This window comes from Wyeomyia smithii, chromosome 1 (assembly GCF_029784165.1).
Source record: "Wyeomyia smithii strain HCP4-BCI-WySm-NY-G18 chromosome 1, ASM2978416v1, whole genome shotgun sequence".
NCBI lineage: Eukaryota > Metazoa > Arthropoda > Insecta > Diptera > Culicidae > Wyeomyia > Wyeomyia smithii.
In genome coordinates, this window is record NC_073694.1 from 9,440,977 (window position 1) to 9,551,499 (window position 110,523).

Consider the following 110,523-nt stretch of genomic DNA (forward strand, 5'->3'; position numbering starts at 1 on the left):
CTTCTCCAGTACTAAGTTGTCGAATTCATCTGTTCTCAGGAAGCTTAAAACTATAAATACCTTTTAGTTTCCATTATTTTTCAGAAACTCAGTGACACCCAGGGCGAACCTTCACACCACCCCCAACAATGCTAAATCTTGTCGAATAGCAGCACCCAACAAATACCTAGCGACAAAGGCAACTCCTGGGGAAGGGTAGGTGAGGTCTCATTCTTTTGGGTCTCCTCCAGTAACCAGCCGCACTGACTTGTGCTCACCCAGAGGGGATTCACTGATGTCAAATTCCACATATGTGTGCGTTATCGCAGATCAACTCGGGTCCATGACGTTTGTTGGTCCATGATGTTTGTAACTATGAACAATAATGGGGAAAAAATCACTACACAACACATTTATGAAAGTTTCTCGCGGTTTTACGAGTTCTGATTTAAGAAGGTTCCGATTCTGTAATATTTCACATCGATCATTTTCATCACCAAAAAGAACACAAACCAAAACAAACGCCATGTTGCCGAATATGTTGGTTACACGATGTTTGACAGATAGATCCCCCCCAATGAGCATAAAAGAGAGGTGAGGAGGAGAGTGCATTTTCCTAGTATTAGTAAATGCTTCAAATGTAAACAACTAGACGAACTCAATGGCAAACTCAAATAGCTACGTCACTATTTGGCATCATCTCTGGGCAGAAGGGGGCAAGCAGAGGGGCGCGTGCAAGTGTTAGTAGGTTTTCTCCTCACCTCTCTTTTATACTCATTGGATCCCCCCTGTGCTCACCCTTAAAATATCGATAATTATCGTTAACGAAATGACCACGTGGTCTTTTTTTCTGACTTATAATTTATTGTTGCCACCAAGTCAAGAGCAAAAGCTTTTGCATTTTAGAAATATAGAATGTACCGAATGTTTGAAAATAAAAATTTAAAAAATTTAAGCGAATTTTTGGCACTAGACAAATGAAAAGACCACGTGGTTAAAGTCGCAAGGGGGAAGGGGGGTTGGCCAAAGGACCACGAAAGAACACGGGGGGGGGGGGTAGGGGGGGTATAAAAAGGGATCAAAATATGACCACGTGGTTTAGGAACGGCCCCTTATTAGATTGAGTAGGCTAAGAACAAGTTAAGAATAAGTTTTTTTATGATTAGTTCATACGCATGATGAAAACGGAGGTAGCAAATTTCTAAATGATGTATAATCTTACGCTACTGGACAATAAACAAACAAACAAACAAACAATATGTAATATTGTATTGACTCTCTGAAGGTATTTTAATTGTTAGCTTTAAGTTACACCATTTGGGCACCTGCCTGCCTGTTGGTGAATATACCAAATAAATAAATAAATTCGCGAAAAGTCTTCTACGCTTTGTTCAGCCAGTTTCCTTTAAATGTTATTGTCACATGCCAAGGCGAGCTATTTTTTTTTCAGAACATTAAACGGGGATATCTTCAACGAACAGGTCGACAGCCAAGCAAACACCGATATCTTTCACCAGCAAGTCTTATTATATTTCGAAAAAGAGAAGCATAATAATTACAATTTCATTATTATATTTATAGTATATTGACGCTCGCTGTGTGATAGGCAAAAAGAGGATTGATGAATTTCAAACGTTTTGTTAAGTTTTCTGCTTTTCGATGCACCGTCGTGGTCGTGATGCTGTTCCGCTGTCTGCTCTAGCAGTAGCACTATTCTACAAAAAAACTCTTCGGAAGATATCTCAGCCTGAATCGGAACGGCTTTCGTAGTACTATGATGAAAGTAGTTTTTTCTATTCCCAGGGTTTGCTATGCAAAAAAAGTAGCTCTAATTTCAATAAATTATTTTGCACGTCTCTGAGAGGAGATTGCCACCTAAGAACCCAGCGTCGCTTGCGCTGTAAATGTACCCAGTTATCAAGTCGAAACGACGCCAAGAACCAAACAAATGAACAAACAAAGGCGTTTAGAAGAAGCGCTCGTAAAACAGTAAATAGGCTTGCGCGTTCAACACGCTATCCTCGCTCGTTTCCCGAACGTGACTGTCGGATACGTAGTACCACTTGCCGGGTGGTGGCTCTACATCAGGCAGCAGCTCCGGCCGAGGAGTATATCCTACCGCACCTTCTTCTTCCCCATCCGAGGTGGCCGTTCCGGTGGATGATCGGCTGGTAGAGCTGCTGGAAGAAGTCAACGCATCGTCACTATCCCGCGCGTTGTTAACATTGCTGATCAGTTGGCGGGCCTGTTCCTTCGCCAGATCTCGCTCTAGCTGGAGGGCTTCCTCATCCTCTTGATCCAGCTCGGCACGCGATCCTTTCGGAAGAAACTCCCACCGTCTGTCGCTTCGCGTTAACTGTGGACGGACCTTAACGTATGCCACATAGTGGCCACCATGCATTGTGCCCGAATGTTCCACGATACCGTACAGTGAGTAAAGCAGTTTTTTCTGACCGGGTTTAACGTTGGGAAGCTTTTTGACGCGAGAACCACAGAACGGTGCAATGTCCAACACAAAGGGGAATGTGACGGATTTTGTCATCTTTCGCAGTGACCCACGTGGTCCCACTTGGAAGCGTTTGAGGTGCAAAATTAGCACCGCAGGAGGTGACGAAATGAGAAACTGCTTCGTTGCGTTCGTGTTAACCGATTTGCCATCCTTGCCGTTGATTCGCTCGGTGCAAGCATCGCAGCAGACCTTGTTGTTACCGGTCATCAGCTCGACAGCAGTGAAACTGTTGAAGCACGACTGGATGGAGCACTCGTTATCTTCGCACTGATAGCGCGGCGCTAGAGTACTGCCCCAGTCCGCATGGCTGTAGGTCCGCTGGCGACGATTCTTTAGCTTTTTGGCATCCTGATCCAGTTTCTGCTTTCCTCCTGCACCGTCAGTACTATTCAAACTCATTTTTTCCATCAAGTTCACCGCGCCCTCGGCACTCAACCCTAACTCACAGACCACGTTACAACCATCACCGATCGAAACCTCCTTATTCGGGTTTTCCGGAGTGTCATCACTCTTTTCCGGATTACCCGGGGTTCCGGCCAGTGCCTGATTGCCATTCTGATCCACTGCTCCAGCTAGTCCCTTCTTAGGTTGTGAATCATCCGTTAGGTTATCTTCGACGTCCGCATCGGACATGCCGTCATCATCCGCTCCGGACTCAGCATCTCCACCTCCTCCGGTAGCTGCCGGAGTAGCTCCAGCTTCGCTGGTTGCCATTGCATCTGCCGCGTTGCCCTCTTCGGTGCCAGTGGTTGTTAAGTTTATCAAGTTCTTGTCTCGCTTGACCCGATTCCCCTTCTTTAACCGTCGCCGGTCGGATTTGTTCAACTGTTTAGTGGTGGCTTGGGCACTGCTACCACTGCTGGCACTGTACCCGTAATCCATCTCCGGACTACCTTTTCGCCGAATCGGTGGCTGAGGTTTCTCCGCACTGACCGGCAACGACAAATCTAGGAAGGATTCGTGTCGCGACGAAATATGCTGACAGTCCTGACAGGTTAGCGTGGAGACAAGGAAGCCCCGGAAAACCGGCTCCGGTCGGATGATCCGATCGAGCGCCTGCGAGCCGTAGAACTTGATCTTCTCCTTCATCGTGTCCTCGACGCTCTGCGGGTCAACGTTCTTGGTGTAGCCAAGCGAGAGTAAAATCACCAGCTGGTATCTGCGAACAGCAAACAGAAAAAAAATCGCGATTGATCGACTTTGTAGCCGTGAAAATTTTTGGAACTCACCTTCTCAAATCCTCACTGCGAACACTCTCCAACAGGTGCCGCAACAATTCGTGGGAATCATGCTGATCCGCACCGGCAAACTGAGGCCATTTGTTGATCAACTGCTTCAGCAGTTTCTCCGGCGAAAAGACTCCACTGGTGCCAGCTTGTAGTTCACCGAGCGTTTCTGCCAGTGCCTGGGTTAGGGAGCCCCACGGATTTAGCTCTCCGACAATCGGTCGCAGCTCCGTTTCCGTGCCATCCTTAAGCTTGAGCAGTCCACCCGGTAGCTGAAACTTTTCGCCCTTTTCGGCGGATTCTTTCAACACATCCAGCAGATAGGGAGTACGAGCGAGACACTGTAGAACAGCATTGAAGAAGCAGGTATTGCCCAGATTAGACAGACCCCGAACGCGTGGCAAACTGTCTACGATAGCCACCGTGGTTGTCTGGGGAGGAGTCTTTCTGGTGCCGCCGATATCCAGTCTAATATCGCGATAGTTGGGAACGGTTACCGGAACGGCGGCGGCACTGTTAGTTTGCCCTGCCATTTGAGTGACGATGGTTGATCCGGAAGGCGCTGGTAAGGGTAAAACATCACCCAAAACAGCTCGAAGCGATTCGGGTGTGGTGTGCAGTTTCGGTTCGATGTTGAAAATCTGTGGCGAGTGGAAGGGATCTTTCGACTTACTCGCTTCGCGAGTCACAAACTCGACGCATTCCTGCAGTCTCGGATTGGACTTTGGGTTAACGTGGATATCGCAAGCGTAGCACCACACTTTCAAGTTGGTCGTATTCAAGGCCAGTGCGTGTTGATCCGAGTGGGGAGTCTGAAAACAAAATTAACAATTACAAAACGACGTAAACGTCGATTAAACCACAGAAAAAAAACCTTAAAATGTTCCAAGGCATGCTTGCTTCGGTAACGGCCGCACAGTTGTGTGCCGCACTTCAAACAAAGCCACAGGCTGGAATCTTCCTCAATTTCGAAACCTTCCTCGTCCTGTCCGACAGCGGGTTCTTCCGCGTTTAATTTAGGCTTCGATTGACCATCACGACACTTGCTGCACTGCCCGAGTAGGCCAGCCGATTTGACTACCTTCCGCACGACGGTCGGAGCTATCGATGGTTTCACGTGCACGCAGCATTCCCGACCTCCGCCCGCGTAATGATGGTTCGAACCAATCAAATCATCATTCGACTCCGTCGAGGAATCGTCATCCCTGACCTCATTGGGCTTCATTTTCACCATTTTAGACTGATGCTCGCTCAGCGAACGATTTACGATATTTACTGCGGACGAAAAAAACAATAAGTCAACCATAACAAAGAAAAATGTCAGTTCTCTCCCACCCAAGCCCCCCACCCAGAGGCATGTAAGGTGACCTAGATAGGATACAATTCAGATACAAACAATAAAATTCTTGAAACAAAACGCCTCCAATTATTGTTCGAGTGTCTAGTACAAGTTTTCATCTTTACAGAATCCCATTAATAGTCGTGGTAAAATTTAAAACCCTCGCACAGGTGCCAAATCCATTCTAGATCTGGTTGAGGTTAATTACATCGCACAATTTGTGTGCGATTTTGGCACTATCGCTACCAATGTGCTGCGTAGTTTCACCCAAAACGTTCAATTCCATACATCACTTACCGATTTTTGCACCGCCCTGGAAAAAATTGGGCAACGGAAAATGGTTTTTACTTTAAACTTGAATCGATTTTAAGTCGCACAAAGTTTTCATTTTCTCGTTTGTGAAAAACGTACGAACGAACGAACGACGAGGACGACGAGGACGATGACAATAATGACAGCATTGCTTGCGCTCGTATGTGTGTGTGTGCGAGACGTCAGCATGTGAAGTCGGGTGATTTCCGACAGGTCGAAAACGGGCCGAAGTAGAATGATACTCATTAAACCGGTTGGCTGATATGATTTACCCATGATGAGTATTGAGGTATTTCCCCAAAATTGCACGCGGCCTATGCCAGAGAAAACGAACGGCTGCGCTTGCCTCGATGCCTAATGAAGCTGTCAAAATATTGTAAGCAAAACAAAGTTTTTTTTTGTTGCATGTTACGACTCACGAGAATTCTTATTTTCAATTGAATCTACTTTTTCTAAATTGTTTTTTTTATTTGTTATGAAAAATGCCCCACGAACACAATCTTTTGCATCGTGTGCAAAAGAATCATGCAAGTGTTAATACAATCTACCACTGTCTCTACGCGTATTATTGTCTCGGGATAAGCCGTGCGTCGTTGGCAAAAACATTCGGCAAATCCAAATCCATTGTTTGCCGATGGATCCGCAAGTATGAGCGTGACGGATACATCTCAAGAAAGACCCGGAAGCAGGTTTATCGACGTTTTGGAACCACACAAAGGCAGTGGCTGTTGGATTTGTACCATAAGGAACCTGTCATCTTTATTGACGAAGCCCGAGAACAATTCCAAAAGCACTTAAACTTGTCGATCAGTGCTGCTTCGGTTACTCGAATTTTAAGAACAGCTGGATTGACCTGGAAAAAGATCGAGAGAAGGGCCATCCAGATAAAGAAGGCAAATATCCACAGGTAAAAAGTTAATAAATATTTGCTAAACTATTTTGTAACAATGATTATTTAATTTTCCCCTGTCAGATTTATTGAAGAGTTGGCTGCCTTTAAATGGGAGCTTCATCAAATTGTTTTCATTGATGAAGTTTCCGTTGACTCGCGGGACATTCTGCTGAACTACGGATATCCCAAGGAACAATTATTGTTGCCTAAACGTTTACTCTATCACTTTTATTAGGCTACAGTTGAACAACAACCTAAATGAAAAATAAAAAACTTCTGTTCAATGGTTGTTCAGTTAAATTTGGAGAAATTATTCGACACACAGTTGTTTAGGAACGGCGAAGAGGGTTTTAAACAACAACAGCAGAATATTCCATTCAACACTTGTTAAACCAGCGTTGAACAGCTGCACCGAAAAACATTTATTAGGCTACTGTTCGCCATGTGTTCGACCTGTCAAACAAAATACTTATTAAACATCAGTTAAACCGTTGCTCGACTTTAGAAAGGCTCTTGTTAAACGCTTGTTTAATTATAATCTTTGCCAACGTTTGTTTCGCGCATTAGAACGTACTTACGCAGCTCACGCTGAATAAGGACGGGGAAAATGTTTAAACGACATTAATTCAGCTCTTTTAGCACAAACAAAATGCAAAATTAAAATTCAATTTTTTTATTATAATTATTATTTGCGTCGTATTAGTTTTTTACTTGTGGATATACCTATGGATAAATTTTTAAGTTATATTAGAAAGCAATACCACCCTTTTTATAAACCATCCTTTTTGTGTTGAGTTCCTGGTGAGATTCGAACTTGCGATCCATTGCTTGGCAGTCATTGAAGAATGCTTCTGGGCTAATCTGTAATATGACGTGTGCTGTGTTTCAAGTGAATATGCTTCTTAACGTTCTGGTCTAACAAACGTTGAACAGGCTTTACATAACTGCGGGAACATAAGCTTCTTGCACGCAGCTTTATTGACGAATTCGTTTTTGCGGTGTAGCTATACGAGGACTACACTTGTGCCCTGTATGTGTTTTTTTCATTTTCCCGGACTACACCCGAAAGCGGCAGGGGATAGTTTGAAAACACCAACAACAAAAATAAATGCTATCAAATGCCGTACGAAAAAAATAACAACTGGGTGTAGTTTCGTTTGAGTTTTCGTTTCAGATTAAGGTTAAAAAGTGTAGTCCGGGACGGTGTAGGGTGTAGTACCGTCGCGAAAACGAACTAGACATAAGCAAACGGTTGATTCGACAAAACCAGGCATGCCAAATCTACAGAATATGCAGCAAATCTTGGTTTTTAGTGCGTATTTAAGCAACGGTCATACCCTAAGGAGAGACAACTGGGTATAGATTTGCATCCACTTTGGGAACCACTCGCTGATTGGTTGAAATTGAAAACCCCGAGTGCGTTGAAATTTATCATCAGGCTTGCTGGCAGTGTTGCTGAACAACATGTTTCTTTGTTTTGATTTATGTTTTTTTATGATGTTACCTGTTATAAACTAGAATATTTTCAAATGAACATTCAAAACAAAGTACAAAGCGTACAAATACGGGTGAAGTAAGAGATCCGACTTGGATAATCACTTATATCAATTACCAAAAGATCTAAAAGTGCGCAAGGTGTTAATACGGTCTGGGTAAAGTTTGGAACATACCTGTTCAGGCATATTGCTTGTGCGGAGAGTACAATTCATATGAGTCAATGAATGAATCATAATTTTTGATGGATGACACGTTTGATTTTAAGGATATTAAATATGCAGATTCTCCGGTAACCCTCAGATGGTAAATCAATCGCCTGCAGGAGGAATTGTGCTTAATGCTGATGAAAGCATTAAAACATTCAAGTATTTTCCGAGTGAATGGCATCACTTACGAAAAATACAACAGAGATCATCGAGGTGGGTGAGGAAGAAGAGTAAGAAGCCAGATGTCTCTCCTTAGGTCATACCGTGCGTCGGCATTGGTATTTTTTTTAAATTTCCAAACAAATGCAGCTCGATAAAAAGCAACACCTAACAGTTACTCAGTAATTGAAAATTAGTGTTGTGTATTATAGCATTTGGGAGCAAATCTGTTGTATTTTACTGAATATATTTATTCTTTTGGAATTAATCGATCCACTGATTCAACCGACTAGCCTGGATCGATCTTTTATGTGTTGTTGAAATCTATCATATTTATATTTTCCATATTTTTACAACAAATATGGATCTTCTTGTATATGTTCTGAAAATTGCGCATAAACTCGTTGCTGCTCTTCAGTTCAAATCTTCTGGCATCCCTGATCATTGTTATGTCGCTGTCATGTCAGCATCCATCATTCAGTCTACAGTTTTATTAGTTTAGTCTGCACTCCAGTGTTATTGTGTTGCTTGTCTCTGTTTATCGGTTTTGATCGTTTCGATTGAGTGTTCACGAGTAAGGTAATTATAGATATGAAGTAAAATCAAGCAATTAACTATGGTTAACATTTTACAATTAAAGGAAATTACTTCTGCGTGGTACAAGCCGCTGAAGCTAGCGGTCACTGTGGTTCCGCAGCAATGAATTGTCAGGAAAGGCAGCTACCTCAATTTACGAATTTGGCTTATATCATTTTCTAGAAAAAACGGTAAGTAGATACTACATTATGTTGTATCCTATTTGAATAATTTTACATTTCCATTTTTAGGAACTTCAATGAAATTCACACCAAAAGAAGATGGTGCATTTGACCGCGATGAGTAGGTGAGAAACTATATGAATGCAATCATTATGTTGTGTTGTATAAATGTACATATATTTTTGTTTTGAACGCTTCGTGTCGTATTTTTGATCGAACGCAATTTGGTCGAATCAGTTGAATATATAATGTTCACTTATACAAGAGTATTGCATCGATTAGTTCGTAAAAGGTATACTTGGTCAGCAATAATAAAAGTGTTAACAATATCTCTTTTTTCAACACTTTTATTATTGCTCACAAAGTTTCATTTGTAACTAAAGTATTTTATAGTAAATTATCAATTATTAATTTTGCGTGGCTAATCAATCAACACTATTTTAATGTGAAATTATAATTGTTAGGATTTATTTGCTTTGGCGATTGTCAAGTAAAGAGAACTAATCTTACAACTAATTTAGTTGTTTACTAATTGACTCTGAAGAAGGCTTATTGTAGCATTTGGGGATTGCAGCGATTTTTATTAAATGTTGGGAATAGTTTTATTTGACATAGCTTCTATCATTTCGATACCAGTAAGTCCGTAATTCGAGTGTACCAAACCAATGATGACGCTTTAAAATCTTTTTCAGAATTTAATTCTGAATCCTTCGAAGCGTTCGAAGCGCAAATTTGTTTGTAAAACAAAAGTTTATTCTTCAAACAAAGTTTAGGGTTTCTAGTAATTAGACGACATAAGAAACTCATATATTTATTGCATTATGCCTGTATACTTTCAATTTACTGTTTGAAAATAAGTTTTATGATTAAACTATCTGTTTTTTTTAGTTGCTGGAGGATTGATTACTGATGATGCGGGAGGAGAGGATGGAACAATGTAGCTACAACAAAACGACAACACCGAAAAAGAAAGGTGTAAGAGATTGTGTATTAAGCTACTTTCTGCATAGCTTTAAGTTATATATATTGTTTATTCAAAAGCAAGCTTAATCTGTAATCGGTTAGTCTGTATTTAGGACATAAGAAAAAGATTCAAGACCATGTATTTCTAGTGAATGTACGAAAATGGAATGTTTTTTTTAAATATAAGACACTTTTTCATCGCACAGCAATATATGTTTAATCAATCTCGTTTTTTTCCAATAGGGCGCTTAGTACTCAGTATTATTGCAAAAGAAAAATTTAATTTCGATATCTTTAGTGTTATAGATTCAAGCTTTATTCAATGCAACGATGCAACCGGTTACGGAACACCGGAACCAAGCTGAACGCGAAAGACGATTCTGATGGAATTTATTAGTGAATATTTAACTGGGTATGGGGCTAACAGCAAAGGCATGAAAACGCTGTTAGATGCACCCAAATTTATGTTTCTTTAATTGGTTTTTACTGATTATGCTTTGATTTGAAATAATATACCTTGTAACCAACCTGATAACCTGATTTTAAAAAACCTAATCGTAACAAACTCGGTTGACTAACCGTTTGCTCAATTTATTTATTTAAGTTGTGTGCTTGACGGAGAATCCGGGTGCCTTTTCAGGTTTCAAAAAACAATATTTCTTTTTCTCACCTCAATCTATAAGGATAGAAATTAGTGACATCTCAGAACTCGTTGAAAGGCAACTCTGGATATTAGTTTTTACACAGCAGCAGGGGGGGGGGGCTAGCATGAGGGACTTTTTTACTCCTAACGTGACCAGTGGGGTAACCGTGTACCCAGAAATTAAAATTCTTGTAACGTTTGCAATTTTTTTCTGATTTAAATAGTTTTAGCACTAAAAGATTCAGCGTCCGGGTTTCCCGTGGGTATATTCCAAAACAAAGGAGTTCTATAAATTTTTGAAAGGAATCTCACACTTATTGGTTCATAGTTCATGAAATTACTTCGACAATCTATTTTCATGGATTCGGGTGTTTTTGGTGATATACCTCCAATATGGTCGGTCCTTGTTTTGTTCACTGAATGATTACTCTAGAAAAGCCCCATGGGAAATTTGTTCCCCAAATGGCTTGCTGGAGTTGGTTCATGAATTGGCTTCCATGATATGGCCATAATATCGTCAATTTTTTTTTAATTTTTTGGAATAAAAAAAACTTTAGGGGGAACACTAACGACTTTGAAAGAAAATAAGTTGCCGAATCTTTTAGTGGTTTGGAAACAACGTTCATGCTGCGTTAAACTAACTATGCGATGCGATTAGAAGGATGTTCCATAAAACCGGTAATCTAACGTTCGCGTCTATAAGAGCTAAAGAATCGTTCCTTGAAAAACTTCAAATGCATATATGCAGCATTTGAACAACACGTGCAGAATAACAGTCGCCAGGTTGCCGTTTGAAATGTTCAAATCGCTTTTATTAGGCGAGAACGCCACTGATGAGCGGAGACCTTTAAAGCGCTTTAGCGCAGCACATATTTATTAGTGTTGCTAATAATCTCTTGCAAACGTTTGAACAAATTCTGTTAAGCTGGAGTTCCACTATTGGATTAATATATGAACAAAGAATGCGGCAACGTTTGTACAACAAATAATTCAACGCGTTGTTTATTCAGCACCGGTTGCATCTACACTGCTCTTATTCCACATTTGCTTTCATAAAGGCTTCCAAATTGTTCCTTGGGATGGCATTAAAGGCAAAAAGGTTATCTATCGCGGTGAATTTAGAAGACGCCCACGAGAATCATATTTATGTTTTCTTGGGCAAACAGGGTTACTTGAGTCTTACAGGACTGAAGGAACTTTACCCGACAGCGGAAAAGTAAATACGTATCCAGGATACAAGATACATTGCGATAAGAACATCATAATATACCTTCGATCGATGGGTATCCTACCTATCTTCTTACCGCCGTATTGTCCAATGTTTATTCCAATAGAGGTGATCTTCGGACTTTGTAAGAAGCATCTGAAGCGAAACTATATCGAGAACAGTAAGAAGTCGCTTTCAATAACGATTACCGAAACATTCATGAATTTTAGAAACTATTCCTGTACCCATCTTTTCCATAAGTGTGGGTATATTTCGGGGAATAATTTTGACCCGAATATTGGCCTTGATCAGCCACTGAACGCTTTCGGATTTAATAATAATCATTAAATAAAATACAGATTTTATAATTAAAACTATGTTCTGTCAAACTTTATCTCGATTAAGCGTGGTCAACATCCATTACGTCACCAACTTCTGCTGCTACCTTTTGACTAACTGATGACTCTCGTGGCGCCATACAGGTCTGCATGCCTTTCAACATGTCTCGACACATGTTCAGTTTTTCGTTTAAGCCTTGTGCAAGCAGTTTTACCTCAAAAGCAAAACTCATCAGTTCTTCCGTTTTATCTCACAATACTTTGATGTTCGGAGCAAGATTGTCCACAATGTTTTGTGCAACTACTAAACCTTCACGTACAGATTCTGATCGGCTTTCTTCAGAGGACGAAAAATATGAAAACATTCCCCTAAGTTCAGCTGGGAGCAACTGTGTCACTAAACCAGCCTGAAGATGAGCTGGGGATGCATGAATCCAGTTGGCCCACTGAATCCAGCCCGAGTCGTGGCTTCTCAAATGGGGATTCTTTTTTTTAATTCCTGAATCAGCTCATCAAGGTTTACGTTGCTGGGTGCTCCAGCCCTGTCCGTTTCACTGGGTTGCAGAAGTCTTTTGTTGACTTCCTCCCAGATAGCAACAGAACTAATGGATTGCGAATAGGCAAAGGCATACACATTCATTACCTTCTCTCGCCAATGTAGCATAATTTTTCCCTCTCCCAACTTGTTCAATCGAATCATGGTTTTTCGTTTTGCATCCCGTAGATGAACGAAATTGTGAATGTCGCGAATATCCGGTTTTTCTTTCGCAGCCCACGAAACCTTAATTCCGTCAACTTCATTCACGTCGATTTCCCGACATAAATGTGGTTCGACAACATTCCATATACATTCGAGCACCTCCGCCAGATACCTCTGGAACTTTTGTTTTCTTGTTTATGCACACGCCGTTCTTCTGCCTGGTGTACTTTTTCATAAAATATTTGGCCTGGAAACAGAACCGGTTCACCTCTGCTTCTTCATCGCTTTCTTCGGGTAAACCGGCTGTATCCCATGTAGAATCATCGGTAATGAATCGCTCAATATATTTGCTCAGATTCGACGCTTTCGGGTAATCTGGAACCTGTTCGGGAATTCCATTTACAGCAAAAGGATCCTCTTCTTGGTCACAATTATACGGTGGGTCTTCTTCGATTAAATATTCTATACATCGATGTGTGCTTCAGGGGTCTCTTCTAGATCTTCTTGCTGCTTACAATTATTATCTTGCAGATTCATTACTACAGCAAACAAACACAACGACAATCTGATAATCTATAAGAAACCATTAATATTAAATATTAAGTATTAAACTCACCTTTACCTGCAGTTTCAGTGAATTTATAAAACGTAAATTCCACTGAGATCGAGATTAAAACAATTTTTTGCTGTCGATGTCGTTGTTGACAAATGTTTGTTTTGGTATCGTCGCTTCAAAGCAAGGGTTGCCAGTACCAAATGAATATATTTCATGTTGCTCTGTAAAATGCAATATCGGTGAAAAAAAAATCTGACAACTCTGATGTACAGTGTCTATTCTCTGATGCGGTGTTTGATTTCAAAGTCGCCTTTTTTGGTGCGGCGAACAAGTCTCAGAGAATGGGACAATAGTATTATTGTAGGGCAATGATTTAGTGCTTACTGGTTACTTGGGTTTAGCTTCTTCGCTTAAAGTTATAATCCAGATTAATTTCTTTCAGGCTTTTGTTTTTGATTTTAGGGATATTTTTCAGCATAATCTTTTTTATGCTCTCTTATTTCCTTAATAAGACTTTTTAATTTTTTTGGGATTTCTGTTTCCCTGGAAAAAGGTTGTTGAAATTAAACTTGAATTAATGTTTACGATCGGTTTGAAATGATTTCAGTCAGTTTGCTTCTCGGAGCGTTTTCATGCATTTCGAGTTCAACCTGGTGTATTTGTTTTTTTTTATTTTTTTTTTATTTCTTTCAACTTGTATAAAAGTTTATCTTTTTAGTTTCTACAGATTACAGATCTCAGTCATATTGAGCTAACTGTTGAATCCTTTTATTTCTGGTCTCTTATTTGATTTCTTCGAGTCGTTTTTGCCATTTTATGCCTTTTGTTTGTCCTCAAATTTTGTCATTTCAAAGCAGATTCTAAAGTTTATTGTGTTGTTGTTCTCACGTTTAGGAGTGTTTTCAATCATTCTAAGCATTATTTGTGGCTTTATTCTTCTGGACTACAATAGCGTTTTTTTACAGGCCTTAGACGCGCCATTACGAACCCATCGTGGTGCCAATATTTTGCTTGTTATTTTTCGGTCATACAAAAATGGCGTCTTTCCTTAAGCCTGTTTTTTTAAATTTATTTCTTTACCGGTTTGAAGCGAAGTTATTTAACTTTTTTGCAACAACCAATATGAGGTCAACATATCGAAGTTTTTTCAGCCTTTCTAATACCAAATAGTTTTGTATCAGCTAGCCTGATGCGTAGTTATTTTATATGAACATTACTAATGTTTTACAACATTATGGTAAACTAGCATTACTGAGAGCAAAATATGCGCCATAGTGCTACCGCGAACGCTAAGTTGAATGCATTTGAAAAAAGTTTTCAAAATTTCCGTGATTCTCAAAATAGGGTATTCTCTGCTCATACACGTACTTCAGCAGCGGCCGAAACAACAACGAGCGAATGCATGAAATAAACCCTATGGATTATGTTTTAAGACCTATATTTACATTCCTTTTGGACATCAAATTAATCAATGTTTTTCTTGCTTTTTTTTCTCAATGCAAAAATCAAAAAAGTGACAGAAAGTGCTCCAAATAAGCAATTATGATACATATGAAGGTTTGCAACCTGCAACACTTTATTGGTTTGCTTTTTCGCCTTTTGAACATTATATCATATATTAGAAGCATTTAGATCAGAATAAGCACTCACCTAGGGGTGAGACAGCTTTTATCTGAGTTACTCTTATGCTTGGGAGTAACTCTAATTTACTCAATATTACTCCGAAATATCCAGATGATTCACATCTCCGGTTACCTCGAGAACAAGAAAAATATATGAGCGGTGAGACCGATTAACATTCATATTTATATTCACGGTGGGAAAAGGGTTTAAAGATGGATTTTCAAAGACACGAGAGTTACTTAGATTTGCTCTTTATTTTTCACGTTTTCCTAAAAAACTCAAATTTACTCTCCTTTACCTTAGTTACTCTTATGCTTGGAAGTTACTCTAATTTACTCAATATTATTCTGAAATGATGATGATGATGATTCACATCTTTAATTGTCTTGAGAGCAAGAAATATATATGAAGCAACATTTATGTGTATATTTGCGGTGGGAAAAAAGTTTAGGGATGGATATTCAGAGACACGAGAGTTTATACTTAGTTTTGCTCTTTATTTTTCAGGTTTTTCTCAGAAAAACTCGGAAAACCTCAAATTTACTCACTGTCTTACCCCTCGGCACTCACTCAGAATTCTATAATAGAAAAAAGGGAAGGGGGGAGGGGTATCTTCGATTATTGTGACATTTTGATACATATGGTGGAGAGGGGGTTAGCTTGAGCATTTTAACTAAAAATAAATAAATAAATGAAAAAGAGATCACAGAGTTCAACTCAAAACTGCATAATTAATTCATAGTTCTACCACAGAGAACAGACATTCATGTTTATATAAAGAAATTTGAAAATTGTGTGTAAAAATTTTAATCAAAATACGTTAACACACTAACGACATCTGTCTTGTGGTGCCCCAGTTGCACTGCATCAATATTGCCGTATAGATATTTTATCGATATCAGTGCTTGGTTTGTTAGTGACGCGAGCGCCACATAGCGGGTACATTACCACTTACTGACGGTTGCAAGTTTTTACACATTTTTTGAAAATAAGATAAAAGTCTAGTTATCTTTAATAACCTATTTTGTACCCTCAGTAAAATCGTTCTAATTTAGAAAAATTCATTTTCTACGAGTTTCTCAATTTTTAATGAATTATAAGCAAAGAAGGGGAGGGAATATAAAAACGTGACGTAATTGAGGGGAGGTGATCAAGGAAGTTGTGACAGTTTGTGACAAAGAGGAGGAGGGAATTATTTTTTCAAATATCGCCCTTTAACGGTACACAGCTAAAAAAAAATCGTAAACCGAAAGTGACAACAGAATGCTTTTGATGTGATTACTGCTGTGAAGCAAAATGTCGTTTGTTCTGGTGCGGAATAATAAGCAGTGGCATTATCCAACAAACAATTTTGATGATTTACAGCTTATTAAGCTATTACTAAACGGATTGCGGCTGAACTATAGCTTAAGAAGCCATCATTTAACAAAATTGTTTGTTGGGTAATTCAGGTGCAGAAAGCATCAGGCAGTTTATTGTTTGCTCATTTGATCGTCGCTCAGTCCCAAGATGTTTTGGCTTGCAAGAAAAACATTGCGTTGGTTCACAGCCCTAAGAGTGTGAACGCTGTGAACTAAACCCATGCAGCACAAAATTACTCTGAAGCATGCCTTTGCGCGCGCACACGCCTGACAGAAGAACCGCGTGCCGTGACAGACAGCTGTCAGTCCAAAGTTCGCTTACGACGACGAGGCATGGAAAATTTTTTATTTGCACACGCGTGAACAGTTTTTTCAGCCCCAAGTGCATTCCGTTGTGTAAGGAAAGTTGCAGAAATCTGTCGCGAAAAGGAAGGGAAAATCGATTTTTCTTCACCAATTCGCAGCAGTACTCAGTGCGATTACTCATCCAGACGCGAGTAGAGTGATTAGTGTGTGACGTAAAGTTCGGGAATTGCTTAATATTACCAGCATTAGCGTTCGGTAGTGAAATCTTAGCTGAAGAGTCATCACTCAGCAGCAGCAGCACACGGGACATCGAAATCGATCGATAAGTGATTTCCCAGCAGTAGCAGCAGGAGTGAGTAAGCAGCGGCAGTAGCAGCAGCAGCTGGACAAGCACATCATGCTCGGTGCTTCATTTCACAACATTGCTAGCGACTTTGATGCCCGAGTGGATAAAAACGAAAATCGTCTGTACAAAACGACTGGCATAGCCAAAGGTACTTTTATTGCGAGTGAAACAATCTGTCCCGTAACAGGTTTGCCTATCGTAGTGCCGCAACCTCAGGGGAGAAGATCCTGATTTCTGTCGACGACGTCGACGTGAGCCGCGAACAGAGTGAAACACAGCGGGCCAGGCACTGATTGCAATTTTTGACTTTGCTACTAAATCATAAAATAAGTGTGGGAGAGAACAATTTCGAAACGGCTTACGGCTCAAAACTTGTTAAGTCAAAATAGACGAAGAAAAAAAAAAAGTAAAACCTACACGCTAGTAGAGAAAGGTGCGCATAGAAGCTGGTTTTAAATTTAGAGAAGCAAATAGGAAAACGGTAGGATTTTCTGTTGAGTTGCAGTTGAACAGTGGAAGCAGGCTGAAGTCGTTTCCGTCGAGTGGCAAAGAAAAGTGCAGCAGCGCCAAGATGCCGCGGAATCGCAAGAAACATCTCGGTAAGTGTTGAACATTACGAGCGCCTGCTGTCTGCTGCGGCAGGCTTAAATGGCTCAAGGTTACACGCTTCATGCTTTGTGGAATTTTTCGTTGCTGCGCTGCTTAGTAGCCGCTGTCGCTGTCACTGTAGCTGTCCTTGACTATAGGAATCGAGAGTGAACCAGTGACAGCGCTGCCAGCAGAGGTGTTATGTAAAATGTGATCAAAATCTTAATCCAGTGGTCAGGTTTTTGTTTAATTGTTCTAACTCTGTAAGATAAAGCGCAAAGATTTTTTGATGATTCATTGCGTCGCGCGTCACTCGCCTCCTCGATGTTCTGTGTTACCGATCGGTGAGAAATCAACACCTGCTGACACGCGAACGCGAGCACGCCGTTACCAGCTGATTCGACTTATCCCTTGCGATTCTAATGTGGAATTGTGAGTTGTAATGGCTACTTTTCGCCCTTTTCGCCCTCACTTTGTCCTGTACACTTAACAGTTAGCTGCGAAGTCTGTGTATAATAAACAAAAAGGTCGAGTTCTGAATCGGAATGTAGCACCAAGGCTTTGCTTCGCTTTTACATTAAAAGTACTTTTGTACTCTGGGAGATTTTAACAAGGTAAATAATCTGTCTTCGCACTAAAATTTGCTCATCTTTCCAGTAAGTTAGTAATTTTTCTGGTGTCCCTCAGTCGGAATGTTAGATTTGAGAGCAAAAAAAAAATGAAATCAAACGCTGTCGGTTTTGATGGAATATTAATAATAGTTCTAAGACTTATATTAGTTTTCGATTACATTTTCTTCCTGTGCAGCAAAGCATTTTCTTCATCGGTCTTTATTCTTTTCGGATTGCTGCCGAAATTATACTAATAGTACCTGTGCATTTTTTCATTGGCCAAAAAGTTAAAATTTTGACCGTTTTAAGGGCTTTTTTTAGAAGACGAAAGATTTGAGCCCTACCGCTATACCAAATTCGAATAAACCATTTTATTTGACACCCTACCCTATATACGTTGCCGTAAAACGTAATTCTACGCCAAAATCATGGAGGGGTTTTTTGTTTTTACAAAAACAAAAAGGCCGGCTGGAGTTGAGAAAAAAATATCTAAGAAAATTTGAAGAAAATGTCGTGTGAAGTCTGATTCTGATATACACTCAAATTGCTTTTTACCCATTTTCTCCACCTGGATTTCAAAATTTTTGCGTTTTAACACGGGTTTCTCACGGAAGTCAGTTTTTATACGGATTGTTATGTGCGCTTAGCAAACCTGTAATCAACTGGGAATTTAAACAGATCGACTTGAACTGTCCTACAGTACGGTCGCATTTTACCAACAGCTCGAGGCTAAGTCCTAGACTACCGAGAGATATTAAAATTTTGTTTTTCGCTTTCAACAGGCAATCTTTCTAAAAGACTCCCTGTTGAAAGGCAAAGTAATAAATTTGTTTTTAAAGTTAAAGAGTGTTTAGTGAATAAATTTGGTTTGAGATATTTCTAATTAAATTCTATAGTGAAGTGAAAGTGTAGTGAAGTTGTCCAGTTATGCCTGGAAAAAATAAAAAAGCTCGCTTTGATGCGGCATCAAGGAAACGTGAGGCATCTTCTCCAAGTGACACTGAAATTTCGACTAACAGGTATGATATTCTTTCTTCTGTTGGGGATCTAGAATTCCAAACTTCTCATACTGAGCATAAAGCCGTTATAAAGAAGGTTAAAGTTCCACCTATTGAGGTATTTGTAGCAAACATTAAAGCATTTCGATCAGAACTTCCATCATTTCTATCGAACGTGAAAGTTAATTTTCAAATTGGTCGCCAAGGCGAAATTCGTATTTTGGCCGAATCTTTTGATGGCCATAAACATCTTTTACAGTATTTGACTGAAAAGATGTATAAATTTTACTCTTTTGATGCCAAAAACGAGAGACCGTTTAAGGCTGTGTTGAAGGGTCTCTCAAATGATCAAAGTATTGATGAAATCAAAGATTGTTTGTCAGAATCACTTGGTTTTGCCCCCAACCAAGTAATTTTGATGAAACGAAAGGCAAATGCCAAAATTTTTCAAACTGGAATACACCAGGAAAATTACTTAGTACATTTTGATCGTACCAAAGTACATAATTTGAAATCTTTAGAAAAAGCACGTGTTTTATTCAACGTGCGAATAAAGTGGGAAAATTTCAAGAGACATGGAGGAATCCATAATCTTACGCAATGTCGGAATTGTCAAGCCTATAGTCATGGAACTCGAAACTGCCATATGGCTGCAAAATGTATGATTTGTGGTGACACTAGTCACACAAAAGATATCTGCCCCGTGAAAGAGATCACTAATAGTTTCAAATGTGTAAATTGTGGGGGAAATCACAAATCTAATTTCTTTAATTGTTCTGTAAAGTAAAAAATTATTGCTTCTAGACAACGTAGGAATTCTAAACAACCTGTTGTCAATGTGGGTAATCAAAAGACTTTCAGTACCGTTCAGGCATCACCAGCACTTTCATTAGCAGGTGTGTCTGTGATAACAAATTTCAGAAAAATAATCCTGTTCAGGCAACACCGGGCTGTTCATATGCCAGTGTCCTTTCGGAAATATTTCAAATTCAAACAGTAACAAATCATTCGTGTTTGGTGCTGAAAAATCAGCCAGTAATGATTTAGGTAATCCAACTCCCGAAAAGATTGAATACCTACAACAATCCATGCTGCAGCTAATGTCCGTTTTGTTGAACTGTAACTCGATGTACGAGGCTGTTCAAGAAGGTATAAAATTTACAACTAATATTGGTATGAAATTAAAATTCAGCAATGATTTTAAATAATGCTGTAAATTTTCTAAATTGGAATGCTCGCTCTTTAAAAGCGAAAGAAGATGAATTTTTCAATTTTTTAACAGTCCACGATGTGCATATTGCAGTTGTGACTGAAACGCTTTTAAAGCCAAATATCAAACTAAAAAAGAACCCAAACTATATAGTTCATAGGTTTGATAGAATTGATGTTGCCGGTGGTGGAGTTGCAATAGTTATCCACCGTCGAATAAAACATCGTGTTTTACCCCATCTTGAAACCAAAGTTATCGAGAGTTTGGGAATTGAAATTGAAACAAGTATTGGCATTTTATTTATAGCCGCAGTGTATTTGCCTTTTCAATGCACTGGTGAGCGAAAAAATTAATTCAAGGGAGATTTGCAAAAACTCACAAGAAATAAATCTAAATTTTTAATCATCGGTAATTTTAATGCGAAACATCGATCTTGGAATAATGCTCAAAGCAATTCCAATGGAAAAATATTGTTTAATGATTGCTCGGCTGGATTTTATTCAGTTTTATTTCCAAATGGTCCTACATTTTATTCTTCTATTAGGAATCCATCTACAATTGATTTGGTACTAACAAATCAAAGTCATTCATGCAGTGATTTATTAACTCATGCTGACTTTGATTCTGATCATCTTCCCATAACATTTTCTATTTCCCATGAAACTATTTTAAATCCCACTAGATCTGTGTTAAATTATCACAAGACTAATTGGGATAGATATCGTTCTACGATCGAAGAAAATTTGAATGATGATATTATTTTACAAAATAGTGCTGACATTGACAGAGCATTAGATAATTTTAGCAGCTTAATACTCAATGCCCGGAATTTATCAGTTCCTAAGGCTCGAGTGAAATTTAATGCACCAATTATTGACAGTGAACTTCAACTTCTTATACGTTTGAAGAACATACGGAGACGTCAATACCAAAGATCTCGTGATCCTGCTTTGAAAATTATTTTTCAAGAATTACAAAAGGAAATTAAACATAGATTCACTCTCTTGCGAAACGAGAATTTCATGAGAGAAGTTAAACAACTAAAACCTTATTCAAAACCTTTCTGGAAGCTTTCGAAGGTTCTTAAGTAACCTTCGAAGCCAATCCCAGTCCTTAAAGATGGCGATTGCATTTTTCTAACGAATGAACAAAAATCTCAAAAACTTGCTCGGCAGTTTGAGAGTGTTCATAACTCCAATTTGAACGTAGTAAGTTCTATTGAAAATGAAGTAAACCAAAAATATGATCAAATCACCACCCAAGAATTTCTTTCTGAAGAGGTATTGGAAACAAACTTGAATGAGGTGCGAACTATTCTCAAAAAATTCAAAAACATGAAAGCACCAGGAGATGATGGGATTTTCTATATCCTCATCAAAAGACTTCCCGAAAACTCTTTAAATTTCTTGGTAAAAACTTTTAACAGATGCTTTGCACTAGCACATTTTCCTACGAAATGGAAAAATGCCAAAGTCACTCCAATTTTAAAACCCGAAAAGAATCCAGCTGAGCCATCAAGTTATCGACCAATCAGTTTACTTTCCTCTATTAGCAAACTTTTTGAAAGAATAATTCTCAATAGAATGATAACACATATTAATGAGAACTCAATTTTTGCAACTGAGCAGTTTGGTTTTCGCCATGGGCATTCCACTACTCATCAGTTACTTAGAGTAACAAATATGATTCGAACTAATAAATCTGAAGGCTATTCGACTGGAGCTGCTCTTCTAGATATAGAAAAGGCATTCGACAGTGTTTGGCATAAAGGTTTAATAGCTAAAATGTCAAATTTCAGTTTTCCGCTTTACCTTACAAAGGGGAGTATCTTGGGCCCAATCTTATATAACATTTTTACTTCTGATCTTCCTGATTTACCACCAGGTTGTGAGAAATCTCTGTTTTGTGACGATACAAGCATTTCCGCAAAAGGAAAAAGCCTTCGTGTTATATGCAGTCGGCTACAAAAAAGTTTAGATATATTTTCTTCATACTTGCAGAAATGGAAGATTTCCCCTAATGCTTCTAAAACACAGTTAATTATTTTTCCTCATAAGCCAAGAGTTTCATTTCTCAAACCCACCCATAACCACGTTATTAAGATGAACGGTGTGGTCTTAAATTGGTCTGATCAAGTTAAATACTTAGGGCTAATTTATGATAAGAATCTTACTTTCAAGGAGCACATTGAAAATATCCAGTCAAAGTGCAATAAGTATATCAAATGTTTATATCCTCTTATCAACAGGAATTCTAGACTTTGTCTCAAGAATAAACTGTTAATTTACAAACAAATTTTTAGGCCAGCAATATTATATGCAGTTCCCATCTGGACAAGTTGTTGTGCAACCAGGAAGAAGACACTTCAAAGGATTCAGAATAAACTTTTGAAAATGATTTTGAAGCGTCCTCCCTGGTTTAGCACGAACGAGCTACATAGGCTCACTGATGTAGAAACATTAGAAAATATGTCAAGCCAAATTATCAACAAATTCCGACAAAAATCGTTGCAATCCTCAATTGCAACGATTAGCTCACTTTATAGTCAGTAAGATAGTTTTAAGTTTATTTTAAGTTTTGTTTTATTCCTTGTTTTTTTTCCTTGACAAGTAGGTTTAATAATTTTCCTACAATTACATTAACTTAACTGCGAAAGCTAATAACATTCAATAATATAAAAAAGCGTACAAATATATATATATATATATATATATATATATATATATATATATATATATATATATATATATATATATATATATATATATATATATATATATATATATATATAATAGTGTTGAAATGTCACCATTGACAGGTTGTTTGAAATGTTACCATTGACAGGTTGTTTCCAACAAATTTTTATAGTAATCAGTTTTGCATTTTCTCTTGGCGTCATCGGTTCGTTTAGATACATGTTTCAACATATTTTTATAATGAGCATTAGTAGGGTCATTTTTCATTTTTTTCAAATATTTATGCTTGAGTGTTATCCATTGCCACACATAGTAATTCATCCAAGGGCAGTGTCTAGATTTAATTTTTACATTTATACGTTTTGTTGTTGTACATTGCGTCAGTATTGTAGTATTGTAGGTGTTTATAATGGTGGTTAATGATTCATTCACATCACTACAACATTCATAGTCATTTAAGAAGTTAGAAAAAAAAATTATTCTATGACGCCTGAACGTGGGAACATAGTTGAATGTGTACAAATTTACTTTCACCTTAACATAGGTGTCAGCAAAAAATATTTTCCTTTTTCTCAGATTAACTCTACTCTCAGACACTTCCTCAAACAGATTAGTCGTTCTAGTTAATACCTCAGCTTCCACTATTCAAGTACTAATTACTCATACACTGTGTTGGCCCCAATACCTCATTACCTGTGGTGTCCGTTTTTGGCCAAAGTGTATGTATATACGTATATACGTGCTGTATAACTATTGTCCCCTTCGTCATCGCTGCTGCTGCTGTCCCCCCGGGTCTGCTCTTTAAAAGCTCTCTTTAAAAGTTCAAGTTTTGATCCAATTTTCGCAACGTGCGGCAATCCACATAAATAACAGACAGATACGAGCACTAGTTGGGATTTAGGTATATTTCTGTTGTTGTTTTCTTCCTTGTTCGCAGCTGCGTGTGTAAATTAGACCTTACCTAAGAGCCGCCACTGCCCCTGTTGCTCGCTAGAATTACATGATGTGGCAGTCGTCAGCCTTTGTGTGACTCTTTCGAAACACGTTGCAACTGATGAATCGTAATTTATTTACTATCTGCACTATATGCGCATTTTGCGCTGGTTGTTGTTAAACAAAGACAATTTGTTGGATCAAGTCCAAAAGCGATTTCAGTTGATAGTTGTTAATTAATTTTTTTCGTTCATCTCCTTTCCAGCCAATGGCTACTCGCACCACAACGTGGAATCCGATGACGAACTGTCCAACGACGCCGGCAGCGTGTACTCTTACCAGTCGGAGAACGCTAACGATGCGTCCAACAACAACAACAACTTCGATGGCGACCAGCCGGATCAAACCGGCGGAGGCGGTTTGGAAAAATACGAGGAGAAACTGCTGCAGGCTATCGAGAACGCCTCGGACAAATCGCTCCAGACGCGCATCAACGCGTTCCAGGTGATCAACGAGGTGCTGGTCCACCACTACATACCGGACTTTATCGACGACCGCAAGATGACCCTGATGGACGCAATCGAAAAGTCAATCAAGAAGGGCAAAGGTTCCGAGCAGTCGTGGGCGGCTCGGATCATTCCACTGTTGGTGATTCAACTGGACGGCGCCGATGATATTAACGAACTGATAAAAGTGCTGAAACCGGTGCTGGTGGCGACCGCGCTGGACACGGCCGCTTCCTATGATGCCCGGGCCAAGTGCTGCATGGCACTGGGATTGATGAACTTTCTCGCTTCGGACGACCCGGGCGATCTACTGCCACTGATGAAAAATTTTGAAACCATCTTCTCCGGAAGCTATCTGAAGGGCGACAGCAGTCCGAGCACGGCCGGTATTGACGCTGCCACACTGCACAGCTCCGCGCTCAGTGCTTGGGCTCTACTGCTAACACAGATCCCCTCCGGTGATCTCGTAACCATGGTCACCAGTGGAAGTGCTCTAATCCCTTCAATCAAAAAACTAACTGGAATGCTTCAAAGCTCCCACCTGGAGGTCCGCATGGCTGCCGGAGAGACACTGGCTCTTATCTTGGAAAGTGGCCGTTCACACGACGAAGAATTCCTGGCCGAAGAGCTAAACGATCTGATCGAAGCCACCCAAAAGTTGGCCACCGATGCTCACAAATATCGCGCCAAGCGTGACCGCAAGGTACAACGGGCCACCTTCCGGGATGTGCACCGCTACCTGGAAGAGGACATCTCACCGGAAATCTCCATCAAGTTTGGCAAGGAAACGCTGCTCCTGGACACCTGGTCACTGCACCATCAATACATCTGCCTGCGTAATGCGCTCGGCTTCGGTATGCACGTTCACCTGTCGGAGAATGGCTTTCTGCGCGATGTTCTCGAGCTCGGTGCCAAGATGGACGAACAGGAACGCAACTCCAAGATAGCTAAAGCGGAGAAAAAGTTTATCAATGCTGCCGCTTTCAAGGCACGATCGATCACGCGTGGCAAAAATCGCGATAAACGGTCCGCTGTTATCAACTGAACCTAACACCTAGTGATGGCTGTAAATAAGTGTGATTAACTATTTTTTTTGTCTCAAGAAAACAAAAACAACCGTTCAATTATTTTCATACTTCGTTTAGTTTAGGTCATTCAAATCTTATTTGTACACTTGGTGCTTGAATGAATTTCCTTAGCGGTGTTTGAAGTGTTTTTAAACAATACGATACAATCCGTAGAATGGTTCAAATTTTTTTGGAGCAGCCCAAATTCCTTGTGGAGCAGCATTACTGAAAAAACGGTTAGTTTTTAGACTCGACACAATAATCCCTAAATAAACAATGACCAGTGGTGCCCATTTTGTCTTCAACCGTAGCAGCTTTTCTCTAGGTAAAACAATAAATTTCGTATAGTAGGAAGCAAAACGAAAGACGTTTTCTGGTGGAAGAAAGTAGATGTCATCCCTCTCCCTACCATGTTTACTAGTGTTGTACTGCAAACAAACCCGTAACCCGTGACCGATATAGTAAACTATCCAATTGCGTGTAGGGAAGGAGTTCCGTGTAATACTATTATTATTATTATTATAGCCCAAAACCAGTTAGTGTGCGTAATAAACGATTAAAATAAAGTAATCCGTGCATCGCAAATCGAGTACAGTCTTTTTTTAGCCATTGATGGAAAAGAAACCCCAAACATGCATCGAAAGCCCAGTCAAAATGGTTCTGGAAAACGACACGAAACGCGATAACGTGGCGCGCAACGGTGAATCGACCAAGAGAAATGAGAGTAGATCGGAGACAGGCACGCAATACGCGGGGTACCTGAATGATGACGACATGTGGTGTATTTTCTAACACTCCTCATCAAATGTCGTCGTAACATTTCGTTGACGATAGTCCTAGAAGTCCAAATAGCTGAGTTGTGTGATTTCAAGTGCCCTAAATAGAAAGTCAGTCGCCATCTGTTCAGTATAGCTTCCTTGTTGACCAACTCTCGAGCATAACTCTTCTTTGTCTTATTGTACTTAAAGAGAGAACTAAATCGATCCGCTTGCACAAACTGGATGCATCCTTGGTTGTTCCTCATGATTCTTAACTATACTCCGATTCCATAGATTTGAGCGTGACACGGCACCTTCTGAATAGAGGAAACGTCCGAGTAGCACTCGCACGCCCATTTTGTATTTTCGGATCCGAAAAATTCTTGGTTGCTCGTGTACTGCAGCTTAGTGTCTTTTGTTGGTACATGATACCGGAGCACTCTTTTTGTAGAGACCCAATTGTTTTCCGATCGACGATGGATGCACTCATGGCGATGTCTAAACGATCACTAACAGCCACATAAAGTTGGCACGCACAAGACCATGGTAGACCGTGTTATCCGGAAATGGTGAGCTAGTATCGATGAAGTGTTTTTTTTTTCAAGGTGATGCAAAATCTGAGAAGATAACTCAGGGACGAGCTCAGGGAGTGGGGTTGAGTTTGCTAGACCTCACTCACTTCAATTCCAGTCTCCAGCCCTGTTGTATGCTTCCTGGAACTAACGTTAGGCATTACTTCAGGAAACCAGATTTTGTGCCTGATGCACCCTCTTTTTAGATTTGACCAACTACCAGGAGACAAGAAGTTAGCACTGCACTTCGATGGTCATTCCGTCGGTTGGACTATCCGGGAAGCAGTCACGCTGATCGCTCTCCTAATGGCCTTGTCCGCGCACATCCTACCAACGAAATTTTCCGGGGTGGAATACGGTCCACACACTGCCACACTTCCACCAGTTTCTGTCGCTATCACTTATACAGGAAGAAGCAATCATTTAAGCATTTTTGCAAGACCACCCTGAACAGCCTGGGAAATACCTTAATGGCCGTTTTTATGGTCAGGTTCGGGATTCCGTCTAGACCGTCTGCTCTCCATCAAAGAGTTTGCAATATCGAAGAGTTCCTCATTCGTAGCTCCTGCCGCCTTCTCAACCTCTGCATGGCTCCCGTCACTCATATTTCGTAGTGGTTCGACAACCGGAGCCCAGGGATTTGGATCATAGCGTAGCGAAATAGTCCCTCAATTGCGCTCTTGAGTGTGGCTTTCGCAGACGCCAATGCGGTACGACGTTCCTCTTTTTGCATATCAGTACGTGCCCGCTGCAATCTCCGTCCCGCACCAAGGCATGTTTTGCGATGGTTTGCTATCGCATCAGTCCACTTCTTCAGGCCGCTTTTCGTTTCTAGGTCGCACTCCCGCGATAGTATAGCAATTAGTTGATTAGCACTCCGGTGGGACTCTCCACGTTATGTTCTCTTCTCATCGCTTCCCCTAATACATCGGTATCAAAGTGCGATGTCTTCCAGCCGTGGATGGTTGGATTATTGGCTCTACCTCTCGCTAGCCGCATCACTTTGTGATTTACATTATTGCGCACCGACTTGTGGTCGCTATTAGTGAGACCGTCGTCTACCCTCCACTTCGTGATCAGTCCCAGGCTGCAGAACGTCACATCAATAATCAACTCCCCACCGTTTCTGCTGTAGGTACTGCTGTAGAAAACACTTGGGAGGCTCCTTGTAACCTCTCCCTACATGGCCTACACCTCCGCATCTTCTGCAAAGCTTAGACCGATCAGGCCCTTAGCATGACCAGGAGTTATGCCCGCTCTCAAAGCACCTCAAGCACCCTTCAGTAATCCTGTCCCTAGAAAGTTACCTCCTGGGTGAGCGTCCGACCTAGCACACCCTCGTCAAGCAGCTTTTGGGCTACCGTTTGATCGGTAGAACCCTTTCCCTTTGCCTTTTTGTGGAGCTCCAGGATCAGTACGAGTTGTGTTTACTACGTTAGTCCATGGACCATTACCCGCAGCTTCACCCTTCTCTTCCGTGGGCCGAGTTGGCCCAATTGACGAGCAAGCCTCTGGGTATAGCTTCATCAATCGTCTCTTGGTGATCACGGAAACCGTGTTATCCGGAGACTGCCTTGTCGTCTTTGCGGAACAAACCTTTGTAAAGGTTAGCACGTCCGTTTGCACGCATTCGGAAGCGGTAGCGCTTTTCCGCTTATAAGCGAGATCGCACAGTATAATCGCTTCCTCTGGTCCTGGACAGGCAGAGTTTCCACGTTCAGGAGCGTAATCATCTGGCTTTCTACCGTTGCTACCAGCAAGGCGCCAGGTGTCGCCCCAGGCGTACTCGTCCTTGCACCAACTTTACCTTCTCCGGTTGGGGTCGCCTTAGGCGTACCAGCCTTTGCACAAACCTTCCCTGCATCTGGTGGTCTCGGTGAAGACCGTGCGATGCCGCCTCTGACGAATGGGTTAATCAATCCATCAACCTCTACCGTCAATTCCTCGTCGACTTCCCTTGTAGGAGCTTATGACCACTGCTACCATAAGTTAGATATATTGTGGTATAAAGTGACTTCTGTAGAATTTCCTCGTCGACTTCTGTAGAATTCATTTTAGTTAAGCGGGTTCCCCTCCCAGCCACTGTTTTTGTCCATAGTCGTCTATGCGGCCCCATGGTGGGTTATCCCGAAGCAGTGAGGTCATGGCTAGGGTAGGCCGCCATAGCGCCTCATGGACAACTATGACTCCCCCGACCGACGTAAGTAAGGAAAGGGCATCTGGTTCTAAGACTAGTCTGACCATCTAATCTATGCCGTCGACATAGACGGATAGATATCTATCAGCACTGACGATCTTGGTTTACAGACACTGGTCCGTTTTGCTTTGCGTAAATCCTAAGTTTTACGCAACGTTATGTAGACGCTGCACAGTGCAACGTCCCATAGACAAAAATAAAAAAAGTGGATTTCATTAATCTCCCAATTGGATTTATTAATCTCCCAAGTTCACTCAGACGATTATGGCATGCAACTACAGCGAAGTGGTTTCAACTGTTCAAGTGACACGTTATTTTTAAAATAATTTCTTAGTTTTCAAATTATTTTTTCAATACATTTTAAATGTTTTCATGTTGAAACCAAAATGGCAACGGTAGAGGCATGTAACTACTACATTTCACGTGTTACTATTGAGACATAACGTAGCGCATTTGGAAGTTAAAGGGTTCTTAGTCATGTTTATTTATGCTTAAAGAAAAAAGACACTTTCGATTTAAAATCGATTGTCAAAAAAAGTACCCCAAAGTACCTCTCTGAATTTCACTTTTTCCTCTTATTTGGAATGTTCTTCAAACTTTGGAAGTGCTTGCCGTTGCTCAAGTTTGCTCTTTCAACCGAAATTCGCGATAGCAAATGATACCTCTGGAGCCAAGAGTGAGAAATTTGTCGTTATTCTGTCCCTCATTTTTATGTATAACACGTAATTTATGGACAAAACACAAAAAAGATTCCTGGATTAACAATGTCTAGATGTTTTGCAACAGTAAACCGTAAATAAACACAATTAAAAGAGAATCAAATAAAAATAATCATAAATACGGATTGTGATGGCGTTTAGGTCACTTTTTCATCACCTAGAAATTATTTTAATATGATTTTCAAGCCTTTCATCTCGAAATGCATAATATTCTAGAAAAATTATCATTCTATGGTTCTGTACAAAAAAAAGGCGTTTGAGACATTTTTGCGATGGCGTATTTGACATTCGTCAATTATGCAAATAGTAGCTCTCATCGGTACTAAACATTTTTCGTGTCACACCAATTGAAAAAAAAAATACTAGAATGGCTGTTTTGATTTTTGTCCCGCGTTCCAATACATTCAACGCACTGTGCGCTGGTTTCAGCACCTATAGCACCAGCTATAGCTGATTATTTAAGGCCGTAGATGCTGTGGTGAAGCCTACGCACTAGCCGTTTCTTACTTCCCTCGATGAAACTAGGCGGTTATTTCAATTTCGGTCTATACGTCTAGCTGTCGTAGAAGCAAACTACATCGATATTCTACCGCTAGCGTACTTCTGCGTGGGGAACTAGACGAGCTTTTCGTCTTATTATTTCTTGCAAAGGTCTGTTGATTTTATAAATCCACCTATAGCAAACCGTCATGTGATCGGATGGAAGTTTGGTGAGCTCCCACGTGCCTATCCGATCATGAGACTTCGGCTAATCGCAGTTTTCCATTCCTCTTCATCCGAACCAGATGATGCTGCCTCCAGTCTTTGGTTCGTTCTCTGGACTGCGGAACGAATTGCTATCAACGGTTTCTTTCTCTGGATCCTTCGGTTTCCGGTTTATACACGTCATTCTCGTCGAAGGCATGCAGCTTCAAAATTGCGTTCCATTTTGCGGCAAGAATCAAGCTCATACCCCCTACTTATAGTGACACGGTTCGCGTTGGATCCAGAAACGACAGAAAATTGACAGATGAAACTTCCGTCCTCTTGTATAGTCATCAACCATCGTCATTAGGTGTTTCATATTTTAATCATAAAATACGTTGTCTTGACAGCCCTTCCCTGTCACGAACGTCATCCCCATACATTTTGCTTGAAGCCGTTTTTCTCTGGCTCTCTGGCTCGATTATCCGTCAAAAGGCTGTCAGCGCTTGCGAAACAGCCGAATAAGCTCCGTCCATGCGAGATCAACTGTTGCTGCAAGTGGTGTGTAGGAATGCAAAAAGCGAAGAACGACTGTTTTGTTTTAAACGTTCTATGGATTTTGTGCAGGACAGAAATGGTCATGTTCAAACATGTTTCAACACGTTCTGGATAGCCCTAAATTCAATCTAGTTAGAAGCACGAAAAAAATCTGTACAGTAACACATGCGGCACAATGAACGGAGCTTATGATCATATTTTCAACACTAGCGTCATCATCATCGGCGGCAGCTTCAGGAAACAGTTGCCATGACATCGGTCTGCTTGACAGAGGCCTGGCTTGCATACACCTTTATGACTGTTCGTGTTCAACCCTGCCTAAAAGTTTGCCTTTTCTCGAACTTCGCTGTTTTTTTGTTCTTCTCCAATCGATAAGACGTTTGCTCAGCTAAAAACTACTCATAACATCGAGGTGTGATATCTAGAAATTATTTGCAGTGTTTGTTACGCGGTTCTCATAAAGTCACCCCATTAATAGTGTGAATGAAATAAAATTTCATTTTCAAGGTTAAACCGAACGCCGTGGCAAATCGAGACGCAATGGGTAATGCTGTAAGTGCAAGTCCGGTGGCAGCTTTACCGGCTTCTACCGCCACCGAGTCGAAGCTGGCGGACGGCAAGACGGAAAAACCAAAATGCAAAGCTTGCTGTGCCTGTCCGGAAACAAAACGAGTGCGTGATTCCTGGTAAGTTCTCGTACGCAAACTTCCTAGGAAATGATTATATAATTAGGCGCTTTGTCGTTTGCAGCATAATGGAGAGGGGCGAGGAAAACTGCGGCGAGTTGATCGAGAAGCATAAACAATGCATGCGGGATATGGGATTTAACGTCTAGAAAGCGAGCCATTACTGATTGGACTTAGATTACTGTTTCAACCCGCCCATGCTTCAGTGTAAATATCTGCTCCCGTTAATTTATCTTAATTATTAGTTTTATTTTGTAAAACAGTATCTGTACTTAAAGCTTGATCATACAAATAAAAATGAGTACAGAGTTCCCAAGTTGGATTTTCTTTTACAGTTCTGAGATTGAGGTTGATTACAATCACGTTACAATAGTCTAATACATTATACAGAAAAATTTAAGATATCGTTACCCTACTTACTTAATGTACTTATCCATAAACTTTTTGTGAAACTCGGATCGCAGCGAATCGTTGATAAACTGGCTGCCTTTCTTCTCCGGTTCGGATCGGGCGCAATTTTTGAACACCACATCGTCGTCCCATCGCCGTTTGACTTTCAGCTCGGCTTTCGCGGTGGAAGCGTAATTCAGTAGCGGATTACCGGACAGAATATTCTCCATTCGAATGCGTTCCTCTTCCTGGCGTTTCTCCAGCTCCTTCTTCGTAGCTTCCTGGGCCCGTTCGCGTTTAATTTTATTGAGCTCAGCCAGCAGAGCGGCCGTGTCATCTTCGTCCGAATCGGAGTCAGAGTTTTCGCTATCAACCGGATCGTCCGCATCCAGATTCTGTGGACCGGCGTCGACTTTTTGGCGCTTGTTGCTGCTGCTAGCGTTGTTGGATTCTATGGCTCTGCGTACTATCGAAGACGGTGGAGCAGAGGGACCGGCCTTGCCACCGGATTTATTGTCCCGTTCGCGTTTCTCTAGCTCGTCGCGGAAGTCACGGCTGCGCAGTTCTTCTGAGGTTCCCTGACCGGGATCTCTGTGGGGAAAGAAGAAGCGTAATTTCTATTCAAGTTGAGAACAAAAAAAATAACAGGGGATAACCATTCTATACCTATACTTCAGCTTGGTATGGGAAGGAAGATCTCTGCTGCTGTACTGCTTGGACAAGGCACTAAGATCCTTTTCGCCACGGCCACTGCCTCCGCGAGCTGGGTCGAAGGTCGGTCGGGCGGCGGTAGTCATTTTTGGTGGCTATCGCTCGCAGCAAATTGAAATTTTAAGTAAAACTTTAGCAACAAGCACTTGTAAAACAATTTCCTGACTGCGTTTTCTTTTGTCTTTTACTTTACTTCAGGGCTGGGCGCTGATACTGTCAATATGACATTATTTCAGGGCGTTGTTCACAAAGGACGTCCGATGTTTCACAGCGGTGTTCTTTTGAAACACTAGAAATATTTAACAATACATGATTAAATAATTATGTATATTCAATTGTTGATCCCGAAAAAAAATATACGATGTATTTTGCGGCGAGAACAGTAAATGGACAATGTGTTTTATTGTAATCATAAAAAACATGGTATTTTTACTGTAAGCTTGCAAACGATTTTTGTCATTACCATATTTCAACATCGTTTTTCGTTGTTTCATCTACCACCGACAATAATTTTACCATGAAAAACATTGTCAGTGACTTCTAAATGTATGGGGAAAATGCCTGAAAAAATGCTGTTAAGATACATAACAACCCCCCTTTTTCATGGTAAAAATGACAAAAACAACGTTTTTTATTGCTCTGGACAATGATATTTAATGTAAAATTGATGTATTTACAATGAAAAACATAATTAAATCATGGTAAAACTGTGTACAATTACAGCAACCTTCAAGGTTTTTTTGATGTTATTTTTTTTCGGGATATTATTATAAATAATTATTACTCATGTTTGCTTTGCGTTAAAAGACTCGAGCCTCGGCCCATCATTCGAACAAACCGTATGCAATCAGAAACGAGAGGAGGAAAGTTATTATGCCTGTATTAGTGACCTTTGCAAGCCTACTGCTCATATCGACTTGCTACAAAGGTGTTGCATATATAGTGTGTGTATCTGTGTATTCGCATGCAATTTCTCTAATTTAAAACTATAGGAATCAACCTTTTGCATTAAAGCACAGAATGAAAAGTTAGATTTTCTAGTGTTACTGTGTATTAGGGGCCGTTCCTAAACCACGTGGTCATAAAGAGGGGGACGGTTGGGTCTTTCAAAACACCACGAAAGACCACGCTCGGGGGTGGGGGAGTTAACGAAATGATCACATAGTCTTTTTTCCTGACTTATAATTTATTGTTGCCACCAAGTCAAGAATGAAGCTTTTGCATTTTAGAAATATAGAATGTACTGCAAGTTTAATAATAAAAATGTAAAAAAATTAAGCGAACTTTTGATACTTGACAAATGAAAAGACCAAATGGTGTAAGTCGCAAGGGGGGTGGGGGGGGGGAGTTGGCCAAAAGACCATGAAAGACCACGGGGGTGAAAGGTATAAAAAGTGATCAAAATTAAAGGCCTAGAGTTACAGTTTAGCCGTCAGTCACTAAAAGCTTGAATCGAACTGTCAAAACTCGTTCCAATCGAACATCAGCAATGTTTGAACTATGATGAAAAAACTGTCGACTGTTCGATTGGAACTTTTCAGTGACAGTCGGCCAAACATTAACTCTAGGGCTTTAATCAAAATATGACCACTTGGTTTAGGAACAGACCCTTAAGATCTTCTCAGATAATTTTTTTTCAGGCCCAAATAAACCAACCCTGCTTTGTGCTTTGCTACTTCTTTCGATGTTTCTGAAGGGCACAAACGCTAAGTGACAGCTCCAGCGAACTCTCGTTTATTAATTTTCAATATAATTTTCTTCGTGAAAAACTCGTGATTCTAGCATATTTTCTTTCGAAAAAACCGTGTCTGGACGATTCTCCTTCTGTTGGTTTTCGGAAAACAATGCTAGACGGTTGGTACTGTCGTTCGATGAACGAACAAGCGCTTCAACAACAGCAGCAGCACCAGAGGCCTCAACCTCAAGCGCACCATTCTCAGGCGCAACAGAACCGGAACAACTCGCTAGACGCGGATGACCTCGGGGCGGAAGACCGCGACGGCGGCGATAGTTCCGGCCCGGATGATGACAGCGACGAGGAAATGCTGCCACGGAGGCATCAAATAAACTACAAAGTGCAGTACAATGAGCTGAAGAAAAAGTTGAAATATTTGCTCTATGTGAGTGGGTTAATTCAAATGTTTTGTCATATTTATGATGAAGTAATATTGGTTTATGTTTTCTTGTAGGAAAACGAATTCTTTCAGGAGAATCTCCGTACCAGTCAGCGTCGATTACTAAAAATCACCCAGGATAGGTCGTTTCTGTTGGACCGTCTGCTGCAGTACGAAAAAACCGATCTCACCACGTCGGAAAGTGAAGAAACGGAATCGTCCGACGATTCGTCTAAGGTGGAACCGGCACCAACAGTTGGTCGTAAGCGAAAGAATGATAACGCCGGAAATTCACAGGCCAAAACAGCGCCGAAACGGAGAAAACCGGGTCCCAAAAAGGGATCTACACAGCAAGCAAGGCAAGCGAACAATAGCGCAATTCCGCCGCCAACCCTGATGCAACCGCAACAGATGATTCCGGCCGCATCGTCGGTACAGTCCATGCTTGTGAACCACCACCAACAGCAGCCGCAACAACTACAAGCACACGAAGGCCACCTGACGACGGAGGAAATCGAACGGCACCTCCAATCAAGAGCGGCTCAATCGATGCTGGAAGTTGTTCCCGAGGGAGAGCTACCGAGCGAAATGTTCAGTCAGGCCCCATCCAGTGAATCGAACGATCACATGGTGGACACCTCTCCGAGCAACATCGGTGAAGAGTGTCTGTCCGGGGATCTGATGCAGCAGGAATAAGGCGAATCGGATAATGAGACGCTTAACTATTGTGTATTAGAAGGGGTTTATCTGGAAAATAAAAATTTTGCTTTTGTGAGCTCGGTTCTACAAACCGCCTAAAGTCTAGGAGCAAACTTTTTTGTTAAGTTATACGTTATGCAATATTACCTCCCACTACGTCGAGCAAAAATTCCGGATAATCCTAGAGGCAGGTTTCCAAACATTTTTGCTTGGACCTCGTGTCAAAAGTGAAATGTTTTGCCTTATAATATTATAATATTTCCCTCCGAACGCAGCGGAAGAGATGAGAAGAAAAAAGTATGCCCAGACCCAGCTGTTGGACCCTAGCCTTGTAGTTCGCTCGGTTCTTCCTGGGTCCCTTCGGGCCGATTCTAGGAATTTCTGATTCCGAGAGCCTGCTCCAGTTCGGCGCGCTTCTGATTGACCTTGGTGAAAAAGTAGCGTGAGACGGCCTCCTGCGTCCACGGTTGGTAGTAAAACTCGGCCCGTCGCTCCTCCTCCGGGTTACCGACGATGTCGGTCATCGTTTTGAGGTCACGCGTCTGCGAGACGATCCACTTGTGGATGAAAGTCTGCGGATCCTTGGCGAAGCTGAGGAAAAATTCCCGATTCGTTTTCAGCTGATTGATGGTTTCGACAGTGTCGTGGATTTTGCTGTCCAGTGTTTGAATCTCCTGCTGCGAAGCCGTGCTCAGCAGGAAGTTGTTCATCTGATTCTTCAGCGTATCGTCCACTTCGACGTCGATATCGTAGCATGCAGTTTGCTTGCTCTCCATGCCACTTTCAACGGTGATTACATGGTTAATCACGATTGGATCTGGTGGGTGCAGAAGGGGATTCAAGCGCTGAGGGATTTCAGCGAATTTCATTCGCTGACAACCGAAAATCTGCTCTAGATACTTATCACAAGTGATGTACTCGCGTTCGTGGGCATCCTGAAGCTTGTGCGTCTTTATATACTGCCAAAGGGCAGAGATTATGACCGGTCTGGTTTGGGTGTGAACACCAAGCAAGCGTGCCAAACGTGGATCCAGCTTGAACTGCAAAGGCTGATAATCCAGCAGCAGTAAAATAGTACAGCGCACGTTACGATCGCCAGGACGTTTTACCTGGAATCCATCCGTTTCTTGCGTGGAATGCGTACGGTGCCATTCAACCAGATGATTATCCGGTCCGTAAAGATCTTTGTCCAGTTCAATAACCAGTGATTTAAAGAAACTGGAGAACTTACGTTTAATTTTATTCGGATCGGATTTGTTGTCCTCCAGTAGGCGACCCTCTACACGCAGCTCCCAGGAAGCTACCGAACTTTCCGAGCCCGGATCACCACCTTCGGTTTCCTTGCTTGGATAAAACGTGTTCGAGATAAAAATACGTAACTTGCGTTTCTGCTTCATTGGACGCTTCAATGCTTCCTGAATGTCTAGACGCTTGCGCATAATGGTCGCATCCAGTTTCCTCTCGAATGCCAACAAATCCATGTAGGCTTGCGATTCCGGTACCAAATCTCGCACCTTCTGTGGCAAAATTTTGTCTGCTAGTTTTTTCTTCTTCTTAGTGGGATATTCACTGAAAAAAAAATTTTTCATAAAATTACAGCTAGTAATCTAAAACAAAAGATAAATTTACTTTTTCGCTGGTGGCTGACTGATGGCGCTACGATTATCGGCTGGACGTTTGCTCCCGCTCGATGATCCACTTGGCATCGGTGAGCCACGCATATTGCTGCTCTGTCCGAATCCAGGCTGCATTGGGCGCTGGTGCATCGGTGGAGGATTTTGCGGCGGCGGTCCGCCTGACATTTGCGGTGGAGGGGTGTATCCGCGAGGCTGAAACCATCACAGATCCTTAACAATCACGATTTTTAAGGAAAGAGAATCAACTTACCGGAAAATTATTGCCAGGACCGTACGGACGCATTCCCGGTGGAGGCTGCGCTGGTTGTCCAGCCGGAGAGGGGGGGTAGCGCTGAGGTCCGGGAGCTCCAGGAGCACCGCCTGGGCCGGCCGGGGGAAAACGCTGCGACATTCTCTCCGGTAGCTGCAAACAACAAAAAGCTACTTACAGATTCTATCTACAATAAGTTTTGTTTAAAATGGCACCTGATTAAGGAGTTTTACACGACTTTTGTCCTGAAATTTTCAACAAGCTGAGTAACACCAAGCCACAACGTCAGGCTATGGAGGAGAAAATTTGACAGCTCTCGGCATTTTGTTTTCCCTCTGACACTGCAAACGAACACAGAGTCAGCTTCAGGTTTGCGGGCGTCACGTTTCGTAACCTATCGTCGGATGGAGCACGCAATTTCCGGACGCTATAAAATTTGATATTATTCCGAGGGGCGAGACAGCTTTTATCTGAGTTACTCACATGCTTGAGAGTAACTCTAGCTTACTATATACTACTCAGAAATATCCATATGATTCACATCTTCGATTACCTTGAGAACAAGAAAAATATATGAGCGATGAGTAACATTCATATTTATATTCGGGGTGGGGAAAAGGTTTAAACACAGACTAACAGACGTAACACTGGAACCCAGCTCCATAGCCACAAAAAACGTTCATTTTAAATTTCCAATCGAATAACAGTCATCGCGCGAAAACGTCGTCTGGGGCGCTGTCATGCAATCTCATACATACTTTGTAGTTCCCCATTTGACACATGCAGTAACGCTGGCGCTGATGTCGAAATACATGACGCAGCGCGAACACGACAGCAGATGGTGCTAGTGTTACTAACGTAAAGTACTGGAATCATCCAAACGATGATTTTATTGAAAGTTTGTTCCGGGTGTTATGTCTGTTAGTCTGTGCGTGAATTTTGGGATTTCCAGCAATTACATCCAGAACCAATGACCATAACAGTTTCATAGCACCACAAGTTTATCGTTGAGAACAAAAAACCATGGATAGAATTGGTTTTACGTTATATAACTTGAAAATGGGACAAAATATGCGGGTACATTTCAAAAGTACTCGCATACTTTGTCCCATCACATATAAATTCAACCAGCAACCGGCAGTATCATTGGCAACGTAGATTGTACTACAAAAAAACAACATTAGTCTAGTTAATTTAATGACATACTTCTATATGCTTAAAATAATCCGATATACACTAATCTAGCGCAAAATTATATGTTTGCAGTTTGTACCACTATGCAGTGGGACTGTACTTTCAATGTGGAACAAACACAACTTGGTATTTTTTCCATGTTTTTCCATACCAAAGTATCAATTTTAATTTTTTCCCAGAAAATATGATAACAATTAAGTCGATTCCCGCTGATAACTCAAAAGTGACCAAAATTAGTATGGGACAGTTTTGCGGGTATCGGCAGCAGAGGGAGGTTTAGGAAAAACCTGAAGTTAGTTTACCGTAAAAATACCGGGAAAACCGGAATAAGTTCGTCCTGCGTGGCAACATAGATCCGCCCTGTGAAGGCCCAAATAAAATGGATACGTTTGCGTTGCGTTGACATTAATTTGACAGAAAATGTATGGGCTAACTGTCAAATTGCCGCAAACGCAGCCGCAACGTATCCATTGTGCTTAAGCCTTGAGGGATAGAATATAAACAGATTCGTCATGCGAGGCGGTACAATACAATCAAATTCGTTCTGCGTGGCGCACAAATTCGTCTTGCGAGACGAGGTAGGTAAGCGAACCTGTCCTGAGCGCAGGGATCGGGTGCTACTCATTTTTTTGCGTGCAAAGCACACGCCGTTGGGAGACTGCACATAAATTTCTAAAGAGACGAGTAAGAGCAGTTCGGATTGCACTGTACATTCGTCTCCAAAGAGACAAGTAAGTGCAGGTAGCATGTCACAACACACTTTATCCGTCTCTTTCCGGAGATGTCTCTTACTCAGGGATCGGGTGCTACTCATTTTTTTTTACGAGTGAATGCACGATGTTGGGAGACTGCACATCAATTTCCAAAGAGACGAGTAAAAGCAGTTCGGATCCCTTTCGTGTCGTTCAGGAGACCTCACAGAATTTATCCCAGTATAGTGCAGAAAGACGTACCGTGACTGCGGGTAATTCTGCGCAGCACATTTTCCCGCGTACTCAGCTTATAAAACTGCTTGCTACAGTAAATTTTACTAAAACATACATAATCTCTGTACTATTATAGCAGACTATGCTATGCACATGGTAAAGCACACAACCCAACTGTGTTTTAGTAAAATTTACTGTTGAAAAATAGTTTTTTAAGATGAGTGTGCGGAAAACGTGCTGCGCAGAATTACCCGCAGTCACGGTAGTTTCTACCTCAGAAAATTTCTTGGGCTGTGTGTGCCTCTTTGTTGAGAGAGTTTTTGATCACAGCCAGTGATGCCACAAATTCAGATTAATCTGTAGTTATACAGATTTTATTTTTCGACATTTTCACGCTTAACAATTAACTGTGTTGTATGAGGATGCGGATCACACCTTTTCAATAAGTGAAAAATGAACCGTACTATGCATATTATTGTTTTGAAAGGTATGCTTCTATGTTGAACAACAGATTGAAGAAAATTGATCTTACAGCACTAAATGAAGGCACAGCTTAATGCTTTTAAAGTTAACTAGCACCTAAACATAAAGAGGCGTCAAAGAACATCTTGTACAGTGGACTTTAAAATTTAATTTAGTTAACAACAAAACCCATGTTTATCACATATTTAAGAGAGGAAATTGTTTCTTTTCTAGGTGCTTCTTATTCTCTTTAATTCGACGTTTTAAAGATATCATTGATTACGGACTTTCTCGACTTTCCAACGAAACCAACAAAATTAAGCTAGCTTCACAATTCTTGTGCAGTAGTTAAATGTATTTAAAAATGTGAGTGGCAACCCTGATTATGCCTGTGCTATGTGAAAATTTTGCCCGTTTGCGGCTTCCTGCTGACTCGTAGGGGGAATAGGGGCATAATGGGCTCCTAATTCGGTTGCTGATTTAAGCATGGAAAACGACAAAAATTTAAGGGCTGTCTTCAGTGCAAAACTTGAATCAACTATTTATAATTAAAGGTACACTATTCACAAATTGAAAAGTTTATCGTATAATGGTGAAAAACACAAATTAGATTCATGCTTATAAAACTAGCAATCAGTCGGTGTGTGGGGCACAATGAGCTTCCCACTGGGGCATAATGAGCACTCTTATAGAACATATATGTGTAGAAGTACAACTAATGGGCCAACGTTTGTCGCGAGATGCCATGAAACTTGGCGGCTTGTTACGTAAATGTCCCGTCACGCCTTATGGTGGCCGATTCTGCCTGCAGTCCCTTTTTCTGACCGATTCGGCTTCAAAGATTTTCTAGTATATGTTCGCACCATCACTGTAAACAAACACTGACTATGGAAACAGAACAAGTCTCACAAGTCTACTGAGATGAATTTCAGGTAAATTTATGTGACAACACACCTTGTCTTATTTCACCCCAACTATAGGTGACCATTTCGCTCCTATCGAATTAGTTAAAGTTAATATGAGTTTTTAACACTAATTATAGCTTAAAATCAAAACGTCAATGATGGTGAAATTTGGGGTACGGCCCATACGTCATATTGATGTGTCTACATACTTGATTGAGCCACGACCGTATAAGCTTATTTTGTAATGCGCAATAATAATAATTTTTCCAACATCCGGGAACCAAGTTGATGTTTTCAGTATATTTCCATGTTTTAAACAGACAAATCACTTTTGTTCTACATCAAGATATACTGTAGTTCCACATACCATGTTGTATTAAAAAATGCGTAGTTTCGCATATAAGAGGGGTGCCCATTTCACCTCGTGTGCTTATTATGCCCCTTATCCCCCTACACAGATTTTAATGCAACATTCGTAGCAAGTTTCGAACGCTTTGATTGCACATAATTGCACAGAGACATCTCCAGAAAGAGACGGATAAAGAGTGCTGTGACATGCGAACTGCACTTACTTGTCTCTTTGGAAACGAAATGTACAGTGCAATCCGAACTGCTCTTACTCGTCTCTTTAGAAATTATTGTGCAGTCTCCCAACGGCGTGTGCTTTGCACGCAAAAAAATGAGTAGCACCCGATCTCTGGCTCTCAAGTATAAAATCTCTCTCTCCTTCGTCTCTTACTCCTTCCAAATATTGGAGACGTGCACAAAAATCTGCGAGACGCACGAAGATTTTTTGCACAGCTCTGAGTAGTTATACGATCCCTGCCTGAGCGACAGAGAAAAATTTATGCTTAGACCATTGTTCACGCCCGTTAGCAGGCAAAAATACCTGGTTTCACTTTGAGGCAAAGTGAATTTGACACCAAATTTTCATTGCTGGAAACCAGCAAAATTTTGCTGATTTTTGGTGTGCTGTGTTTCCAGCAATCTGTTCAGCAAAATGAAATTTGCTGATTATTCAGTAATGCTCAATTGCATAAAAATGACAGATCGTTTGCTGCATGTTCAGTAAAACAAAATACAAATTGCTGATTGTCAGCTTCGACAGTTTGCTGTACATTCAGCAAAGCATAAATCAATTTACTGGTTAACCAGTTAGTTCAAGGGAACCATGTTTCCTTCAGGCACCAGCTTCCATCCGCCCATCGGATCATAGCCAAATTACTGTTGAACTAAAGATGTATGATTATCATTTCAACCTTTGAGTTCATCTAGCCCAACAGTGACTTAGCTTTGGTCCCATATCCGCTATCAGGAGCTTAGAGATGATCCCGTACCAGCTGCACAGCGATTTGGTGCGTTTTACTAATGTCAGCTTGACGTAAAATATTTTCGCTGGATTCCCGCATACATTCATTTACTGTTTTCTGTTCAGCAAATAGATTTGTTGTATTTTTGCGAATCACTGAATCGTTTACTGGTTTTCAGTAAATTTATCAATGAAATACTGGTTTACAGCAAAAATAAAATTACTGAACGAAATTCAGTAAACTGTAGAACTGAATTACAGTAAACTTTTGAAAAAAATGCTGTGATTCAGTAAACAAGTGATTTGCTGATACACTTTCAGCAATGTACTTTGCTCAACCATAAAGAGAATTTTTGGTGTGTAGGAATGCTTTACAGTAACATTATCTATCGTCAGTGAGCGCAGTTCCACTTGGTTTCCGTTTTTTTCCCTTGCATGCTAAAATATCTTCGAGGGACGATCAAATGAGCAAACAATCTACTGCCTGACTCTTTTTGCACCTGAATAATGCCACTGCTTGTTATTCCGCGCCAAAACAAGCTCCACAGCAGTATTCGCTCCAAGAGAACTTTGCTGTCACTTTCGGCTTATAATATCTGTACCGTTTACTATAAGAAATCTTATTGCCTGACTCAGTACCGGAATTTGACCTGGGATTGAGATAGACAAAAAAATCTTTTCAACTGCATACCGCGCTTAAAAAAGGTTCAGAAAATAATTTTAATTTTAACCATAATGAATAATGATTTTATAGCGACCTAAGTGGCAACACTGTCACCCGCTTCGTTTGAAATGAATCACATTCCGATGATGTAAACAAACGCGGCTTGGTGTAAAAGTGTCGGGATTAGTGCAATAGGTTTTTCGATTTATCAGCAAAATTGGCAGAAGAAACAACGTGCTATTTGACGCTGTACAGTTTTAAAAGCATTTCAAGTGATGGGTGAAGCGATGGGAGACGGTAAACGCTTCCTGGAGGGTTTAATCTTGCGGGCGGAGGACGTGCTGGGCAAAATGATTTTCAAGGTACATACTACACGTTTGTGTGCAGAAGAGTAGAAAATAAAATCGTTACTAAATTCTAGATGCACCACACAGAAGTTCCGTTGGAGGAAATGGTTCCTTGGATCAATTCGGTGTATGCGTTCGTGAACGCGTGGGAAGCACCCTTGCAGGATATAAAAATTGATCAGCTGAAGCGGGACGCGGCCGCTTCTAGTCGCCGCCATGCTGAGGATGCACTAATCGAAGAAATGAACCAACAGTTGGACTGCGGTCGATCGAAAACGATCTTTGAGGAGGAGGAGGAAGATAACAATAAACCACAACCGCGGGGCGCGGTTGTACGACTCGAGGAAGCTGAACCGGTGTTCGATTTTCTCGAACGGTCGCTGAAGGATTGTGAGTACCTTAGGTTTTTCATTCTTTTTTTTACTCAAAACTGTGGATTTAGAAACTACGTTCTGTCATTCATCCATTCGTTGTCAATTCTACTAAATTCGTTGGGAGGGACTTCATAAAAACACGCGACCAGTCCAGAAATATTTTCGGTTTCTGACTTAAATATGTGCTTAACGCATTTTATATTATTGGCCTCAGCGTACAATTAGATTTTTTGAGTTTAAAATTGTAAGCGTTCACAGTATTTAGTAGTGCTGCAATTAACACCCGCTTGGCAAGTCTGTGCATGTGCATGAGCTGATCCTACGCTTTCCCAGGTACATCCTAGATTAAGGTAGCAATAGGAAAAAAAAAAGTAACCACAATCGATCAACGCAATGCCTAATCCTCAGATTCACCAGGCAAAACAGGAGTTTGCTTCATCACGAATGTACTACCAAGCGACAATCTATTCGACATGTTGGATCGCAGCGCCGCGGATGGCCAGAGAGCAGATCACATGCTGAAAACGCTGCAGAACGTGACCGTTCGCCTTTCGGAGCTTCCAACCAAGACAGGAGTTGTCTTCGGCGTAGAACTGGAGGGGGAGTTGTTTCGGGCGGTTCACAACCGCCTTCCAGCCTTGGGGATGGTAACTCTTAAGTTGCTAGATACCGGTGAGGTCCTTCCCTACGCCGATTCCATGACGCTATACGAGCTGTCAGAGTACTATCAAAGTTTTCGGTCGTTGGCCGTTCGATGCCGTTTTGTCGGTAGAAACGGTAAAAAGGCAGCCAAAAACATTCCTCAATATCTAAGAGATAATATGTACGTTAACATGAAGTACGAGGTTCACAAGGTTGATGGTTCGGTTTTGCATGTAAGCTTGGAAGCTGCAGAACACCGGGGGATAATGAAGCGAATGAAGCGTGCCGAAGAAACGGCACAAGCCGTGCCTGAGTACAAGATATCGGAGAAAACACTAACCGCGGAGGAGCGTGCGATTCTGTACGAAGACACCGAATGTACGACCAACGCGATGAAGGCGACAATGGGCTTCGTTCCGAAGGACGACAGCCGCATCTGTCCGCACTATGATCCCAAGATTGAGGGATGTTTCAAGGGCTCACGCTGCCAGTTGCAGCACGTAGCTAAAGACCCGGATGGGTGGACGCGCGATCGTGAGCTTCACAAGGGAAAAATTCGCGCGATGCTGCTCGAACCGGCGATCGGATCGGAACATCCGATGATTCCAACGGCGATCGTCAGCGTGCAGGAATTCTACGGTCAGTTGCTCCGACCGGAAACGGTGGTTGCGCTGTCCAAACTGCAAGCCCAGCTGAACGATGAGAAAATGGCCCGCAGCTACCGGAAGATGGATCACAAGCCTTGTAAGGCGTTTGCTTTCGGTTCGTTTGTGGAGTGGGGGAAAATTGAGCTGGAGTTTTGTTTTATATTTTAGATACTAGAGAGTACGTTCTAGCGCTTTATCAGCGGGAATGGTATCGGGCGGAAGTGATCGAGTATTACGACGATCAGTCGATCGAGGTGTTCTACGTGGACTACGGAAACTATGAGCGGGTGTCGATCGACGATTTGCGACTGTGGGACGATCGGTTCGATTATTTGCCCCTGCAGGCAATACACTGCCGTTTGGCTAATATCAGCCCGAAAGAAAACGCCGATGCTGCGAAGCAGGCACTGGAGCAGGCGATTTGTGATAAACGGGTTGTGGTGAGAGTGCTGTAAGAGAATAATTTAGCCTTTTTGGTGAAAGTGTGATGGCCGATTTTGTAAAATTTTACTCTCTGTTTTTAGCGATATTAGAGCCTATTGGGAGGTGCTTGTTTTTGATGAGCAAGGAGCGGATGTCGGTGCGATGTTGGTAGACAGAAACGTAGGACTGCCGCGGCAGCCGCTTGTGTTTAGTGATAGGAACGGATTTGTTCCGGCGTAAAGAAATTTTCGCCTATTATACTCATTTGAGACTGAGTTGATCAAATCAAATTTTACGAGCAACCATGGCGTAGCGTTATCATTGTTTGTGTCTCTCGAGAATCGTCTCAAACTGGAATTTAAATTATATGTTTACGTTCTCAGCTCTGTGTTCATGTGAGAAAGTGAAGAGATTTTACTCGATCTTAAATTGTATAAAAATTCAAATAAATCGCGATTATATTTTAAAACTGGTGTTTCATTTTTTCGGTTAATTTTTTTGATATTCTCGATTTTAATAAAGAAGTTTTTCTAAAATTGGTCTAGGTATCTTATATGGCTTTATTTATTGCGTCCGTGGTAATCGCATTTTATAGTGGTATATAGCACAATGAATTGTGAATTTCGTGTGGTAATTGTAGGTGAAAGTGTTTCGAGTGTTATAACATTGTATTGAAAGTGATTTGGAAGTAAAACGATCTGGAAATTCAAAGTTTTATTGCCGTTTTTTTACAATTTGTCGCCTAGCAAATGGCTGCTTTCAAAGCGCAGTGTTGTGTTGGTGACTTTCCTTTGATACGGTAATGTGCAAGCATATTCTTTGCCGACGGCACGATCTGCTGAGAGGCAGAAACTGAGAGAGCGGCAGTTGTGACCATAGAAACAAGTTGGCTATACTTGTTTGTGTGCGAGCGGAGGCATGTTTGGTTTGCTGAAAGCTGATTCAATGACAAAGATAAGTGCATACATTTACAGACATGTTTGTTTATTTATTTATAAATGACTCGAAGGTAGTAGTTTTCACCGATAAGAATCAAATTGTTTTTTTTTTCTATATTTCGTGTTGTAGACTGTAGACTTGTAGTGTGTGCAGTATAGTATGAATTTTTTAGCGATGAATTTGTGCGTCATTTAATGGCGAATTCATCTTCCATGTGTGCTACCACAGCGTAGCATTTTCGTACTGTTCTGTCATTCATACATGCACCGCTTGAAAAGGTGTACCACACGATTGCGGTTTATATATTCTGCGATATTTCCCAATGTTAAAAATGTCATGAATTTCCTAACTGAAATATATCTGATGACCATGTTTTAATATCCATTGTCATTCCTTTTCTATTTATGACTTCACTAGCTTTTGAATAATTATTTTTACGCCATAGCAAAGTTTTGTTAAACATGCTAAATTTTTATAGACGCAGATCCGAAACGGTAAAATGAATAATAATTGTTCTGGCATTTTGTAAAGGGTTTAGAAATACTGTAATGTTGTGTCAAGCTCGTTTCTGCGGCTGTGCTACACCGTCCTGGACTACACTTTACAGCTCGAAAACAAACACGCAAGCGACGCTACACTCAGCTGTCATATTTTAAGTACGCTATTTGAGAGCATTTGTTTTTGTTATTAGTGTTTTTAGACTGCACCCTGTCTCTTTCGGGTGTAGTCCAGGATAAAGTGTGTAGTCGGATACAGAAAAAGTATAGTCCGGAAAGTGAAAAAAAGTACAGTACAAAACTGTAGTCCGGGTGTGAATGCGCCGCGGAGACGAGTTCGACATTACTTATGCTTTTACGCAAGTCGTTTGACAGAAAGGTCCCCATCGCTCAGCTTAACAATGAGTCAACATAACGCGTAACATTACTCGAACTCGTCACCCAGAGAGTACTGGTGTGGTTTGTGGAATTCGGAATATGGTGCATTGTTGCTAGTCGAAGTCGAAATCTGATGATTAAATTTTTTCGATTTGTCTAGTTTTTGATTCAATTTTATCGATTTGTCTAGTTTTTGAGCAGAGGTTTTTGTATACTATGTCCCAATAATGACTAGTTCGGCATTTTGTCAACAAACTTAAGATATATATTTTGGTCAATCTGCGTATCTGCATTTTTCAAATTATTGGGGCTTTGGATGCATGAAACTTTGCCAATTTTTCTATTTGATAGGCAACACTCGCATCGACAGTTAATAGAGAATCGGCGTGAAATATCGTGCTCCCGAGCGTCTCCGTCGGTAGTCGTGGATTGAGCGGTCGTGCACAATGCTTTGGTAAAACGCGTCTCCGGTCCGGGAGAGTTTTGCTCATATAAATGTTTTCGAAATGTAGTGACCCAACTTTATGATATGTTAGTTCGAATCGTCCACTTAGTGTGGTATACCATTTTGCGTTTCACTAGGATGTACCACACTTACCTGTGCGTGACGGTAACAACACTCTTTAGTTTATTACTGCTTTAAATCGGTCTCAAATAAAAAAATCGCTTTTTAAGAACAGACGAACAGTATACAAGAAACGCCGTTAGTCGACCTGTTAAGCTCAAAGACAGATGTCCGGGTGACCGAATATCTAGAGACTTCGCGTCGATAGCATTCATGAGGTCGTATTTTCTACAGATTGGTTATAAACGTGTTATAATTTTTGATATAAATAGGGTCACTTCACGAAGAAGTGATAGAAGTCGCGAGGCGTTAACGTGGACTCAAGTCTCGTAGCTTTCGTAACATTGTGTAGTCAGCTGAGATCAATCAATGGGAGACACGTTACGGTAGTTGCATAATGACTACATAAACAGATGTTCAAATGCTTGAGTCGGTCTTGATTGAGTCATAGGTCCGGTATTCTCGCGTGCGCTTTATTTTTGCAGTGTTACTTCATCTAACATATTGATCGCGTTATGATTTCCGTAGAAGGTATAATGAACTCGTACGCGCGATATTTGTTATTATGAACCCGGTACTCGAACTCAGCGCATCGTTTACCAAAACGAACCTGCTGCAAACCTTACCCTTTTCTCCAACATTCCAGTGATTTCTCGTGGAAGTGCAGAGGTGTTCTCGGCTTCCAATAAAGCGAGTATTACGTCAACATATTCCTATACACACTCCTTCTTTGACCTGCATTCGGATGCGGCCGGCGCTGGTATTGCCTAATATAAAGATTAAGGTCACCAGTTTTTACACATTGAGGATGAATATTAGTCCCAAGCATCATCTGTTGGTTCTCTGTGTAATTACAGCTGATCTGGCAATAACGGAGTAGCAACCGCGGGCGGTCAATCATGCTCATGCTCATGCTCAATTGGTCTAGGTATCTTATATTTCAAAGAGTGTTATCGGTTTCATCCGCGAGTAGGATTTCGACTGCTCCCGGGAAAACGCTCCATTAGACAGTTTATCATGCCTCTTGACGGTTTTGCCACGTTTTGGGATTGTATAACAATTCCTCGAAAACCATTCCCCAGAAAATAAAACGCCGAAGCTTTTTCCCCAGAAACCAAAATCCCAGAATGTACCAATCACCAGAAAACTGCTACCCAGGAAGTACTAATCCGCAGAAAGTTGTTATCCGGAATGAACCAATGCCCAGAAAACTATTTCCCAGAAAATACCGTTTTCCAGAAAACTGTTATCCAAAAACGAAGAAATATGCATTTTTATTTTTTAACATGAAAAATCTGTTAAAACTGAGTTGTTGTATATCTGAAATGTATAACGATTCTATCATTTGAATCAACTTATTGTCAACTAATACATTTGTTCTTTCATGGAGTAAATAAGTCAGCGCTTGACACCAGGCCGTAGTCATAAAATAAGAAAACTTTCAGTAATCGTTTTTGGCTGAATGAACATCACAAGTCGACCACAAAAACACAGTAGCGAATTGATTTCTGAGGCTCCTTGACCAAAAATCTAAAATACCCCTTCTTATTTTAATTCGGTTAATCTATTTCACATGGGGGGCAGCCCCCTGCAGAAATTACCTCTGTTGATGCAACATCCACAAGTATATATTAAACGAGCGAAAGGGAACCCGGTTACAATTCCGAAGCCTGTTGAGTGTACGTTTGCATTGGCGTGCTCACCGGAAACGGTAGCGCCTTTGAAATCATGGCAACATGAATCCTCTCCTTCGAGAAGCCAACAAGAGTTATCGGAAGAGTTTTCTTTTCTGTTTAACAGTCATACTAGCCATGGAAGTGTTTCATAGAGAGATATGGTTGGACAGGCTGGTAGAGCATGGTATTAAATTGCTGTGTCGATATTATCTTCTTAAACCTTGAAAATCGAAGACTGGGGCACGCAAACTCTCAACAGCTTGTACCGAATCCGCAGCAGGTCTCCAAGGTTTAGAGTCTCTAGTCGATAGATCAATGTAGGTAAGGGAAGTCGGCAAATTAGATCCGTAACTTCGGGATAAGGATTGGCTCTGGAGACTGGGATGACTCGGGCTACGGGGCTGCCGGGTCACGGGTCTGCGGTCGTTCTCCCGCTTCGCGCGGGTGTCGCGTCGTGGGCCTGCCAGCGCTTTTGCCTCAACGCACTCCGGGGCGTCCGGCCGTGTGGTGGTGTGGGCCACCCGTTCGTCCGCCCCGCGTGGGTGTGCGGTGCGCTCGCTCGCCCGCCGCGCCCGGGTTCATACGCTTCCCGGCTTGGGCTGCAGTCATCGATAAACAGTCAACTCAGAACTGGCACGGCTGAGGGAATCCGACTATCGAAATGAAACAAAGTGGCGAAATACCGATCGTTAATAGTGTTGTTTTGTAAAAACCCAAAGCTTGATACGTTGAAGCAAGGTTTCGCTACCATTTTTAATTTAGCCTGTGTCTCTGGAAGGGTACTTACCCCACCGTTCCCCTCGATAAATCCGGAACAAATATCCCCTACCGTCCCAAAAACTATGATAAATTTGTGATCCTTTGAAAAAGGTTCGATCAAATTCGGTTCGGCAGGTAAAAGAATTTCATATTTTCGGCTCTGGAGGGGTCAGGTACGCAAGTGTTAATGAAAAATGTCAAATAATTTAGAATGTTAACAATATAATAACTGAATACTAATGTTTTTATCTGGTTACGGTGATGCTGGAGAATAGTTTTCTGGGCATTAGTGCATTCTGGGAAACGGTTTTCTGGTAACTAGTGCTTTCAGGGGTTTAGAATTCTGGTAACTAGTATATTCTGGGATGTGGTATTCTGGAGACTGGTTCATTCTGGGGAAAATCCTTCGACACTTTATTTTCTGGGGAATGGTTTTCTAGGAAAAGTCGGACAACCACGTTTTGGTCCATATTTTTTATCTCTGCCTAACCAGTCTTTTGTCAGCTCAGCAGCCATGTCGACCGCGGAGGCCCCGCAGGCCGTTATCGAGAACCATTTTCACCGGTTTATTTTCCGACATCCTTACGACATGCCCAACCCACCGTAGACTCCAGATTTTTACCGCTTGATTAAAGTATATATGAACATAACCTTAAAAACAGTAGAACAAAACACAATGCAAAGTAGTTGTTTCAATCTACGGGAAACTAATGTCACAAAACATTGTTTGTGAAAATCAACAAGTTTACAGAACACCTGCAATTTTTTTTAGTAAAATTTTAGTATGTAACAGCCAAATCAAGCTTACTTGCTGCCTTCCATAATCTCAATGTGTTTGCCTTTTGGATGAACGCAAACAAAACAAAAAGAAACGTCAAAAAGGTTTTGTTTGGGGCTGTATTTAAATCATTTAAAATTCTCATCTGTTTACAAAATTTCCGAATAAAAAAATGGGACAAAAAATAGATTTCTTCGAAAACCTGTTGATATATGTTTACTTTACTTTCAGATAAAGTCAACCAAACCGGTCGGTGCGTTATTTCCTGCCAGGGCACCGCTTCGCGATCATTCTGCATGGTGGATCGGGACGATCCCGACTGTACCAAACTGATTGCTGCGTTGCAGAATTGCCATGGTGTGAAACTGGCGCAACTTCCTCGAGCCGATCAGGTGTTTGGCGTCTACCTGGACGGTTCACTGTTCCGAGCAGTTCGCAACAAACTCGTAGAGGATTCCACGCTAAAGTTTGCCTACGTCCGGCTGCTGGACACCGGAGAAATTATCCAATACAAGGAGGACATGATACTCTGCAGCCTCTCTGAGTACTATCAAAAGCTGCCAGCATTTGCCATTCGTTGCATCCTAGTTAACATCCTGGACGATCCGTTCTGTGACGATTTGGATCAGTATCTCAAAAACGCTCTACACACCGACCAGCACTACAAGGTAGTCTCGGTCGAGGGTCCCATTCTGTTTCTCAAACTCAGCCAACAACCGATTTTACTGGCCAACAAATCACTGCGCGCATCGCGCACCGATTCTTCAACGGACACAACACCCACTAAACCGGTACGAGTTAAGCCAAAAAAGAATAAACCACTTCACTCGCGTATGGCTTTCTTCAAACCGGACCAGTTGGAACTATCTAACAACTCACACAGTATTCGGATGCCAACGGCATCCGTCACTAAGGAAGCCGAAAGTGCCTGCCCTTTCTCAAACTCTGCCACATCCAACTGTGCCAAAGGAGCCCACAGTAAACACGAAGCAGTTCCGGTGACTCCACCTTCCAGCTCACCCGAAACGCCAACCGAAGAACCATATCGCTTTTTCCAGAATGATACGTCTGATGTTACAGCTTCTTCTGCTGCTGGTGCTGGTGGTGGAGACAAACAGCAAGACCAGTTGATCGTGCCACCAATTGGTTCTATGGTTTATTTGGTTGTTAAGTTTATCAAGGATGTCGAACATTTCTGGTGCCACGTGGTGTCGGCTGATTCCTCTGATACTGATCTGATGGAATTGGAGCTCAAGCTAAACTCGCCGGAGTATACGATGCATTACCGCAAGCTGAAGCAGCCACCAGGTAAGTGTTTTTTACGCTCTATTAGGAACTTCACATAGAGGGAAGAATTCATTAATATTCAAAGTATTTTTTTTTAATCGAATACCGCCAGCCGGGGTGAGATTGTACCAGTGGGTTCCGGTTCAGATGATTGGTCTTTCTTAGTTAAGTATTCGAGGAAACTTATTGTACAAAGTTTGGTCTTGTGATTGCCATGAGATGGCTGACAAACAATGGGTTTGTGTTGTACAATCTCACCCCTACTGGCACAATCTCACCTCGGCTTACTGATTTTTTTTTGGTTTCCTCTCGAGTTGCGTAAAAACGGGGGAATTCTGAAACCTGTGCTCAAAAATTCGTGTTCCCATATTCAAGAATTCAAAGATTCTAAATTTAACCCTCTAGTGCCGCCTTTAGACGGTCTTTAGTTAAACCTCTAAAAAGCTTAAAAGATCAATAAGAACTTAAAAAATGTTTATAAAGCTTCATAGTGATCGAAGTCCGTCTAAAAACTAATTTGGGCACTAGAGGGTTAAGAATTGAAGTATTCTTAGTATTCAGATACTATACCTAATTCAAGAATTCAAGGCTTGAAAACTTCAAGAGTTCAAGAACTCAATTAGCACAAGAGTTCAAGAATTCACAAATCTGGAATTCGGGAATTCTTGAATGCAAAAAATCAATAATTTGAGAAACTTAGAAACGGAAAATCTAAGAATCACTGAATCTAAGAAACCAGGAATCAAAAATTTTAAGAGTTAAAGAATATAAGAATTCAAAATTCCAATAATCCAGAAAAAATTCAAGGATTGAAGAATATCAAATTTGAAATCCATGGAGCCAAAAATCCAAGAGTTAAGACTAGAGGAGATGGTCACAGTCGTTCGCTTCTTACTTGATCACGAGACTGCGTTACCGTAAACCTGGAACAAGAAGCCACTTAAGGCCCAAGTCAAATATCTTAAATACCAATATAGTTCACTTACGTGAAATTATGAAGGCAAATTGAAAATGACAGAAGCGTTAGTCACCTTTTCGACCGCTAGGTGCGCCACTTCTGATTTTGTTCTACACGACATGCGAAAAAGAGTAACTTTTAACAATAATATTACCCTAATGGGTACACTGAAAAAAATGTACTTTTTATTGTGAAGTGGACTCGGCCGAATATTTTATAATAATTCGCCTATGTATGAGGCAATCCATGGGTGGTGTTCCACGGTTTGTACGTTTTTCGACCTCCGACAATATTTTGAGTTGTAAAATGGCGACTTCCGGTGACTGGAAAACCGCCGAAAATGACCAAATACCACCAAATATGGGTGTTTTTTTAACCAGAATGACGCTTAGAAACCAGAAATCGTCTCCAAATGCCAGTTTGAAATCCAAGATGGCGACTTCCGGTTTCTGAAAAACAGCGGCAAATGACCAAATATGGGTATTTCCGCGATTGTTATGATGCACTGAAGCCACAAATCGACCTCAGACAACATTTCAATTGTAAGATGGCGACTTCCAGTGATTGGAAAAGAGACGAAAATGACCAAATACCACCTAATATGGATGTTTCTTTAACTAGAATGACGCTCAGAGGCCAGAAATTGTCTCTGAATACCATTTTGAAATCCAAGATGGCTACTACCGGTTTCTGAGAAACAGCGAGATATGACCAAATACCACCCAATATGGGTACTTTTGGTGACTGGAAAACTGCCGAAAATGACCCAAAAACAACCAAATATGGGTTTTTCCTTAACCAGAATGATGCATGGAGCTAAAAATTGACCTCAGACACCATTTTGAATTGTAAGATGGCAACTTCTGGGAAACAGCCGAATACTACTGCATATGAATATTTCCGTAATCGAAATAATGTATAGAAGCCAAGCATTGACCCTGGACACCATCTTGAATTCGAAGATGATCACTTTCAGTTTCTGGAAAATCACGAAAATAACTGAATATGAGTGTTTTTGGAATAGAGGTGATGTACTAAAGGCAAAAGTCGAGGATGTTGTCATTCCGAAAAACCAATAATTTCAAACGATATAAACAAATCGCAAAAAATCAATGAATTTGGAATGTTGAAAATTATTGAATTAAACATAAAAATAGGCGGGACGAAGTTTGCCGGGTCAGATAGTAAATACATAAATATGCTGGTTAAAGCAAAGCTGCAAGTGATGAATACGAAGATTAGAACTCGAGAGCAAAAAATTCGGAGGGATAACAAAAACAAAAAAATACTTTCTAAACGAAGAAAACTAAACATTAAATAATAGTTTTTTCATAACAGTTGTTATCACTAATTCTGTTTGTTTTTTTGAATATCTTTTATATATAATATAATAAAGCTTTTAAACCAATTGCAACATTATTTGCATCCATACTGTTAAATTAATAGAACATTCAAGTGTTATCTAAGCTAAAAGTTGCACAACAACCATATACGACTATTGACAACCATTGTGCGGTTTCTCCTTCTATCTTTTCCGCGAGGCAATTGAAATATTCATTTAATTGTACACTTCGTGGCCTGATTATTGAGCTTGAGCTTGACGGCCGCACATTTCGTAGTTGCTTCCCGTGATGGATCTGAGCTAGTGAAGTTACACAGGGAACCACGTATATATCAACTTGGGATTAGTTTACCATTTACACGTCGTGGCCTGATTATTTCAATATTTCTTCTTCGTGCCTCGATAAGCTACATCTATTATATTATACAATATACGCACGAAATCTGCAACATATTTTTTCTGTGAAATTATGAAATTGAGTCAACTAAATCTAAAATTGAGTAAATTCAGTTTCGTGTGTGAGAATGTCACACGCTCACAGAAATTCAACAACTATGCACAGTGGTACAGTAAGGCAATGTAGGCGGACATGAGTTTTTCGATGCGATTTTGTGGTTTTAGAGTAAAATGTTTTTCTGAGCACTTGTTTCTTATATTTAGTCTATTTTTTATGTGCAAAATAAAATTAGGGTGGTCCTGAAATCGACTAAATAAAAAAACTAACTATTTTATTTGCAGAAATAAATGTATACATTCATCGGCACATTTGTAGATCAACTAATTTTAAGCAAATTTTGGTATTTCTTCACAATAATTATACAATATTTGTTTTTTCAAATGATTCCAAAAAATATTATTTATGTTTGCCCTAAACGGAGACATCAATATATCAAAAGGGCCTACTTTTTAAAATAGAAATAGTGAAAACTCTTCATCTGTACAATATATCGACAATGTTTTTTCGTCAAAATTGGCGTATTTTTGATTAAAGTTACCGAAGAAAACTTTGTTTTTAAATTTGAATTGAAAAAATAGAGCGAAAAGACTGTTTTTGGAAACCAAATTTAATGTCTCCAAAAAAGCTTTTTTACAAAGTTACTTTGAATTAGTTGGTCTACAAGTTTGCCAAAGAATGTTTACAATTATTTATGCGAAAAAAAACAAGTGAGTTTTTATTTCGTTGATTTTAGGCCCACCCTAAAAAGAGGACTATCTATAAGAAACAACTTTTTACAAAAACTATGAATTTAAGCCGCAAACCAAAATCGCAACGAAAAGCTTATGTCCGCTAAATTGCCTTACTGTACCACTGTGCAATGAGTTTAGTTACCTTTTCCACCACAAGAGGGGGTGTTCCCTGTCTGTCTTCACGGAAATATATGGGAAATTCCAGAGTGAACTATATTGTTATTTTAAGATATTTGCCCAAGTACAATTTATACAGGTGGAGATTTGTTGCTATTTTAGCTTTTGGCTTGTTATGAACATCAAGAAGGTTCTTTCTGCACTTTCGACCATGCGGAAGTGGTCAATTTGATTTTCTGTTCGGCCATTTTGAGAGACCCAAGTGATCTTATGTGCCCATCAATAACCTACAAAGAGATCTCCGTTTGACAGACAGATGAGCGTCACGACGTGCTCAAGGTCCACGTTTATAATAATCGATGGTGGGAAGCGGCAAGAGACAAATTGTTGCCTCAAGTTCCAGCAAGATGGTGCTCCAGTGCATACTACGAACTTGGTACGAGGTTGGTATAGAGACAGTTTGACAGCTTTTTTGGATAACAATGAATGTCCTTAGCGGCATCCAGGTCTGAACCAATTGAACTTTTTTGTTAAGTTCTACATGATGTCGAAGCTTGCTGATTACAAGATCTCCAATTTGGAATAGTTTAAAGTGGTAAAACCGAATGATTTCCCATTTTCAACATTTTACCACTGGCAAATTCTGCGGTACAGCAGGCCCCATCGGATAGCTACCGGGTAATTAAGGTCATCGCGTTACCAATCATCGCTCTACTGAACAGCACACGGACACCTGGTGTATATAAAAAATCTCTCGAGTCTGCAAGTCTGCTCTTTTTCACAGCTTCATTTTTGAAGCACTTTGCGCCGTGTTTAATCCAGTCTGATCGACCAAACAACAATTCGTTTCGTTGCAACGGTATTTGCCCCTAAGTAGTGTGAAAATGTTCTTTATTAGGCACGGGGCTTCCACAGACCGTTATTATCAAACAAAAAATATCATCAAAACGGTGAACGCCAGTTTGTTCGTTATGATGTTCTCCATCTCTGGGTAAATCTTTGGAAAAATCGTTGGTAGCATTTTTGAGTTATGTCCATTTTATGTTAAAATGGCCGATATTCTTGGGAAATTCATACTATTTGGACCAGTAATTGGTCTTAAGCAGGTATTAGACGAAGCAAATATTTGCTATTTTTGGTACGGATTTTATTTTGTGCAAATAAAAATCGTACCAAAAATAGCAAATGTTTGCTTCGTCTAATACCTGTTTTAGTCTCTCAGATTTCATTGATGGTTTGCATAACAAAAAAACGAGCCTAAACTTCGAAAAGGGCGAAACTTCTTCATCTCAATAATAGCGAATTATTTTATTCCACTGTGTGCGGGCAAAACTGCCGAGGAATAATAAAACGTCATCGCCATTTAAGACGCAAGTAAGAAAGAGATGCCAGATAATTGTTTACGAACTTAGCACGTGCGGTGGTGGGTTGAAGCTGACAAATTTTACAGTGCGCTTCGGGCAGCACGGCAGGTCAAAACTGGGTCAAAATCGAGTGAATAAAGAAGGGTTTTGACAGCAGTTAGTGCGCTTCCAGGTCAAAACGAGGTGAGCTGGAGGAATAAAGAAATTCGCTATAAAACTTATATAATCCAGCAGTCAAAAGCTTATTACAAGGTATGTTGTGACTACTGAAGAAAACCTTTAAATTGTAATCAGGAATCAGGAATGTCAAAAGTTTGCGCTAGAAAATTTGAGTTATAGTAAGCATCGTTGTTTGTTTGTATATCTGTCTACCTGTTTCCTATTGACTCAGAAACTACTGAACCATTTACCGTGAAATTTTGCTCTTAGGAGTTTTCGAGTATTTAAAGTGTAACAAATAAGTTGGCTTTGCTCTGTCTCATTGGCGTGGACAATGGGGCGGCCTCGTATTTTGTTAGCTTGGAAACGTCCACCACGATAGCTGTTCAAATTTCATATACAAAGGTTTTAGGGTATAAGGCTGGGTTTTGCGACATTATGACATTATGTCAGTGTTATGTCATCATGTATTAATTGATAATTTAATTATTTTTTTCGCTACATAAAGATCCTATAGCAACAGATTTTATCTATTTTATGAGCGTTGGCAGGAAGGGGATACAGCAACGGCGAATTTGTTCTTTGTAAACTCCACAACCCCAAACTTGATCACCATGCCAATTTGTATACGTTGGTTCTCAAATACAAGATATTTTCCCGTGCAATTAATTTGTTTGTATCACAGTGGCGTAGTGAATTTTTTTTGGGTGCTGACTTTATATCAACTTTATCTTCGGTACAAGTAGTCGCGCCCTGCGACCGGAAACTAAGTTGAAAAAAAAAAAATTATCTATCTATTGTTTATTGTTTATGCGTTTATTGAGTGCAATTCGGTTGTGCAACCACTCACTAACATAATTTGTTCTAAACTGTTCGCACCTACGTGAACACTCATATGTTACTGTCAAAATGTGCGTGATGACAAAAGCAAAAATATTTCCTTCCTTTTTTTCGCATGCAAAAACCAAACAAATATCAGCAACACCGTCAACGCGAATGAAAGTTGCTTATAGGTAGGCAAGATATCTATACTTACAAAGTACCATTGGAATCTGAGAGACTAAAAGCAATTGCTGGTCGAATTTGTATGAATTTCCTAAGAATATCGGTAATTTTACCACGGAACGAACATAACTCAAAAATCTTACCAACGATTTTTTTAATTTACCAAGAGATGAAGAACATCATAACGAACAAACGCCACCGTTTTGATGGTATTTTTTGTTTGATAACGGTCTGTGTGAGCACCGTGTTACCGTGAAAACCGTGAAGGCTCGGAACATACAAACCAATAACAATGTTATAAGTTTAAAAACTAAGGATTGAAGCCAACGGTTACAGTGGTTATCCATTATATTCGGGATAGAAAACCCATGGAATCTGAACATGTCGCCTGCGATAGCTTTGAAAAGTGTTTGAAATTGAATGTGTGCTATTTAGGTACACATGTGTGATTTTTAGGTTTCCCCTGCCGTCGATCCGAGTTAAAAGACAATAGTCCAGTTGCGTTCTTTTGAGTTCAACAGTATGTGGTTCAGCTTTTCATTCCAACATTTGGGAGCCTGTTTGAGACCATACAAGGACTTCCGCAATTGGCAAACTGTATCAGTCATGAAAATTGTCTATTGCGGAGTTCATTAAACTTCTTTGTTGGGAAGAAAGCCCCCAGGGTTTGTTTTATCTTCTGTTTCATCGTAAACATCAACAACGGTTCTTCAATAGGAATTTCAGGTGGTAGAAATCTAGTTCTACGTTGTACCACTTCTTGCCAAGGACGAATTCAGACAAAAGCTTACGAAAAAGAACAGTGATTTAAAGAACGATTTTGTTTGGAAATGACTAAAAATCTTCTCCACGAGCGTTTGTTATTTTTTCGATGCCTGTTGGCAGAGCCTACTGCTTCATCAAGCAATCCTGGAACTCATGAATTCTATCAAAGAAAAAATAACAATATAATTCAGAAACCGGACAAGTAACTTTTAGCTAAATATTTTATAATAAGTTATCATTTAATACATACATTATCGGAGAAAAACGAGACCACGGTGAGTTCGAAATGACATAATGAGAATGCGTGGGCTCGAAATAAACGAAAAAACCCAGTGCAATAGCACAGGTCTTACTTTTAAGTTCTCACTAGGGAGCCTATACAGGTTCACTAGTTCTCACCTATGATTTTTCTATCAATATGACTATAATATGCCCACCTGGTTTAGGACCACCCTCCATATAAAAACCAACTATAGTTTAAAAGAAACGCGAACATGTTCTTTTCCGCAGAGTTTTGCCAGCGCGTTTTCGCCAAATACACGGACCGTCGCTGGTACCGGGCCGAGGTGGCCACGTACTTCGATCCGCAGAATGTGCTCGTTTTCTACGTCGACTACGGCAATGCCGAGCTGGTACGGATGGACCATATCCGCGAGTGGGACGAAAACTTCAGCTACCTGCCGTATCAGGCCGTGTTCTGTCGGTTGGCAAACGTGTGCCGTGTCAGGCCACACCACAAGCAGGCCGTCGTCGAGATGAATCGAACCCTGCTGAATCAGCGTGTGCTGGCGAAGATTGAGTTAGTAGTTTTTTCCTTATTTAAAATTATTAGTGAAACTTTTTTTCTCCCACAGAAACAATCAAACACCGTGGGAAATATCGATTTACGACAAAGATGGATTTGATTTTTCTGTGGCCCTGTTGATGGCAGGTTTGGCAAAGAAGCGTGTTGATAAGGCTCCTAATTCATCGGATTCTAGTCGAGCAGAAAAGTCGGACATCGATGACAACGAGGACGACGTCGACGACGACGACGATGAAATGCGAATTCCAGTTATTGGTCCTGCTTAAACCCCTTAAACCCAACTTTTTTTTTGTTTTGTTTTTATCCTTACCGAACTTCGTTCGGTAAATCGTTGACTTAATATTACATGAGAGAAAGTGAAAATTTAACGACCACAAATTTCTAGCTCTTGTTCTCTGCTCTTCAACGGTGCGTAAGGTGACGAGTGACAACCAGATTGTAATGATTAGGGAAGCCCCTTTCGGGGGCGACATGTGCATTTGATTTGCCGCTGGCATGGCAGTGTTACGACCGCGTGAATTATGGTTCCGTTTCATCTCAATCGTTTCGGTATGCTTGCTTGCTTTGCGTTGCCTTGACGCGTACCTGGTACACTAAAATAAGACTCATCGTGCGATGCTCGGTTGCCTACCGCCGCTCGCGATGAGAGTACGGTTCACTAAACCGGGTTGGCTGTCAGAAGGAATAAATTATAATTGAATTGAAATCGTTAAAATTAGCCCCGGTCGTCGATGCAGCAGCACCAGCCAGCCTGGTGGAGGCACATCGGAAGACAAACGACAATCTCATTTGTGGATTTAATTGGATGTGTCTGTCGTCTCTGGTACGCTAGGCGTGCGTGCATTTATTGCGCTTAATTTGAGCCAACATTTAGCAAAGTAGTTCTGTGTCATTAGTCTTCTGTCATGATGTGCACGCACACACGCACGCTCAGAGGGCTTCACGGGTCCATGGATCCGGATGGGAATCCCCTTGGTTGGTTTCGCTCGAATCAAGTCCTCAACCTGGTTTCCAGCTGATGCTAAAACACAGATAAAGCGCAGAAAAAGTATCAAATTTCGTACCTTTCTCGTTCTTCTTTGTCCAATGTGGAAAGGTTTGGATTTCACCGTTCATAGCTGCCGTGTGTGGGCATGTGGCAACGCGCTTCCAGGCCCTCAACTGCGTTGCGTTGAGTACTGCTGCATGCTCGAACGGTGTGCGAGTGCAATGAAGCGTTTCGGATGGAATTTATAGCAAACGGGCTTATCCGGGGGAAAACGAAGATCGCAAATCGTTTGATACGGTGTGCAATTTCGACATTGAATACTAACAGATTGTTATCTGCTGTTTTTTTATCTTGTACTCTTTTCAGCAGTTTTTGTTTAAGCTACGAGTGGTTGTCATGCAAAATTTTCTGATTCAAATATTCCAAGAAAACCGGAGGATTCGGTTAGAACTGACGTTTTATTTTTGTAAAAATGTAGAAAAAAAAAATCACAAGATGGTTGTATGCAAAGCCACGACCGCAAGGTTGAAGTAGAATACTTTTACAAGAAAGATAACCTGGCTGCTTGCGTGTCAGTCATTTTTTCTAGTAAATAAACGTTGACCGTTCATTGGCAGTATTGTAATTTCTTTTTGTCTGATATTTTGAATGAAGTTCATTGAATATTTTTAAATTTTGTGCAAATGAGAAGTTGAAGTTGTGCCGAATTGTAATATGCACATTTAATACGACATCATTAAACGGGAACGGAACAAGGCTACGGTTATGCAGAACGTGAATGCCGGCGCGATGCGATTCGCCTTACCGTGGTGAAATGTACAGCTCTTTTTAAGGCGAAGTAGAGCTATACATTTCAACAGATTTCATCTTGCCGAATCGCATCGCGCCGTTATTTGCGTTCTGCATGACCGTAGCCAAACACTAAGCGACGCAAACACGTAATAATAGTCAGAGTATGCATGTAGATGAAGATAATTAACTTTGGATTATAGCGCAAAACGAGAAAATAATAACTCTTCAAATAATCATTTGTGTTCTTCAAATTTCAGTTGTTCAATTTAATATCCGATGAAATGTTTGTTTATTATCTGATGAAGCTCTTATATAGGCCAAATGATGCATTCCCAATTTACTAGGTTCATAACTCTGCCGACCGTGCTTGGGAAAGCGCGGTATAACGACTAATCAGAGGTCGAATTTTGTGTTTTGACAAGGCTTAAGAGTTTTCAATAGTACAATAGTTTGAATGATAAAATTGCAATTTCATGCATTTGGTAGGAATCTTAGAAGATTTTCTAATCGATTGCTGCAAAAACGAAGGAAATCCATCGAAAACTAACCGATTTATTACCATTTAAAATTTTTCTCACTTTTTTCAGTTTTAGATTTTCATTTTACATCCCTATGTAGCCGAACTTCCTGAGAGAAATATTCTAATTCAAAATTAAATCTTCATTAATTCATTTGTTGTCCTTATAAGGACAATTGTTCAACTTATCATAGGATGTAGTGTTTATCTTACATCTCTGTGTTACCTTGATAGTGAGGACTAAGGTGCACGGTCAACACAATGAGAAAGGTGTTTTCACATTGAAAACTAGACACGGCTTTACTGGAGGAAGTGTTGGCAAATGCATCTACCGCTAATACCACCGCTATCATACGCAGAGTTGCCAAAAAAATTTTCGATTTAACTGGAAACAGGCTGAGGAAAAAACTGGAAAACAACTGGATTCCAAATAAATTTAAAAAAAGCAAAAAAAAAATTTGAGAGAACTTTTCTGTTATGGGGACTGAATCCAGTGTCAGTTTTGAATACAACAATTAAAGAGCTAGCTCTTCGCAAAAAATACTCATTTCAATCAAAACTGTTATGCTTCGGGCTTACATTTTGTTAAAATTATGGACTGAAAATAATCCTCTAACAGCAGCAAAATTTAAAATTACGCAATCAATCTTTCTCAAAATTTAAAAAAATAGAGCTTTTTCATTTACTTTTATCTTTAACAATAGTATTGACGCAACATTTTCTTCCGTTACATCAGTGAAATTTAAATTTCAATTATCTCTGACTTCGCTATCTTTTGGTATCTAATTCTTCTAACAATTTTTAACTGCTACGCAATAGCAAATGAATAAAAGATTTTTTTTCATGGTCTAGTAAAATCTAAGAAATCAGAAGAAAGTATTATATGTTTCCGTTAGACTCTACTAGACATATAGATAGATTTCTAGTAGAGTCTAACGGAAACTTATAATTCTGTCTTCTGAATTCTTAAATCACTCTACTAAGACGCTCAATATGAATTTTTCAAATTTAGTAAAATCTATTTATTTGTTTTCATCTCAACCATGTCATGCAGTTTTTAATTTGGCCGTGTTTCGTGCGAGAAGATAGAATGCTGAAAATGCTGTTAAAAATTGTCAACATAATTCATCAATCTACAAAATTTTCGTTTTAAAAATATTTCCGAAAACCAATCGGAGCTTGGGTGATTAAAAAACTGGTTGAAACTGGCAAATATCTGGCAAAACTGGAAGATTTTGGGAATAAACTGTTTGACTGGATCACTTGAAAAAAACTGGAGGAATCCAGTTTAAACTGGAACATTGGCAACTCTGATCATACGAAAGCGCGTCGTTTCATGTGGGAATATCAACAACGAAAAATGACGCGCGTCTAAGCATAACCCGAACTGTTTCGCCGTGCTGCTCCCATTTACCTTTACATCGGCCTCAGGGAAGTACCGGCTGCATCTGCATCTACCGCTGAGGCTGTCACTATACTGCTATTGGTACCAAAAGCTATTAACTCTTCAAATAAGTGTGTTATTTGTTCTCAAAAGAACAATTGTTCAATTGCATCTCTGTAATATTACCGACAATAATATTCTTCTGAACAAACTGATACAACTTTCCCATTAGGCCTCTGCCATAATAGACGCGAAAAGCGACGCGAACCGATTCGCTCAGCTGTAGGTTAATGTACAGCCATCAGTAGAGCTGTACATCAACCTACGGCCGAGCGAATCGGTTCGCGCCGCTTTCCGCGTCTACTATGGCAGAGGCCTTAGAGAAAGTTGCTGGCTGATGTATTCACTTCATGCAAGCCTGCTGCTGATGCTTCCCGCTACCACACTGAAACAGCATTTTAGTGAAGGGAGTGTCGTTGCATCAGCTGACCCTGCTACTATCGATGCTGATATACCCGCTGCAACAGCTACGCCATGCATAGCCATGCCACAGTTGTGGCCGCTATACGCTGGCCCAACTGCTGAGCACCTGCAACGCTATCCGTAGCCATGCCACAGTTGTGGCCGCCATTGGTATCCGCTGTACCTGCATCTGCTGGCCCTGCTGCTATCGATGGTGAGATCCGCTGAAACTGCTACGCTTATCCGCAGCCATGCCACAGTTGTGGCCGCTAAGGGAGGACTGCTGTCGTCGCTGTTCAGAACTACTATGTGCGGCTTCGACTAAAACAGGCTCTTATATAGGGATGAAAATAGGAATGAATTATTTTACGTACGTGGTGGAATGATATATCTTGAAAAATATGTGTGACTTCATTCTGGTTCAGAGCGATCATTTGATAAGCTCCACCTCTTTTTTCAGTTTCTAAAGTTTTTCCTCAGTTTCGTAGCTCGGATGCACAAAAATGATTTCTTGTCGAGCCGGACCGATAGCACTCTCATTGAAGCAACAAAATAACATGTTTTGTGTCGTGTAGTGCAGCTTGGTTGAAGAAAATGTTCCCGTCCCCGTGTCGCATGTAAGCAGATTATTGCGTTCAGTAGACAGTAGATAGTGTATCCAGCGAATAAACACCGATGGTGCTCTCACACACGCAATGGTTTTAACCCGTATTTTATTGCGGTTTGTAACATCAAGCGATTTCGTTTGCTCGCTGTTGCGTGTTGCATCATGTGACAACTTGGCAGCTGGGAGACGACGAAATTCTGTTTACGCTGATTGATTGAATCGTCTTCATATTAGCTCTGCATAGTCGAACTAACTGCTTTTGTGAATGCGTTCTAACAGGGCAGTTTACTATTCAATGTCGGTTATGCTGATCGCAGCGTTTGCGCTGCCCCTACAGTGGGGAGTTTACTAAATAAAGTAAAAATTAGACAACTACAACAGAATTCGATTGCATCCCGCACAGAATGTCTGCTTGTGCTGATGCCAGAAAATTATTAACCTTCAATTATTTTTTTATTTGCCTTCTAAAAAGCATTTTGCTGTTCGAAATCGGTTGCTAATTACAACCTTTGAGCTGCCCTAACATTGATACACGGACAACATGCACTGTGGAAGCTATTTCACATTCAGTAAATTAGACGGGTGCGACAAATTTAAATTGCTAGGATGCAACACAGAATACTTGCTTGCGTTGACAAAAATTATTAACTTTCAATGACTTGTTTATTTGCCTTCAAAAAGGCATTTTGAATTCCAAAATTGGATTTCCTGATGGCAATCTTCATGCTGCCCCAACACGGGGGGAATAATGGCTGTCTGGCGACACACGCTGAGAAAAACCGCGCTGCTCCTGAGACGTGGTGACCAACCACAGAGCTAGTGCTGCTGCTAAGGAAGGACGACTGCTGTTGTCGCTGTCTAGAACTATTATGAGCGGCTCCGGCTTAAACAGGCTCTCATATAGGCCAAATAGCATGTTTTCGATTGCAAGGTATATGATTCTGTCGACCGTGCTTGGGAAGCAAGCATATAACGACCAATCAGAGGTCGAATTTCTCGTTTTGACAAGGCTTGACTATTTTCAATAGTACAATAGTGTGAATAATAAAATTACAATTATCTTATTTAGGGAAGAATCTTAGAAGATTTTCCAATCTATTGCTGCAAGAACGAAGGAAATCCATCGAATACTAACCGATTTATTAGCATTTGAAATTGGACATATTTTCACTTTTTTCGGTTTTAGATTTTCATTTCACATCCCTATGTAGCCGAACTTCCTGAGAGAAGTATTCTACTTCAAAAAAACGATTTGTATATAACACACTCGTATTATTATCGCAAGTTTGGCTTATGTTAAGTTTTCATTACTTTTGACTATTTAAACTAAACAAAATCTATAGAATGCTTCTCAAAATGGACAGCGCTAAAAGGGCGAAAGATGCTGAAGCAACGGCGGATCCTCCTCCGTCTTCCTTGGTGGTACTTTGTAGGGCCGCCGTCACGGATGTTTTCTCTTGGGTGGAAGAAATCGTTGCTTCCGGCGTTGTAGTCTCCGAAGGAGCGATCGTTGGCTCATCCTCGTTCGTTGTTAGGCTGCTACTTGTGGTCGTAGATGTCGATCTTGATGACGGTACACTAACCGTCGTTGTTGAAGTAGTAGTTGTCACTGTGCTACTAGTTGTGGTTGTTGTTGTGGTTTGCTCCGTGGTTGTCGTGGCAGGAGCCGGGAAAAAAGCCTCCAGCCAGTCCTCGATTTCCTCACCTTTGGTTTGTATCCATATGAGGTTTTCACTCGTTTGTTCCAGAGCCCTGAGGATGTCGGCATCTCTCAGCAGACCCGCCCGGGAGAGTTGATCGATTAACTCCTGAAATTGGCCGTTCAACTCGAGATCGACGATGGAGTTTGCCAAGTTGGTTACGGCGTTCCCAATAGCACGTTTTCCAAAATTTCCCATATTGTACCTGCGAAAGGAAGAATCGATTGAATACTGACTGAAACCTAACACTTTTCACACCTACAATTCATTGATCTTCATCAGGTTGTTGGCGAAAAATCTAATCGCAATTTCTGTTCCCTTCCGATCTCTACCGGAAACGGCATTGAAGATCGCTCCCCGCTCCTGACCGAAGTAGTTCAATCCATCGACTTCATCGGCGATTGATGTGTTGAGGAACATTTCTTTCAGCAGTTCGCTTTGCGTACACCCAAGCGCGCTGATGAGATCTCCGCGGAACTGTTGATCCTTCGAGGTCTGCATTCTCTGCCACACTGCTAGGAAAATATCCTCGCCGGCTTTCGCCAATCCATGACAATAAATTACCCCTCGTAAATCGGGATCCACCTGGACGTCTGCCGCTATTAACGATTGCCGCAAAGCCTCCGAGGCCTTATTCAGACACTGTTCCGATCCCATCGTGCATGCCCATTGTGCGACCAGTTCTCGTGCTCGACGTGCGAAGAGATCATCCAGGGGTTCCGTTTCCAGTCCCAACTCCGCAAACACCGGACTGATTATGGACAGGAAATATCTCTTCAGCGTTTGGTCCTGTTCCGAGGCCGAGAAAAGACGCATCAATACTTGAAGGTTTCTATTTGCAGCCGCCCACGGTACGTAATCCCTCTCGTGGGTGAGGTATGCGATTAAACGGAGGGCAGTGTCGTAGCCTAACCGACCGGACCGGGCCAAATTGAACGAATCGTCGATCAACTGCGCGCGGTTGATGTTGTTGATGACGGAGTGGTTGCGATGGAGTTGCGTAATCAGCAAGTTCCAGAGACGTTCGTCGTAGTTTACTCGGTAGTATCCGGTTTGCTGTTTGTTGAAAATGATCCAATCGGAAGATGTCCAGCCTTCGGCTGGAAGTGTTGCACTGTTGGACAACAACCAGCGTGTGTCTGAGGTGATGTCGAAATTAGGGTTTTTGGCAGTTGCGAAATTGTACGGTAATATCCAAGAAGAGTTCTTCTCATCCAAGGCTTTGAGCAGATAACGCTCCTGAGTTATGCGAACGTACAAGTTGAGATCTCTAGAGACGTGAAGCACCGGGAAGCCACTCTGTTCCGTCCATGATTGGAGAATGTTCAGAGCCGTGACATCATCCGGCAGAGCAACGTCGGTCGCGTTGTCGATTGCTTGCTGAATTGCTTCGGCAAAATGTTCCGGTGTGGCTGCCTGGAATGCTCTGGCACGCAAATAATTGGTCAGCGCTTGTCGGAAAGTTTCCGGTTCGAAAGCATGCCGGAACATTCGCATCATGGATCCGCCTTATAGGGAATAAAATAGAATCACTAATAAAGAGCAAGAAATTTTACAAAAATACCTTTCGCATAGGAAATTTCGTCAAACACGTTGGCGACCTCCGTCGGAGTGTTAACATAGTAAGTCATAGGTCGCGAAGAACTGAGCGCATCGCGCTCGAAAGCACTGTACATTTGTTCGACCGTATAGGTTTCCCCGATTCGCAGCTCCGGATAGGCCATATCCGATGCCAGATACTCAAAGTACCTAGCGAAACCTTCCTTCATCCAGAGGTAGCTCCACCATGCCGGCGACACCATGTTACCAAAAAATTGGTGACCAAATTCGTGTCCCACTACGGTCGCAATCGAGTGCTTCTGTCTCAGCGGTGAAGTCTGACTGTTGTAGAAGAAACTCTGCTCCTTATAAGTAACCTTCAAAGAAAACATCATCATCATCTGATAAAAACCGTAATTTCAACTCAACTCACCAAACCATAATTTTCCATCGCCCCAGGGGCGAAATCCGGCACCGCCACCTGGTAAATCTTCGGCAACGCATAGTCCGTCTGCAGGTATTCTTCCAGCACCTCCAGTGTTTTGTAGCCAGCTTCCAGAATAAAATCCCCCTCTCCGCTGCGGATGGCATTGTAGCGAGCGAAGACCCGCTGCCGGGGGTACAGCGGGGATTCCACCGAGGCGAAATCACTCACCACGATGCCCAGCAGATAAGGCTGCATGATGGGCGTATCTGCGAACACCGTTTTTACATACCCGTCGTATGGTCTATTTGGAGATAAGAAATTTTATGTTGGTGATGTGATGAAAAGCTGCCATTTGGCAGCTGATGGCGCAATCGAGTCATATCAAATAGTTAACCTATTTACGACGGGAGAGTGTGTTGCTATCGAGTTTGACTAGATAATTATTCAATATTTGTTTTCTAAATTAGGCATGAAGGTAGAACATGGCATGAATCATTTCGACGCTTTTAAAATTATTATTATTATTTTAAAATTATTGTAATCATTACGACCTTTTTCCGACTATTTCATTCCATCGCCTTCGGAACCACGCATCTACTAAAACAGCAAGCCCATCGCTAGGAAAAAGCGATTCCCCCAGTTATTTACCCCGGTGCTTTCGAAGTTATCGTTGGAACCTCCTTACAAAAATGTGGTATCGAAATGCAGTGCAATGCACCAGACGCCCTATTACACATATGACAATCCATCAACTGATCAAGTGGTACTGCGTTAACAGTAGAACCCGAGCACGAGAAGTTTGGTTCCACGCCGGAAGCCGGTTTTTTCTATGAATTGCCAATCCTAACCCATCAAAGACGACCCCTATTGAGACGAGCTGCTCTTGATACATTTCACTCAAAGTAGCATGACTATCGAAGTTTTCTGCGCAGTCCCGCCTCGCCACCGCTGCTGCTGCAAGCAATCCACCCCGACCAGCGGGTTATCTTACGCTGGTGTTATCACTGGGACTTTCACTGGTTCTACTGGAGACGACACTCCAGTACCTACAAAGGAACTAGTCAAAATCAACTCCGCTGCCTTCGAAATTCATAGAAGCCTTTCGTTATTGCAAATTAGAGCGCTTCTCTCAGGAACAAACATGTTGAGCTCCCGATTTCCTCGGCGAGGAGGAGATCATCTGAGAGTGTGCCACATCACGGAAAACGCTGTAGACAATCACCTAGTTGACCGATCCTTTCCAACTTAACTTTCAGCTTAACTCTACCCTCTAGGTTCTGTACAACATCAGGCTGCAACTTCTCCTGTACGGAAACCCTCTTTTTCTTCACGGCTTCCTCAGATTTGACCTTCTTAGGGTGCTTCCGTAGTGCCTGTTTTATTGTAGACCAGTAATTTTTCGATGGGCCTTAGCTCCGGTGCATTGAAGAAGTTTATGTACTGTTCCAGGACATAACTCCGTTAGCCACATGAGCAGATCGCTGCAACTCAGCATAGGGGTGTATAGTATCCATATTTTGCCATGTAGTCCCTCCTGGTTCTTGGCTCTCTTAACGAAAAACTTGGACGGATTCAACTTTTGGCCACATTCCTGACCGACTGACTTGGAATTTCACTTAAACGCTTTGTGATCCTGACCATTAATAGAACACTTATTCCGACCGCATTTGTCATCTTGACAAATCGATTCAGCGTTCACTGCACGCTTTCGAGGAGTTGTTGAGGATATTCCAGGTGCTTGCGCAAATCAATTCCCTACGTAGCTTTTCAGGTAACGTCATTTTTTCCAAATTTCGAAAAACTGATAGCACTTCTAACACTTTTTTGTTGTTGTGCATATTGATGTGGGACACCCTTTGCATCATCGAACCTGAACGCACGACACGAGGTGAGGCAACCGATAACATAACCAGAATGACATCACTCTGGCGGAGGACCCCATAACCGGACACTGCAACTTCTGCAACTTCGCATCTCTCCGCAGGAACAAAGCCATTTTGGAGCTGGTCGGATCTGAGGGAGCCGCCGCCGTCCACAGTTCAAATAGCCTGATTCCGGAGGATGCAAGAGAAAGGTGTCCTCCCTGAGGAACAGTTTAGATTCCGCAAGAGCAGGTTCACCATCCATCGACCCAATTCAGTTAGCACCATCATCCAGCAGAACAAGTCAGTGCGAGGGTCGACAGTAATGGCACTCTTGGACACTGAAAAAGCTTTTGCACTAGTTTTTGGACTAGTCTACAAGCTCCATCAATACAGATTCGAGCAAGCCATGACCGAAATCGGTCGTACAAATTTTCGCTCGCGTGTTATATAGGAAGAAAACTGCTTTAATGTTGTGCGTGTTCGTTATAAATGTTATCGCGAAGTGCGTTTATTTTTTTAAATTTACAAGTGTTTTTTGGAAGAGTTTGCGGCATGTTCGTTGCGAAACATCCACCAATTGAGTGTAGTAATGCCGTAAACATCGATTGACAAAATGGCTGCAATAGCATATAGAGTGGTACTACGCCACCGTCGCTTGCAGCTGGTTTTAGTTTGCTTCTCATCACTGTGTGTTGTGTTTGTAGAAAGAGTTGAACAAGTTGGAAAATTGAACGTCGAGAGATGATGAAAAATTCATATACCTAGTTTTCGGGAGAAAAATTGGACGAAACGGGAATCGAGAGTAGTGAAATCGATTCAGTGCGTTTTATCGGTGAAATTATGATTGTTCTAGCGGAATTGGTTAAATTGTTCAGAAAACTTTAGATTTTGTTATTGTCTCGCGGCTCTTTGTTTCGCAGTTTCGTGGTGGTAGTGTGCCTATCTGGATAGTGTGTATCAAATTACCGGGACTGCTGCTCGCACTGGCCCAACGACTCACAAATGTAAAGGGAATTGGAAGATAAGTATCGGTGTTTGTGTTCTTTTACATGCAATCTGAAGTAGAAGTGGGCAAAACAGTTCTTAACCGAAAGCGGCTCTGAACCGGTCACTCACCGTCTCAATAAACGCCTCATAGTTAACAATTATTCGCGAGATTGATGGATCGTGTTGTTTCGGTAAACTTCGGTCTCGGGCGAACCATCCGTTTTAGCGCGCTAAGAACCGTGGTTCATTTTCTTGAGCCGTTCGATCAATCGCACGAGCTCGGCTTACCAAAATGTACTATTTTCCGTAATGAGCGCGTGCTAAAAATCTTTGAACGCGATAAGCAGAACGTTAGTAAATATGAATGAGCCAGAATCGGTTAGTTAAATATTCCGCTCCACTTATATATCGATTGTCTAACTATATAGTCAAATATTTATTTACCGCGCGCGAGATTAGGAAATATATGATCGTTACCGTTTTGCAATTTATGATTTTTCTAGCTTTTCCGCAAATATTGTTACAAATAAACTTTTCTCTCAGTTCACCATATTGTAATCTTATAGGTGGAAATGAAACTAGCTCATGTATACTCGGATTGTTATTGATTTGGCCCTTTGTAAATAAACACTGTTTGTTTTATGTATGGTTGTATATTTGCATTTTTCAAATTATAAGGCTTTGAATGCATGCAACTCTGCCAGTTTTCATACTAAATAGGTGTCACAGGTTACTCATCGTATCAACGGACTCGTTCAAGCGCTATATAGAAATTGTATATTTTATGATACAAACCACGCACACGTGTACGTGGCCCCAACAACATACTTATTGCTTGTTGGTTTAATTCGATTCCATGAACGAAATTATAAATTTTGTATTTCTTCCAAGTAAACCACACACATTTTTCCATGGTCTTTCGTGTTTTAATCGGTCTCAAATCATGAAATAGTTTTTTTTTAAATAGACGAACAGTATACGAGAAATTTATTAGGCATAAAGCCAGATGTGCTGGTGACCAAATATCTGGATACTCCGCGTCGATACCATCCATGAGATCGTATTTTCTACAGATTGATCATCAACGCGTAGTAGTTGTTGGTAGCCAAAAGGGTCACTTCAACACAACATAGGAGTGGAGGGGCATTAACGTGGATACAACTTTCGTGATTCGTAGTTTTAGTAACATTATATAGTTGACTAATATAAATCAATGAAAGATACGTTGCGGTTTCACGGTTACATACGGTTACAGTTACATTATGACCTCGTAAGGAGATGTCCGAACATTTGAGTTGTCTCAATTAAATTGTAGGTCCGGGATCAACTCAATTATAGGTCCAGTGTGCGTTCAATCATAGGTCACGTGCGTTTCGTTTTTTCAGTGTTACATCATCAAACAGAATGAGTTCGGAACCCGTTTTTATTTTCGCGGTGAATATAATTATTTCATAGGCGCGATATTCGTTGTTATGAACCCGGTGCTCGAAATCAGCGCATCGTTTACCAAAACGAACCCAGCTGCAAACCCTTCCCTCACCTCCAACATCCCAGTGATTTCTCGTGGAAGTGCAGAGGTGTTCTCGGCTTCCAACAAAGCGAGTATCACGTCAACATGTTCCTATACATACTTCTTCTTTGACCTGCATTCGGATGCGGCCGGCGCTGGTATTGCCTAATATAAAGATTAAGGTCACCAGTTTTAACACATTGAGGATGAATGTTAATCCCAAACATCATCCGCTGGTTCTCTGTGTTATAACAGCTGATCTGGCAATAACGGAATAGCAACCGCGGGCGGTCAATCATGCTCATGCTCATGCTACAAGCTCCATCAATACAATTTTCCAACTTATCTGATTGAGAAAAATAAAAAAAAGTCAGGTTTAGCGATTTTGAATACGTGTAAACCAAGCCTAAGTTGCGTTGACATCGTCGTTAGTATGCGACTAAATAAGTATCGGTGATGGTAGGTACAATCTCTCCGCCTTCCTTCTTATGATATAATTCTCGCTAAACATGTGAAAAGGGCCCATGTGCCATATGTAAACAATCCACAATTTCACGTTTTTCAATGAATACAAGCTTAATCTACCCGTACAAATAAGATTGTTTGATTGAGAATAAATTCTTTTATCAATAAATCTTATTGGTAAGGGCAGATTTCGCTTGTATAAATCAAAAAACGAGAAAATTTAGCTTGTTTACATATGGCACATGGGCCCTTTTCACATGTTTGGCGAGATATTTCTTCTTGTGAGCGTACACCACAAAATGTGGTTCTCAATATTAACAGCTTGGTATATGAAGTTATTCGTACAATGTGCACAAAGTGAACAGATCCGATCTATACGTATACCTTTGGATGATGATCGAGATTCTTTTGTCAAAAAAGGAGAGTAAATGACAGTGTATACTAGGGTGGGGAAAAGTGATCGATTTTCCAGAACCAAGTTTTTTTGGTTCCTTTCGGGGCCCCAAACAACCCCAAACTTGCCTGAAGTCGATTGGATTTGTCTCCGCTTGGCGCATTGCATTTCCAATTTGTATGGAAATTTATATGGGAAAACCTACTTTTTTGCATTTACCTTTCTAGAGAGCTCAATAATGCTCTAATAATGCACTACATTATGTTAAAGTATAGTATTTTAGATGCCGAACAACTTTGCAGAAGACACTGAAGAGCTACGATGTCCCTAAGAAGAGCTATAACTGTTCAAAGTTGAGTATATCGATTTAAATGCAGAAAATCTTGTTTCCTGCCAACATTACCAATGTACCGGCGTCAGTAGGATTCCCATCAGAAGGAACCTGTCGTTACGAGTTTGTATACTCAGCTGGATCAAGCAAACAAATTTAGGTCAATATTCAAGGCGTAGAAAGAATTTACAACGTGCTCCAGAGGTTACTCCTGATGGAAATCTGACTGACGCCGGTACACTGGCAGTGTTGGCAGAAAAAATGATTCGCAACGTAAATTTCGACATACCCAACTTTGAATAGCTCTAGTATTTTTTTGAGATGCTCTAGTTCTTCAGTGTCTTCGGCCAAGTTGTTAGGCATCAAAAACCTGTCATTTGAAGTTATGAAACCTATGGTTTGAGTCATTTTGAGCTCTTTAAAATGGAAAATGCATAAAAGTTGGTTTTTCCATAAAAATCACCATATAAATTTGAAATGCAATGCGCCAAGCGGAGACAAAACCAATCGACTTTTACCGTCGAATTTCTACAAATTTTGAAAGTTAATCTATTTGCTTCTCAATTTTGTGAAGTGGTTGAAAGTTTTAGGTTTGAAATATGGTATAATTCACCGAGAAATTGATCAAAAAGGCGTAATGAGATGAATATAGGTACTGAGATGAATATAGGAGCGCTTACCCTACCTAAACAGGGGCTTCCAAGGTTACCTACAGAAGGAAGGCATCCACCACGAGAAGACTAACGATTACACACCCGATCAAAACGGTTTTGCAGAGCGCGCTAATCGAACAATCGTAGAAAAAGCCTACGTGTGGCCTAACCATACAGAGTGGAAGAAAGCCCAATCTTTCAAATGTTCGAGTTCTTGGGACTAAAGCCATGGTCCAGGTCCCAAAGCAAAAACGGCAAAAACTGATGGGATTCGATGAAGAAACCGAAGGCTATCGTCAGTACGATCAAAAAAAAGAAGACTACAATCAAGGGTCGTGAAGTCGTCTCCTGAACGAAGGCGTTCCATCCGAAGCAGCGTGCCCCGAAGCCGGCATGTCAAGCCATCGTACGTTAGACTTGACATCGAAAGTTTGAACCGTGCTTGAGCCGACACTTTCGACTGCAACACTCTGCGAATCGAAATCAGAAGACGAATATGATGAAGATGATTCAAGAGACGATAGCGAAACAAGTACAAGTACCTTGACTGATCTTGTGCTCCCTTCGCGACAATCTACACAACCACCTAGGTCAAAGGTGTCGAAGCGCAGCGAACGGGAGAACGTTCTTGCAGGCAAGTACAATATCATTCATGTTGTTAGCACTGGCCTTCCTGGTATCTCACTTCCATAGCCAACCCCTGATAAAGATTTGAGCGCGGACTCGAGCGACTTCCCTGGTTTTTCCGATGATGAAGGCACCAACGATGGTTTCGTGGCAGTGACATCGGGCATGAATGGCGAATTCGGCAACGATCCCGTCTCACATCAGGAAGCGCCTAAGGCCTGTGACGATAGCGATGCCTGGAAGCGTGCTATGCAGGAAGAATTAGACGCCTTGGTGGACAACAAAACTTGGACTATCATTTCGCTACCATAAGGAAGCAAGGCAATGAAGTGCAAATGGGTCTACAAGACGAAGCGAGACGCTGAAGGTAAGGTACAACGACACAAGGCACGTTTAGTCATCAAAGGTTACTCCCAGCGAAAGGGGGTAGACTACGATGAGACGTACGCTCCCGTCGTTCGGTATAGTTCGCTGCGGTACCTTTTCGCCCTGGCAACCAGACACGACCTTGTGATAGACCAGATGGATGCAGTGACGGCCTTTCTACAAGGCGATCTCGATGAAGAGATTTACATGGAGCAGCATCCATGTTTCACGGACGATAATCAAAAAACGATGGTGTGCAAGCAGAACAAGGCATTGTACGGCTTGAAGCAGTCAAGCCAAGTTCGGAACCACAAACTCGATACGGCTCTTCGACGTTTTGGCCTGAAACCAATACAGTACGATCCATGTGTATATATTGGTAACAAAGGAGGCAAAATGATGGTTGTTGCAATATACGTCGATGATCTAATGATCTTCTGCAACGATCCAGCATGGGAGTACAAACAAAAGCAACATCTCTCCAGCTGCTTCCGGATAAAGGACCTGGGACAAGCGCAACACTGCCTTGGAATCCGAATTAAAAGGACAATGATTCCATCAGCTTGGACCAGGAAGCCTGCACAGAGTCGATTCTGAAGCGGTTCAACATGGAACGATGCAAACCACCCTTACTAACACGCAGAGAATCCATCCCCAGGATACCTATAACTCGGTGACGGAATCGTGAAAGGAATCGCAAACACAATCCGGAGGATTCCCATTCACGATTCTTATTTCAAGAATCCTAGAGCCATATACAGGGCATTCCTGAGGATTCTTTTACAGGAATCCTTTTCAAGGACGCTTAGGAATCCAATGTGAGGAATCCTAGAGAATCTATGCGAATCGTTTGTGTTCGTCCGGGCAGTAAAGGTGCCGATGAACAGCAGTGAGAAGCTTACAAAAGATGCGAGCCCGAAAGATGACAATGAATCCACTGCTATGAAGAACGTTCCGTATCAGTCGGATGTCTCTTGTATTTGGCGCAGAGCACTCGGCCGGATATTCTTTTTGCGGTAAACACTCTTAGCCGGTTCAACGACAATCCCGGGGTCAAACATTGGAACGCAGTGAAGCATGTTCTTTGTTACCTACGTGGAACTTCCGGTATGAAGTTGATCTATAGAAAGGATGCAGATTCCAGCGTAGTCGGTTATTGCGATGCTGACTGGGGATCGGATCCAGATGAAAGGAAGTCCACAAGTGCCAACGTCTTCATAGCACAGGGCGGTGCAATCTCGTGGATGTACAAGAAGCAACTAACAGTGGCACTCTCAACGTGTGAAGCCGAATACATGTCCGTTTCCGCAGCCGTGCAGCTGAAGCATGTTCTTTGTTACCTACGTGGAACTTCCGGTATGAAGTTGATCTATAGAAAGGATGCAGATTCCAGCGTAGTCGGTTATTGCGATGCTGACTGGGGATCGGATCCAGATGAAAGGAAGTCCACAAGTGCCAACGTCTTCATAGCACAGGGCGGTGCAATCTCGTGGATGTACAAGAAGCAACTAACAGTGACACTCTCAACGTGTGAAGCCGAATACATGTCCGTTTCCGCAGCCGTGCAGCTGACATCTTGGTGGCGTGGTTTGTCAGCACTGCTCAATAATAACAACGATGAGCCGATTGAGATCCGATGCGACAATCAAAGCTGCATTGCGATCGCGAAAAATGGTGGTTATAACCCGCGCAAGAAGCACATTGACATACGGCACCATTTCATAAAAGACGCTCTCCGTCGTGGTACGGTAGCACAGAGGAGCAAATTGCGGATGGTCTCACCAAACCACTACAACGAATAAAGTTTGAAGAAAGTTGCAAGCTGATGGGACTCTCTGCGGCTTAAGGAGTAATGTTGAAGCTGAAGCAAGCCTTGAGTTTCATCTATTATTATTACATGTCAGAAATACATTTGTTCATATTCTAACCTCTACCAAAGACAGACGTCTTAACTAATTCCGCAATATTATTTCACGTAACAATAATGTGAAAAATATTTTGAATGTACGTTAATCTTACGGTCGTGTCGCACATAAAACCTCTCCGACTATTTCTGCCATTTTGGACTTTTCACGATGTTATGCACTATTTTTATTATTCAATATTTTTGCATTATTTTAATGTTTTACTATTTAATATATTTTAATATTTTTATTATTCACTATTACACACTATTTTTATTATACGGGCCTTTTCGGTCATTTTGACCTTTACATGCTCATATCAACCATTTTCAGAATGCTAACTTCACTCATTCTGATATAAATTATTTTGCTTAAATTTTATGGATTTTCGAAATTTTTTAGAGCTTGCTTAATATTTTGGATTATTTTGGAACTTTTTCGCCTTGGTTAACATTTTTCAACATCGTTTACCGTGTTACTGCTAATCCGCTAACTGAAAATTACTGTCACTAATTGGCGAATTAGTGAAACAGTATCCACCATTGTTTAATGCAATAAATTCATTACAGATACTAAATTTTTTTTTCACTAGCTGCTTGACCATTTTTAATCGAATTGCTATCTTTTGCACAATAACACAGAAGCAAAAAACCGCCAGCTGTCATAAAATTGTGCATACAATCAGCGCTGTCTACTTCGATCCTGATATCTACACTCAGCAATGATTCCATTTCAGGGTAGTTTCTCTAATTTTATTACTCACCCGGGAGAGCTTTCCTTTGGCAGATTATTCGACAGGACGGAGTAATCCTCTCCGTGAATCACCGTCAGCCCGATTGCGGCCCGTATGCCAGGTTCATCGTAGCAAGGAAAAGCATGGCGGGCGTCCGTCGAGGAAAACTGCGTCGTGGCAAGCCAACGTGTTTTTCCCTCATCATCCACGTACGAGGAACGGTAAAATCCGGCATTATCCTCGCGTAGTTGTCCATTATACTCGAACTCTAAGAAGTAGGTTCCCTTCAAATCGACGCCTGGTGGCATCACGGTAACAAACTCACGTACCGGATCCAGCTGGAAGCTGGAATTATCGTTCAGCAGCACGTTTTCCGTTCCATTCCCGAAAAAGGACCACAACTTCACGTGGGTAATCGTGATCTGACGATAGTGCAGCGTGATGCTGCTGTTCCGCTCATCCTTAACAAACACTTCAATCTTGACGCTTCCATCGAACCGAAACTGTCTGCTGCGGCCGTCCTCGTGGATGTACGTGGTCAGTTCAAGGTCGTACCGCAATGGGTAACTGTTGTTCGGTAGTCGATAATTGTTACCGTCCAGCTGTCCGCGGACGGTCATCGGCCACAGCACTGCCAGCACCGCAAACAACACCCAAATTGGCTTACCCATCCTAACCGTTCAGCGGTCTTTTGAATACTAAACACCGCCTCTGATTGCAGTTGTCAATAATTGTGTCCACATAACTGTTGTTTTTCATCGGTTTTGATGTGTTATCTCGCTGTGTTACTTACCTGTAGCGGTTCGAGTAAAATATGCCGATACCAAGGCTATTTAACCGCCGGTTTTAACGATTTTTTCTCGAACGACCGACAGACAACGTGCTTCTTGCCAGGGTTGAAACTATTTCCGCTCTGGAAGAGCGTGGGGCTGAATTTGAAACAGCGTCAGTAAATAGCAATTGTTTATCGTATTTGTTCGCCTGATAGGGTACATCATAACCCACTTGAATGTATCTTGTGTAGTAATGCTAATCACTAAACAGATGGCTGTAATTATCTGCTCTCGAACTTCTGTGCTACGCTTACGACTAAGAAAGCACTCACTCACCAGTCGTTTACTCTGCTGATATAATTGTTTATATATTGACTACAGTAACAGGTATCAGCAGGTTTCGATTGATGATGGTACATATATTCCAGATCTTATCAAGCATTCCGTGATAGCGCGCGAATTCGACAGTGGTTTGCTGTCAAATTGGAGTGCATCATAGTAACCACGGTTATTAATTGATTGACAGTCAAGTGTGCCTTTCGAGTGTTCTCGTGAAAATTGTTCATCAGTTTGGTCTTTTAATGTTTATCACAAGTGTCGTCATTTGAAGCGTGCAAACTTTGGGCGCCGAAAATCCTCTGCTCTTTTTAATCATCATTTTTGCTCACTATTTATTGCAATGTGATATATGTGGGTTGCAGAACTTCGGGGTAAATTGTTTGAAACAGTGTTGCCGGAGTGATGCCAAGTTTTAGTTTCAAGTGCGTGGATCCAATTTTAGTTAAAGCATGCTTCATTGAAAATCCGGAACAAATGTTTAAACTTTTTTTTTTAATTGGGGGGGGGGGGGGGGAATGTTTGTAATGATTTATTTATGTACTAATATCTATTCAGAATTATTATTGTGTGTTTTGCCACAAATGGTGACATTTCAACACTATTATATATATATATATATATATATATATATATATATATATATATATATATATATATATATATATATATATATATATATATATATATATATATATATATATATATATATATATATATATATGAATATATATATATATATATATATATATATATATATATATATATATATATATATATATATATATATATATATATATATATATATATATATATATATATATATATATATATATATATTTTTTTTTTTTTGTTTCAGGTGGAGGGGAAATTTGCATCCAAACCCCTGAGGTGACCAACCTCAGGGAGTGTGGGGTTGGTTTGAATCAGTGACCGGACCCACTAAAACCCCTCCAGTCTCCAGCCCATAATACTCCCCGGGACCACCGCTAGGTATTGCTTCGGGGAGCGGCTTTTGTGCTCTGTGCACCCTCTTGGTTCTATAGATCTCTTTGCTAACTTAGCTAACTAACCTGGAGACTGGCCGTTAGCTAACACTGGCGTGTCGGTGGTCAACCTGTCGCCTGTTTTGCAATTCTAAAACTATTTGAGAGGCGGCTGTACAAACCGCCCTCCAAATGTTTGGGTCTTTACACATCCTCCGAACTAGGTTGTCCGGAGTGGTGTCTGGCCCGCTCACTACCATCATGTCGCTCCGCGCATGCACAAAACGAGGGCACACGAAGAAGACATGCTCAGCAGTTTCTCCCGCATCCGCGCACTCGGGACACATGGGGGACCCCGCATGCCCGAATCTGTGTAGATACTGCCTGAAGCAACCATGACCTGACAGAATCTGTGTCAAGTGGAAGTTAACTTCTCCATGGCGCCTCCCGACCCATCCGGATACGTCCGGAATAAGTCGATGCGTCCATCTACCCTTTGCGGAATTGGACCATTCCTGCTGCCATCTGATCATCGAGAATGACCTTCTGGTGCCTCGTATACCCCTTGTGTCACGTTGATCGAAGCATTCTACGTCCTCCTTAATGGCTATGCTGATAGGCATCATGCTGGACAGGACGCAGATTGCGTCGTATGACACTGTATGGTACGCGCTTACAACCCTCAGGCACATGAGCCTGTAGGTACTTTCCAGTTTACGACGATGACTGTTGGTACCTAACGCTTTGGACCATGCTGGCCCACCATACCTAAGTATGGACGAAACCACGCTGGCAAGAAGTTTACGCTTGCTGCCATATACCGCTGAGCTATTCGACATCTTTCGAGATAGTCCTGCAGCGGCCGTTGAAGCCCTCTTACAGGCATAGTCGACGTGACTCTTAAATGTGAGCTTATCGTCAACCATAACCCCCAAGAGCTTCAAGGAACGCCTTGAGGTAATGGTGCAGTCACCGACTCTGACCACCGCCTGTTGCTCTAATTTGCGGTTGTTCACAACCGTAACCTCCGTTTTATGGTGCGCTAACTCCAGTTTCCTAGAGTGCATCCAGTCTTCGACCTTGCGTATGCAGTGCGCGGCCGTCAACTCGACCTCTTCGATCGACTCGCCGTAGACCTCTAGCGTGATGTCGTCTGCGAAACCGACGATCACAACCCCTACAGGGAACTTTAGTTTCAACACCCCGTCATACATGACATTCCACAACACCGGGCCCAGGATGGAACCTTGCGGTACCCCTGCGGTGATTGGGACGCACTTCTGACCCTCCTCCGTGTTGTAAACTAGTACCCGATTCTGGAAATAATTTTCCAAAATCTTGTACAACGACACCGGTACGTGGATGCTCCTAAGCGCGAGCGCTATGGAGTCCCAACTGGCGCTATTGAATGCATTCTTCACGTCAAGCGTGACGATTGCGCAATAGCGAATGCCCCAACTCTTACGCTGGAGTGCTACCTCTGCCGTCTTGGTGACAGAGAGAATAGCATCCAGCGTGGATCTACCTTTCCGGAAGCCGAACTGGTTACTTGCCAGACCGTTTACACCCTCTGTGTACTTCACCAGTCTGTTGAGAATAATCCTCTCAAGCACCTTGCCCGTAGTGTCCAGCAGACAGATAGGTCTGTATGCCGATGGGTCCCCTGGCGGTTTCCCAGCCTTCGGCAACAGCACCAATCTCTGTCGCTTCCACCTGTCCGGAAAGAGGCAGTCATCCAGGCACTTCTGCATGACTGCTCGAAATAGATCGGGGGCCACTTTCATGGCCGTCCTGATGGCCAAGTTCGGGATTCCATCCGGTCCCGGTGCCTTGCTCACCTTTAGGGAGTTGGCGATCACGATGAGTTCCTCATTCGTAACCCTTACCTCCTCCACAACCTCTGCACGGCTGCCGTCTCTCACGGATTGGATGCCCGGCAGGTTGGCCGACCATCCCTGGTCTGTGTCTGAGATACTGGAACGTCGGACGTGAGACTCAGCAACCGGAGGCCAAGGATTTGGCTCGTGTCGTGGAAAGAGTCCCTCGATGATGCGCTCCAGCATCGCTGGTGATCGCTCTGCAGGCGCCAACACGCCTTTGGTCTTCGTCATTACGAATCTGTAGGCGTTGCCCCACGGATTCGTATTGGCACTCGCGCATAGCCTATCGAAGCAGGCCCTTTTGCTCGCCTTTATCGCACTTTAAAGCGCCGATCTTGCAGATCCGAATAATACACGGCGCTCTACCCTCTGTGCATCGGTACGTGCACGTTGCAACATCCGTCTTGCACGGAGGCACGCGCTACGGAGGTCCGCTATCGCGTCGGTCCACCAGTATACCGGTGACTTACCATTCCTAGGTTGGCGGGTCCTAGGCATGGTGGCGTCGCACGCCCGCGATAATGTGGCAACTAATTGGTCAGCACTCGGGCGGAGGCAACTGCCCCCCTCGCGCTCTCTTCTCATTGCTTCTGCAAATACCTCGGCATCGAAATGCGATGTCTTCCACCCGCGGACGGTCGGAGTATTGGCTCTATCCGTCGCCTGCCGCCTCACGTTCTGGACTACGCTATAGCAGACCGACTGGTGGTCACTATAGGTGTAGCCATCGTCTACCCTCCAGTTCACGATCAGTCCTGGGCTGGAGAACGTCACGTCGATGATCGACTCCGCACCATTTCTGCTGAATGTACACTTGGTTCCAACGTTGGCCAGATCTAGGTTGAGCTTTGCCAAAGCTTCCAACAAGATCTGACCCCTCCGGTTCGTGCGGCGGCTTCCCCACTCAACACCCCAAGCGTTGAAGTCGCCCGTCAGCTCCATAGATAACAAATCGACCATCTGGGTGAACCTTTCGATAGACCAACGCGGCGGAGCATAACAACTGCAGTAGAACACTCCGTCCACCTTGGCAACCGCGTATCCTTCATTTGAGGTTGACACAACCTCCTGAACCGGGAACTTGCTGGTCGTGCATATGGCCGCCGTACTGGACTTATCTGCAACCCAATTACCGTTTCCGGGAGGAATGCAGTAGGGGTCCGATACGATTGCGATGTCCGACCGCGACTCAGACGCTGCTTGGTATAGCAGCTGCTGTGCCGCATAGCAATGGTTCAGGTTCAATTGTGTCACCCTCACGCCCGTGGTTTCGTGGCCGCCTTACCGGCTGGGCACCGTGGGCCTCCCATAAAGTGCTTGGCGTCCCGTTTTCCAGTACATACCAAGCACTTGGGAGGCTCCCCGCAGTCTTTAGCTTTATGGCCAGCACCACCACAACGCCTACATAACTGGCTCCTATCGGGCCCCTTGCAGGTCCAGGACTTGTGTCCTCCCTCGAAACACCTGAAGCAAACGTCCGGCTGCTGGAGTATGCTCAGGGGACATACTGACCAGCCAACCTTAAGTTTGGCTGTCTTCAGGGCCAGAGTTGCATCGACCGATGCAAGCCGGAAAGTGGCCACCTGGGTCCCCGCTGGACCCTTTCGGAGGCGAATTACCTCAGTGGCTACTTCCACTCCGCACTTCTCCTTGAGGGCCTGTGCAATATCGCACCTCTCGGTGATTTCATCCAGGTTTTTGAGCTGGAGAGTCACCTCTGAGGTGAGTGCCCGAATTTGCACATCTTTCCCGAGGACCTGCTCGGCTACCGTCTTGTAGGCAGCGCCCTTGTTTTTAGCATCCTTACGGAGCTCAAGGATCATCTCGCCGGTGCGAGAACGACGGATGGTCCGCACATCCGCTCCCAGATCCTTGAGCTGGGTTTCGCCTCTCATTTTCTTCAAGACTTCGGAGTACTTGGACCCCTCCGTCTTGAGTATGAGGGCGTCGCCCCTGCTTCGCGCCTTCTTTCCCGTTTTTGGACGATTTGTCGCCTTCTCGTCGTTGCGCTTGCTGTCTTTTTGGCGCTTCCTTCCTCCCACGGTAACCCAAGGGTTTCCCGTAGCTGCCACTTCGGCAGACTTTTCGGCGGACTTGGAGGCCGTTGGTGTGCTATCTCGCGAGCTTAGCATAACCAACCGTTTCTTGCTGTTCTCGGGGGCTTCCCCCGGAGACTGCCTTGCTCTTTTTGCGGCTGACCCGGAGGCGCAAACCGCTGCAAACATGCAGGTGTCCGTTTGGACCGACTTCGTCGCCCTTCCGGTCACCTCTGTTGCATTCTTCTCTGCAGCCACCGCTCTTGCCTTGAGCTCGGCGTGCTCCTTCTTCGCAGCATCGACGGAGGACCGAAGCATGTAGAGAGCCTGCTTCAGGTACTTCGTCGTGTTGGTACGACTTTTCGCAAACTCGATTATGGCATCGAGCTGCTCCGACAGCGCTACTACCTTCGGTAGCGTGTCTCGCTGTCTTCCGACCGCCTTTATCAACAGTGGACCAGCCACTGCGATGTCTTGCGTCGATCCGGTAGGCGTACTGCCTTTGCCGTCTTCGCAGGCGTCCTTTACTGCATCCATCTCCGCCTTTCTCGGCGGAGACCTCTGGATGCCTCCTCGTGCAAACGGGTTTTTCAACCCATCTGCGCCCAATTGTTGATCTTCATTATTACTGTTCATTTTTGTTAAGTGGGTCCCCCTTCCAGCCGCTATCCTTATCCATACTGGAGTGGTCGCCTATCTGGTCCCATGGTAGTCTATGCCGAAGCAGTGAGGCCATGGCTAGGGGCGGCTGCCATAGCGCCTTATGAGCAACTATGACACCCCCGACCGGCGCAAGTCAGGAAAGGACATCTGATCCCACTCCTGCCCGGTTCCCACCGGGCAATGAATTTGGAACGTACTGGAAGGCCTGCCAGGTTTTACGGGACGGAGACCCCTGCACCGGTTGTTGTCTCGCCGTTTCAAGCCGTTGTCACACGACCTTACTAAGGGAGCTCGGCGCAGGTGCCAGCCCAGAATCGTGGTACGAAAACGAAATCCGACTCTTATCATATGGCGTTGCGACCAGTTACCGTAATTGGGAACTTACTGGCATCAATCCCAATGGGCGAATTAGTGCATTTGGGTGGTAGCGGCACTATTCGCTCCGTCAGAGCTGCTTCCGGATAATGTGGCTTTTGTGAGAATTCGGCGGCCCAATGCCTGAGTCTCACCACAACCTAGGCTAGCTCTCGCTGATGGTTCGGGACTGCGTTCTTGCAGTTAGCACTTCCGTGGCCTACGGTAATCGCCAAATACCGACCCGTGGTGGCATACAGCTCTGCCATATATATATATATATATATATATATATATATATATATATATATATATATATATATATATATATATATATATATATATATATATATATATATATATATATATATATATATATATATATATATATATATATATATATATATATATATATATATATATATTTGTACGCTTTTTTATATTATTGGATGTTATTAGCTTTCGCAGTTAAGTTAATGTAATTGTAGGAAAATTATTAAACCTACTTGTCAAGGAAAAAAAAAAGGAATAAAACAAAACTTAAAATAAACTTAAAACTATCTTACTGACTATAAAGTGAGCTAATCGTTGCAATTGAGGATTGCAACGATTTTTGTCGGAATTTGTTGATAATTTGGCTTGACATATTTTCTAATGTTTCTACATTAGTGAGCCTATGTAGCTCGTTCGTGCTAAACCAGGGAGGACGCTTCAAAATCATTATCAAAAGTTTATTCTGAATCCTTTGAAGTGTCTTCTTCCTGGTTGCACAACAACTTGTCCAGATGGGAACTGCATATAACATTGCTGGCCTAAAAATTTGTTTGTAAATTAACAGTTTATTCTTGAGACAAAGTCTAGAATTCCTGTTGATTAGAGGATATAAACATTTGATATACTTATTGCACTTTGACTGGATATTTTCAATGTGCTCCTTGAAAGTAAGATTCTTATCATAAATTAGCCCTAAGTATTTAACTTGATCAGACCAATTTAAGACCACACCGTTCATCTTAATAACGTGGTTATGGGTGGGTTTGAGAAATGAAACTCTTGGCTTATGAGGAAAAATAATTAACTGTGTTTTAGAAGCATGAGGAGAAATCTTCCATTTCTGCAAGTATGAAGAAAATATATCTAAACTTTTTTGTAGCCGACTGCATATAACACGAAGGCTTTTTCCTTTTGCGGAAATGCTTGTATCGTCACAAAACAGAGATTTCTCACAACCTGAAGGTAAATCAGGAAGATCAAAAGTAAAAATGTTATATAAGATTGGGCCCAAGATACTCCCCTGAGGCACACCAGCTCTAACAGGCAATCTATTAGATTTACCATTTAGATAGTTAACCTGAAGAGTGCGGTCAGTTAAAAAACTTTGTATCATTTTTGTAAGGTAAAGCGGAAAACTGAAATTTGACATTTTCGCTATTAAACCTTTATGCCAAACACTGTCGAATGCCTTTTCTATATCTAGTAGAGCTGCTCCAGTCGAATAGCCTTCAGATTTATTAGTTCGAATCATATTTGTTACTCTAAGTAACTGATGAGTAGTGGAATGCCCATGGCAAAAACCAAACTGCTCATTTGCAAAAATTGAGTTCTCATTAATATGTGTTGTCATTCTATTGAGAATTATTCTTTAAAAAAGTTTGCTAATAGAGGAAAGTAAACTAATTGGTCGATAACTTGATGGCTCAGCTGGATTCTTTTCGGGTTTTAAAATTGGAGTGACTTTGGCATTTTTCCATTCCGTAGGAAAATGTGCTAGTGCAAAGCATCTGTTAAAATTTTTTACCAAGAAATTTAAAGAGTTTTCGGGAAGTCTTTTGATGAGGATATAGAAAATCCCATCATCTCCTGGTGCTTTCATGTTTTTGAGTTTTTTGAGAATAGTTCGCATCTCATTCAAGTTTGTTTCCAATACCTCTTCAGAAAGAAATTCTTGGGTGGTGATTTGATCATATTTTTGGTTTACTTCATTTTCAATAGAACTTACTACGTTCAAATTGGAGTTATGAACACTCTCAAACTGCCGAGCAAGTTTTTGAGTTAAAATAGTTTCATGGGAAATAGAAAATGTTATGGGAAGACGATCAGAATCAAAGTCAGCATGAGTTAATAAATCACTGCATGAATGACTTTGATTTGTTAGTACCAAATCAATTGTAGATGGATTCCTAATAGAAGAATAAAATGTAGGACCATTTGGAAATAAAACTGAATAAACTCCAGCCGAGCAATCATTAAACAATATTTTTCCATTATTCCAAAATCGATGTTTCGCATTAAAATCACCGATGATTAAAAATTTAGATTTATTTCTTGTGAGTTTTTGCAAATCTCCCTTGAAATAATTTTTTCGCTCACCAGTGCATTGAAAAGGCAAATACACTGCGGCTATAAATAAAATGCCAATACTTGTTTTAATTTCAATTCACAAACTCTCGATAACTTTGGTTTCAAGATGGGGTAAAACACGATGTTTTATTCGACGGTGGATAACTATTGCAACTCCACCACCGGCAACATCAATTCTATCAAACCTATGAACCATGTAATTTGGGTTCTTTTTTAGTTTAATATTTGGCTTTAAAAGCGTTTCAGTCACAACTGCAATATTCACATCGTGGACTGTTAAAAAATTGAAAAATTCATCTTCTTTCGCTTTTAAAGAGCGAGTATTCCAATTTAGAAAATTTACAGCATTATTTAAAATCATTGCTGAATTTCAATTTAATAACAATATTAGTTGTAAATTTTATACCTTCTTGAACAGCCTCGTACATCGAGTTACAGTTCAACAAAACGGACATTAGCTGCAGCATGGATTGTTGTAGGTATTCAATCTTTTCTGGAGTTGGACTACCTAAATCAATACTGGCTGACTTTTCAGCACCAAACACGAATGGTTTGTTACTGTTTGAATTTGAAATATTACCTGAAAGGACACTGGCATATGAACAGCCTGGTGTTACCTGAACAGGATTATTTTTCTGAAATTTGTTATCTGAATTTAAATTACTACCTACAGACACACCTGCTAATGAAAGTACTGGTGATGCCTGAACAGTACTGAAAATGTTTTGATTACCCACATTGACAACAGGTTGCTTAGAATTCCCACATTGTCTGGAAGCAATAATTTTTGACCTTACAGGACAATTAAAGTAATTAGATTTGTGATTTCCCCCACAATTCACACATTTGAAACTATCAGTGGTCTCTTTCACGGGGCAGATATCATTCGTGTGACCAGTGTCACCACAAATCATACATTTTGCTGCCATATGGCAGTTTCGAGTTCCTTGACCATAGGCTTGACAATTCCGATATTGAGTAAGATTACGGATTTCTCCATGTCTCTTGAAATTTTCCCACTTTATTCGCACGTTAAATAAAACACGTGCTTTTTCCAAACATTTCAAATTATTTACTTTGGTACGATCAAAATGTACTAAGTAATTTTCCTGGTGTATTCCAGTATGATTAATTTTGGCATTTGCCTTTCGTTTCATCAAAATTACTTGTTTGGGGGCAAAACCAAGTGATTCCGACAAACAATCTTTGATTTCCTCAATAGTTTGGTCATTTGGAAGACCTTTCAAAACAGCCTTAAACGGTCTCTCGTTTTTGGCATCAAAAGAATAAAATTTATACATCTTTTCAGTCAAATACTGTAAAAGATGTTTATGGCCATCAAAAGATTCGGCCAAAATACGAATTTCGCCTTGGCGACCAATTTGAAAATTAACTTTCACATTCGATAGAAATGATGGAAGTTCTGATCGAAATGCTTTAATGTTTGCTACAAATACCACAATAGGTGGAACTTTAACCTTCTTCATAACGGTTTTATGCTCAGTATGAGAAGTTTGGAATTCTAGATCCCCAACAGAAGAAAGAATATCATACCTGTTAGTCGAAATTTCAGCGTCACTTGGAGGAGATGCCTCACGTTTCCTTGATGCCGCATCAAAGCGAGCTTTTTTATTTTTTCCAGGCATAACTGGAAAACTTCACTACACTTTCACTTCACTATAGAATTTAAGTAGAAATATCTCAAACCAAATTTACTCACTAAACACTCGTTAACGTTTAAAACAAATTTATTACTTTGCGTTTCAACAGGTAGTCTTTCAAGAAGATTGCCTGTTGAAAGCGAAAAACAAAATTTCAATATCTCTCGGTAGTCTAAGACTTAGCCTCGAGCTGTTGGTAAAATGCGACCGTACTGTAGGACAGTTCAAGTCGATCTCTTGAATGATTAAAACTTGATTTTCCATCCAACGAGTCATGTTCAACCAAAAGATATGGTAGACCTTCGCAAAGCTAATGTTAGTGATTGGTTTTTCCACAGAACGAATGAAAGAAAAATTAAAATTATGAATTTTGTGTCAATCTGAATTGAACGTAAAACTGTAAAATGTCTTCTTGAAAACACAAGTTGCTCGTTCGTGCTGTCTGACCCGATTGACTTCACATCTGTTCGAATCCCGATTAGTCTGATGGCTTCATCCGCCAGCGCAGTTCAATTAGATCAAGTGTACTTCCAGAATGATTTATTGACTTCGCGAGGAATCCGTTGTCAGGGGGACGCTCCGGAAGTGGAAAGCTTGCCCTTCACAGGACACCTAATTCAATTATTTTTTAATTACATTTATCTTCTTCGCAGTCGGCTCGAAATGATGTATGCGTATGTAGGAAGGCAAATTCTATTATTTCGCCCTAATCCGGACACATTAAAGTAACCCCCAGAATCAGTCCTTGTTTTGACTGGTACCAGTGCTGTTGTTGTTTCCTGTTTTCTCGTGGGTGGTGGTGGTTGATGATGAGATAAAACAGCAACATCATCATCGTAAACATTATCTCCCATGTTTCGGTTCGATGCTTCTGTGATAAAGCATCTTTCGAGCCGTAACGAAACGGAACAAGTGTCTTGTTTTTCACGCCAGATGCTGTTGCTGGTATTCTGGACACAATGAAATCAGATAACTTTTATCCGATGCCAATAGAATTCGCACATAGTTTCAGTTTCTGAAAAGACCATCAAATTGTGAACTTTCTTTGATACTTAATCGGTTACCAGCGGGGGGAAAAACCACAATCCGTGCCTTATCAACCACCGAATTTTCCAGTCGCCACTGAATTCACATCATAAATAAATGACGGACAGAAAAAACACAAACGTGTAAACAAACAGCGGGATGCTCTCATGGCCTGCTGTACAGGGGCCACACCGAAAGAGAGGGTGAAGCAATACCAATTATTTCCCTGTCAATCCAACTGAGATTAATCTTCAAAATATTGATAATACACTGTACCCCGGCAGCATTATTTGGAACGAAGATATTCAACACCCTGGGCTGTCGAAAGCGAAAAGGGGACCTTTTTTGCAATGAAGCATTATTACCTCGAACTATGCTCTAGACAAGAGCCTAACAATAGCATTTACGGCATTATTAGGGTGCAAGCATGTTTTCCGAAACACCGACAGAGGTAAGAGATTTCAAGTACCTACCCTCGACCGATCAGAGATAGAGCGGAATGTAAATTCTTAAATTACATCATAGCAACCCTCCCGAGAGGCTTAACGACACTTTGGCACGAACTGGCTGCGTTACAAGCATAACATGCTGCAGGGCCACCTCAAAAAAGAGCATCCATTAGGAGAGCCCGATTTGGCCGGTGGTAAGCAACCCATTGTTATGTGATTTTTTTCTTCCTCTCATGTCAGTTTATGGGAAAAACATAATGTTACAAATTACATTTCATCATGCATCTCGATGCCAGTGCACAACGGCAAGAGTGCTTTGGTGAGGGAAGCTGCGTTTTCATCTGTTGATAATGATTGATGATTCGGGTGGTATTAGGAGAAATGCTTATATCTATTTTTTTGTTTAGTAAAGCTTTCGCCAATATTTATGATAATCTCAGTATGACACAAAATAAAGAATACATCGATATAAAATTATTGCACAAATAACTTCAAATATTATTACATCGATGGACAACGTAATTCTAATTCCCAACAAAAAAAAAAACTTTAAATAATTAAGACGAAAATAGGTCAAACAAAAAAACTGAATTTACCCAAGATTCTCGAAGTCGGGTTAACAACAACTGAGTGTACCTTTTTTTTGTTTTCTTCACATAACATTTATTTGACACGGCACAAATACAATTTAATGTTTAACGGCGCCAATTATATCTGATGACTTAAAAACTAAAGCAAATTTTTAATCCTCGCTGCCGACTACGAGCTGAAATTAAGTCTAACTTAAAACTAGCATGGAATTTCCAATCTGTGTTTTGTTGTTCAATGGTCGTCTAATAATCGTCGAATGGCATGTATGGATTCGTACTGCTGAGCCACGATGTCGTGAGTTGGGACAGAGGCTCGTAGTCCTTGGGTCCTGGTTCTATTGTGCGGGGTCTGGTTGCTGGTTTTGTGCTTAAGGTTCAAACGTGTTCTTGTCGTTTTGTTGGGTGTAGACGGAGGGGAACGGGACTAGACTGGGGCGTGGATGGATTTCAGGAAAACGTATATAAGGGTCATGTAGGGTAGGTCACGGCTCGCCAAGACATCACGAACAGGAACAGCTGGCCGTCTACCTCCGGCCTGAAGGGAAGCTACAAGCTTAGACCTGGCGTCACGGTGAACAGGGCATGACCAAACAACGTGCTCTATGTCGTGATAACCTTCACCACAGGCACAGATACCGCTTTCTTCCAGCCCAATACGACGGAGATGCGCGTCAAATCTATAGTGGTTGGACATAAGCCGAGACATCACGCAAATGAAATCTCGACCTACATCCAACCCCTTGAACCACGGGTTCGTCGATACCTTGGGAATTATGGAATGTAACCACCTTCCCAGTTCCCCTTTAGTCCATGAATTTTGCCAACTGATGATCGTATTCTGACGTACAAATGCGAAAAATTCATTGTAAGCAATTGGTCTTTCATAAATATCGCCGTTTATTGCACCCACCTTAGCCAAAGAGTCCGCTTTCTCATTGCCCGGTATCGAGCAGTGAGAAGGGACCCACGCTAAGGTAATCTGAAACGATTTTTCGGATAAAGCACTCAAATGTTCCCGTATTTTCCCCAGGAAATACGGAGAGTGCTTAACATCTTTCATCGATCGGAGAGCCTCGATAGAACTGAGACTGTCCGTAAAGATGAAATAATGGTCCGTGGGCATTTTTTCGATAATCTCTAGGGTGTACTGAATTACAGCTAATTCTGCGACGTAAACAGAAGCAGGATTATCGAGCTTATAGGAGACGGCTAAATGATTATTGAAGATACCGAAGCCAGTGGACCCATCCAGAAGTGATCCGTCAGTGTAGAACATATTGTCGCAGTTGATGTTTCGATATTTATTGGAAAAATTTTTAGGGATCTGCTGCACGCGTAAATGATCCGGGATTCCACGAATTTCTTCTATCATGGATGTATCGAAGAACACAGTAGAATCAGAAGTATTCAATAAGTTGACACGACTTGGAATGTTCGGAGAAGGGTTAATATTCTGAGACATGTGATTGAAATACAATGTCATAAAACGGGTTTGAGAATTGAGTTCGATTAACCTTTCAAAATTATCAATCACAGGACGGTTCAAGACCTCACATTTAATAAAAATACGAGAAGAGAGGCTCCAAAAGCGGTTTTTCAATGGTAGAACTCCAGCTAAGACCTCCAGACTCATCGTATGGGTCGACTGCATGCATCCTAAAGCGATACGCAAACAACGATATTGTATTCGCTCCAGTTTGATCAAATGTGTGTTTGCTGCGAAGCGGAAGCAGAAACACCCGTATTCAATTACAGACAATATCGTTGTTTGGTAAAGCCTTATAAGGTCTCCTGGGTGGGCTCCCCACCGTTGTCCGGTTATTGTACGAAGAAAATTCACTCTTTGTTGACATTTTTTCATCAGATACCTCACGTGACAACCCCAGGTGCCTTTAGAGTCGAACCAGACACCAAGATATTTGTGTACCAAAACCTGAGAAATCGTTTTACCCATTAACTGTGTTTGAAGCTGAGCAGGTTCATGCTTCCTAGAAAAAACTACTATCTCAGTCTTCTCCGGAGAGAATTCAATACCTAGCTGTAAAGCCCAAGCATACAAATTGTCCAAGGTATCTTGCAATGGTCCTTGCAAATCGGCAGCTTCGGCTCCTGTAACAGAGATTACACTGTCGTCTGCAAGTTGTCTTATCGTGCATGAATTTGCCCGACATTCGTCGATGTCATTTACTTAAAAGTTGTAAAGAAGGGGGCTTAAACATGAGCCCTGGGGAAGACCCATGTAGCTAATGCGAAAAGTTGCCAAATCGCCATGCGTAAAATGCATGTGCTTTTCGGACAACAAATTGTGCAAAAAATTGTTCAAAATTGGAGAAAATCCTTGTCGGTGAAGTTTACCCGAAAGAATGTCAATAGAAACGGAATCAAAAGCCCCCTTAATGTCCAAGAACGCAGACGCCATTTGTTCTTTGCGAGCATACGCCAGCTGAATATCTGTTGAAAGCAGCGCAAGACAATCATTCGTCCCTTTGGCGCGGCGGAAGCCAAATTGAGTATCTGACAGTAGACCATTTGATTCGACCCAATGGTCTAAACGACGAAGTATCATTTTTTCCATCAATTTCCGGATACAGGATAGCATTGCAATCGGCCTATAAGAGTTGTGATCAGAAGCTGGTTTCCCTGGTTTTTGGATGGCGATCACCTTCACTTGCTTCCAATCCTGCGGTACAATGTTTTGCTCCAGGAACTTATTGAACAAGTTCAACAAGCGCCTCTTGGCATTGCCGGGTAGATTCTTCAACAAGTTGAATTTGATTCTATCTAACCCAGGCGCGTTATTGTTACAGGACAGGAGGGCAACTGAAAATTCTGCCATCGTTAAAGGTGATTCTATCGCGTCGTGACCCGGAGACGTATCGCGAACAAAGTTTTGCGCAGGAACAGAGTCCGGACATACTTTCCTGGCAAAATTAAATATCCACCGACTTGAAGACTCCTCGCTTTCGTTGACCGTTACGCGATTCCGCATTCTTCGAGCTGTGTTCCAAAGAGTGCTCATCGATGTCTCCCTCGACGTCTCGTTCACGAACCGACGCCAATATCCGCGTTTCTTTGCTTTAGCCAGGCTTTTAAGCTTGGTATTAAGCTCCGAATACCGTATATAGTCGTCGGGTATACCTCCCTTCTGGTAGGCCAAAAACGCGTCGGATCTTTGCGTGTAGACATCGGAGCACTCTTGGTCCCACCACGGAGTGGGAGGCCGTTCTTTGATCGTTACGCCGGGATATTTCTTCGTTTGGGCTTGCAACGCGGCGTCGAGAATCAAACCCGCGAGGAGGTTGTATTCTTCAAGTGGTGGATGATTTTGAATCGACTCGACCGCTTTTGAAATCATTTCCTCGTATAACTTCCAATCGACATTCCGTGTGAGGTCATACGGAATGTCAATTGGTCGCATGCGAGTTGAACCGTTAGTAATTGAAATAAGAATAGGCAGATGGTCGCTACCGTGAGGATCGAGGATTACCTTCCATGTGCAATCCAACCGTAGCGACTTCGAACATAAGGATAGATCCAAAGCGCTTGGGCGCGCTGGAGGTTTCGGGATACGTGTCATTTCACCGTTGTTTAAAATAGTCATGTCGAAGTCATCGCAAAGGTTATAGATTAAAGAGGAGCGGTTATCATTGTAAGGGGAACCCCACGCCACGCCATGAGAGTTGAAGTCTCCCAAAATCAAACGTGGTGAGGGAAGAAGTTCTATTAAATCAAAGAGCAGCCGTTGCCCAACCTGTGCTCTGGGAGGAATATATATTGAGGCAATACAAAGCTCTTTACTTTGTATTGTCATTTGACATGCGACAACTTCGATGCCTGGAATCAAGGGGAGGTTAATACGATAGAAAGAATAGCACTTTTTAATCCCTAAAAGTACTCCTCCATATGGGGTGTCTCGATCAAGGCGAATAATATTAAAATCATGGAAGTTGAGATCAATATTTGAAGTAAGCCAAGTTTCACAAAGGGAAAATGCATCGCATTTGTTTTTATTTATCAAAACTTTAAACGAATCAATTTTTGGTAGAATACTTCTACAATTCCACTGTAAGACAGAGATAGAATCCTTCATATACGCAGTTGAATTAGGCATCGAAGGATACAATCGCTGCAAGGAGGGGCCATTGGGCAGTCAACTGCTTCAAAAATGATCTAACTGTTGGGAGGAATGCTGTAAGAAAATTTTTAATTGGATCAGGTATATTGAAATTTTCGAAAATCCAGTCCACAATATTAGAAAAATTCACCAATCCAGCATTTGTTTTGTCAACTGGATGTCCAAAAGGAGCAACTGGGGTTTTAGATGTTCCTGGAAGTGCTGGGAACTCCTTCTGAGACTTTAAATTACCAAGCCCAGGAGGGGTTTGCTTCGGTTTTTCCGTAGCACCTTTAGTTTTGGTTGTACTGTTCTTTCCACTTTGGGAAATCTTAGGACCTTTTCTGGGAAGCTTAGGGGAGGAAAGATTTTTCCTCTTTCTAGACTCCCCAAGATTGGCAAAAGAAGTTCCCTCTAGTGGTTCGTCAGAGTCGGTTTCATCTGAATACAACAGATCAAAGGGGTTCGCTGTTATGGTAGAAGTGGTCGTGGTCTTCTTGAGCATATCAGCGTAAGAACGCTTTGAACGCTCTTTGAGAGACCGTTTCAATTTATCCTTGCGCTGCATGTACACCGCGCATGTGGAGAGCTCATGCTGATTCTCCCCGCAGTGGATACATTTTTCAGCATTCGCACTACAGGAATCGTCGGCATGGTTTTCTCCACACTTACCGCACCGTGCCTTATTGCAACAGTAGGCGGCTGTGTGACCTAACTGCTTGCAATTGGTGCAGTTCATTAAACGGGGCACAAATAAGCGCACAGGAAGACGAACCCGGTGGATCAAGACGTGGCTCGGCAATGCAGACCCGGCGAACGTGACACGAAACGAGTCTGACGGAGTGTATACTTTTTTGTCGCCGACGAGCGACACAGATCGCAGTTGTTTAACCTCTAATACCTTAACCTCAGGAAGGCTGCTGTTTTTAAAACAGCCTACAGCATCCTTCAAGAGGCACTCGACGGACAAACTCGGATCGGTCACGACGCCGTCGATCTCCACGTCTCGGGCCGGTATGTATACGCGATACTCCCGAGTAAAGAGCTCGAAACAAGCTATATCGTTGGCCTGTTTCAGGTCATTGACCACAACACGGAGCTTGTTTGGTCTGACCTTGATTATTTCAGTCACGGCCTTGAAGCGTGACGTCAGGTCTTTCGAAATTTCGAACATATTGTTCAGGGATTTCGACTTAGGCCCTGCTTTTGGCCGGAAATATACAACGAAACGTGAACCTGCTGTTTCGTCAAGGTAGAACCTGGCACGAGGGGGAACTGAAGAGGGAACAGCGGGGGAAGGAGCAGGAGGGACAGGGTCAGGAGGGTTCGGTGTCGGAGGATCGACTTCCATTGTGCTAAGGCTAGCGCCCTAACACCGACAAGAAACACGTACCTTTTCTTGATTTCGAGCGATGCTCAAGTTGTCTTCGACAATGTGGTCACGTAATCGTTGGGTGCAGCAGCCGGCAGCCGGCAGCTGTGCGGATTTACACTTTCTTCTTTGTTTGTAGCTCTGGTTGTCTTCAACACAGCTAAACACCGAAACGATCGGTTCAGCAGCGGCGGTTCAGCTACGCAGCAACAAAGCAAACAATAGCGGATGACCTTCAAAGCGGAATTATTTGGCACTGCACAGCACTCGTTAGACCGGGACCGGGCAAGCGATGCCTTTTGTTCGATTACTTTTTGCGAATATATCGAGACGACCGATAAACACAACCGATGCGCTTGGTTGTTCGACTCGGAATGAGTGTACCTTTGCCTTTAGGTCGAAGGTTCCCATATCTTTTGTTTGGTGGAGTGCTTTTTCAAGCCAGAATATTTGGCGAAATATCTGCATTTTTGAATCAACGTGTGAATTGATTCAAAAATACAGGTTGGTAAAAGATTTTGAGTGTATTGCAAATCGAGGCTCCGTTGCGACCTGTTACCTCTGGCAAGAACGTCCCTATCTCATACCCCTGAAGATCAGGTCCCAATCTCGGTGGGAATTTTGGTCGTATGCTAACTAAGAAGAGTTTCTGTAATCGTCTGTTTTTTCCATATTGAGCGGCGTTTAACTGCGTCTGATTCGGAGCAGGCGGTTGAGCTATGGAATGCAGCGTCTTATCAGCCATCTCCAAAACGGCAGCCCCGTCAAGGGAACAAGCATCGCTATCCTAGTAAGGTAGTATGCCCAGAGTAACTAACCGAATAATTCAGACGAATCGACGAATACGAATCCAAACAATCGCTGTCGACCTCAAGGCTCATCTAGAGGGGCCACGAAGTTCTTGGTAAATTTGACAGGTTATTAAATTTTTCTGTCAAAGCGGATTTTCAACTCTTCCGCGTATTAGGGCTAAGAAATGAAGCAAATTAGACTTGCAGGACGACATAAGACCTAAGAATCGTAACTTCGTTTTGCAAAACTTGTTGCTGAAATTCTTTTTGGGGCCTTGAAGCACAGAGACCTCGTAGGAGGGGGGCGCGCAGCCAAAATCGTTGGGCACCACTGACCTAGACAAACGATCGACACTTGGAACATCATACTCGAACCGGCATGCGTGGTGTCAACGGAAATAAGCGAGGCATCAGTTTCACACCGACAATCGAAAGTTAAATGAGGCCTTCATTTGTGATTTAAGAGATCGTCATCGGACAAGAGCAGTTCTTCCGTCTTATTATTTGTAGACACAGTTCACCAGTGACTGGAAAAGCTCCAGGCTTATAAATTTCGCCGCAGCCAGAATATGGACAATTCGTAGCACATATTTTGCACGAAACACACATGGCATCACCCCAATGGCGCAGCCTGCTGTCAGACCGACCATATTCTGGTTGACAGACGGCATTTCTTTCGAGGCTCAAACTTCGACTCAGATTTAGATCACCAACCGATTCGCTCACAGCTGGTAACGTATACAAGTCGAGCACTCCGAGAGGGATACGGTTGGATATTCAGAGGTTGTCAGCTAACGAAGTGCTGCTCAGTTTACTCGCAAAATTAACCTTACGTCAAATCCTCGACAAGCTCAGAGAAGTGAACTTGCAGACTCATCGTCTGTTTATTGATTTCAAAGCGGTATACGATTCAGTTGAGCGCAACGAGTTAGTGTGCGACGTTAAACGACCTGAAGTAAGGTGATGGGCTCTCAAACTTGTTGTTTAACCTGCTTGAGGGTGCAGTATGAAGAGCTGGTGTGAAAAGAGACAGTACCGTTATCTCAAAGTTTCGTATGCTCCTTGGGTTTGCGGATGATATTGATATCGTCGGTATTACCTGCTGTGGTAAGGGCAATCGTACTTTTTAGGTGGGAAGAATCAAGAATTGGTCTTATCATTAACTCTACCAAAACAAAGTACATTATGGCTGTTAGAGAGCGTGGAAGTTCGTACCTTACAGGACGCTGATTCTCCCAGTGAAGCTATATAGCCATGAGTGTTGGTCGATGAAGGCGGCTGACCGGCGAGTACTTGGAGTCTTCGAGCGAAGGAACCTGCATTTGCGACAAACAGGAGAATGAAGTGTGGCTACCAATCAACACGCGAATATTATCAAGCTGGGAAAATACGACAGGCCACAATGGGCTGGCCACGTGGCACCCGACAGAGGTCGAAGACTTCGTGATAAACTTGGTACTCGTTGAATGTGTGGTATGGATGAAGTTGCATGACAATTGGAGAAGACTAGTCCAAGATCGAAAGATGTGGAGACGTATTCGGGATTCAGCAGTAGGTCTTTAGAGACCTGTCGTCATATAAATTAAAAAAAAAAATCATTTTTATTCCTTTCCCTTTTTCCTGTTTGACTTCAGGTCGTTTAGAATTGCATGAATATTGAGTTTTTAGATTTTGCTTTGAATTATTTTCTTTTTCCATTGTATATTTCTTATTTCGAAATAATTTATATAACTAATGATCTAATCGCTTTGATATTTATGTTTTGTTCTATTTCAAAAATATTCATATTCGATTTACATTTATTAATCTAATATTCAATATTAAATTGTTGGGAATATTCTTTTTATGTAGAACTGCGTATTTTTTCAGCCTCCCACATAGGCCTTCAAAATGAAAATCTATCGACAGAAAGGGGACAAAATATGTTCTTTTTTTAAATGCTTGCAAGTCGGTTTGTTTTTAACCGATTTTTTTTGTTCTAGTAATCAATAGGAACATCATACACGCATCCGCCCAAATGCAGAAAATTGGTGAACTATTGTACTATTGAAAATTTTCAAGCCTTGTTGAAACGAAAATTACGTCCTCGGATTAGTTGCTTGCTTCGGAGGATACGTAGCGCGTAAAAAAAAAACAAAAACCATGGAAATTTCGAGATTCGTGTTGAAAAACTTCATTTGCTAAAAGTTTTTAACGATTTTTGTTGAATACTTTTTGCAGTGTCATTTCCACGGTGTCGATGGATGTGGGGTGACGTGTTCCACTCAGAACAAACCTGAACAGATTCAATCCTAGCTGACTCCGGAAGATTTTTCGAGGTGGAAAATCTTTAAATTCATGCCAATAATCGCATGAGGAAATAAATACTCCTTCAAAACCAAAAAGACATTTCTGTAAATAAACACTGAAACCTAACGTTTTAGGGCGAAAAGGTATCAAATTGGCCCTCCTAATATGTACTACCAATTCAATCTCAAACTGAGCATGAAAGATCTTCAAAAAAATCTTGAAGTCGTAACATTTTAAAATAGACAACCAAAGTTTTGCATAAAAACGCAATGAAATCCACTTGAAACCATAAAAATTCAAATAGAAACCCAAAAAAAAATCTTTGAATGACAGCTTGCCGTCAAACTAGAGACATGAAAAAGATTTTAAAAATGCTCAAGTTTTGTCAAAATTCTTCGTTAAAATCAAATTTCAATTGGAGGTCAGAAATAGCAATTATGGTTCCTGCAGCAAAAATTTTATAATGCCAGAAAGCTTTAAAAAAATAATTTTGTTTTGAAAGTAAAAAATTTAAATTATTGTAAATTAAAATTCAAAAATCCTGAACCTGAAAACACAAAACAAGTTTAAGAAACTAGACCGGAGAGGCAAACATAGATTTAAAGTGGTGATAAACTTCTAATAAAGTCTGCAATAGATTAACAACCTTTGCAAAAAAAAATTCTAAAACTGAGTCTAGAGAAAGCAAAAGCGATTTTTAATTATTTTTGACATTATCGAAGTATGCGTTTAAATACCAGAAAATGGGTGATAATGAGGCTAAGAAATGCAAAAAAAAAAGGATTCTTAAATAAATTTACAGGGTGACAAAAAAGTCCGGTCACACAGGAAAATCTCAATATTTCAAAGAATAAGAAGAAAATCTGAATCTGGCTTTCATAGCTTTATTCAGTAACTCATAAATATACTTTACAGACGATATCTCGGAATTACACCACCTTTCTCTGATCGAACCAGTTTCAGACGTCTCGGAAAGTCGTCGCAAGCGGCGCGCACGTGCTCCATCGGCTTCTCGTCCCAGATTTTCGTGATAACTCGCTTGAATTGCTCCAAATTTTTTATTTTCGACATCATGTATCCCCACACGAAATAATCCAGTGGATTCAGATCCGGAGACGACGGAGGCCATTCATTCTTCGAAATGAAATCGGTCAAGTTTTCCTCACACCACGCCTGAACAACCTTTGCGGTGTGGGATGGGGCGCCATCTTGCTGGAAGCAGTAGTAATCGTCTTCAGACAATAGTTCAGCTTGAGGCAGAACATTTTTATTCAAAACCGTGTCCAGGTAGTACGCTGCGTTGATTTTGACCCCTTTATCGATAAAAATAAGAGGCAGTTTACCTCTCTTGCAAATGGCTCCCAAACCATCACTGACGTCTTATTTCGGAACCGGGAAACGTTCAGCTTGTCCGCAGGAGCTTGCTGGAGGCTCACACTCCAAACTCGATCATTTTGGCGATTGACTGTTTGTTCCAAAACGAACAGTTTCTCGTCCGAAAAAATAATCTCGTCGTCTGCGCGCCAACCGAGCAACTCCCGCGACCGTTGGTACCTCTTGTCCTTTGTAGCTTTGGTAACCCCATAAACCACCTGTTTTTTGTACGGTCAACGCATCTTAGGCCTCTGAGTTATCCGTCAAATTTACCAAGAGCTTCGCGACCCCTTTGCTGACCGCTGAACCCTGGTTAGAACCACTGAACTAGATACATATGCATGACATACGTTTTATAAGATTTCCTCTAAAGTATTGCTGTTAATGAGTAAATGTTACTTCTGTTAGGTAGATTAGATTTAAAAGGCACCAAAATTATTGTTTAGGAATAGGATAGATTATGCTAGAATTAGCAATAAATTTTCAAGATATTGAATAGTCACCCAAAGACTGTACATGTAGTCGATAAAAAAAGAACTTTGTACATACCATAAAAAGACGGTGAAGAATTGCATTAATAGTTTCCAACCCTGAGAACCCATTACTAATGTCGTTTTCGTTTTTGCGGTGTAGCTTCTCCGCGGACTACACTTTGTCCTATAGCTGTTTTTTTTTCATTTTCCGGACTATCCCGGACTACCCTTTTTCTGTCCCGGACAGTCCGCCAATGAAACAGAGTGCAGTTTTGAAGACACCAAGACACTCACACGTATGTGTCAAAATTTAAAAAAAAAATGTGTCAAAATCGGTTTGCTTTGATTATCGCGGGTCAAACATCAGGTTGGATTTTATTTATTTTATTTGTTATTTTGTAATTTTTCAGTAAATTGGCAAATTTTTCGTACAGTAGCACAAACGCGACAAAAAGACAAAAAGATGATGACCAAAACAAAAGTGACAGCTACCTCTGGTATTACGCACACCATTGCAACTGCTCGGAAAGTGTTTTTTTTTTAGCTGCAAATAGTAGATCGGGACGGTATAGTCCTGCCGTAAAAACGAATCCAGCTTTACACGAGCGGTAATGGCGGATGGATCTGACATTCAATGTAGGTTGTCAAAATATAGTTCATTGGATATTTCCCTTAAACTAGTACTTTTTGGATGGATTTGGAAAAATCCATTGAACTAGTAGTATGACAACCTCTATTATGTGTCAAATCCATCTATCTAAATTCAGTTCAATGGAAATATCCAACGAACTAGCAGTTTGACAACCTACATGAAATGTCAAATCCATCCGCCATTACCGCTCGTGGAAAGCTGGATTCGACATTACATTTCAAAAGTTTCAGTTCAATGGTCAGGCGAATATATCGCCAGTGCATTAGGGCGGTAGTGCAGAGGCCGTCACGTGTTCGACTATGCGTTTTCCAAGCGAAGTGAGAATTTGACAAGTGTAAAAGCGAAAGAGAGAGAGAGAGAGAGAGAGAGAGAGAGAGAATAGGGCGAAAGTTACATCGTACAACGAAGTACAAAGATTTGTTTTGAATAGTTTATCTGCCACGAAGCTTTGTATGTCCTGCATGTATCTAGTCCTTAATCTCTTTAAATCAGGTGAGTTATTGGTTGTTAACTCTCCTCAAAAAGGCGGTGGATAGCCGACCATAGAGTCTGGGTATTTCCTGAACTTATTGTTTACTACAAATTACTTAGAAAATGATCAAATTATCGCGAAAATTTGAGTTGTCAAAAAAGACGTGATCTTCAAAAAGTTTACACAACAGTATTTAATAATTGAAAAAAGTGTGACAACTAGTAGGTAAATGAAAAAAACACAAAAAAAAAACAAACACAAATTAAATATCACTAGAAAAAATATCGGCGAAAGGTGAAAAATCGTAGTGGTTATTAACAATTTCTGGGTAAATAATAAGCGTTCGGAATGCTTATTATTTACCCATATATTTTCGAAAATTCTTGAAAAATCATCAAATAGTTCTCGAAGTTGTGCAATTTTTTTAAAAATGCTTTCTGTAAATTATTTAAAAACCGTAAAATATCAAAAAATTTTAACGATCCATAAAAAATCAAAAAAGAGTTTTTTTCGGATGGTGATAAAAAAAAATTAAGACAAATAATTGAGCTTGGTAAACTTCCCATGGATGGTAACAGACTTCCTGTGCACGTGCTTTTTTCTCAAGCGACGAGAGAAATCTTTCTCTCGCTCGTAGAATTTCCATGTACGTGCGACGAGACGAGACAACGTCACATGCGATTTGCAGGTTGCTCTTTCGCTTCTCTTTCGGTTCGGATTGCGATGCGCAAGCGATGTTCCGTCGCACTACGAATTGAGCGAGACGCCTGTACTGTACATACATGATACAGCTCGTGAGACTTTCTCGTGTACCAGGCTCAAAGTAATACTTATTTTGTGCTGTTCTGTTAGGGAAAGTCAATTTTATTCGATTTAAATGGAACTTTGCACTCGTGTTTAACTTGGCAAACTGTGTATTTTTTTTAAACTTTTTGGGCCAAAGTGAATTGTTAATGAACACTTGATTTTGGTTAGCAAAAAATAAAGTTAAATAGTAAATTTTTTTCAAAATGATCGTTTTAGATTCGACTGTGAAATATTGATTGTATGTACCCAGTGTCTTCAGCAAGTTTATTCCATATAACAAGGCCTTTCTTTTGGCATTTCGGTTTTTTTATCAATCCCCCTAGTAGTTCGATATAAAAACTATTTTTTCTAATTTTCAAAATACCAGATTGCTTTCTTCAGCAAAGTTGTAGGAAAATATATAAGAAAAAGAATTGCTGAACACTGTAATCTTCTAACTGTACGTCTGATATGACGAAGCAGAGTTTTACGAGGAACACTCCTCAAAATTAATTTTTCGGCCATAACTTTTTCTGTAATCGTCGAAACAATTCAAAATGTTCTAAAATTTTGTTTATTCTGCTAAACCTTGCATTTTTGTAGAATATATTGGTTTGCTATTTTTATTTGTTGTAAAGATATTTCTAGTTTTTTTTGCTGAAAATAACCATGTTTTGAGTCCATATTTCGGCGAAGGTTGCAGATAGTAGCAAACCAGACTGTATGCATTTGAAAGTTTGTCAAAAGAAATGTATTACTCATAAGAGTTCAACTGTTTCTAGTTGTATCCAACCGAGTACTGAATGAAAGGAAAACACCCCTCAAAATTAGTTTTTTGACCATTACTTTTTCTGTGATGTTTCGACGATTCTAAGATGTTCTAAGATTTTGTTCATTCTGCTAAACCTTATAAACAAATGCTTTGACAACAAAAGCTAGTCGAACTTTTTGATTGAAAATGTTTACTAAAACCTCCTAAAATCATAAACTTTATTTTTTTCTTGGAAAATTACATCTGGTTTTCTTCCGTTTTTAAATCATTTTTAATAAATACTTCAAATAGTTAAACATTAGGGATAAAATTTTGAGGCATGAATAAAAAAGTCCCTGCTGTGCTTAAAGACGCTCTGAAGCACCATTTCAAATTTTACTTTTTTCTTCAAAATGCAATATTTTACACTCACTTTAATTGGTCTACAAAGTATTTTGCTTAAATTAACCCGAAAGTATTTTTAAATCATGTGAACGGGAAAGGTTTACAAAATCAGATTTCTCATTTCTTTTTTTCTCAAAATAAGTTATTTAGATAGACATTTTAGTCCAAAAAGTGCGATGCCCGCCTCCACCCAAAATCATGAGAGCATGAATGTTTTGCAAAATGTTTAATTTGATTTTTTTTTTATAAAAGTTTACATTCAATAAAAATATTTACATTTCATTCCACTATCCTGAAATTTAAACCAGAAATTTTGTTATAACTTCGGATTTCTTCGAAAAGAAAATGAGAAAAAAATTAACTCTTAATTTTTGTTTGTCAAATAAGATAAGGTGTTTGTTTATAATTTATTTTGACCAAAAAAGGTTTTATTGCGGTGTATTTTTTTTGTAAGCATTATTAGTTCCCTTCTCGTGAGTCTGAAAAAATTGCCCGTTCGCGAAAAATATTCAGTTTGTTAAGTCAGGTACGTGTGCTGAGATTCAGCCAAATTAAAAATGGTAGATATACGATGATGATAGGACATTTGGCATGATAACACTCAGGACTCAAATTGACGCAGACCATCTTTCTAGGATAAACACTCCGCATTTGACGAATCGAACGTTGAAATGGTTGAAATTCATTCATAAATTCCATGTTGCACGTTATAAAACATATATTTACTAGATAATATAACACCGTAGCATTGAATTGCATTTTCGTCTCCGGTATCGAAAGTATCATGTATCAGCGACATGATTCGAGCGACGCGTCTCCCACAGTTACTCAAAGATTTGTGTCTTCGATACAGTATGAGCCCTCAGACCCTTCTGGAGGTGCATTAGTTGGAAAATTTCATAAAACAATATAACTAAGATTATTACAAAAGTTTACATCGTTGCACAAGGTAATATTCCCCTAACAGCAAAAAGAGATCAGATTACTATAAATACGAGTATATATAGTCGCATTAGAGTTAATGTGGCTTTAGAATCATATATCTGATTTGCAATATCTATACCTTATTTGAAAATTCTATCCAACACCTTTACCCCCAACATGTATTGAAAAATATAAAATTGATTATATTGGTTCTGTTATTTTTAACTCCCGAAAGGCTTGTACTCGAATTAAAAATCACATCTAATCTTATAGGTACAAAACAGAACATGATTTTCTTTGGAATGGTTTCTATTATATAATAGTCAATGACATCTTAAACTACGACAGAAACTCACAGCATCTCCACGTTAACCAACACTAACATCTAACTAACACTCTGCATCTAATATATTTGTTTCAGTTAAAAATACCATGCATTTTTATACCGTTCGCAAAGAAAATAATAATATATAAATATGGTAGCAAAACGTTCTTCATTATTGTTAACAAAAGTCGGATTAATCAACATATGAATTGATAAACAAATGAATTAGTTTCCACACCATTCATTATTCAAACGGTGCTCTGACGCAAGCTCCTATAACACCGTAAATAATAAATCACATAAAATCTCCTGCCTTCATCCCTTTGGGCAAAACCAATTTCTTCCTTGCGCCATCAGCGCAAAGCAATATGTGAAACTAGCTCGCGAGACGAGCTCACGAGAATTTGCGCGCAAGCTGTCTCGTGTGCGCAACGCCCATGCACCGCGCTCGTTACGTTGAGAGACGAGATATCTTCGTGTACGTCGCAAAAGAAATTCCATGCGACGAGACATGGCTCGTACGTATTGCAAGTTCTCTCGCTCGCATGTGGCGCACAGCACAAAACGACTGAATGAGAAACGAGACTTGTAGCGCAAAGCGCATTGTCTCTTTTCTGTACGAGCGAGATTTCAGGAAGTCTGGATGATAACGATAGTAGCTCACTTGCAAAAAATCATCAGCCTTCCGCCAGTTAGGCAAATTATTCGCCGTGACGGACAAAAATATGTGTGTTGGTATTTTTGAGTTTATTTCGTTTTATTCAGCAATTCCTCCTCAGTTTTCGCGACAAAATTGTTGGTGTAGATCTTACGCTTTAGGTTTGACCTCACATTCTCGCAGCTGGAGGACGTTGGACGTTGGAGGATATGGGTACCACATCGATCGGCCACCGCCAGATCCGGCCAGAACAGCGCGTCTTCGCACTTCGTACTATAAATTTCCCTGTTTACGGCCAGTCCGGAGCGAAAGGAGAGCGACTTCGACATCCCCTTTTCACTGATTGTCAGCCACAGCAGCACCTTCTTCTGGAACTTGTGTGAAATGTGAAACTCACCTTGAAGCTTATTTCGTCCTATCGGGGAGTGAAATGCCAGTCGTTGCCATCAAGGGTGAGAGAGGCCTCAACGTCCATTACCACCACAACGAAACGATTGGTCGGAAAATCGTCGGAAAATCGATTCAGCCGTTGTGGACGGGCGGGACTGTCGCTTCCTGGCGTGTATGTGCATGTTAGCCAGGTACTTTTTCACTGTTTAGGTGGTTGTACCGACCTCCCGGCCAAGCGCAGGCAGTGATGTAGCCACTTTTCCTTCGGTCTTTCTCTTCAGCATCCTTTGGAGCTTTTTGCCGCTCAGAAAACCGGGCTTCCTTTCGATGTAATGATTGTTGAGTGCCAAGATTTTTTAGATGCCTGAATGGGTGTACCCGGTGTCCACAAAGTGCCGCATGATGTCCGTTTTTGAGGCGGCGGGGTACCGTACTTTGAACGGGCACACTTCTGAACGGATTAGATTCACTGTTTTCGCCATCACGGGTAAAGTGCGGCTGGAAGAACTATCATTTTTTTCCTGCTGACTCATGGGTTACTATGATAGATGCTGCATTGGTAGTTTCTGCAGTGCGTGTGAAGCATTAAAAATCAGCAATTTTTGTCTATTATTTTATTGCTAACGTTAAAAAGTGTTATCAGTAAATAAAATCTACAAAAACAGTTTAAAAAACGGTAGAAACCCGTTAGCATTGAGAGAAATAAAAAAAATGAATACTAGTAACTAGTTAACGTTGTGTGTGATTTTTTTTAGAGATTTCATTCGAATTGAATACATCTGATTAATGTTCCGCTTTGAGGGAGAAAAAATTGAACTGAGAAAATTTAACAATTGAACATCAAAAAATTTAGACACGATGATCTTGTTCAGAAAAAATTCTACTGACATGTTTCGGCAGTTTTTGTGCCTCTTCAAGAAACCTTGACGTTGGGTAATTGTACTAGATAATTGTACTAGAATAAAATATCTGTAAAGAAGACTGAGAAAGTTCTGAAAACTATTTACACAACTTTTACCAGTCGTGTGTTTGATTTTCTATTTTTTATTGCTTGGTTTTATGCTTTTTAGCTCCACTGTTTTGTAAAACCCATCCAAAGTTGTGGTACCACATTCCGATTCGTAACGCACCAAAGGATCTGAAGGCACTGTTAAAGTTGGAATGCTGAATTTTGCTCATTTTTGTTCAGTGTATGGAGATGTCTTATCCCCCGAGCCCGTTTTGACAGTTTTTATTACTTTTTATTGGTAATTTTCTTGATTTTAACGTTTCCGGTTAGTTTACATCAGCATTGAAATGTTTATTAATAAAAACAGCTACCGTCGCGTACGGATGTTAAAACTATACAGTCCATTTTGAGTTTTTTATTTGACCGCTTAATTTCGTCCGAAACATTTGGTCCTTCACCCCGGATAATGAATCGCACGGATAACAGTGGAAGTTTTAAGTGATCGATCATAAACCGGTAGAATTAGTGATTTCTGGTTCTAGAAGAAACTAGAAAAGTGTTTTTCGAGTCAGCCATAGGGGCAGGCTGAAAAATTAATTTTGCCGATAAGCGACCGAAGGAAAAAGTGAAACGAAGTCTTGCTACCATAGTTGTGGCATTTTTGAGCACGGTGCATGCTAGTGAAATGGTCTTGAAGAGCTTGAAAAGTTTTTTCGCATCACGTGTTTTTAGTGTGGAAGCCATTTTGTAATGGCTATTGAAGCGTAGTTGAGAGCATAGAAAAGTGGACGAAAAAATTGTGTGCCGCGAGTGCCCTTTGCTTTGCTTGAATCGGTGTTTGTTAATTCCATACCGGTACGGTGCTTACATTGGTATGATGAACGATTTATGATTCGACACCGGTGCAGTGAAATAAATGATTGAAAAACCAAAACAAGTAAAAAAGGAATCGGCGAGTGGTATGCTGTTGCGCTCCGGAAAATTGAAAAGAGTGTTATTCCCGTCGCCCGTTGCCTCTCCACCCTGTTCTCCATTATTTTATACACCCAGAGCAACATTCCCAGAGGCAGCTTTGACTCCGTTTAAAGGTGTGCGTGAGCAGAAAGAAGCACAAGAGAGTCAGCAACGAAAGAAGAAGATGGCTGATACGGTGGCTGCTCTGGATGAGTGTCTGACGTCGACCAGAGGTAAGGTTGTTAGAATACAACAAGCGATTATTGCTGCCGACCATGACCACGGTAAGTTTAGCATACATGCCCTCAAATTATATGTTAAAACCGTTGACGCAGCCTATGACGACTTCAATGGGTTCCTCAATCGGGTCTACCTTGCTGATTTGACTCAAAGGAAAGCTTTTGAACCCAAGTTCATCGATTTTGAGGAATTGTATCAATTCGTGAGCATTTCTTTGGCGGAAATGATACAACAACATGAAGATGAGCAAAAGGCTGTAGCAGAGCTAGCCCTGACTGAAAGTAGAAAATTTGAGAAGCCAAGCTCCATTTGCCAAGCTGGCAGTAGTGGAACAACAGCTCCAGTTCAGATAGTACCATCTTTATTACTCCAACAAACACCGCTACCAATTTTTGACGGTAGTTATGAGAACTGGTACAAGAGATCGATTCACCGATATTGTGAACAAATGCAGTGGAGACTCCCCAGCCACGAAATTACATTTTCTCGATAAAGCTTTAGTCGGGAAAGCTAGGGGAGCGATCGACCAACAAACGTTGAACGATAATAACTATGATGGAGCTTGGAGGCTACTAGTAAAAAAATTTGAAAATTTGCGCATGGTTGTTCAGGCTCACATTACACAGTTGCTGTCGCTAAAGCCGATGACGAAAGGTTCCCATGCAGAATTGACCAGTTTACTTGATGTAGTCGAAAAGCGATTGGAATCACTCGAGTTCCATAGCTTGAAAATGCAGGACAACTTGTCGGAGGCTCTGATTGTCAATTTGGTCATTTCCAAGTTGGATATTGACACTAGAAAGGCTTGGGAGGCCACCGTGGAACACGGTAAGTTACCGAAGTATAAGCAAACCATGGATTTTCTCCGACAGCATTGTTATATGCTTGAACGGTGTGAGCCATCGTTTGGAAAATTAAAAAAATATTCCGCCAAATCCTCGAGTTGCTGGTATTATTAGTAAGGCGCACGCAGTAGCTATTCAGCAGAAACCCAATTGTGTGGTGTGCAACTCCGATCATCTAATTGAGATGTGTGACACGTTCGAAGGGTTTAATATAAATAATCGATACATGAAAGCGGAACAAATGGGATTATGTTTCGCTTGTCTGAAACGACTGCAAACTGTAAAACCGATAGCAGCAAACTGTGTTCGTGCAAAAAGAAGCATCACCCGCTCATGCATTACGATGAGAAGAAGGAGTCTACTGAAACGGCAACGGGCAGTGTTGAGACGAAAGGAGTTGCTGGAGGCTCCGAT

General features: G+C 41.4%; 8 protein-coding genes and 1 long non-coding RNA gene across 10 annotated transcripts; 5 read left to right on the forward strand and 4 right to left on the reverse strand.

Annotated features, from left to right (window-relative positions):
- Window positions 1–1,526: 1,526 nt before the first annotated feature.
- On the reverse strand, window positions 1,527–5,505 carry LOC129717588 (ubiquitin carboxyl-terminal hydrolase 16). Its single transcript, XM_055667602.1, has 4 exons — window positions 5,351–5,505; window positions 4,589–4,989; window positions 3,718–4,526; window positions 1,527–3,647 (listed from the first exon to the last, which is right to left on the reverse strand). The coding sequence occupies exons 2-4, from the start codon at window positions 4,946–4,948 to the stop codon at window positions 1,946–1,948; spliced, it is 2,871 nt and encodes a 956-aa protein (XP_055523577.1). The 5' UTR covers window positions 4,949–4,989; window positions 5,351–5,505; the 3' UTR covers window positions 1,527–1,945.
- Window positions 5,506–8,606: 3,101 nt separating this feature from the next.
- LOC129717598 (uncharacterized) lies at window positions 8,607–10,030 on the forward strand. The gene is made up of 4 exons (XR_008726712.1): window positions 8,607–8,698; window positions 8,760–8,886; window positions 8,947–9,002; window positions 9,766–10,030. It is a non-coding gene; the product is annotated as an uncharacterized LOC129717598 (long non-coding RNA).
- A 6,536-nt stretch (window positions 10,031–16,566) lies between these two features.
- Window positions 16,567–26,118, forward strand: LOC129717593 (interferon-related developmental regulator 2). The gene is made up of 2 exons (XM_055667607.1): window positions 16,567–17,519; window positions 24,222–26,118. Exons 1-2 carry the CDS (start codon window positions 17,492–17,494, stop codon window positions 25,505–25,507), a joined length of 1,314 nt encoding a protein of 437 aa, XP_055523582.1. The 5' UTR covers window positions 16,567–17,491; the 3' UTR covers window positions 25,508–26,118.
- Window positions 26,119–31,276: 5,158 nt separating this feature from the next.
- Window positions 31,277–32,019, forward strand: LOC129717597 (cytochrome c oxidase copper chaperone). The gene is made up of 3 exons (XM_055667612.1): window positions 31,277–31,429; window positions 31,525–31,703; window positions 31,768–32,019. Exons 2-3 carry the CDS (start codon window positions 31,558–31,560, stop codon window positions 31,850–31,852), a joined length of 231 nt encoding a protein of 76 aa, XP_055523587.1. The 5' UTR covers window positions 31,277–31,429; window positions 31,525–31,557; the 3' UTR covers window positions 31,853–32,019.
- Window positions 32,020–32,062: 43 nt separating this feature from the next.
- LOC129717596 (protein CWC15 homolog) lies at window positions 32,063–33,010 on the reverse strand. The gene is made up of 2 exons (XM_055667611.1): window positions 32,760–33,010; window positions 32,063–32,684 (listed from the first exon to the last, which is right to left on the reverse strand). The coding sequence occupies exons 1-2, from the start codon at window positions 32,888–32,890 to the stop codon at window positions 32,120–32,122; spliced, it is 696 nt and encodes a 231-aa protein (XP_055523586.1). The 5' UTR covers window positions 32,891–33,010; the 3' UTR covers window positions 32,063–32,119.
- Window positions 33,011–34,508: 1,498 nt separating this feature from the next.
- Window positions 34,509–35,717, forward strand: LOC129717595 (uncharacterized). The gene is made up of 2 exons (XM_055667609.1): window positions 34,509–34,924; window positions 34,994–35,717. Exons 1-2 carry the CDS (start codon window positions 34,649–34,651, stop codon window positions 35,612–35,614), a joined length of 897 nt encoding a protein of 298 aa, XP_055523584.1. The 5' UTR covers window positions 34,509–34,648; the 3' UTR covers window positions 35,615–35,717.
- On the reverse strand, window positions 35,642–37,853 carry LOC129717591 (brahma-associated protein of 60 kDa). Its single transcript, XM_055667606.1, has 4 exons — window positions 37,720–37,853; window positions 37,505–37,657; window positions 37,247–37,446; window positions 35,642–37,186 (listed from the first exon to the last, which is right to left on the reverse strand). Exons 2-4 carry the CDS (start codon window positions 37,643–37,645, stop codon window positions 35,989–35,991), a joined length of 1,539 nt encoding a protein of 512 aa, XP_055523581.1. The 5' UTR covers window positions 37,646–37,657; window positions 37,720–37,853; the 3' UTR covers window positions 35,642–35,988.
- Window positions 37,854–43,096: 5,243 nt separating this feature from the next.
- On the forward strand, window positions 43,097–60,342 carry LOC129717590 (uncharacterized). 2 transcript variants are annotated; one of them, XM_055667604.1, is made up of 5 exons: window positions 43,097–43,326; window positions 43,386–43,701; window positions 51,221–52,297; window positions 59,685–59,973; window positions 60,029–60,342. In XM_055667604.1, exons 1-5 carry the CDS (start codon window positions 43,240–43,242, stop codon window positions 60,243–60,245), a joined length of 1,986 nt encoding a protein of 661 aa, XP_055523579.1. In that variant the 5' UTR covers window positions 43,097–43,239; the 3' UTR covers window positions 60,246–60,342. The 2 variants fall into 2 exon arrangements, with proteins under 2 accessions (XP_055523579.1, XP_055523580.1); XM_055667605.1 differs by lacking the exons at window positions 51,221–52,297; window positions 59,685–59,973; window positions 60,029–60,342 and adding exons at window positions 44,094–45,071; window positions 45,143–45,425; window positions 45,499–45,848.
- A 5,506-nt stretch (window positions 60,343–65,848) lies between these two features.
- LOC129717587 (aminopeptidase N-like) lies at window positions 65,849–79,269 on the reverse strand. Its single transcript, XM_055667601.1, has 5 exons — window positions 78,261–79,269; window positions 68,402–68,696; window positions 67,994–68,345; window positions 66,692–67,937; window positions 65,849–66,634 (listed from the first exon to the last, which is right to left on the reverse strand). Exons 1-5 carry the CDS (start codon window positions 78,899–78,901, stop codon window positions 66,067–66,069), a joined length of 3,102 nt encoding a protein of 1,033 aa, XP_055523576.1. The 5' UTR covers window positions 78,902–79,269; the 3' UTR covers window positions 65,849–66,066.
- Between the last annotated feature and the right edge of the window lie 31,254 nt (window positions 79,270–110,523).

Bases quoted from the DNA above. Each gene is read 5' to 3' on its own strand.
- LOC129717588 (XM_055667602.1), bottom strand. From the start codon at position 4,948: ATGGTGAAAATGAAGCCCAATGAGGTCAGGGATGACGATTCCTCGACG. The intron at 4,527-4,588 runs GTTTTTTTTCTG...TTTTGTTTTCAG, and splicing joins ATGCCTTGGAACATTTTAAG to ACTCCCCACTCGGATCAACA. The intron at 3,648-3,717 runs GTGAGTTCCAAA...TGCTGTTCGCAG, and splicing joins CGCAGTGAGGATTTGAGAAG to ATACCAGCTGGTGATTTTAC.
- LOC129717593 (XM_055667607.1), top strand. From the start codon at position 17,492: ATGCCGCGGAATCGCAAGAAACATCTCG. The intron at 17,520-24,221 runs GTAAGTGTTGAA...TCTCCTTTCCAG, and splicing joins GAATCGCAAGAAACATCTCG to CCAATGGCTACTCGCACCAC.
- LOC129717597 (XM_055667612.1), top strand. From the start codon at position 31,558: ATGGGTAATGCTGTAAGTGCAAGTCCGGTGGCAGCTTTACCGGCTTCT. The intron at 31,704-31,767 runs GTAAGTTCTCGT...TGTCGTTTGCAG, and splicing joins AAACGAGTGCGTGATTCCTG to CATAATGGAGAGGGGCGAGG.
- LOC129717596 (XM_055667611.1), bottom strand. From the start codon at position 32,890: ATGACTACCGCCGCCCGACCGACCTTCGACCCAGCTCGCGGAGGCAGT. The intron at 32,685-32,759 runs GTATAGAATGGT...CTTTCCCCACAG, and splicing joins CATACCAAGCTGAAGTATAG to AGATCCCGGTCAGGGAACCT.
- LOC129717595 (XM_055667609.1), top strand. From the start codon at position 34,649: ATGCTAGACGGTTGGTACTGTCGTTCGATGAACGAACAAGCGCTTCAA. The intron at 34,925-34,993 runs GTGAGTGGGTTA...GTTTTCTTGTAG, and splicing joins AGTTGAAATATTTGCTCTAT to GAAAACGAATTCTTTCAGGA.
- LOC129717591 (XM_055667606.1), bottom strand. From the start codon at position 37,645: ATGTCGCAGCGTTTTCCCCCGGCCGGCCCAGGCGGTGCTCCTGGAGCT. The intron at 37,447-37,504 runs GTAAGTTGATTC...TGATGGTTTCAG, and splicing joins GTCCTGGCAATAATTTTCCG to CCTCGCGGATACACCCCTCC. The intron at 37,187-37,246 runs GTAAATTTATCT...TTTTTTTTTCAG, and splicing joins AGTCAGCCACCAGCGAAAAA to TGAATATCCCACTAAGAAGA.
- LOC129717590 (XM_055667604.1), top strand. From the start codon at position 43,240: ATGGGTGAAGCGATGGGAGACGGTAAACGCTTCCTGGAGGGTTTAATC. The intron at 43,702-51,220 runs GTGAGTACCTTA...CTTTACTTTCAG, and splicing joins CGAACGGTCGCTGAAGGATT to ATAAAGTCAACCAAACCGGT. The intron at 59,974-60,028 runs GTTAGTAGTTTT...TTTCTCCCACAG, and splicing joins CGTGTGCTGGCGAAGATTGA to AAACAATCAAACACCGTGGG.
- LOC129717587 (XM_055667601.1), bottom strand. From the start codon at position 78,901: ATGGGTAAGCCAATTTGGGTGTTGTTTGCGGTGCTGGCAGTGCTGTGG. The intron at 68,697-78,260 runs GTGAGTAATAAA...ATCTCCAAATAG, and splicing joins CCAAAGGAAAGCTCTCCCGG to ACCATACGACGGGTATGTAA. The intron at 66,635-66,691 runs GTAGGTGTGAAA...TTCCTTTCGCAG, and splicing joins CTGATGAAGATCAATGAATT to GTACAATATGGGAAATTTTG.